This window comes from Mesocricetus auratus, unplaced genomic scaffold (assembly GCF_017639785.1).
Source record: "Mesocricetus auratus isolate SY011 unplaced genomic scaffold, BCM_Maur_2.0 Super-Scaffold_100676, whole genome shotgun sequence".
NCBI classification, from domain to species: Eukaryota; Metazoa; Chordata; class Mammalia; order Rodentia; family Cricetidae; genus Mesocricetus; species Mesocricetus auratus.
In genome coordinates, this window is record NW_024429266.1 from 117,299,244 (window position 1) to 117,439,580 (window position 140,337).

The 140,337-nt window shown below is 44.0% G+C and overlaps 1 protein-coding gene and 1 long non-coding RNA gene across 2 annotated transcripts; one reads left to right on the plus strand and one right to left on the minus strand.

Moving 5' to 3' along the window:
* Positions 1-14,841: 14,841 nt before the first annotated feature.
* Positions 14,842-119,190, minus strand: Cpvl (carboxypeptidase vitellogenic like). The gene is made up of 13 exons (XM_005076812.3): positions 119,137-119,190; positions 114,741-114,923; positions 107,773-107,891; positions 94,644-94,758; positions 93,635-93,693; positions 92,643-92,722; positions 87,762-87,828; positions 75,200-75,322; positions 74,695-74,826; positions 69,470-69,568; positions 67,779-67,952; positions 40,396-40,578; positions 14,842-15,076 (listed from the first exon to the last, which is right to left on the minus strand). Exons 2-13 carry the CDS (start codon positions 114,913-114,915, stop codon positions 14,966-14,968), a joined length of 1,437 nt encoding a protein of 478 aa, XP_005076869.1. The 5' UTR covers positions 114,916-114,923; positions 119,137-119,190; the 3' UTR covers positions 14,842-14,965.
* A 10-nt stretch (positions 119,191-119,200) lies between these two features.
* LOC121137114 lies at positions 119,201-121,279 on the plus strand. Its single transcript, XR_005874341.1, has 3 exons — positions 119,201-119,286; positions 120,006-120,188; positions 121,016-121,279. It is a non-coding gene; the product is annotated as an uncharacterized LOC121137114 (long non-coding RNA).
* The last annotated feature ends 19,058 nt before the right edge of the window (positions 121,280-140,337 follow it).

The window sequence follows — 140,337 nt, forward strand, 5'->3', positions numbered from 1 at the left end:
ACATGGGGCAGCAGTCTGTTCAAGTAAGTTCAGTTGCTTTTATTATTGAGCTCTCTCGGCTTCCCTTTCACGGGAGGAGTGGCTACAGTACTGTAAATGATTTGTAGGTAGTCCTGCCTACTCAGTTACATGGGTACTGAAGAGCTGCCCAGACCATTCCACTGCCTTCAATCATTTGAGGCTGCCCCAGTCCTCTCCAATGAGCAATAGCCTGCCCCCATTTGCCAGAGGGGGAAAGCCTCAGCCATGAAAGTCAGCTCTGTGCTGAAAGTGCCCAAACCTCTGCTTGCCGAGTTTGTCTCCACTCTCTGGCTTTCTCACCTTCCAGGTGTTCAAATGACTCCCTCGTTCTAGTTCTCACTTGCTCACTTGTAATGTCCGAAAGTGGGGAAGGCATTTGTGGTTGCCGGACCAACTTTCAGTGGCCTTTCTCCTAGCAGGATGTCTCTTCAGCAGGTCCACACTGTCATAGCAACTTAATGTGTGACAGGAATCCTCAAACATCCACAGACACTGTGGCCAATAGGCCTACAGCGTCATATCCTAAGGTAAGTCTCCAGGCTCCTCCATGCTCCACGGGGATGCACTATCTGTCATCCTTAGCACAATCCTATAAGGCAGAATCCTTGGCAAATCTGAGTGGTCTTGGTAAGGAAATTCTATTTAAAGGCTAAAACCAAAGCTTCTTTAGGAAGAAAGGCAGTTATACCATCAACTTCACTGTCAGCTACATTAATAAAATGCCTTACTAATAACCAGCTAATCCTAATAAAGAAATACAAATATCCAAATCCACTTAAGCCCCCAGAAGTTAAAACACGGCTGAATAACATTGTTTTTGTGGGGCTGAATTTTAAAAGATTCACATGGTTTATATTTCTAAATACTCAGATACAGTGTCAAGAGGCACGAAAGGAACTTTTTGGAGTTCCTCACTGGGAACTCCTGGCATTTGCATCCATTTCTAATACTCTGTGTAGAATGGTGAATGCTAAACATTTAATATACTACATAGTTATCTAAGATAAGTGATAACCCCAGTTGGGTAATTCTCTAGGTGGCTACATCTACACGAGTTTATAACTGGATCATCAGCGTATTTAACACTCTCTCGATACTGGGAATTGAACTTAGGACTTCACATTGAACAGGCCAGTCCTATATCCCCAAGCTATGTCTCCAAGCCTGTTTATTTTTATTTTGGGACAGGATCATGCTGAGTCCACCACGAATAGCCTTGACCATGTGAAATTCTTGCCACATCCTTCCTAGCAGCAAGAACTATGGGCTTGGACCACATCACCAAGTCTATTTGTTACAAGTGGGATTTGAAACCGCCTGAAGAGAAGGAACATGAAAAGTTCATCCTCAACCCCTGGTGCACCTTGGAGATTTCTTAGTGAAGTCACTTTTCTTACTAGAATCCCACACATAAGTTACCCAAGAATAACTCTCAGGAGTCCCAGGTTTGATAGGATCACATATTAGTTTTGCCCCTTATGATACAGAGCCACTAGGCTCAGGTGCAAAGACATCCCTGGAAACCCCTAGGTCTCCATCTGAGTTTTGTTTGGAGGACTCAGTTCTGTATCTGACACTTTATCCCATTTTCCTTCTAGGCTCCCAGGGACTCTTTGCTCTTCTGTGAGCACATCTGGGACAGACTCATCTCTCTGGGTGAAATTCATTCAGCAACCTGTATTTTGCCCTTTCATTTTAAATGAGACAGACTTTAAAAAGTCACTGGAGAAGGGATGCTCAGCTTCATCTGGCATGGGGTCTGTAGCTGTTGGAATCCTAACTCTGACATCGACTGTCCTTAAGATGTGAAATCAGTGGCTGAAACTCTGTTTGCTCAGCTCTCTTTGATCATTGGCTCAGGTAGCTGGTGATGGAGAATAATGCAGTATGGAGTAGATTTTAGAACCAGGTGTTGTCTCTGTGTCCAGATGAGGGGAAATGAGGAACTGCTCTCTTAGCATATCTAATTTGAATTATGCTCTCCTACCCAAATCCAGAGTTGTCTCTGCAGGCATTGAGAGAAGGGGAGGAGACAATCACGGGCCATTACCACGGCATTACCAGCAAGGCTTAGCTTACTACTGCCAAAAAATCCATATGTTCTGCTCTGACACTAGATAGAACTTTCATTGCATGGAAGGGTTGATTTCCTAATGAGGAGCGGAAGTTTACAAATTCAAAGAAAGCTAGATTTTAAACATTCTATTTTAAGGACCTTGTTGTCTTCTAAAAGTGGAACTAGCTCAGATTTTTTTTTTAATTCAAGGTGGGCAACCAGCTCTGTTTTCACATGAAACACTGAAAAATCCAAAAGATGGTCAAACACAGTTTTCCATTAGAAAATACTTTTCAGTTTATTAAATAACAAATATGAACGAACATGTGCCAAGTGTAAGGCCCTCTACGAGAAGCAAGCTTGGTCCTCTAACTCTCATGCTGACTTTCTGAATGCCTTCTGGATTGAGTTAGAACATCAACAAATCGCCCTTCCCTACATGGGTGTGGTCCCCAATGTGTTAAAAGCAAAATTAATAATAACAATACTAATAAAATCCCATGCAAATAACCCCTGCAGCTCTCCATAGCGTCAATACCTTGAATGGCTTTCTCATTGTGCTGACTGCAATGAGCAAGCTTTAAATTCATTTTTCTCATGGGAACTGTTGTCCTCTGGAAACCATTTTGCCAAAGAAAAGAAATGATGTTTTCTGGGGAGATTCAGACACAGAGCTGGGAGTGATTCTGGCAGGATGAGCAAGGGAGGGAAGGATATTAGCAATTGGAAAATGGGCTCTCGCCAGCTGCTCTGTGTGATGACATTAGAAGCGACATGATGGAATTAACTGTGAGTTCTCTGCAGGTCTGGTTAAGCTCAGAGCACCCAATAACCCACTGAAGTGACTGTGAGACAACTACAGAGGTCTTTTATTATCTCAGGAATGGAAATGTGATTTTGAAGCCCATGGCTTCGGGAGAGTGACAGGATTAGCTCTGGATTCTATGGGACAGCAGCTTTGCAGCCACTGTTCCAGTCCCTCTATACACGGCCTTCTTTAAAAAAAAAAGTCCTAGGGCAGCCTGTTACTCTAGGGAAAAGGAAGGGAGGGAAGAGAGAGGAAGAAGAGAAAACAGGGAAGGGAGGGAGGGAGGAGGGAGGGAGGAAGGAAGGAAGGAAGGAAGGAAAGAAGGAAGGAAAGAAGGAAGGAAAGAAGGAAGGAAGGAAGACTGTCTCTGCTGTGCTAGTACTATAGAGGTTTGGGGCTACGCCATCCAAGAGAAGCTACTCTGTCCTTGGACACCCCGCCCACCTGGGCACCTGGGATTCATTTTCCACCTGGTTCTAATTATCTTGATTATTCGCCAGTGGTAGGGGAGAGGGTCCTTTCAATTTCCCATGAATTTTGCCATGCCTTTGGTTTGTTTCTCTTCATCTAAAGCAAGTCTTGAATAAATCTGGTTGTTGCTCATGGGCAAAAGCTGTTGCAGCACAGTGAAAATACATCTTCAGACCATTAAAATGTTGGTTCACCTGTAGAATTTGTATTTGCTCCAAAAACCATTTAACAGTGCCTCCTCTTTGTCCCTGAACATGTCTCTGAATTTTCCTAGGACTGAGAACCCCTCAGCACAGACCCCACAGTTTCCAGAAGGCTGTCCCCAAAGCACATGGAAGGACAGGAGGCTTCCATTGGCAGCCTGATTTATATGAAAGGCACGTGTTTGTTTAGAAAGTTGGAGAGTTATAACTATATATTGAAAATAAATATATTTTATGTTTTTGTTGTTATGATGGGACCCATAGGTGGTTTAAGTTGTGATGATCTGTTTTATTTTTGTTAAAAAGTAGTATTTTCTGGCTCCTTTAAGAAACTACAAGTTACAAATATTGAAGCAAGCTGAGTCATTCCTTCAGAGAATTAGGAACAGCTGGGGGCAGACACTAGCTGGAAATGCAAAGGCTTGAGAAACAGAATGCCTCTCTAGGACATATTCCAGGGTCTAACCCAAACCCAGAAGGGGATTGTCACAGACTTGGAATTTCTAATGATGACAAACCCTGTTCATTCTGAAACAAAAATTTCCTAAGCTAGTGGCCAGACTTTGGCTTACTGCAGCAGAAAACTAAAAGAGGCTATCTGGGTCAGCACACTGTCACTCAGTCTGGTCTACGAGATCCCGAGTCTCAGAGAGGACCCACCCTCCTCATACAATGGCTACCGAGTAGCCCGTGGCCCCACAGAGAATCAGCAGCCTCAGGAGAACTTGACCCAAATTACTGAAGCCAGAATTTCTGTGAATTAAATGATGTTATTAAAATGAACAACTGACTTGGTGTGTGTGTGTGTGTGTGTGTGTGTGTTCTGATGTTTATTTTTTGTTGTTTTTCTTTTTGATAAAAACCATGAAGAACATGGCAGGAGAGTGGGGAGGATCTGAGAGGAGTTGGGCAAAAGGCAAGAATTTGATCAAAATATAATGCATGAAAAAATCTTTTCTAGAGTAATTTTTATCAATTCTTTAGGAATTTCACATCATGCAGCCCAATTCCGCTCATTTCCCAGTCCTCCCATATCTTTCACCCTTATAATATCCCTCCCCCCACAACAACAAAAAATAAAACTTGAAAATAAATAAATATTAGTCTAAAACAAAAGCAACAACAAAGCAAAGCAAAACCAAACCAACGACGACGAAAGAAACCCACAAACACTTGGCTGATCTCTTAACTGCCTCTCTGGCATCTCTTCTTTTGTCTTCGCGGCACGTCGAGCTGTGGGTCTCACACAGTGTAACCTTTTGTCCCCTCAGGGTTATTTGCATATGTTCATTGCAATGAGTTGTTCGGGTTCAAGGTCTCTGGCTTCTGGTATACCTTCATTACTAGACCCTGACTGAATCTGCTCTTGGATATCCTGCTGCTGCCCTGAGTCGTGGAGATCCTGTAGCTACGGTTCGCCAGGGCCAGTCTCTTTACATACTCTGGCAGGTCATAGATGGGAGAGATGTTAGAGAGCACCAACTCAAAGCCCTGGATGTCTGCCTAGGTGGTACCTGTGTTGGTCAGTGGGGGCCACTGGGACCACCTCCCTCTGCCACCCCCCTCAGGTGAGGGACAGAGCCAGCCCTCCCACACCATGGTGAGGGGTGCAACCAGCTTTCCCAAGGTGGGGAGCTCTCTTGTGTTGGGGTCATTGGGGCCAACTCTCCCATGAGGGGCAGGGCCAGCTTTCCCAGGGCCAGTGAGGGGTGGGGCTGGATCAGCACCAAAGGCCCTTGAACTTCAGCAGATGCTGGCCCAGACCCTGGTCATCCTCATGGCCTTCAATGGTAACAGGAGATACGGATATCAACACAGACCCTGGCCTGCTGTAGCAGGACCATGGGCTAAGTCATGTGGCTAGGGCTGGTATGACACCATAGCCCTAGGTGGAAGTGTGGGCCACCCAGATCTGTTTGGCCTTGGCAGCAGAATGATTAAAAAAAACTTTTCATGATTTTTAATTGTTCATGTTGAAATGAGTAAATTAGGGTATAATATCTTCAATGTGGAAAAATTAAGCTCTACAAATTAAGAATAAAAGAAGTACATTGAACATTTAAAAGTGGATATATCCATGCCATGGACTTATGAGTAAATTCTCATGTTCCGTATACTTTCAGATTTGGTGCTATGTATTATTTTTAATAAGGCATGTGCAGTCCATTCTGTATTTAGTGACTGTTTCCCAAGCACATGTGGTGTGATTGGCACGCTAGGAGAGGGCAGAGAGGGAAACAAGTCCCAAGCCATCCCCATGATCAGACACCTCCTGTGCCGTGACTCTGCTGCCCCAAGTCTTCTAGTGTCTTCCCAGGGCCCAGGCCCCCTGTTGGTCCTGCAGTGCCTGCTGCGTGCTGACCATAATAGCAGAACCAGTGTCATTCCTGCAAGTCCCTGTCAGCTGTCAGGAAGGCCTCTGCAACCCATTTGGTTCCGCTCACCCTGATGAGGTTTTCTTTATAATCAGTTACTTTTCTCATTATTGTGACGAAATGCCTGATGGGGGAGAATAGGGAACAGGGGAGGGATGGTTTTGGGACCAGCAGTGAGGGAACATGGGGTGCCACTGCTGCAGGGGTCAAGAGACAGAGAGCTTCAGCTGGTAGAACCCATTTCCTCCATCTGGGCCCCATCTCCTGAACTCCCCCACCAATGGGAGACCAAGTGTGGTGGGACAATTGTCATTTAAACATAATCAACTCTTATCAGTGTGTCTGGTACACACACACACACACACACACACACACACGAATACTGACATCCATCCATTGTGATGTCAATTAGTATTGTCCAATAAAGTTGGATTCTCTTCCCCAAAGGGAAGCAGCTATGACTTGTGTATTAAAATGCCAGGGACGGACATTAATCCACAAATTCGGTCGACAATAAATACGACACCTGTTCATTTTGAAGCCATTTTCCTTTGCATGCTGTGTTCACACTGACAAGTGGGAGATTCAACTCAGTGTGCCCAGGGCTGTATCAGGACCAGAGAATCTTAGGCCTGGAGGGAGCACTGCCTGTGAGATGTTCACATTGTGCCAGTCCCTATGGTCATGGCTATTTGGTGACCTTCTGCAGCCCCTGGGCAGGTCTGAAATTCTTGATTCTTTAGAGATTCCACCATTGGCTGCCCTCCAGGAGCTGACCCAGCTTGGGTTCGATGCCCCCCCCAGTCAGATCCTGAAGGTTGGTTACCATTTCCCTGGATATGGCATGAAAGATAGTCAAAATCCAGACAAAAATAGAAGCAGGGTCTGCTGGTCAATAATCTCACTTGACTCTAGGTGGGAGAAACCAAAAGATAGAGGAGGGAGCCAGTCTGTGGAAGGCCTCCAAAGCCAGGGGGTTGGTGTCATCTGTTAGCACTTTGCAAACACTGAGCCAGGGACCTCTGAGTCTCACATTATAAACCCCAGTGGCAGCACAGTCTAGGTGGATTTAAGTGGGTTTGGTGAATGACTAGTGGCAAGACACCTTCCAGGAAGCCATGTGGCACTCCAGGGAACACACAGGCCCGAGAACACACCTGCTGGACAAGTGTCGTGGGCTATTTGTTCCCTTCTTCTTTAGCCCACAAGTACAAGACCAGGATGCCTGCCCACAGCGACAACTTTTGAAATTGCAAATAACAAATAGAAAGTTACCAGATTAGTGTACCCAAACAATCAATAAAAGCCCACAGCTCCCTTTGTCAGTAAACAGCCTGATCGCCCCTGTGATCCTTGTCAGTCTCCTGCCAAGCACTTGGCATAGCATTAAAAGGAGCCTCCTCACTTGGTTTCATTTCTTATTTACATACCACCATACTCTGACCTAGCATCACCTCTAGATTCTGGTCCTGTTCATTCCCAACCTGCTGGTAGGAATGCAGGGACTTGCTTGGAGCAAGAATTAGGAGAGAATGACCCAAACCTCCTGGGTCCTTAGTTTTGCCAGCATTCTGTTTCACTAGAAGACTCTCCCTCTACAGCTAGTGCCACTACTAGTTCCAAACCAACTGTTCTTGTGGTTCATCACTGCATAGAGCCTAGTAACACAGGCTTACTGAATGCTTTTTTAAATATTTAATGGCATTTCTATTTTACCTGCATAGGCATTTGACCTGCATTTTAAGAGATTTATTTTATTTTATGCATATGAATATTTTGCCTGCATATTTTTATGTGCACTGAGCACTTACTGGGTCCAGACAAAGGTCAAGAGAGGGTATAGATCCCCTAGAACTGGAGTTACATATGTTGTATGCTACTTTATGGGTGTGGAACCCGAACCCTGGTCTTCTTGCAAGAGTTGTAAGTGCTCAGCCACTGAGCCATTGCTCCAGCGCCAAGACTACTGACTCCCCATTCTCTCCTATGCTCCTGACTTGAATTTATGATCATGAACTCTTTTTATGAAGTGGAGGGAGAGGGAGAAAGAGATATAGGAAGGGAGGATTCTCTGACAAATTAGAATAACAGAAACTTTGGGCGCTCCCTGGACTGGTCCTCTTTCTCCTGTCTCTGAGCTTTTATGCAGAGGCAAAGCTCTGTGGAGTCTGACCCACTTGTGAGGCCCGAAGAGAACTATGTATCTCATTAGCTAAGGAAGTAGACCTCCGAGGAGCTGTTCTGTGACTCCAGCCTGACATATGGGAAGGTTTTGGGGGGAAGGACGGAGCTCATTTGAGAGAGCAGTGACGTATTAGAGATCTCAAGTCTTCGGCAGCACACCCGAGTTGTTGAAATACCCTGGAAAGGTGCTGCTATCTGAGTAACGAAGTCCCTGCCCAAGGCTTTTCCACGCTGTCCAAGGTCAACCTCGGTTTTCCAGTGCAGGGCCACTTCAAGCTTTTGTCATAAAAGCCATGTATATTTTTTGAACTTTTGTTTATTTTGGCCACCAAGCTTCTGCTTCTTCCCTCCAGTAAATCACAGGATAGGGCCATTTCAAAATGTCCTCCTTAAAGAATAGGTCTTGTCCCTGGGGAGACTGGAGTCGGCCAAGGACAGCCTGTCCTAGCTGCCCCACTTACCCACCCCCTTGTGGGGATTTTAATACAGAAACATCACTTCACACTCTCCCAAGGCCATTATGCAGATAGACTTCTAGATTTTTTCCTAGACACAAGAAGGGGGAAAGTAAGCCATGGTTACTTGCGAATTAGTCCAATCAGCTTGTTGTGGGCCCAGTGTTTCTCCTCTATCAGTTACAGGAGAGATTAAAAAAAAAAAAAGCTATCAGGAAAAGGAGGAGAAACATAAGAGAAAGATGAAGGCTCAGAGCCTCACTGTTCCTGCACATCAGTGTGGAGGCTCAACCTTTGGAAGCACCCACTTTTCTTCAGAGGGGAGCAACTTGATGCTCCTTTACTCTGGAGTTAATATTCATAAAGTTGGCACCTCCCATCACAAGCACTTTCTCCATTTTAGAAGGCTTCAAGGGCAGGGCATGAGAGATCAGATTGTCTTTGGGTCCTTTTCAGCCAGAAAGAGTTCTGTCTCTCAGTTTAGTGTGGCTCAGCATGACATCCAGTGACAGGAGGACCTGGCTGTTATCCAGCAAGCTCTGTGCCCAGGGCTGACTGCCACACGCCACTGAGTCCTGCTATGCGTATCACTTCCTGTCTTCTTCAGTCTTGGGGTATTTCTTTTTTTCTGCCCTCTTTTTTTCCAAGTGTGAGAATTTCAGACAGGTTTGGAAATTACTAGATGCACCTGTGAGTTCTGCTTGTAAACACTCGCTGGGAAATTCCCAAGTATTTCCCGTGCAGGTCGCCAGGCAGAGTTTGGCCTTCATCCTCCTGCTGAGGTTCAGCACTGGTGTGTGGTGGGCAGATTTGGGTTGTTGGCTGCCAAACATCGAATCCATCTGTGCCCCTTTCTTTGAGTCACAACATCCTGGGGGGAGGGGTGTCTCTTTCTCTATTTGTTTGGCATAATAGTTTGGTAGTAGCCCCTGTCTCTCCCACAAATTCCAGTTTTTGAAGCATGGGTACAGGTTAACAGTAGTCAGTCACTTGTGTGTGTTATGGGATTATGTATTTATTTACTTTACAATGAGCTTCTCTTACTTTTGCAATTTGATAATTAAACATTTAAGGAAAAATTATTATTTGCCCAAAGATTTTGCTAGCTGCAGCAGCACTTCCTGTGAAATCCATTTAGGCAGCAGCTACAGCCCTGGCTTCCTCAAACACCCAGAGTCCTGGAGAATGCACTCAAGTGTGTCACGCAACCCAGGTTGCCAAAAGTCCTGTTAAAATGATTGACCAGATGTCTTCACTTGCTCTCCAGGAGATAGAAAACACAATGGTCTGTGTTTAATTCCTAGGCTCAGTATCTTAGAGGCAACAAAATTAATCACTTTCAGGTTTTCTTCACCCCTGAATGCTTTTAAATCTCTAGCATTTTAATAGCAAGAACCACTATACTATGTCAGACAAAGTCAACAGATTTGTGCAGGTAGCTGTATATTGCCCCAAGAGACAAGCTCCCTGTGTAATGGTGATGGTGAAGAGTCTCAGGCCAGCCATCACCTCTTAAGGGTCCTGCATGAAGGACAGGATAGTTCTTAAACAGCATAGCCTATGCGTCAAAGAGGCAGGGAAGGTGGGGGAAGGAACCGTCCAGTCATCAGGAGGTTTAGTCACACGACTTGGGACAAGACTCAGACCTTGCTTTCTGGCTGTATGTATCCTATATCTGGTGGCAAGACAAAAGATAGTTTGGCAGCATTCATGAAATGACAACTCTTAGTGCTTTGCAGAGACTCAAAATTCAAATGCATTTTCATATGAAGCATCGTCTCTGCAGCTTCTCATGAGCCCAGTGGATACAACTTTCAAAGTGAAGTAAACGGTATCCACTGCTTCCCCCTCCCCCTCCCTCCTCTATCCTTCCTCCTCTTTCTCCCTCCTCTCCTTTCTTACTGCCCCTCCCCTCCCCTTCCCTATGTCCTGACTTCTTTCCCCTCTTTCCCCCCTCCCACTCTTTCTCCCAACTCTCTCCCTCTCTTCTGTTAAACATAATTGTTTTATTGATTCTTTGGGAATTTAACATCATTCACCCCAATCCCATTCATTTCCCAGTCCCATCATCTCCACCCTTCACCCTTGCAGTGTCCCCCCAAAAGAAATTTTAAAAAATTATTAAAACAAACAAAATCCTACTTTGATACTCTGTCTTTCGCCCGTCTCCAAACCTCTTCTTCATTCATCTTAGTGGCACTGGGAGTTACCGTAGGTCACAAGCAGACCCTTTTGTCCAAACAGCTCTCCTTGCAAGTGGTCATTGTAATAAGTTGCTGGACTGGTTCAAGGCCTCTGGTTTCTGGTACACCATCAATACTAGACCCTCACCTCTTAGCTATCCTGCTTTTGCCACTCCATGGAGATCCTGTGGTTGTAGTTCCACAGGAGCAGTCCTTTCATGTGCTCCAGTAGGTTATAGATGGTGTGCATTCTGGGGTGGGCCAACTCAAAACAATTGATGTGAACCTGAGTGGTCAGTCCAGGCCTCCAATGGGACTGCCCACCTCAGGTGAGGAGTGGAGCCAGCTCTCCTGCGTGCAGAGCCTGCTCTCCCATGAGGGACAAAACCAGGTGTCCCAGGGCCTGAGTCACTGGGGCCAGCTTTCCCATGTGGGGACAAGTCAGCTCTCCTATGGATGGTGAGGGACAGAGTCAGATCTCCCAGGACCAGTGAAGCATGGGGCTGACTCAGCATGGTCCTCAGATTTCAGCACACATGGTTTACATGGTCTCTGGTGGCAACGCAGGCCACAGACATCAACACAGACCCTGGCTGTGGTAGGGACATGGACCCAGACATGGTCCTCAGAAGCTCGAGTCTGAACAACACCATGACCCCGGTGTCAGCATAACACTCATAGACACTTCACACAAAAATACATCTAATCCTGTATGCACCTAGTCACAGCTTCAATAAATTTTAAAAAGAATGTTCATCCATTGCAAGACTACTGTGGCTCTGCCTCAGAATGAGTTAAAAGAAACTCTTTTTGCAATCTGTAGCATTCTACTCTTGGTGAGGAGAGGGGTAAGTAGGTCTCTGTGTCACCCCATTACCTTGTGACAGCATCTCAGTTGGCCAGTGGCCAATGACAGTGTGCCACCTCACATGTATTCTTTCCAAAGGAGGCACAGAATGACCTTGCAAGATACAGTGACATGTCCATAATTATTGAGATGGTATTTTTTTTCCAAGACTTGAATGTTTAACAGGAGAATTTGAAATCAGATGTTTGGTAATGTTTCCATATTGTTCTAAGCACATTAGCAAAACAAAAGCAAAATCTATAACACTTTCAACAAAACTTTTGCCTGAGATAGGCAGGGTAGAGAAGGCCATTGCCCAATTAGTGTGCCTCTTCTAATGAGGACCACCTTCTACTTGAGACCATGCAACTTTGTGGGGGACTAGAATGCCAGAATTAAATGGGGGCATCAAGGAGAGAATCTTGGGAGAGACAACTAAAATTAAAGGTTATGGGGGAGGTTATGGAAGCTTCTTAAAATATATACATATGTGAAGGATATCTAAATGAAATCACCAAATAATGGGGGAGACAAAGCCTAAACTGGTCAACTCTTGTTATCGAATGAAACATCCACTGCTAATTGAGTTGCTAGCCAAAGAGGTCCTTTGGGAATTTCCAAATAACCCAGGATGTTGCTAAGACTATAGGTTGTTCTTGACAAACTGACAGCAAGGCCCCATTGCTGAAGACAACACACACACAACTCACTGAACATGGGGAAGTTGAGCTAGGCCTACACAAAGCCTTCACTTCTATGTTCTAGTGTCTCTAGACTAGGTACTCTGCATTTTGTCAAAGGAGGAATATAAGCACCAACCCAGCCACAAACCCTTTGATCTACAATGGTGACCTGCCTGCAAGAAATGGAATAACCACCCAACATCTGATTTGGCTTGAGGCCCATTCCATGAGATAGAACCGATACCCAACACTGCTTGAGTAACCCAAAACCTGAGATTAGACATGGAACTAGGGTAAAAGCAAATACTACTGTTATGAAAACAAAACAAACAAACAAAAAGCAAATATAATTAATATAGCAATAAAATGATTCCTAATGACATTCTGCTACACTCATAGATCAGTGACTTGCTCAGCTACCTTCAGAGAACCTCTTCCTGCAACAAATGGGAACAAATATAGAGACTCACAGGCAGACAATGGCAGAGAATAAGACACCTTGTAATACTGAGTCTTAAATGGAATGTCTCCATCAACTCTGTCCCCTTAGAGTACAGGGAAACCTGTAGAAGAGGAGATAGAAAGTGTAAGAGCTAGAGGGAATAGGGAACACACACACACACACACAAACCCAAAAACCAACCAACGAAACAAACAGACAGACAAAAGACAAGTCCCTATAAATCAAAATAATAATCACACATATGAACTCACAGAGACTAAGACATCATGCACAGGGCCTGCACGGGTCTGCACCATTTGAGATCCTACAGCTAGAAGGAGAAGTGGACACACACACACCCATCCCTAACCCAGGAACTATCTCTAACTGATAACCATTTACAAATGGAAATTAGGTTATCTCCAATGTAATCTCACCTGAGAAACAAACTGCCTTTAAGGTTGCATGCCCACCAGTAGATGGCCATCAGAAGACAAACTCAATGGCATCTTTGGAGCTTTCTTCTCTTATTTTCCTTTTTAAAAAATACATTTTACCTTAATTTTTATTTTTATTTTATTTCTCTGTATTTTTCCTTCTCTCCTTTTGCCCCACAGGCCCTTTGGTTATATATATTATGGCTTCCAGTTTAGTGTGTTTATGAGATTTCTGAGTATTCAAGAGTAGGTCTCTGCATCTGTATCTGTTTCCTGCATTATTTGGTGGCCTATTTTCCTTTAGCTTGTTTGTTTGTTTCTATCCCAGTGTGTTAACATTTGTTTTATCATATTATATTGTACCGTATATTATTTTATTATTATCCCGTAAACACCTGTTTTATTTCTAGTAAGAGACAGAAGGGGTGGATCTGGATGGGAGGGGAATTGGGGTGGAAAAGGGAGAAGCAGAGGGAGGGAAACTGTAATCAGAATATATTATGTGAGAAAAAAAGTCTATTTTCAATAAAAGGAAAAAAGTAAAATTTAATTCTTCATTGAGCCAAATCATACCTGGGAAATACATGCTGAAAACCTAAATGTGCTGTACAATTTCAGAGATGTGAGGGTCACAAGAAAAATATTCCAGAATGCAACAGTTTTGTCAGAAAATGCTAATGAATGTATATAGTTTTTGGTTTTTTGAGACAGGTTTTCTCAAAATACTTATATTTTGGTGCCAGGTTAGCTCAGTTTTAATTCCAACAATGACATAAGGTTAGGCTGCTCTTTATTTGATTACAGAAAGCAGAGAACTAAAAACTTGGATTTAAAATGACTCATCTAATACAGCCTGCAGGCTGTTTACTGAACATGTGCAACTCAATTGAACCGACAAACTCCAAAAAAAGAAGAGGCAGATTGAGTTTGCTCTCTGCAACACATCCCTGGCTTATCAGGTGTTAATAACATATCATTCATGTATAAGGACAGTTTCTGTTTCTCAGAATTGTAAGGTTCCTTCTATGCCAAGACCTTGTGTGTTCCAAATCCCTTCCTGAGACTGTAACACCTTCAGCTTCTTCTTTGGGATGGGTTGCTCAGCTGTTTTCCCAGTAGTAAGCATCAACCCATCAGAGGCTGCTATAGTTTGAATCTGAAATATCCCCACAAGCTCATAGTGTGAACTATTATTTCCCAGGTGGTGGTACTTATACAGGAGTCTGTGCAAAGTTTAGAATGTGAGGCCCTGCTGGGAGCACCAAGGGGTGAACTCACATAGCCTCTCTCTTTGCTCCCTCGCCCACCACTATGTGAACAGCCTCTCTCCACACTGCTGCCTCCAGGGACTGAGCCCCTGCTGTGCCTTTCCTGCAGGAAGGACTGAAACCACCAGCCAAAGTTAATCTTCCTTCCCTTAGTTGTTTCTGGATGCCAGGTAGCTTGGTCAGAGCAATGGAAAAGTCACTAGTATAGATGTGTTGTGAGATAAACTGTTTCATTATTTACAGAACCAGATGTTGTTATGAGTCTATTAATTTATGGAACTTTCTATCCTGCGAAGGACTGGATATTCCTTCGGAACCCATTCTTCCCAGCCCATAAACAAGTCATGTGATTCTCATTTAGGAGTAATAATGAACCATACCCTCCAATCAAAGGGTCATGCATTTCAGGTGACTTTTATTTATAAGAAATACTTTGCAAATATAAAAAGATCCATTTCTTATTTACACATGACATTCCTGGTTTTTAAAAATCTTTTGTGATTAAAACTTGTAAGTGTTTAAGGAAAGTAGCTTATGAATTATAAGGTTCCCATCCTCTGTCAAAGATGAATCGATTGATCATATCAAAAGTTCTCAGTGGCTGGTCATAGGGCAGAATGTGTCCTCCACCTCGGATAATTACCTTGATGAACAAAGACAAAAGAACACAGAGAAATACATATTACCCACACATGGAAAATATGAACTCAGATTAAACATACAATGTGTACACATATATATATGATTAAGAATGGGATCCTGATGTAGCTGAATAGATTTTACACCTTGAATGTAACTTCTCTTTCTCACTTCGGGGTGACTGTCTGCTCCTGAGCCCCTACTTGGGAGGAAATGTTGTACTAGGTTTTGCCTAGTTAAGACTCAGAGGCAAAAAGGTATCCAAGTCTAGGTCAAGTTGCAACTTGTCTTTTAATTAGCCAGCCCAATCAGTTCTTATACCGGGAGGTTTTCCCCACTTAGTTTTTAACAGTAATAATAATTGACTAATTAATTAAAATAAACAGAAATTCTTGATGCCTGAAATAAAAGATTATTTTAACCACTCACAGAATTAGAATATTCTTATTTTTCTGATACCATGTTATAAAAAAGTTCAAGTACACAGGATATTTTCAAAAAGACTCCTGCCCTCACATCTCGTGTCTCCCTCACAGGGACAGCTGCTATCTTTGCTCTTTCTCACGCCCGACTCTATCTACTAGACTGTTCGTTCAGTAGTTCACTGGGTCTTTTTTCAAAATACAATGGGGACAGTCATGTAATTCTCCCAAAGTCCTCAACATAAGATCATTAAGTGTGTGTTTAAACAATCAGACTCTGGGCCCTTTCCCTGTTTGTTGTCCCTGAAAAGTAGGTTGTGTGTTTTCTTCTGACCCCAACTCATAGCTGGGGATAAAACTGTCGGGGCTTTCACAGATGAGGAAGATGAGGAGCACTAATTTCCAAGGAAACATCCGACCTCCTCTCACTTCATTTGCACTCAGTTAACTTTAAAATAATAATCACTCCTTTTGGAGTATATGCAGCTGGGCATTGCATTCTTAGTTTGCACAAGTCTGTTCGTGTTGCCACGCTCATGGGCTAAGGTAACAGCAGAAGATGTTTTATAGCCACTTGGAGGCCACTTTGCTGAAATGCTTTTCGCTGGTGCCAAGTCATCTGGTGGATGATTCAAGTGAAATGACAAAGCTTGGCATCTCCAACTTTATATCATGTCTGCACTCAATCTTTGAGTCAAACCCTGTCCAGCTCTGCCTCTAGACATCCTGATCACTTGAATGTTTGGTTCAGTACTGCGCCCTATATGGTTAGATTGCTGAGGCCCATTGGAGTAGGTAGGTGTCTCTTCTCTTGCTTTCCCAGCAACACAACCCAGAGAGAATACTTTCTCTTAAGTTCATTGTGAGTTGTGTGAAGACTTACTGCATATGGAGTACTTAGCACAGGAGCCTGAATACATGATAAATGTTAGTCATGCAGAGGTCTTGGGTTCACTCTCAAGTGCCACAAAGTAAATAAATATTTATTTGCCATTAACAGCATTTGTTCAATAATGATCTGTATCGAAACCCTAGGATTGGTATTGGAGAGATGGCTCAGTAGTTACATGGGCAGGTTGTACAGTTATGAAGGATGGAGTGAAGAGCCTAGCACAAACATAACAAGCCGGGCCACAGAGTGGAAGAGCAGGACATGTATCCCTTCTTATGACCACTTCATGTGCTCCTACACATACACACACACACACACACACACACAAATAGTGTGTTAATTTTAAAGACTCCCAGAGTCAAATGTCTTCTTACTCTGCAACACTCAGTGTCTTGACAGTCATATCAACGATCTTGGTTTCAAAGGTTCGTTTAAGGAATGGTTTCCTCACTTGTACATACAAATATTTGGGTTTTCCCATTCTGAGAGTCCACGGAGGGTCTGGTGAATCTGTGTGGCTAGCAATTCCTAAGTGTGGCTGGTGCTGCCCATCCAAAAACTACCTGCTGCAATGCTTTTCAGTACGTTCTCCCCTCTGCAGCAAAGCAGGGGATTTTCTTATCGACACCGAGATAATACAAGTGCAGTACAATTCCTCTTCCTCCTGGTCATCTGTTCTCCTCATATCTGTGCACATATCCTTGAGCCTGGCTGGACACCTTCCACATCCTTGATCATTCAGTGATGATGAGCACAAGGGATTTGGGCATAATGATTTTGTATCTCACCTTGGTCCACTTGTGAGCTACCATATATAAAGGGCCACTGACATGGGACACAGTGTCCTTAACACTGGAAAGAAAGCTTCTATAGGCACATGATTGCTTCACGTGGCTTCAAGTATCTAAGCTGATCCACATACAGAGTTTGTTGACATCAAAAATAAATTTATGAGCGCTGAAAAAAAACACATTCAGTTTTTTTATAGCTAAGTCTCACGACTCACAAATCAAGGATGCAAGCCACTCAGCAGCTTTCAGAGGTGTGTGACAAAAATGTGGCAGGGTTGTGATTACATATGTAAATGTGAGAAGATTTAATCTCAAGGCTCCCCAGATGGAAATAGCCTCATCCCCAGAAATGATGTATTTTGGGAGCTTCTAAGCTCATGTGTTCCAGATGTTCCGGGGGGTCATAAGTGTGCCATGAATTTTAAAAGGATGCAAACATTTAAAGCTTCATTTCAATTTAGTTTTTAGTAAGTGATTTGATTATCCCTGGATCTAGAGGTGTGGATCTAGCAGGAGAGGCTTTCTGTGGATGCACAGATCAAGATTCATGGGACTAGTCTCAAAATAGGTTAATGTAACTTTATTTGGGGAGAATGCACCTACACAAGAAGCGGGTGACAGCGCAAGTTCCAGCTCCAAGGATTCACCCAGGCTGCCCTCTGTGACTCAACTAGAAGCAAGAGAGCACCACCTATCTGGATCCCAGATCTAAAACCCACCCTCAGTCACGGGTGGGCCGCGCCTGTGACCACGCCCAAACGGGCGTGGCCAGAGCTACAGGTACTGGCTGGGTGGATACCTCACTACAGCTTCCCAGTTGGGGCTTCTTTGGCTGCCAGAACACAGAGAAGCTCGCAATGGCCTTATGATGCCGGTAAGTCAGGGTGGAGTTCTCAGGGGTCTTTGGACTGACAACGTTAGGTGGGGAGCGGTGCAAGGATGCAGGAATACCCTGCCAGGGAGAAATCTGCTCCTGCAGGTGCAGGAAACAGCAGGCATGCACAACTTCTACTACTAAGTAGTAGAGTGAGGCTGAGGAGAGCTGAATCGCCAAGCAAGTGCAGGATACATGTCTGTTGGAAGGTATTGGATGAACAGATTGGATTTGGGGTTTCTTTTTAATTGCAGTAAAATACACTCAGCATACAATTATATCACATTTTGAGGTGTACAGCACCGTCACACTTAGTGCCTCCTCTATCATCAGTAGGTAGTTGTGAATTATTTTTATTGTTCCCATGGAAACCATAGCTGATGCTCTACTTGCCCAGTCCTCATTCCTCCATGGTCTCTGGAAACTTAAGCCACTGCAGGTCTCTGTGGATCTGCCTATCCTGTGCAGAACCCAGAGAGCTATAAGCTGGGAAAGTCATGCTCAGATTTCTACTATTAAAATGACCTAATATCTAATGAGGAGTGCTGTGGCATAATCCTTCTGTACACTGTGAAGATGTGTTGCTCTCATTGTTAACAAAGAGCTGGCTGGCCAGTAGCTAAGCAGGTAGGGTGTAGGTGGGACTTTCAGACAAAGAGAGCACAAGGAGGAAGTGGGTGGAATCTCCAGCGAGCCACAAAGGAAGCAGGAGATGAACACGGTAGAGCACAGATAAGAAATGCAGGTTAATTTAAGGTTTAAGAGCTAGTTAGTAACACGCCTAAGCTATCAGCTGAGCACTTACAATGAATAATAAGTCTCTGTGTGGTTATTTGGGAGCTGGCTGGTGGGACGGAGCTGACTGGTGGGGTAGAAAACTTCACCTGCAGAGAAGGCTTCAGAGGGGAATGATGCCAGGGTAAAGAGTGGAGGACCATCAGCCTAGATGAAGGGTGGTATAGGTTCAAAGAGAAGAGTGGGACTTGGAAGGAGGTGGCGGTGCCCGAGCTGAACCAATGAAATCAGCTGTTGACCACATACAAAGGCAACTGACAATTGTCCTTCACTCCTGCCTCCACTTCAGACTCTGACCTGAGCAGATTTGCAAGGATGGTACTGTTATCCAGGACAATGAAAAAGAGACCCATGGGAGATACAAGAGGTAGGAGGAGTCGGAGGAACCCGATGTCCATGACAAACAGATGCACATGAGACACGTACTTGTTATGCTTTCAGATTTAAACTTAAGCTCCTTTACTACTTCATTATACATCCTTCTAGTTTTCAGATAGTAACTACAGGTCAAACTAAGATGAACATATCCTCAGGAAAAGGCACATTGAAAAGGAAACGTAACTGAAAACAAGGGTTGAAAACCAGTCCTAGATTGTCAGGTGTCTACCTCTGACTGTGAATGAGGCAAGGACTGTCCAGGAAAACCAGAGCCAAGGTCATGGCAGGAACGATTCAGCAACACACAGAAAGAGCCACTCAAGGGACTTCCCATCATAAACCCCAGATTAGCAATGATTGTTTTACAAGAGGTGAAGGGTGGCTTCCAGGTGCCTTAGTGGATTCAAATGTAGTGTCACAGTATCATGTGGTCCTGGAGAAATCATCTGTGTCTTTGGTGTGGGTGTTGTCTGTTTTGGGTCTAGGAGAAAGCTGACCTTATAGTCTTAGGGGTGTGAGGAAAAGAAAAACCCAGTGAAAACTTCCAAAGGGGAAAAATGGAAACTTGGCACTGGGAAACAGCAGATTTTCTGTTAGATCCATGAGCACCTGCAGAGGGAGAAGGAGCCAGAGGTGGGACAGCCTCAGGAACCCCAGCAGCCCACTCTACTGAAATCCTCTCACCACCTAAATAATGGAGGTCATGACACCCTCTTTTAGCCTTAAAAAGATTTTTACCCATTGTTAACTAAAAGTGAGAATTTAACAAATGGCATCAGTAGTTCATACGTAGTAGAAATAAAATATATTAAAAACAGAAGTTTATGTTTCTAGGTTAGTCAACAACATCCAGACTGAAGCATGGTGTGTAGTAGTGTAGTGTTACAACAGAAAGACCGGGTGCCTCCAAAGCATCAGTTTGTTCTTGGCTGGACTTCTAGAACAAAGCCTAAAGGACAGGGCAAAGGAAATAGAAATGCTTATGAATACTCATTGATATGTGTCCAAACTTGATAAAAGCTACCTGTCCTCAGTTTCGGGAGGCTTGAGTGCTGACTGCTCCTTCAGAGGACCAAGGCTTGGTTCCCAGTAGCTACAGAGCAGTATACAACCACGTGTGACTCCAGTTCCAGGGGAGCTCATTCCCCAAGCTGACACCCTCAGGCACACACATGGCACATACACATTCACTCAAGCATGCACACATACATAAAATAAAATAAAGCATATTTAAACAGCTTTCACAGGAAAAGAAGGAGGAGAGTAAATTATAGAAATGATGAAAACTGCAAGTTGATGAGAACATGTCTTCAAAGCTCTGAGGGAATGGCCAGTCCAGCACCTCTCTACACACGGAGACCTCACTGAGACATTGTCAAGGCAATGAGAGACTGAAAAAAGTACTTCAGCCAACAGAAAGTCTAAAGATTGTTCATCAAACAGAAGGAAAATGATCCCTAAAACAATGAGCAAAAATAATGAATTATTTTGCCACAACAATGGCAAAAACAGTCGCTTGCATGAAGGCAGTGTAAAGTGAGTGGAAACAGTTAAAGTTATCTTGTGCACTTGGAAAGTTGCAAATATACTAGGTCACATATATTTCTTTTTTAATTTATTTTTCGTTTTATATGCCAACTCCAGATTTCCCCCTCTCTCCCCTTCTCCTGCCACCCCACCTCCCCCCTTCCTACTCCCATCCACTCCTCAGAGAGGGTAAGGCCTTCCTTAAAGAGTCAATGAAGTTTGGCATACCAAGACGAGGCAGGACCAAGCCCCCGCCCCTGTATCAAGGCTGAGCATGGTGTCCCACCATAGGGAGTGGGCTGAAAGCCAGTTTCATGCCCCTGGAATAGGTCCTGGTGCCACTGCTAGCACCCATCAACAGATCAAGTCACATAATATTCTCCCACATTCAGAGGGTCTAGCTCAGTCCCATGAAGGTTCTCCAAAGTCAGATCGTATTCTGTGAGCTCCCACTAGCTCAGGTCAGCTGTCTCTGTGGTTTTCTCCATCATGCTCTTGACTCCCCCTATTCATATGATCCCTCCTCCCTTTCTTGAACTGAACTCCAGAAGCTCAGCTCAATGCTTGGCAGTGGGTCATTGTGCCTGTTTCCATCAGTTACTGGATGTAGGTTCTATGATGACAAATTAGGGTAGTCACTAATCTGATGAAAGGGGAAGGCCAGTTCAGACACCCTCTCCACTATTGCTAGGAGTCTTAGCTGGGGTCATCCTTGTGGATGCCTGGGAATTTCCCTAGCACCAGGTTTCTCCCTAACCCCATAATGGCTCCCTCTATCAAGATATCTCTTTCATTGCTCTCCCCTCCGCCCCTCCCCCAACTTGGTCTTCTTGGTCTTTCATCAAGATCCCATCCCAGATCCTCTCCCTTCTTCCCCCCTCCCAGTTTACCCAGGAGATATTGACTATTTTCCCTCCATGGGACCCTACATGTATGTCCCTCTTAGGGTTCCCCTTGTTACCCAGTTTCTCTGGGGTTGTGGATTGGAGCCTGATTATCCTTTGCTTTACATATAATATCCACTTGTGAGTGAGTACATACCGTATTTGTCTTTCTGGGGCTGGGTTACCTCACTCAAGATGTTTTTTTTTCCTAGTTCCATCCATTTGCCTGCAAATTTCATGATGTCATTGTTTTTTACTGATGAGTAACACTCCATTGTGTAAATGTACCATATTTTCTTTATCCATTCTTTGGTTGAGGGGCATCTAGGTTGTTTCTAGGTTCTGGCTATTACAAATAATGTTGCTATGAACATAGTTGAGCAAATGTCCTTGTTGTTTGATTGTGCATGCTTTGGGTATATGCCCAAGAGGGGTATTGCTGGGTCTTGATGTAGATTGATTCCCAGCTTTCTGAGAAACTGCCATATTGTTTTCCAAAGTGACTGTACATGTTTGCACACCCACCAGCAATGGAGGGGTGTTCTCCTTACTTGATATCTTCTTGAACATGCACTGTCCTTAGTGGTTTTGATCTTAGCCATTCTGACAGGAATAAGATGGCATCTCCGAGTTATTTTAATTGCATTTCCCTGATGGCAAAGGATGTTGAGCCAAACCCTGTCACTGCTCTACACACAAATGACAAGCAGGCAAGACCTTACTCGCCTTAGCAGAATAGCAAGAACCTCTTCTGGCTTTTCCCCTTTTAGGAACTCACTTTACAACACAGTGTTTGGTGCAATTAAGAAGTAATTGAAACGTCTCTCCTTGTTAGGCCTTTCTGAATCCAGTTTCTGTATTTGATACCCACAGGAGAGAAGAAAGAAAAAGTCAGCTCATTGTTGACCACTAGCCGGTATCTCACTTCAGGATCTGCATCTGTTGTTTCTCTTGTGTGAGGATTGGGGTAGAGAGAGGGCAGAGGCTAAGCAGTCAGTGGCCTCTAGCAGTGGGGATGGCTCACAGTATCCTGGATATCATGTAACATGAGCCAGCCAAACTACCCAGGCTCTACATCATGCAAAAAGCTAGACAGGGGTGATGCTTGCAGGGCTGTCTAGGCCTTTCCAACCGAACCAGAAGAGCCAGTTAGACACTTTGTCACTCAGCTCCAGACTCAGTGACGTAAGTCAGTAATGTGAAATGAGCTGAGTTGGAAGTCATACCACAGACTCTGGCAAACAGTACAAATGAAAACCTTTGACATATGCTCAGACAATGTTTTCTTTTTACATTTTTTTCTTTCCCAGACAAACAGGGAACAGGCTGACAGGATTCCTCTTTTTCGAGGTAAATTCAAGTGCCACAGCTTGGAAATGAAGTAGTCTACAAATATCCAGGTTCAAGGATAGGTCCCTGGTCCTCAGTACTACTGGAAAATGGGAAAGCCTTTAAGAGGTCTGCATGGGAGCAAAGGTCACTGGAGCTGTTGCCTTCAAAGGGATATTGGACTTTGGCTTCCTTCCTGTCTTTTTGCTTCCTGGTCACCATGAGGTAAGCAACTTTGCTTCACCATACACTCTTGCCATGATGTGTTACTTTACCACAGGCCAGAAGGTGACCAAGCAGCTGATCCTGTTCAGGGACCACTGGCAATGTGACCAAAATGATCTGATTCAGTGGTTAAGAGCATTCACTGGCTGCTCTTCCAGAGGACCCAGGGTCAATGCCCAGCACCCACACGGTGGCTCACAACTGTCTGCAAATCCAGTTCCAGGGGACCTGACACCCTCACAAAGACACACATGCAAGTAAAACACCAACGCACATAAAAATGAATTAAGTCTTAAAAAATGGCCTTTGTTCCTTTGTCAGCTCTTTCACAGTGATGTTTGTTCCAGTGATAGAAGGCCTCTGCCATACTAAGAAATAGTCATTGAAACTTAAATTATAAGGCCCCAAACCTTGCCTCTGGAAATCAGACGGGCTAGATTTCAAATATTTGCAGAAAGATGAGAAGGCCTGCTGCCTGCCTGCCCATGCCTGCCCATGCTCTCTGGTATAACTGGCATTAAGGAGCTTCTACCCTAGCCACCATGTCCTGGCTCCCTGCATCTGCATCAGAGGACTCAGTGTACTCCAAAGCTGGGCTGTTAGGGACAGGGTGTTTTGATTTAGCTTTGTTATTAGGCTACAGGAATCAAAGAACCCACAATGCTTCCTGGGTCCCAGGGATTTGGAATAGAGAGCATGTCAAAGTCAAAATTTTCCCGATGACATTCCCTGAAATAAAACATTTGGTTACTGAGCCCCAAACTGTAGGACGACGGATGTAGTTTCTTGGTCCAGCTGACAGCATGGCAGTCACTTCTAACACAACTTCCTGTCTTTCCACCAGGGGCCAGGCCTGCCTCCCTCTTCCCCCACTCTCTCCCTCGTTTGGTTGCTTTCTGACTCTGTTTAGCATCTCCATAGTGATTTTCGTGACTGTCACTTATGCTTGGAATCTAAACAACAAGAAGTTCCTGTTTAAAAAACAGGTCCAATTTTTCTTGTTACTGAAATACCATTAATTTTTAAAACCCATTCTCCATGGGTAGATAATTCCTTAAATGTTAGATTTCTTAGTATTTATTCACTTACCATTTAATAAAATGGTTCTCTTTCAAATTTCAATAGACCATTAAAAACCACTCGACAGTTAAGAGAAAATTATGCATTGTTGTCTAGCTGTATTACATCAATAAGTAGATCTTTTGCTAGTCAATGTATATTTTAATCATACAATAAATTAGTTCCCAGAGTATTAATTAACTACAATTTGGATGGCTTAATTTAGAAACATTCTTTTTACTCTAAGCAGTCCTCCCTAATGCAATAGAACCATGTGAGTTAAGAAGCCTGCTGGCAAATATTTAGAGTCAAATTGGGTGTGGCCATTGTTTATTGTTTCCTTTGTTTTCAGGAAGCAAACTGTGTGGATTTTTTTTAAGCAAGGAAACCAAACAAATATTAAGAATCCAGTCTTTGAAAGTAGACTATGCTGTCCTCAGCCTCAGAATAATGGAGCCTGTGAATTCTTTCATGACTTCCTGTTCCAAAATAGTTTTGGGGGCTGGTTTTGTTTGTTTGTTTGTTTTTCTTAGAGAACACAGAAAGGAAATAATCTATGGCTGAAATAATGCAGCTCTTAGTGGGAAGAGAATTGTTTGAATTCTTCATTATCTCTACATGTCTAGTCTATTGCCTAGAAGTTGCCCTGTCCTATCTAAGTGTTGAGAAGCCATCACGTTCAATGGGAAATGTTGAGGAGGGGTGATGGAGGGGGAAGGGAAATGGGGGAGGAGACGGGTCTGAGGATGAAATTGAAGTCAGTTAGATTTGATTCCATTGAACATTTACTCAGTGCCATGGGCTGTGGTAAGGGGTGTGCAAACAGAGCCATGACATATCATTTCAGCCTCAACCAGCTTGGTGTCCAACAGAAGCTGACATTCAGAATGCTTTTTCTAGTTCCACCCATTTGCCTGCAAATTTCATGTCATTGTCATATCCCCCGCCCCTCCCCCACCAATACTCCATTAGGTAAACGTAGCACATTTTCTTTATCTATTCTTCAATTGAGGGGCATCTAGATTGTTTCCAGGTTCTGGCCACTACAAATAATGCTGCTATGACCATAGCTGAGCAAATTTCCTTGTAGTATGATTGTGCATCCTATGGGTATATGCCCAAGAGTGGTATTGCTGGGTCTTGAGGTAAATTGATCCCAAATTTTCTGAGAAACTGTCATATTGTTTTCCAAAGTGGTTGTACAAGTTTGCATTCCCACCAGCAATGGAGGAGTATTCCCCTTTCTCCACATCCTTTCCAACATAGGCTGTTGAACAGTTCCTTAAATGAATTCTCTGTTTAGATCTGTACCCCATTTTTTATTGGATTATTTGGTATTTTAGTGTCTAGTATCTTGAGTTCTTTATATATCTTGGAGATCATCCCTCTGTCAGATGTAGGGTTGGTGAAGATCTTCTCCCATTCTGTAGGCTGTCATTTGGTCTTATTTATTGTGTCCTTTGCCTTACAGAAGTTTTTCAGCTTCAGAAGGCCCCATTTATTGATTGTTGCTCTCAGTATCTGAGATACTGTTGTTATAGTTAGGAAGTGGTCTCCTGTGGCACTACATTCAAGCCTACCTCCCACTCTCAAGATATATTTCCCCTAGCTACTACGGGGCTAGGGGGAAACCTGATGCTAGGGAAATTCTCAGGAATCCACAAGGATGATTTCAGCTAAGACCCCAAGCAATAGTGAAGAGGGTGTCTAAACTGGCCTTTCCCTGTAATCAGATTGGTGACAGCCCTAATTGTCATCATAGAACCTTCATCCAGTAACTGATGGAAGCCAATGCAGAGACCCACATCCAAGCACCAGGCTTAACTACCAGCTATGGGAGCCCAGTGGAAGAGAGGGAGGAGGGACTATACGAGCAAGGAGGGTCAAGATCATGATGAGGAAACCCACAGAGACAGTTGACCTGAACTCCAGGGAGCTCACGGACTCTAGACCAACAGCTGGGGAGCTTGCATGGGACTGAAACAGACCTTCTGCATGTCAGCGACAGTTTTGTAGCCTTGTCTGTTTGTGGGATCCCTGGCAGAGGCCAGGATCTATCCCTAGTGCATAATCTGACTTTCTGAAGCCCATTCCATATGGTGGGATGCCTTGCTCAACCTTGATGCCGGGTGGGAGGGTGAGTCTTGTCTCCATTAACTGTGCCAGACTTTGTTGACTCCCCATGGGAGGCCTTACCCTTTCTGAAGAGTAAATTGGGGTGGATGGGGGGAGTTGGGGAAGATTGGGAGGAGGGGAGAGGGAAACTGTAGTTGGTGAGTAAAATGAATAAAAATATAAAATAAAAAAAAGAAAGAAATTGCCAATCGTGGTACCCAGTGTAGTACATGCAATAGGGCATGTCACAGAATATAATCAGAGTCACAAAAAACAAACAAACAAACAAACAGCTATGCTAAGGGCACAATCAAGGAAGGCTTCCTAGAGGGAGCATGGGAATTGAGTTTTAATATGCAAAGGGGCCTATTTCAGTAACCAAAGCAGCCAAGGCCTTATCAGGTAGACATAAGGGCTTTGTGGTGGGGCCTGCTAGGCTCCAGTGGGGAGTGACATTGTGTGTTGCTTTGCATTTCGGGATTCTAGCTGGGAAGAGGGTGGGGAAAGAACTGAGCCCTAACCAGGTATCTTTGCCAGGCCAAGGAGAGTTTAGGCTTCAGCCAAGGGAATCAGCTTTAAACAAGGAAACGACAGGACCAGACTCGCAGTTTAGAAAAATACTGAGACAAGGGTCAGCTGATGAGTTAGCATCAGCTAAGGAGCTCCTGGGGAAGGAAAGAAATGAACAATAGACATTAAAAAACTCAGATCCAGAATGCTCTTAACTGGCATCGTTTAGAACATCGCTACAAGGCAAAAGAGGGTTTCACTTGGGAATTTTCAGTGTGGGAAAGCCCTTATGGTTTTTTAATGCTCCCCTAAACACTGCACTGTTTTTATTGCTTTGTGTGAATGCAGTGTTATGCTTTTTAAGTAGTTCTCTGTGGTTTCTCTGATGAGCATTAGGGAATGAATCAAATCAGGCCAGTGAGAGGAGACTACAAAGCCGATGTGAGGAGAGATGCCAGCTGAGGACCAGGTGTGGGGGAGCTGACAATGAGAGCTCTCCTTAATTTTCTGCTAAGACTTACAGCACGTCAGAATCACGGCAGGGCCGACCAGCTGAATCATGTCTCCTCCCTGTCTGGACAGACAGGTGAGGAAAGTGAGAAGGATTCTGAGAGAGAAAGGCACAGCCGAAACCTGGCGGTTTGACTAGTGGTCTCTTATTACAGAGCCACTGGCTGGTGGAGGTGAGTTGAAAGATGCTGAAGGAATGTATTTCTGATTTTTTTTTTCTTGAAGTGAGCTTCAGCAGGGGGTATGTAGAAAGAAACACACAGCTGAAGAACCCTGGAAACATGGGCATGGCAGACAGTGCAGTTGGTGGGGGCCAGAAAAGTAGACAGCGGAAGGCAAGAGCAAAAGAAAACCATCCACAAATAAGATGGGAAGCCCTCCTCACCTAACCAGCCAAGTGAGTGAAAGATAACAAGAAAAGAGACACAGTGTTCAGTAACCCAACCTCTCGGATGTCAAGGACATGATCCATGGGGAAGACACGTTACCTAGTCATGTCAGCACAGGCACAGAGAGTTGTGGGCAAGAGTGAGACCAACTGTAGACACCAAGCCTCTGGAGCAGCCAGAGGGCCCGCCAGCAGCGGATGAGCAAACAATGCAGTCACATTGCGTAGTGCAAGAGACCCGCAACACTGAGCCCATCAGCACGGGTGAATCTCACCAGGATAGGCTAGCACAAAGTGACATCATCACAAGACACACTGTGAGCAGTTCCTTTATGGGAAATTAAGCAACAAAGGAACTAAATGTATATTTATAGAGTAAAGGATTATTGATTATTGATTCAAACAAGCAAAGAAAGAGAATAATGAGCACAAGACAACATTTCCTTCCAGGGGCAGTAGGGAGAGGGTAGGGCAGGGAAGGCTGAGATACTGGAATACTAGATTTCGTAAACAGGCTGACAAGGATAATGGCATTCACCTCTGGTTCGTCTCACTTTCCACAAACTACTGAGTGTGCATTCAACATTTAATTTCAAAAGGGAAAAAGGGAAACTGCCTGTTGATGTAGCCAGGCTCACAACAAGGGATCTGTGGGAGATTTAGTATGCTATCTGATGTGCTTTTCTCTTCTCCCAACATAGAGGTGATGAGGTCAGGGCCTCTGTCTTGACACAGCAGGTGGGAAGGACACAGAGAAGCCACAGAACTGAAACAAAGGCTGAAGCCGGAAGTCCCCTTGGGCAGCAGCTCCAGGAAGGCAGACCTGCCAGAACCTAAGCCTTGGCATTCTGGCCGCTGTGTAAAAAAATAAATCTTAGGAACAAAAATAAATACTGAGATCTCCACGCTGGACAGCCCCAGCCCAGGAAGCTTGTTTCTTATTTTGAAGCTTGCTGCAGCTAAGCGCCTACATTTCCCTTCTTTGTTTCCATGTGTTAGGGATTTGGTACAGATGAAAAGAAAATGAAGGGAGGTTTCAGACCATTGTTGAGCCAGGAGGCACTTTTAGTGCTTTGGAAATAATTCAGCGCTGGAGCCCGGTGTGCAGGTACACACCCGTAAACACCCGTAAACGCAGAACTGGTGAAGCAAAAGGAATGTAAGGTAGAGGAACGTTTGCACTATATAGTGAGTGCCTGTCTCCAAATAAATAACTAAAAGAAAAGAGAACAGAAAATAACTTATTGTTCCATTTAGACAAAATGAAAACGGCAAACATCACCTCAGCTGTCCCTACTCAAACCTGTCCCAGTGAAGCAATGCCCAGACACAGCTCTAGGTCAGCCTGATAAACATTACTGAAGTAATTTAATCATTTGAACTTTTAACACAATATCAGTGAGTGACCCCAGGAACAGGAGCAGAGCTTCCTGTCCTGTGAAAACAGATTAATGCAGGAGAGGCTGCTACAAAGAGTGGGAAAACACCGTATGTTCACCAGGTGTTGAGTAATCAGCGAGCATTAGCTCCATAATCATAGTACCTAATCTTCCTGTGAATTGTTCCTTTTCTTTTTAAAACTAAATAGTTTTAAATGCACAAGTGTATACTCAATAGTGTACATTTGAATGTACACTCAATAGTAAAAAGATTGTGTAAGGGGAAACAGATCAGAGGTGAACACCACTATCCTTGCCAGCAAGTTTAAGAAATCTAATGTGTCACAGGTGAGAAACCACATGAACAAACTAAATAACTTGCCTGGTCACACTGCTAGGGAATAGAGCAGGGACCCAACCAGGCATAGCATGGTTAGGACAGGGAGTGTTCCTCAAAAGGCTCAAGTGTTGAAGGCTTTGTCCCTGGCTGACGGATCAAATCACTGGAGAAGTGATGGATTGTCAGGCTCACATCTGAGCAAAAGATTAGAAACTTGGCACTATTGAAAGGATGGGCGAGTGGGAGGAAGCAGGTCACTGGGAGCATGCCAGTGAAGGATGTATCGCAGTCACATGCACTCTGAGTCTGTGCTCCCCAGTGCCCACGATCTGAGCAACTCTGCTCTATAGCGTATGCCCTCCCTTACCATGCTCTGCCTATCCACAGGCTCACAGTGACAGGGCCAAGTGACCAAAGACCAGAATCTGCCCCTCTCAATAGTTTCTCTCAGATATTTGTTATGAGGAACATGAATACATTGCATCTGTCCTCTTAGCCCCTCCTCTACAGTGTTACCAGAATATTCAGATTAACAGGAGAAGTAGGTAGGCTCACCAGGGTAATAATTTACTTAATAGCTTAGTTCACAACTTCTGAGCCTTGGGTCGCCAAAGCTCGGCTGTGATTTGAGTTTAGGAGAGCCTATACATTATTTCAATAATTCAAAACAGTCTAATACATGGGTCCCTAATCTCTTGTGTGTGGGTGTTATAGGCCACTCTATCTATCTGCTATAGCCATAATATTTTAAAATGGGGAGGGAGTAGACTTTAGTATGTGCAGGGAATAGATTGCAGGACCTCCCAGAGATAGCAAAATCTATGGATGCTCAACTGTCTTGATATAAAAGTGTGGGTATGGTTAATATCATCTATGCGCACACACACACACACACACACACTTCTGAACATGCTAAATCATTTTTAAATTAGTCAAAATACTGACATTTCTTATTTTTTTCATTTCTGTGACCAAATATCTAACAAGAAGAAACTTTAGGGAAGCAAGATTTATCTTGGCTCACAAGTTCATGGATGGTTAAGTCATGCCAGTAGGGCTTGCTCTCTCCCCTGGCAGTCTGAACTTGGACTAATTACATCTCCTCAGAGCAGGAAGCAGGGGGTGGATCTGGACCATAAACCCTCAAGGCAGCTAACAACCCCCTAAAAGAGCACCATCATCCGGTCAACCAGCGCCCTGCATTGTAGAGCATGCTCCTCGGAATCACAGCCTTCCCTCCAAGCTGAAACAGGAGGAAAGGGCCGACTCAGTGGCCAAAACACAGCCTCAAACACTGACGATCCTTGCCCGGCAGTACAAAAAGGAATTAACATCCAGACTGTGGAGATGCCTGCAAGATGCACAGAGAGAGAGAGCAGCAGGGGCGTGGTTTGGGGGTTGGTACCTATGTTGGTATAGGATTTCTGGTGATGCAGCTGCTTTTGAGTCATCCCTGCTCCTAGTAAATCATGCCTCACCCACATTCCTGTTAGAAACCCCAATAAAAAAATTTCTTTTATCATCAAATTGGTCATTGGCTTAATTATCACATTGGTCTGTAGTGGACTCCCTTTCTGGGGTGTGTGTGTGTGTGTGTGTGTGTGTGTGTGTGTTACATGTTCTCAGAAAAAGTCAACATGTTCAAAAAATAAACCTATGGGGGCCACTTCAAAGCCAAATTATTATAAACACCCATTACAAAGAAAAGATATATAAATAATTGCACTATATTACATTGAATAAGAATAAGAAAAATGTCTATATGTTCTATGTAGATGCAGCTATCATAACCATGTTTTGATCTGTGTTGAATTTACAGACATAGAATCCAAGGGCACAGAAACTCAATTGTACACACACTATATATATATATATATATCACAAATGAAATAATCAACACAGGAAAATGTAAATTATCAGTATAATGTGTGTGTGTGTGTGTGTGTGTAGATACATTCTATTAATTTAATCTGAAATCACTGGGTCTAGTAAGGTCTTGACTTTAAATTAATGAGCACCAAAGTCATTTTTAGATATCAACTGCCATGTCTGTGACAGTGAATCTGATATGAAAATGGCTCATCTTTCTGGCCAGGTAGTCAAAGGCGCCACCAGTGCCACTGTGATTTTTTGCCTACATTCTAAACAAAGGAAATGCCCAATTTCATAATTCATAATGGAAGGAAATACTATTTTAGCAAAAGATTAGTAAAAATAAGGATGTGATGTTTTTCCTAGGCTCAGTGACCTCTTGAATCCTAATCATAAAAGACTCTAGTCCTAGGCTAAGAAGCTTTATTGAATAACTGAATGGAAATATTACGTTTACTCATTAAAAGACCAATAGACTTTCCCTTACCTCTGGCACAGAAATCCCTTATGGTATTTGACCAACAGTGACTAGAAACAAATTCTCTGTGGTCAGTGACCAGTGCTTTTGATGAGAACTAACACTCTGGATGGTATTTAAAGCAGACACTGGCCAAGATAATCCCTTCTCTGCCAGAGAAGGACAGATGCAACCCTATGTGAGACCACTACACAGCAAAACCACATAGTCGCTCTACAGAACAAGACTGCTAGCTTGGAGGAAGGGAGCTGACTCTTTGAATAAATAAAAGCATTCTTCTACAAATCTAAACCACCAACAGCCTCCCAGTGATTCGAGAGAACAAGGCCTACTTGTAAACCAACAGTGCATGGCAAGAGCGGAAGGTGAAAACTTAGCTTCACTTTTTGGCTGAAGATTTCAGTGAACCAAGGCAGTGGACTCCACGGAGGGGACGCGCCATCTCCAAATGTGATGCCTCTGAATATTGCTGATTTTTTTTAAAGGGTGCAGCTGTGCTCTCTGATTTCTGACTAGAAAACTAGTCAGTAAAATCGGTCAGAATTCAGCAATGCCCCCTGTGGATCAGAAGACATCTGTACACACACCAGCCACATGAGGCTCCTGCAAGATGAAGGCCACAGTAGCGCCAAAGGGAACAAAAGACAGCGCAGTTTCTACTTTCAGATGTTTTCTGTCCTTTGCCCCAAGAATCATATGGTCTTTCTCTGGGGTTTTCTTGACAAAGATAACACAGTAGAAAAAAGGTCATGTGATTTTCAGGTGCAGACCTTAAAAGGACACTTGTGAGTTTTAATCTGACAGACCTGCTGCCATGTTGTGTTGACGTCCAGACTAGCGTACTACCTAGACGTCCCCAGAGATAGAGAGAGAGAGAGAAAGAGAGAGGGGGGTGCCCCAAAGCGGGGACCAAGCCGACACCCCAGCTTTAGCAGAGCTCCAGCTGGATCCAGCTGTGTGTGTGGCCTCAGCCTACCCTGCCTGAATCAGTACCCCCAACCGAGTCCAGTCTGTCCACATGCTTGTGAGAAATAATAAACTGTGGCTTTACAGCACCTAGTTTTAGAAACATTTGTTATTACACAGTAAATAACAAAAAGTAAAACTGCTTTCTGACGGGTCTTAGCCAGGCTTTCGTCCCTAGAGACCAGGGTTCCTAACTTACAATCTAAGAAATGAAAATGAGGTCCAATCCATCTTTCTTTATGTCTTGAGTTAAGTTTTATTAGCATTTAGAAACACGTGTATGTATATATGACTTTCACATACATACAGTATGGTACCTTGTACATGTGAATGCCCCACCCATTAATCCATCTCTCTAAAACAGGTAGAAGGCAAACCTGTACTGAGAGCGTGGACAGACTGTATATCACACAAACCTAGGAAGACAGTTTCCTCTGTGGTCTTACACAAACTGCCAGCTCCCACAGTCTTGTCCTGCAGGCCTGAGAATGGCCATGGGCATTATCTGGCAGGAGCCGTGCTAAGTTCAGTGACACCTCTGTCAGGAGATACAGCTCGTGGAAGCCCTCATCTGGCATTCCTCCCACCGCCTGAGCCTGTGTCAAGATGATGCTCACCTAGACCTGCCCACATTAGATGGCTGAGTGGCTGGAATATTTCGACCTGTGAGGATCAGCCTGATGGAAATCCTCTCTCCAGACTGCCTCTCCGGCTTATCTGGACAGCATCTTATTTTCATCTTGCCCTTTTTCCTACCACCATTGGTTCCTAGTGCATAATCCCTAAAGTCCTGAACTCCTGCTTTTGGAGACCCTAACTGTAGCTTCCATGAAAATTTGGAAGGAGGTAGGGTGTAGCAGACTGCCACACGTTTTCTGCCCACAATCGCATCAACAAACCAATGGACCGTGCCAGGTCTGGAAAGTAGAGACATAGACTGCAAGAACTAGGGAACACCTCTCTACAGAAGGCAACAGAGTTAGGGGAGGGGTGGAGATAAAGATCTTTCTTAAACAAATGCTGTAACAAAGCCAAGACACATTTCTGAGCACTAATCTGTATTTGATGATGTAGATATAGGTAGAGCTGGTCTGAATGTTTGCCTTGGTCCAGTGTATTTAAAGAACATCTCATCTTCTCACAATTAGTCCAAATGTTAAGGATGCATTTATTGCTCCTTGCCTCCCTAGGCCATGATGAAGACCCTTCTGGAGTCAACTGTCCATAACAATCCCCCACATTATTTAAAACTGTTTTTAAAAAAACAACAATAACAACAGGTGAATACAGATATGCGGCTTTGCTACTTCCTGGCCTGGGTGGACGCTCCTAGGAAACATGTAAATTCCCAGTTGACTTTCCCTCTCCATTTAAAGACCACCCAGTGGCCATCCTCTCCTACTGTTTTGAATTTTGTATGGTCACAAAAGACAAACTAAAGTTGAAGTTAGTTTTAAAACTTTCTGTCTGCATGTTCTGCCCTCTCCCTCCTCCACCTAAGAAGTGTTCTCCAACGCTGCAAACATCAAAGACCTGTCCACTTGTCTACTCTGAGCAGAACCCGCAGTGGGTAAGGAAGAATTCTCCCTCTGTCTTCTGAAGCCTTGCAGGATCTGCAGAAGCATAGTTCCCTGGGCATAGGGGACATGGAGAAACTGGTGTATGCCTCCTTCTCAGTCCCTAGTGCCCCACTAGGAGAGCTATCACCCCATTAAGTGGGCATTCTGGGTATCTGTGTAGAGACAAGTCTCCTTTAGTGTTTTTTTTTTAACTAAGAGTTACGGTGTTCTGCAGAGGCTGTGGGTTCTTTCTGGTAGATGTATATGCATGCTCTGTCCTGTGTGTCTAAAGTTCACAGCGAGGTCCATTTTCTTCATCATCGGGTGCGTGGCATTTGGACTGTACTCCCAAAGCTAAGCCCCACAGAGAATGCCTTTGTTCACCTGGAACTTCCTTATTCTTCTCCAGTCCCTCATCTCCACAACCACTAGGCAGTTCTAAGGCATTGAGCAGGGTGGCGAGGGGTCCTCCCAGAATGCTCAAATCACATATACAGAATGCAGGCTCCCTGCTGCGAGGCAACTCCTCCCTATTGTCAGCAGGCATGGGCCTCTACTTCTTTTGTTTGTCTTCTGGAAGCCAGGGAAGTGTCATTTTGTTTTCCATGTTTCTTGACTTCATGGGAAGTGTCAGATGGCTTGGTGTGATGCTAGCCATGGGTTTCTGGCTGGTGGCCAATTCCTCTTTCTACCTCTGTGACACACACTGTCCTGAGCATCTATCCTAAGTTGGTAGTTTTGTACAGGATGCAAGAAGGACATGTGTGCAGTCTCAGGTACTCCACAAGGTTGATGGAGGGCATGCAATAACAGGTGGCTGAGGAGAGCCGTGTGTGCTTCTGAGATTTGCATCGCTAAAATGAGCATGTCGGGTTAAGGAGGAACCATCCATCTGCCCTTCACAGCCTGGTGTGTATGATTGCCTCTGCAGCCCTTATCTTTCCGTTATGGGTTGGTTTTGAATGAAAAATACTTTCTTAGATCATGAATTTCACTGTTTATAATTTTTCAATTGTTATATGCATTCTTGTACACAATCCAGGTAATAACAATGGAAGCAGAAACAGTAACATTTATCATGAGTATGGTAGTCCTGTGGGTGTATTCACAGCTGAGTCATCTCAAAGGTTCGTGGCAGAAACCACAAAAGGGATGTCTTGGAAGTTCATGATCTAGGCACTAATTCTGCGTCTGGAGATGATACTCTCTTGCCTTGCAGAAAATGGCCAGCTCCCCATGCCATTACGGAGCATGTTCTCTGATGTCTCCCATTAATAATGGCAAGCACATTAAAGAAAGGCCCTGCCTTATGCATTCATTTGACCTTAATTATAACTTGTAGGTCCTATCTTCACATGGTGTAGGATTATAGTGATTGAGTGTGTGTGCGCTCATGCATGTATGTAACAGGCAGGTTAAATAAAATGAGTTAAGCAACATGTTAGAAATAGAAGTAAAAATGTGTAGCAAGCCAGCAGAAAAGAAATGTGAATCATGGAGAAGAGAGTGACATGGTCTTCATGTCTGGATTTTGAGGATCTTTTTGTGATTTTTTTTCTTTCTAATGTTAGGGACCAAAGCCAGCACCTTAGCTGGATGAACACTCAAACCCTAAGGACAGCCTTAGAGGGAGAAAAAAGAGACGATGGGACATAACCAGCCCGTGAAGAAATAGAGGCTGACAATTTTATAAACCCGACAACAAGAACAACAAATCCTCAGATTATAGTTTCACAATGCCCAAGAAGCCGTTTTCTGCTACTGTGATAAAGGAAGGGTTTACCTCAGCTTGCACTTCCCGGGAACAGTACCTCACTGAGGGAAGCCAGGGTGGGAACTGGAGACTAGGAACCTGGAGACAGGAAGTGATGCCGAAGCCATGGCAGGGCTTTCCTCCCCTGGCTTCCTAGTTTGCTTTCTTGTGCTCCCTAGTATCACATGCCCAGAGGTAGCACCGCCCATAGTGAGTTGGGTCCTCGAACATCAACCATTAACCAGAGAGAGAGGCAGGGGGCTACATGCTTGCTTACAGACCATTCTAATAGGGGCATTTCTCAATTATCATGTCTTCTTCCCAGGTGGCTCTAGATTGTGTCAAGTCAGAGAAAAAAAAATACACACTTGTGGTGGTTGGAAAGAAAATGACTCCCAAAAGGAGTACCACTATAGGAGATGTGGCCTTGTTGGAGGAAGTGTGTCACTATGGAGTGGGCTTTGAGGTCTTTTTTTCAGTCTTCACTGAGTGTGACTTAGGTCAACTTCCTGATGCCTCTAAGTCAAGATGTGGGGCTCTCAGCTCTGGCACCACATCTGCCTGCACGCCACCACGCTGCCCACCAGGATGATAATGAATCGAACCTCTGAAACCATGAGTGAGCCCCGCTCCCATTACATGATTTCTCTGTAAGAATTGCTGTGGCCATGATGTCTCTTCACAGCAATAGAAACCCTAAGACACCACTCAATGGCAACAATGACAAGCACAGCCTTTGTAGGTTCAAACAGTGGAACTAATGGAAAACAACACAGAAAACACCTTGGAAGGTGTTAAGCAGAACAAAACACAAACCATTTTCAAAGCAGCATCCAAAAAGCTAATGTCTGACTCCTCATCACAAGGGTTGCAGGAGAGGACAGAAGATACAGCCTTCAGGAACTCAGGGACAGCAATTAAATACCATTGCATGAGACACGGCTTTCACAATTTCTCACAATCTTTCACAATCAAAGGCAGCTTCCCATTGCACTAGACATGGCCTTCCCACTCAAAGGTGACAGACAGACACTTACAGGCAAAGACAGAGAACACATTGTCAGCATGCATTTCTAAAACATGTGCTAAAGAGTTTTCTGAGGGGACAAGAAACATAATGTCAACTGACAGGTTAAATGTGGAGTGAATTCTCTGTGAGTACTGGGAGGATCAAATGCTGTAAATAACGCCTGTTTAACCCAGAGAGGGAATTGTTTTTTATATTGGCATTAAGTAAGTCTGGCATTCTATTGTGCTAGTACTATTATAAAACAATCTCAGAAGAATGACAGCTCACAGATGTACTGATGGAAATAATAAAATGACATAAAAATCTATGGAGATAAAATTAAAGGAAACAGAAACATGGAGCTAAGGGAACAAATAGAAAACATCTAGCAAGACAGTAGATTCTAGGCAATCAGTAATTACGTTAAATGCAAATGTATGTCAGGATCCACAAAAAATAAAATCCATTATACTGTGTAGAAAAAACACATCTTAAATATGATGCTGTAAAATGACAGAAAGGGAAATGCTGAAGAAAAGAAAGGGATCCCATGTGCATACTTTAAAAAGAAACGTGGTATAGTTACACTACTATCAATCAAGTTGACTTTACGATGAGAAGCATCAGAACAAACAAAGAGAGAAGCATCATAAAAACGTGAGATTTAGTGCCAGGAATGTGTAACAAGGATTCTATGGCTGTATGCATTGAACAGCACAAAGTCAAAGGAAAGATAGGGCAATCTTCAACCACAATGGGAGATTTTAAGAGATCTCTCTTGTCAACTATGGGGGGAGGCAGAGACAAAGAGACTGAGACAGAGACATAGACAGAGAGGAGAGACAGACAGAGGTAGGATAGAGGAGAGAGAGACACAGAGAGGAAAGAGACAGAGAGATAGACAGAGACAGAGACATAGACACAGAGAGACAGAGACTATGAAACAGAGAGAGAGAGAGGAAGAAGAGACGGAGAGAGAATTGTTCTACCTAGGTATATAGCCCATGAAGCAGAATGACCACCAGGGTAAGATATACCCAAGGGTGTGAGAGTAGATTTTTCTTGGATTAACCAGCAGCCATCTAATTGGGCTTAACACCCACTCAATAGGAAAAGATTCATGCCTGGTTTTGTAAATCTAGCCAAGTGCTCATGGCTGGTGAGGTCATAGACCACTAGAAGAACAGAGTACTGCCAATTCTCTAAGCTGTTATAATTACCAACTACATTCTAAATATGTTTCCTTATATCCACAGAGAAGTGTAACTGTGGATCAAAGAAGCTTCTTTTTGTAGCAGACAGAGACATCATAGAAATCCATAACTGATCAAATGCACGGAACAACTGACTGTGGGGTACCCATTGGCAACACATCCCTCTACCTAAAGTTTAGGGAGTATTGTAGAAGAGGGCATGGAAAGATTGTGAGAGCCAGAGGACCATGGTATTTGCTTCCAGATAGTATCTTCTATATAAGACAGAGAGTTGCACTTAGGAAATTAACAATATGATCACCTAAACAAGACTCATACAGTGACAACACCAGTTGACATTCCAACATAGATGGAGGAAATCTCACTAGGCCCCAATCCTGATAAAGAGCTACAGTCAATTAATGGCTGAAAAGAGAGGGTGGCAGAGTCTTCTCCAGGGATGAGGCCTCTATTAGGTTAGTTAGCCCGTCTCATGTGGTAGCCTTAAATACATATATGTATGAGTAACACTGACGGGACTCAGCAGATCATGTTTGTATATACATATGCATGTATACTAAGAATAATTAATGAAGAAGAGGTTATGAATTTGAGGGGGAGCTGGGGGACACAGGAGTTGTGTGGAAAGGGTGAGTGGAAGTGATGCAAATTCTCAAAATAATAAGTGTAAAAATTTTAAAAAGACCTTATTGACATAAAAAGAATTACAACTAGCAACTGAAGAATATAATTGCTTTAAAAGTATATAGGGAATTTTTGCCAAAAATAACCATTTTGAGGGCCAGAAAATAAATTTCAAGTGGTTGAAATTATAAAGAATATGTGGGCTTTTAAACCACAAAGTTACAATAGAGTATATTACCTTCAGTTTATAATAAATACAAGAATGGAAGACTCAAAATGATTGAAAATGAAGCAATACACTTCAAAATAACCCACTGCCAAAGGGGATAAAATACAATGTAAATTATGAATGTTTTAGTTCATAAAACTATAATGAATTTTTGTGTATACTTAAGACCAAGGCTAACATGCATCTAACATATATTGAGAGCACATATAGAGTGAAGGCAAAAGGTTTTGTCTTTTAAGCCTGTCTTAAAAATTTTTAAAAAGACAACAAACAGCTCACAAAAAAAGGTAATAACATGAAAAAAATCACAAATAATAAAATAGGACACAAAAACACAATGAAAAAAATCAACAACAACAAAACTATTTGTTACTTGAAATCAGTAATAACTTAGTTATGGTTCAGGCAGGAGAGAAATAAGTTATTAATACAACCACAGATCTTAGGAGGAATTAAATGAAGGTTACAGGAACCTATGGATTCTAAATTTTAGGTGAAATTGACTAGTTTGTGAAAAACTAAAGCCTATAAAATGTTTTCTTAGGAAAAAAGTTGATTAATCTTTCCTTACAGAAATTCAATCTGTAATTTGGAGCTCTTTCTTAAGGAAGTCTTCACACCAGCCTAGCTGGCCTCAGCTGTGCAGTTCCCTAACACTGAAAGTTAATACTGACCACTGGGAAGGGAGAAGATGCTTAGCAAGGCATGTTGTGAAGTCTACAAAGGACTGTTTCAAAACTCAAGGAGAAAAGACAATTTCAGGAGAAAAGTGAGTGATGCTCACTCTGTAGGGTCAGCTATGGAGAGATCGTGTTCTAGTTAGCTCTCTACATGACTTATAAAGACATATTTACAGATAGATGGTGGGCAGTTGCACTGAACCATCCTCAAATAATTGGCCAAGTTCCCTTTGACTCCCAAATAGCCTGGATTTTTCTCATTAATGATCTGCCACTCTGAACTTTTCCAGTGTCTCATTATGTCTTCAGCAATGTGTAGTCTTCTTTCTGCCTTGACATCAATGCTCTCAATTTTGACAATAGGGCCCTATCTTCTCTGTTGAAGAGATGGCTGTAGGAAACACATCTTGGCTGTCCTATGACTTGGCTGTTTTGCCTAAGGACAGCCTCGTCTCTGTGGTTCTTATGCTTTATCCTACCAATCCACTCCCATGACCTGTGTGCCTCAAATGTTTGCATACCTGATGGAATTTATCCACTTGTCGTACATAACCCGCCACATCGCTATCGGATTTGAAGATCTTCCAAACCTTTCTTTCTGCCTTTTTGTATTTGTGTGATCCTTTCCAGTCCATGGCCATCAAGGAACGCTCTGTCAGGACAGCTGCCACGATGATATCCAGTTGGCCATTGTAAAGCAGAACCTGAAATGAAGTTCAGCCCTCAGCAAGTACTGAATTCAAAAGGAATAAACAACGGACAAATTCAGGGATGGAGGGTAAACCTGAATCAGAAATGAAAACCTGAGCTTTAGAGGCAGTGTCCCAAGAGGCTAGCCTAGCACATCTGAGACTCATTTCCTTCCAGGTCACCATACACACCAGCAACCTGAGAGAAATTCTGGTCTTGTCTCAGCCAATGAATCCTTACAAACTTAATTTATCATAGTCAACAGGCAACTGTGTCCCAAAAGGTAAGTGAAGAAACTTTCCTAGACTCAGTCAATGTTGATCTCTTCAGTTTCCATGGTTGCCTGGAATTGGATTCCAATGTGCATGCTATTTCTGCCTTTGAGATGCAGCTTTCTTAAAAGTTTTAAGCAAATTTAAAAGCTCTGTGTGTGTGTGTGTGTGTGTGCGCGCGCGAGCGCGCACGCTCATGTAGGCGTGAGTAACTCAGTTGGCTATCTAGGAAGAGGGTATATGTATTCTAATGGAACCAAGAAACACTACACTTTGTATTTTACATTGCTTGGTCCTCCCGTGTCATTTGTAGCAACTGCAACTTCTTCAAACAAAAAGAGATGCAAATACTCAAATAACCCAGTACCACTCCCAAGGTTTCTTTGCTTTACTGTGATGGCCACTCATCCACAATGAGGGAGTCCTTCCATTCCAGAACACACCTTTTCTTCGCACAGGAATGGATACTGTAGAGAATCCCGGAATGATTTTCCTTCTCTCCACACAACTCATCATTCACGTGTCAGGGGTTTAGAGGTATGGATACTTTCTGTTCCCGGTAATACTATTTTGTGAAATGCATCCTAGAAAAGAATTCATTTAACTATGCTCCTTGAATCCCTTTGTAAACAAGAACTTAACAAAAACCCAACACATTGTAACTGGTATGTAGTTAAATGTACTGTGGTACAGGAATTTTATGGGATAGTGTAAAGTCATTTAAGTATTTGGTTGAGCCATTAGATGAGGTGGGATATGCTTATCATAGAACTGAAATATAAAAGCTGAAAGTCTAACATAAGCGATATTACAGTTACACACACACACACACATATGTGAAATAAAAAGTTTGGAAAATGATGTGGTTCCCTAATTTACACAGTAGAGCCCTGAGTCACTTCTATTCAGCTACATTGTTAGCATGGTACTAACAAGATCATAATTATCATAAAGCGTTGCCATTTTACCCAATCAAGAGGTTTTCCTAGACACTGTGAAACCTTTGATCTACTCCAAGGCTCTGCTTTGGCCTCAGTGGGGAGACCTTTGGTTCAAGTCTTGGATATCAAGTGTTTGCTACATATGTTTCCATCTCTGCATGGCACAGGCTTCCTAAAGGGCTTAAATGTAATTAAAAAGCCCAGGATTTGACACACTCCCAACCCTCAAACAGAGGTGGGATAGGATTCAGGCTAAGATGAAAGAGTCCTGGGCCTGCACCACAGGAACACTCAGCCTTTTATGTCGCTCAGCCACCATCGCCACCCCCTCTCCTACACAGGAACCGAAAGGAAAAAGTCCGTGATAGATTTAAGGCCATTTTTAAAGACTTGACTCAACTGAGCAATAAAATATTTGCATTGTTTATACAAAACACTGCCTCAAAGGCTTCTAGTACTTATAGTCTGTGCAAAGCCTTGTATAGCTGTTCCAGCCAAAAGTATGGAAACAATTACATGTGATGGGTACCAGTGAATGAGGCTCACATGCTTCACCATTCTAGGAAGGCCTCATTATGGCTGATTAACAAAGATAATCACATAGAAAGCCATCCTCCTTCCAGAGTTCAGAGAAGAAACGCAGATTAATTAGCAGTTGGTCAGGTTGTCTGTTCATCTGGGCTGACCATAGCCATGCTGTGAGCTAGCATCTTCTCCCAGATGTTTCCCTGGGAGCTACCTTTTTATCATCACTGTACCTTGGAAGCCAGCATAAGTTTGTTCTCTTGTTTCTTTTTTCATTGGTAAGGGGCATTAACAAAAGCCATAGCTCACAGGCTTGTCAGCACAGTATTGCAGCACGTGTTTGCTGATCTGAACTGAGACAAAACCCATCCCTGAGCTGCTTCCCTTATCATTCCAAACTTCACAAACAAGAACACCAACACTCTGGGACAAGGTAGTGAGGACCAAGATGCACAATCTTGTGTGTAGAGTGATGTAAAGGACTCACTTTTGGGGGGTGGGGGAGCAATGAATAGCCTTTCTTTCCAAAGCAAGGCACACACTTTCACTTTCTAAAAGGCACGCAAATCAAAAGCAGCCGAAGAGGGATTAAATAGATGGTTGTGACCATGGTGGTTGCCAACTTGGCTTTTTGCTGAAGCACGCTTGCACACATGTCAATGAGGATGTTTCTAGAGATGATTGGCATGTGTGTTAGTGAAGGGAGTGGGGAAGCACCTGCCCTGAACATGAATGGTACCCTTCAACAGGTTGGGGACCCAGATGGAAGAAAGAGTCAAGAATAGCAGAAGCCTGTGAGCCCCATGCTCAGTCTTCTTCGGAAGATGCAATGTGTTACTGCCACTTCTCATAGGTTTTCCAGACTCTCCAGGTTTTCAATGCACACTTGCACCAGTCACACCCTGGCCTTAGGGTGGGTGGCTTCTTGGTCTTTATCAGGTGACCTCAAGACTGAATGAGTGGGCGAAAGAGCCCAGGGGCAGCACCTGTGAGCTGAGAACCCAGGCACCTGCAGTCTAGAAGCCATGAGCTCAGGAGCTGCTTACTCACATCCAGAGAGACACATGGATCTCAGGGTCATGCTTGACCCCACACTCCTGAAGACAACGAAAGATACACACACACACACACACACACACACACACACACACACACACACACCCTGGCTTTTCCCAGATATGTCAGTAGGGATCTAACTCCATTTGTCCTACACTGAGGCGTTTCCCAGGACCAGGATTTTCAGTGCTAAGAGCAGGAGAGTCCCTCAAACCTTCCCACTGAGCATGATGGCAATTAAACAAAGTCTAGAGACAAGGAGAAGAGATAGAAGTGAAACTTAGCTACAATCCTCATCAGCCATGCGTCAAATTAAACAAGAAGGAGAGACAGTTGGAGCTCCTCTCCAGTAATGAACACTCCAGTTCCCTGCACTCTTGCCTGTCAGCTGTGAGACCGACAAGGAGCAAAGGCATTCTTGCAGTGTTTTCCTTCGCTCTCTGGGAGGGCTGGCTGGTTAACTCAGTAAGGCTAGTTGCTATGCTACAAGATGAGAAAATGTTTATTGTATGAAAAAAGAAATCAGTCAAAAATTGGGCTCTTATTTGTTTATATGCTATAACAGCCATGCTCTTAAAACACGTGCATGCTTTCAACTTGTGAAAAGAATGAGGAAATGTGCCGGCAGTGTCAAAGCAGCCCAAGCACGATCAACTTGTTTCACAGCTCCATTGGTGTCCAGTGTTTTAGGTCACGTGGCTGCAGTGCTTGTTGAGGTGAAAACCTGCATGACAGGCGGGGACACCAAGAGCAAACCGGGGGCCTCAGTTTGACTAAGAATATGGCAGAAGAAGCTGCAAGCCTCCAACACTGCCAGTCCTGTTTCTCACAGCAACTAGAGAGAACAGTTACACTTTGGTTCTTAGATCATCTTAAACCTCGTTCCAAAACTGAAGGGCCAGGAAGACAATTACCTTTCCATTTTTGATAAAAAGCAGACGGTGGGCCCATGAGGTGTCTCAGCTGCAAAAGTGGCTTGCCACCAAGTTTGGTTTTAACGCTTGGAACCCACATGGAGAAGAAGAGAGCTGACTTCGTTTTAGAGCTCTCTTACTCCGTCCACATGTGTCCTGTGGCACAGTCACCCATGCGTCCACGGATGCACACATATATAAACACAAGAATAAGTGGAATAACAAGGCACAGGAAGAGTGTTTTGATCTGTGTTCTGAAGCATACTCCTCTACCTGTGACTTTGTTCTTACTCGCCTTCCCGAGGCAGGCCTAGGTACGTGGTCACTGTGTTGTTAAGGAAGCCGTGAGTGTATGAGTTACTAAGTGGCTCCTGGATCCCAGACTTTCACATTCCTATTCCCACCTAAAAACTCCTTCAGGAAGCAACCTAGACCCTGCAAAACAAAAGTACTGATTCCTGTGACTAAGTGGTCAGTGTTACCAATGTCACTCAAAGCCCCTGGAAACTGCAGATGAGTGAGGGTGAAATCCAGTTCTTGTCTCCAAAGGCAACCTTGGGCAGTTTGCCCACCTCTACTGAGGTGTTTCTCAACGTCATTTCTCTTTTTGTTTGGGAAGGGGTATTTTCACAGATGGTGACAGAGTCCAATTCCTGCCATAAGGGTGACCTTCTTTGTTTTCATTATAATTTTATTGCTAGTCTGTATTCATTGTAAACATTCTAGGTTTCATTATGACATTTCTGTACAAGTATATAGAGTGCTGTTAATATTTCCCTTTATGTCACTCTCTTGTACATGTCTCCCCTTCCTATTTTCTCCTCCTCATCTTACTTTCATGGTGTGTGTGTGTGTGTGTGTGTGTGTGTGTAAACCTACAGTCTACATATGAAAGAAAACGTATTTATTTTTCTGAGCATAGTGTCTTACAACATGATTCTGCATTCCACCCATCTTCCTGAAAATGCCAAAATTTTGTTCTCCTCTATGGCTTAATAAAACTCCATTGTGTATTCATTCTATCCAGCACTTGTTTTATCTGCACGTGTGCTGATGGACATCCAGGCAGAGCCCACAACTTCAGTGTTGTGGATAAGGCTGCAATAAATAGGATGTACCAGCATTTCTGTGGCAGGCTCACTTTGGACTCCTCTGGCTATGTGTCCAGGTGTGGTACAGATGGGCCATATGACAGTTCTATCTTCAGTTTTCTTGGGAACCTCCATTAAGGGATGTGCCAGATGACATGCCCAAGAATAACATATAAAGTTCCATTATCAACACCACCCAATCCTTGCTCACCAGAGTTTGTTCTCAGTCTTATGTTTTATGATAGCCATTCTGACTGGGGGAAGATGGAATCACCGCGTTGTTTTGTTTTGGTTAGGGGTTTGGTGTGTGTGTGTGTGTGTGTGTGTGTGTGTTTATGAATGTTTTTGTGTAGGTCCACACATGTATGTGAGGAACAGAAGACAACCCTGAGTGTGTACTTTTTGTTTTTGTTGGTTTGTTATTAAGACAAACCTCTCACTGATACAGTAGCAAGGTTAGCTGGCCAGTAGGTCTGAGGAATCTTCCTGCCTCCATGTCCCCAGAGCTGGGACTGCAAATGTATGCCTTTCCATATAGTTTTGACTTGTGTTGCCCAGAGAACTATAGATATTATGAACATGTTTTTTCATAGACTTATTGAACATTTGTACTCCTGTTGGGTATTGTCTGTTCTATTCTTTTGACTGTATGTTGATTGGATTAATTTTTGTTGTTTAATTTTGGAGTTCTTTATGTAATATAGATACTAATCCCCTGTCAGATATATGGCTGATAATGATTGTCTCTCATTTTATAAGCTCTTCGCTGTAATGATTCCCTTTGATGTGAAGAAGCTTTTTAAGTTCATATATCTTCCACTGGCCAATTCTTGTTATTATTTCCTGTGTGACCAGAGTCTGTTTTGAAAGGCCTTGCCCATGCCTACACCCTGAAGATATCTGTGGCCTTCCTGGGGCTGCTGTAGAGTGCCATGAGCTGCCTGAGGAAGGAGCACCAAGATGTGGACATTAACCTCACAGAGAAGTCTGCTTGCTTTCCTGGGCACAGACATGGAGACACCCACGCAACAGAAATGAGAGGCAATGAGAACATTTGCTCCAAGCTCCCAGCATGAAACCTACTGTGCAGTAGTTCAGAGAGGTTCGGCTCCCTCTTATTCAGTATGCAGGTTAGCTTACAATGACTCAACGGGATACATGAAGCATTTCTAGAGTAAACCTTTATGATCCATGTGAGATTCAGACACAGATCTGCAGCAGGAGGACATACAGCCATGGTAAGTCTGCACTCAGTAAGTACCCTTACTCTTGAGAGGGCAGCTTTCTAATACTTACTTTATGCAGTTTTTCTTGAATATTGGAGTCATAAATCATTAAATTATTGCCTTAAAGGCCTGGATTTCAAGATCACAAGGAATCTACCCACACTGAATGCTATGCAAGTGTGGTAAATGGCACTGCTTAAAAAGCAAGGGTCTTGAGTAATACTAGAGCTCATTGCTGTTCTGTTGTGGGAAGCATACCAAGCATCTTACAGAATGCCCAGAAGGCAAGTGTTAGGGGTCCCATGTTCAATGCAAGGTGGCAGGGAGGCAGAGAGGCACATTAGCAGACCCGTGGTTATGTGGGACACAGAGAACAAAGTTCAAGTCTGACCAAGCACACATTATGTTTTTAATAACCCTCTTTCACAGTGTATCACTCCAAAAGTCCCTTTTTGCAGAGACCAAGTCAAATTCAAAGTAAACATAAGCCTTTGGGCTGAAGAATGCCTGCTTATAGTTAACACAACAGGACCTCCCCAGGTTGTCACCCTAATTCTGATCAAAATAGCAGATTAACCTCAATTAAGCTACTAGACCTATCCACCGACATTTCCTCACCCATAAAATGGGGATAAAAACCATATAAGATTGGGGAGAGTCATGTGATCTATGCACACAATGCTCATAGCATCCCAGGCATGGAAAAACAATTAACAATTAACATTTTCAGTAATAATCTCATCACAGACACCTTTGAGGCAAAATTCACAACTAAACCTTTATCCAGTGGCTGATGGAAGTAGAGGCGGATACCCACAGCTAAACACTGAACTGAACTCCTGGAACCCAGTGACAGAGAGGGAGGAGTGATGAGCAAAGGGGTCAAAACCTCACTCGTTAAACCAACAAAGACAGCTGACTAGACAAGGGGGAGTTCTTGGCCCCCAGACTGATGGGTGAGAGGCCAGCAGGGGACTGATCCTGACCTCCTGAATGTGGTATCAGTGAGGAGGCCTCGGCAATCTCTACGGCCTTGGGTAGTAGATCAGAATTTACCATGGCGTAGGAATGAACTTTGGAGGCCATTCCACATGGAGGGATGCTATCTCAGCCTGGGCACATGGGGGGAGGGCCTAAGCCCTGCCCTGGATGAAATCATAGACTCACCCTCCCTGGGGAACAGTGTGGGGATTGGGTGGGGGCTGGGGGGCTGGTGGAGGGGCAAGGGAGGAGGGGAGGGAGAGGGAGCTGGAATTGACATGTGAAGCAAGCTTATTTCTAATTTAAATTAAAAAATTATATTAAAAAGCGGAATTAGAATCTAACATAGCTGTGCTGAACTACAATATGATAGCCAACAGCAGAGTCTTATAAAGGTCACATGAAATGTGCCGACAGAAGTCTTAAATTCCAGCCCTGGCCTCACCAACCAGGCCTGTGCTCAACAAGTGAGCTTTGATGACACCAACTCATTCTGAGCCTAAATTCTTCTGGAAAAGTAGAATATCGATAGCTCAGAGTTTGGGGGGGGATCAACTCATTTATAAAATTTTCCTGTATCTAAAGCGCAGGGTTCTCCCAATGTCATTGTTATTCTTTATCAAGTCCAAAGGTAAACAAGATATGTATTTCTACTACAGTACAAAGATATGTATTGGCTGCCTGAGACCTGCATTCATCAGCGTTATTCATGAGAGTGAGAACATGTGGTATATATGTCCATCACATTGTAGCCTACCAAGAGGCAGAGGCCAGAATAATATACCTTTGAAGACCTGTCCTAGTGGCTTACTTCTACCAGGCAGATCCCACTTCCTAAGGGCTCCACAACCTCCAAAATTAGTGGCACCAGCTGTGGCGTGAGATGCATGAACATGTTAGGGACATTTCAGATTGAAGTCATAATACACTAATACACCTGCAAAACTTGAATCCACACTGCCACAGAGTCAGAAGAAGCCTTTGGATGTGACAGGTCATGAAGGTGGGCCCCTTAGCAATAGAAGAGTTACTTATTTATTTATTTAGACGTGTGATGATAAATCAGCAGGGTGCACCCCTAAGAGGATCCTGGCTGAGGCCAGCCACACTGGCACTTGATCTCTACTTGCAGCCTCCAAAACAGCAAAACAAAGCCCCATTGTTTTCAAATCTCCCAAGCTATCAAATATGTAATAGGAGTCCAAACTACAACCAAGGAACCTGGCCAAACTGCACTGGTATTTCCCCTTAGCCATGGCAGGCTGACACCATGCTGTGCACACCCCCCCATGGCTGTCTCCTTCCCTAGTGTCCTCACACAAAGAAGTTAGGGCACTTGTCTCTTATTGTCACCGTTAGTGCTGTTACTGTCATTTTATTTTATTTATTTATTTTGGTTTCTCGAGACAGGGTTTCTCTGTGGCTTTAGTGGCTGTCTCAAACTCACAGAAATCCACCTGTCTCTGCCTCCTGAGTGCTGGGATTAAAGGTGAGCACCACCGGCTCTGTCATTTTATTTTTAAGAACAGAAAAAACATATTTTCTTGTACCCATGTCTCTGTCTGTGGTAATGTGTGTGTGTGTGTGTGTGTGTGTGTGTGTGTGTGTGTGTGTGTGTGTGTGTGTGTGAATCCAGCTTTGGTTATTTATTTCTCCCCTTCCTGAACCTGCGGGCAGCTTAGTGTCTCTTCCACCTGGACTGAGGTGAGCTAACAGCATTCTCACTATGACAGGTGATGCGATGATGATTGGCTTGATTGCTCAATCCCCTCATGCTAGTCCAACAGACAAATATTTATATGGGTAGCTGAAGGGCCAAGCACCTGGGTACAGATCTGAAAAGGGGTGAACCTTGTCCTGATGCAGCTGACTTCTCTAAACTTTGCAAAGCAGTGAGCAATCAGGAGAGGAGCGGCACGCTTGCTCTTTCATCCTTGATGTTTTCCTCAGAAGAGGGGCCAGCAACAGTCGGTTTCACTCCAGCCGTTCTGAAGTGCTAGTCATGTTAGCAGCTCAAACCATAAACATCGTGATTCTCAGAGTACATAAATCAGCAGTTCACCCAGGGATGACTCTAGGCAAGAAAGCCCCCTTCTCTAAGGTGCAGGGTCAGACGATGGTGTAACTTGGTGCGAGATGGCCTAAGCCTCAAGGTCATAACCAGATAGCCCCAGATGAGCACCCCACAGACCTTAGAGCCATCCATAGAGGCTCCATGCTCTCTCAACCTAGACTTTGCCTCAGATAAATTAGGGATACCACAAGGCAGCTGAGGTGGAAAAGGAGATGTGTGGGTTTTCCTCTTGTTTATTTATGTATTTTTTTTAGTTTTTTGAACATAGTCTCTATGACTTAGAAGGGGCTTGAGGCAGAACTGTGTGCCTCAGGTCCATGTTGGAATATTTTCATTGCCACCAATATAAAAGGGTAAAATAGAAAGTAAATGACATGAGGCCCACTTACTGACCTAAACTTTACCTGTCTGATTTGTAAATGTGCAAGGCGAAGTAAAACATGTGCCTCACCCACAGACAGCACAAGGCTTGTCTCCTTGTATTCCCATTGCCTGTCCCCTCACTAGGAAAATTACAAAAATGCTGCTGGAGGCAGCTTGGACCTCTTGGTACAACAGGAAAGCAAATTGAGCTTTTGTGTGAAGGGTCAACTTTTGTTGTTGCATTTTTTGATGAAAGATTTATGTTTGCATTTTGGCCCGTTCATAATACATCATAATGCTTTGCAGACAAACTTATGCTCTTTTCCCAATGATCTAGTGACCTTAATCTCCAACATTTTGTGGTTTCCTGTTTGGGGAAATGATTGAACAGAAGCCTAAGCTATTCCAGGCTGCACAACATTCCCAACGGGCCTCTATCTGTCTTACTTTTGAATGTTCTCCTGTTCGGGTAGTCAAAAAAATTTTTTTAAAGAAACTTTCTCTACAGATATTAAATCACCAAAACCCCTACAATGAAGCTTTCCATGCTTCTTTTTTTTCCTTTTTTGGCTGCTTTCCTTATCATTCTTTTATTGCAGTCTCCAAGGTTCTGGGGGCTCTTTCTGCTTGAAGCAATTAGCAGGACCCACTGGTGCCTTGCCTCTGAACAGAGAGAATTAATTGCACTAATATCCAGCTCAACAAAGGATAATTCCCAAAGGCTTCTCAAACACTTAAAAGCAAAATGAAAACTTGAATTCAACTAAGGAGTATAACATTGAAGAACTGTTCTGACTGGAGGCAGAGCTATTACCCTCCCATGGACAAAGACCTGGCTCCCACAGTCATGGTTCCCAGTCTTAGCCCTTCACCTTCCTTAATTTTTCAGGGACTCAGGGGTGTGTTACACAGGAAGTCTGACTCCCCAGGATCACTTGGAAAGGACTAAGGCAGAGAAATAATGCAGCTGTTGAATGAAACAGTAGTCAAACTTGCAACCAGATCATTCTTAACACGAGGGACTTTGCTTCCAAGTCTAGGCAAAGAGAAAACAGAGAAGCAAGCTAGGGATGGCTCTCCCGTGGGCCTTCCAGGCCTCCACTGGCTGGTTTTTGCCAAGAATGAAGAAAAGGGAAAGTGGAGCAACAGGCTTTAGGGAATGTCCAGTGATTGCACAAACAGGGCCTTTCAGCCAAAACCGACCGCCGCTGCTCACAGCCTCATGCTAAGTAACTGAGCCACTTGTAGAAGGGAGTGAGAAGCAAAGCCAACTTGAAGAGCATCCAGAAGGCCAGTGTTCCCACACAGGGATCTTACAAGAAACTCCAATGACCTTGGAACAGCACAATGCAAAAGATGTCCCATAATGACCCAAAATAATGTTGCTCTGCTAAGTTTGGATATGCAGGTCTTGGTGGTCCTCTCTAAGGATCGGTTTCTCTCTCCTCCTTAGTCACTTTGCTCTCGAGAATGTTCACTAACCATTATCAATAAATGAACTTGAATGAGCTGGACACACCCCAGGGCCAATCCTCCCCACTCTCCCTCACAAATCCTCTGAGAAGAGGGGTGTCTTCCTGGTTACCAAAGAGCAACTTCAAGGTGATGTTCAAGGGAGGACTCCAAAGGCTACATTATGCTTGTCAATATCATTAGCCTTCTAAGGGGGGAGGAGGCAGGGCAAGGAGCCAATTCCTTTCCGCTCCATTAAATATATTTAATTAATGCGTATACATCTGCACATAAACTAACCAACCAGAAACAACCCTGCAAAAAAAAAAAAAAAACAAATGCTAACATTTCTAGGCAGTTAAATTTATAGTACCAACCTGCACTGTTAATATATTATAAATGTAGCCAATCCAAACTGAGACACTCTTTAAGTCCAACATACACACAGAACTTTGAAGTTTTTGTACAAAGTAACAAATACAAAATACCTCAATGGTTTCTTAGTATTTACTTCAGCTAGTATATATTTATACAATTATTTAGGGTTAGTATAATGCCACAATTGATTTCATTGTTACTTATATTTTTAATGTACCTCCTAGAAAAACTAAATATGTATGGCTCGTATTATATCCAGTTATAAGGCACTGGTATGCTTTGTGCTAAGTTTATGCTGTAAAGAACTGATTCCTCTGTTAGAGCTGTCAAATGACCCAAGTAGCTTTCAGGATCAGCTAATCTTGGCTGCAATCTGCAGTGTTCATCAAGCTAGATAAAGGCACCTGGAGACATGGCACTTTAGGGGCACAGCAGATACTCCCAGCTACCTCTGTTACCACAGAGTGCACGTGCACGTGCGTGAGCACACACACACACACACACACACACACACACACACACACTGCACACTATCAACTCGTCAATCCTCTATCGTTACCACTGTTCTCAGATTTAAAAACAATAGTATTGCTAGATATGGAGACGCTTCCCCAGAATGGTAAGAGGAACCAGCTCAGAAGCAGCACCACACTGCAGCTTTGGGAAAGAAAGCCCATTTCCCAGCTAGAGTCACCCCAGGTGCCAGAGGACAGCAGCGTGGCTTTGCTGTGGGGAAATCCCAAGTAGCCTTCAGAAGACATTAAGAGAAACACGGAAGCTCTCAAACGCAGTAGGGAGAGTTCAAGGGGGCGTGCAGCGTTCAGCAAGCAGAGCAGGCATGGGTTGCAGACCACCGCGGCCTCTGGCTGGCCCACTGGCAGTCTCTTCTCCCATAACACACTCCTTTCAGTTCGAGGAGTCCAGTTCTCCATGAATGGAGATTACTTTGTCCTTCTCTTACAAGGACACTGGGTATGAGAGCAAGTAGGCATTTCTCCAAAGAACGCGGGGAGTCACTTGCAGGAGTCCAATTCCCATCCGTAGAGAATAGTCCCTAGGGGCCCACCCAGGAGTGCAGCAAAGTGAAGAAAACCCTGCTAACTAACTTCACAAGAGAAAGTAAGTGGCTGGCTTTCCCTTATCAGGGAGAACGTTTTTATCTCCACCGGAAAACCCGGTATCAGTCAGGTACAAGCCTCTCCCCCACACTCTCAATGGCTCTATTCATCAAAGCCACTCCACTAGCCTGCAATTAGGTTTGGGGTGTCTCACTTTCTTCTAAAAGTACAGCTCCCTCACTTGGAGAATAAAGCATCCTTTTCCCCATTCTTTCTAGAAAATGTCAAACAGGTTTTTAAAAAAATGACACAAACCACTGTAACAAATACAGAGACTGACCGGAGGTTGCAGAGACAAATTGAGCAGCAGAGTGATAGGAGCCCCTTGGGGGATGGAGCAGAAAAAATCAGGCCAGGAAGGTCAGGGGCACCTCCCCAGAGTTCAGCTTTCACTCGGCCACACGTCATATAGGAAGCCTGCCCTTGGTTGCCCTGACCATCCTTCTATGACAAGACTTGTTTGCAATAACAATAGCAACCATAGTTAATAACAGATTGGCCCACGGCAACAGTGAGGTTGAAAAACTCCCACAGTATATGCTGGACAAGTCCTTCAATAAAATCTTCCTAGGAAGAGCCCTGTGGGTTGCTGTTGTGGCTTCTTCCTTGGGCATTGGGAAGTATGGGAATCCTGTGTTCTCTCCCCATCTATAGACCAGAGCCAGCTGCCACTGAATTAAGTTATGGGTTCCCAGAAGAATGGGTACCAGCCATGGGAGGAGCACTGGGCTGAGAGTCAGACTGAGTAGAAAATAGTTTGACTGATGATGGAGATGATGGTGATGATGATGATGATGACTGGAGAATGCAAGCAAAACACAGGCTAGGTTTGTACCCAGACTCTCCACTATTTGACAAGTGATACAGATCGCATCATTACCCCAGGCCCAATCTCAACGTTGAATATGAGTAAAGCTTATTATTTAGTTTTTTTAATGATGTGTTACTGTATCCTCCTCCATCCCAGTGGGTGGTATTAAACGATGCTTTGAAATCCCCTGAATTCCATCCAGTGGTCTAGTCCTTTTCAACAACTGCATCATCTTTTTTGCACAGTCTCTGACCATTCCCACATCATCTTTGCAAAGTCAGCTGACAGAATTGCCCATTTTTAGCAGTTACCTTTCACAACAACTGGACTTAGAGGAGTATCCCTTGGTTTATCAGTCACCAGCTCTCTGGTTCCACAAAACAGACACCATTGCCGCTTATTGTCTTCCTTTCCAGACTATCCTCACTGTCACACTTGGGTGAGTCCAGACTAAATCCTACTTTTCTTGTTGTCCTAAATGAAAATACATATATTTTAATGTTTTCAATATGAAGTATGCTCAAATAACAAAGTAAACTCCTGGCAAGATGACAGTGCTCACCAAGCAAAGCAACTTAACAAATAACTGACAGGTAGATGTATTGCTAAATGCCTTGATGAGGTAAGGGGTGAGATGCACATCGCCCTGCGTTTTGAGCATCTCCTGAGACTTAAATTAAGAGAATGAACATGCACAGAGGCTACCTATGTTCAGGTAAAATCAAATTCTATTTCATAATTCACGGGCATTCTCTTTTTTTATTTATTGAAATGCTTAGCGATGAAAATGGCAGACAAACACACAAAAAGCAGTTGCAGTGCCGGGAGGCACACTTCATTCCACTCTTGGCTTGGGCTATGAGCAGCACAGGCAGACTGACTTCACAAGGAGTCAGCAAGAGGAAGTGGTCTCTGTGCCTACACTGTTTGTATGCGACTCTGGGGGACAGCTGATTGTGTGCAGTAGGCTGGCTACAAGGACAAGAAAATGAATATCCCAGGATGAACAGCCCTCTCCTCCATCATAGCTCACTGGTAGTCACCTTCTCCTCCTTGCAGTTTCTCAAGGAACAAAACTCTCACGACCTTCACTGTCTTCCAAGAGCATGGAAGAAGGGAGTCCTGTAAGTTTAAGGTCAATGAAGTCTGCTTTTCCCCTGTGGCTCACAGGATGCTTGGATCCAATCAACAATGGAAGAATTGGACTCATTTAAAAGTGAGTGTTTTTCTTGGCATGCTAGCCGTTTGCCAGACCTAGATTCCTGGCCCCTAGCATCATCAACATGTGTCACTAGAAGATAGAAACAATTAAAATGAGTGCTAAAACAAGCTCAACTAGAAAGATTTACCCTTTCAACTTCCAAGTCACATTCACACATCAGGGGCTCCTCAGCCCTAAAGGAAGCTCTTTCGATAGCTTCGAGAAGCAAATAAAACACCAGTGACCCAGGTGTTAAGCTTTCAGCCTGGTAATGAAATGAGAAATGTGAAGACCCTGAATTCTGAAGATGCAATTAGGCGACATTTAATGAGCTGTAGAATGATAAGTGACAGGGAAATGTAACTTTATATTTACAATTTCCTGACTAGATGAACTTTCAAACACAGCACATTAAGCCCTATCCTGGGGCCACTTAGTTTTTAAAAGCCCAATCGTGTGCTGGCAAGAAAAGGCATTTAGGGAAGACACCTTCACAACCTGCAGTGCACTGCCAGCTCACTTGCAAGGCAGGAGGGTTCTAATTCAAGGGCAGTGTGGAAGGCTGGGCCCCAGCGGCCTCTTGGTAGCAAGCTGTCACTCCTAGTTGTTCAAATGCTGACTTCACAAAGAAACGTTAACACAGTCGTGACTGCCTTTGGATACGCAGCGCATGCACTTTCTGGGAAGGTGAGAACCACAGTCAGATGAAGGGAAGTTGAATACACTTTCTGGAAAAAATGAGAACAATGAAACGTCTTTTCCACAAAGAACCAAGGGACCAGGAGACCTCTCCAAAGAGCTGGTTTCAAAGCCAGCAGCTCTATGTGATGAATATGGACGGTTTCTGAGATCTTAGGGCTGTGCCATCTGCTGGCCACGAACTCTACGATTTTAAAATCAGGATACAACCCCAAGTCTATATAAGCGAGAACGTTTATGTTTGACTTGTTTGGAAATGCTGCTCATATGAGAAAGGAGGATCGCATGTACAACATAGTCCATGGTAATTAAGGCGGCAAATGATTTGTACTTATAACTGTGAAGTCCATTTACATGAACAGGGATACATGAACAGGCCGCCTTTCTCCGTCACTCCGCCCTTTATTTCCTTCCTTCATTCTTTCCAAAATTACTGCATACCACTGGATGCTTATTGCTAGGACAGGCAATGACACCAGCACCTTTAATGGAGAAGGCCATGCTTCGTGATGTGTAAGCTCCCCTTCTAATGTAAAGGGGGTCACGGAACTGCAGCTGCAGTGGAAGTAAAGCTTTGGGACAACAGGAAAGGGAAGATTAAAGGAAGCAAAGTGTATTAGTGACATCTGTGATCCATCAAGACTTTTATCGCTTCCTTTGTTCCTTTTTCCATTTATTAAGGGTTATTGAGTTGTTGGCCCTGGGCCTGGCCCTGGGCCAAACTACAGCTATACAGTGGTGAACAGGGGAGAGTACACAGCTTCCCTGAGAATGCTTATTTTCTATGAGATGAGATACAGTTCCACAGATCTGAAGTGAAAGGAGAGGGGGGTTTCAAATTCCAAGAACTTTAACCTCTGACCCTGAATGGTGAAAACCAAAAGGAGGTTTTCAGAGCATTTTCCCACAAAGCAGCTCAAATGTTTACAATACAGTAAATTAAATCTCTGCATAGAAGCAATCACATGTGCCTTCGTTAAAATTTCACACACACACACGTCTAGGTGATACATACCAAAGACTGCATAGTAGCATAGCTTATGTGTAACTTCAGAAGCATGATAAGAAGTGTATCACACATGTGGACCATCCACCCAGGAGGCTGCAGCCCTACCCTCTGAACTCATGAGCATGGCCTGCTGGGAAGCTCCTGCTCTACCCATCATTCTGGCAAGAACTAGACATGAAAGTCTCCAGTCTTGCCTGCATCCCCTAATGATAAAAATCTTTAGCCCTGCTTGTCAAGATGGTGTGTTCTGTGCACCAAGGAAGCTTCAGCCCCACCCACTGCCCTGTGAGGTCAGCATGCCAATGAGGCTTCAACTCCTCTCGCTGACCTAATGAGGTCAGCATGTCCACGAGGCTTCACTTCCAGCTTTCATAGCGTTGCTAGAAGGTTCAAGCCATACCTGTCACCCCAATGAGGATTATAGGTTCATACGGTTTCAACCCCACCCACTGCCCTAAGCATCCATCAGAATCTAGCCCTGGGAGTCACCAGGGTGGATCAGGGTCCACGGGAGACTCCCCAGGAATAGTCATATGATAACATAGTACAGAAATACTAAAGAAAGCCAAAGCTAAGATACTAGAAGGGAGAAATGCAGGAAGTCAAATAAAAACTCTGTGGGAAGACCTCACAGATAGATGTGGGAGAACAGTCCAAGTGCATGAGGCTGAAGACAAGGTGGAGGGATAGGAACATCCCAACAAGAACGAAGATGAGCTAGTAAGAGAGCACCAGTGAAACTGTCAAGATACCTGGGAAACTATGAAAAGACCAAGTCTAAGAGTCATGGGCATAAAGAAGTAAAAAATTCCACTCCATAGGCAAGGGAAACATTTCAGTGAGATAATTGCAAAAGTACCCTCAAACTGGGGAAAGAGGTGCCTGTCAAGGTTCAGGAGGCATTCAAGATACCAGACAGACAAGACCAGAAAAGGACCTCCCCCATTGCCTGAGAATTAAATGGCTAATTTATGTAGGGGAAAATACGAGTATGATCTAGCATCCAGCCTACTGGGAGGAGCACAGCATTTGAATATAAGAAGCATGGCACCCATGCTCCTGAAGTCAGAACCCTGAATTCTGAAGTAGCCTGAGTAACTGAAAGCAGGCCTGTGAATGAGTCTGCACCCTCCATGTCTCCTTTATGTGCCTCTGCAAAACACCCGTGGTGGTATGAGCGCTCACTATCCAATCCGGGTAATGTGCTAACCAGTCACAGTCGATAGGCTCCTGCTTGCTATATGAGTGGTTGCTCACAAGCAATAAAGCAGGCACTGCTCCCTGAAAGCTCCAGAGTGGTTTATCTCCTCATTTACTGACCCATGGGCATTGTTGTGTTCTCAGGGGACGCCCAGGTAATGACGGAAAATTTAAAACAAAGAATATTGAAAGTGGAAAGAGAAAAGCATGAGCTCACATGTAAAGAGGGACTTACCAGAATAATAGCCGATCTGTCAACCGACACTTTAACAGTCAAGAAGACTTGGAATGATGTGTTTCGAGTTTTGAAAGACAACAGTTAGGTCCACCCCAGAACTTGAAAGCTATCTGTCAAAACTGAAGAAGAAACCTCCCAAGATAAAAACAAGTTTAAGGAATTCATGACCACAAGCCTATGGAAGATACTTGAAGGAATTCCACAGACTTACGAGAACCTGGGGTAATGCATCCATAGCTATACATACATGGGGCTACAAGGAAGAATAAGCTACAATTAAACAAGAAAAGAATGGGAAGGCAGCAAATACTGCCACGTACTCCCACCCCAAAGGACAGGAAATATGTAGCTTTCACTATTAACTCTGAATATTAATAGTCTCAGTTCCCTGGTCAGAAGACAGAGATTAGCAAGTTGGATTAAAAGGCAGCAGATTGGTTTAAAATGTCAGCATCCCTACAGAAAGATAGCTAAGTAATAAAGGCGCTCAATGACAACTGGACCATCTGAGTTCAGTCTTTGGAACCCACATGACAGAAGGCAAGAACCGTCTCCCAAAGTCATTCTCTGATTTGTCCACATAAGCTTGGCACCCCTCCCCAGAAAAATTAATTAATTAACTTAAAAATTAACAGTATGATTCATCTGTTTATTGTTGCCAAGCAACACATCACATCACAAAGGACAGATACTTCCTTAGGGTGAAAGAGGCTGCAAAAAGCTATCCATCCCAAGGCAAATGGACCCAGGAAACAAGCAGATGCTTCTGCTCTAATATCTGACAAAAAACAGACTTGAAACCAAAACTGGACAGAAGAGAGATGAGGTCACTCCATACAGGAGAAATCCATCAAAAGGGCACTGCAATTCTAAACATACACTGAGCACCTAATTTCATAAAGCAAATGCTACTAACATCACAGATTAACCTCAACACAGTAATCATGGTAACTTTGATGTCCTACTCTCATCCATAGACAGAGGGTTAGCCTGCAATAAGATAAACAGAAAGCCAGGTGTGGTGGGTGCTGTAATTCCAGCACTAGGGAGAGGGAAGCAGGCAGATCTCTGTGAGTTCAATACCAGCCTCATCTGCTTAGCAAGATCAGGCAAGTTAAGGTAGCTTAACGACGAGACCCTGCCTTATAAGAGCAAACAGCAAGATAAAACAAATAAATTAAAATCAGCAGAAACATTTGAATTAAATGGCAGCATGGATCAAATGGTCTTAATAGACTTCTACAAAGATTCCATGCAAACACTGTAGAGCACACTTTCTTTTCAGCGGCCTGTGGATCATTCTTTTACTAGCTCATATATTAAAACACAAAGTCAGTTTCCACAAACACAAGAAAACTGAAAAAGCTTCTTATACTCTGTTTTCAATGCGGTAGGTCTCCAGATTGACAGTAGGTGAAATTACAGAGCATACACAAAGTCATGCAGATTAAATAACACTGCTGAATGGTGGATGTGTGCTTGAAGAAATCAGAGGCAATCAATAAGTTCCTAGAAACTGAAAATAAAAACATAGCAAACTAAAACATATAGATTATAAGGAGAGCAGTCTAAAGAAGAATTGTTTATCACTGTAGGTATCTATGTTAAGAAATAAGAGAAACTACAAATAAATAACTTATTTATATACCCTTAGGGCACTGGAAAAACAAGAGAAAGCCAAGCCCCAAATCAGTAGATGGAAAGTAATAATAAGATCAGGATAGGCATTAACAACATGAAAGTGAACAAGAATCAATGAAACAAAGATGTGATTCTGTGAAAAAAATAAATGATTGAAAAACTTTTAGCCAAGCTAAGCAAAAGAGAGAACCCTTAAATTAACAAAATTAGAGATGAAAAGAAAGCCATTGTAAAAGATACTAATGAAATTCTGAACTCACTAGGGCATACCTTGAAAGTATATGCTCCATAATTCAGAAAATCTAAGACAAATGGATGAATTTTAGATGAAACGATGTCCCCAAATCAAATCAAGATAAGATGATTTAAATGGATCTGTAATAAATAGTGAGACCAACTTAGTAAAAACAATTCTTCCAGCTAAAAGTTAAGTCAAGACCTAGACAGGTTCATGGCTGAACCCATCAGACCTCCAAAAAACTAATACTAGTACTTCTTGAAGTATTCCATAAGGAGAAAAAGAAGGGACACTAGCAACTCCTTCTGACAAAGCCAGCATTATCCTGACACCAAAAGAGCAAAAACAATAGTTGAAGATTAATCTTCCCAATGAACATAGTTGGAAAAGAAATCAACAGAATACTTGCAAACCACTTTCAAGAAAACATTGAGAAGATTGTTCATCATAGTCAAGTACTCTTTTTTCTTGAGATTCCTGATGACTCAATATATGCAAATCAAAACATGCCACACATCAACAAGTGGACCGTAAACAGATAGCACAAAGTCATACTGATAGATGCAGAAAAGGGCCCAGCATCCTCCCATGACCCATCTATACTACTCCGATGCTAGCCGAAGGACTCTGCATCTTATAACAGAGATCCCTGCGCATCTGTGTTCATTGCTACTCTATTCATAGTGACAAAGAAATGAAATCGTCCTTCAGCTCTATCAACAGATGAATGGGTGCTTACATGCAACAGAATTTCATTCAGCTACAAAGAAAATTAAGTTATAAAATACATAGGAACATGGATACAATTAAAATTTTATATTAAGTGAGGTAACGCAGGTTCAGAAAGATAAACACAAAATCTTCTTTCTCATTTGTGGATCTTAGTGTCTAATTTGTGTGTGTGTGTGTGTGTGTGTGTGTGTGTGTGTGTGTGTGTAATATAAGAAGCTTGGAGAAAAAAGCCAGAGGACTATACCTCTGCTCTTTTAGGTTAGGCATTGGCTTCTTGGGTACAATAACAAAGCACCCACAATAAAAGAAGGCAGAGATCAAGCCAAATCCTCTTGATGAACACCGTGGAGAAAAAACCCTGCGAGTTGGTAAGGTACTTGTGAGAACTGTGGAAGGAACGCTTACAGCTACACAATTCAAAGACAAAGCAATCAGTTCAATAAGTGGACCGAGAATGTACATAAAAAGTTCTCCAAAGGCACAAAAGCAGGCAGAGGAAAGGAAAGAAAGGCGCCCGGTGCCAGCAGTCTTGAAGTAAGGGCAAAAAACGACCCCCAGTGCTTTCCTTTCGTCCCTTCCCATTTGCCCTCAATGGCTTTGCTTAGAAGCATAGCAAACATCGTTTCTCCTTTGTGTTTATTCAACAATTGTTTCATTTGATGGCAATTGGTTATTCTAAAGATACTTTTACATCTGTTATTTACTTACTTATGGGGGAGCAGGGCACAGATATCATGGTGTGCATGTAGGTCAGAGAAGTTGAGGAGTGGGGGCAGGGGACAACTTGCAGAAGTTGGTTCTCTTTTTCCATTATGAGTGTCCTAGAGACCAAACTCAGGGAGCCAGGTTTGGCTGGATACACATTCTTCCCTGCTGAGCAGTCTTACTGACCCAACATCAAGGCACTTGATAGTTCCTTATTCATTTCTTATTTTGTAACCTCATTTACATATTTGCTATACTATATGCAGTTATTTTATATTCTGTGCTTCGTGTTTCTCGCATACCTAGCATCTTGACTCTCCGTATCTGCTTACTCTGGATGGCAGCCTGCTTGTGTGTTAAGTGGCGGCTCGCAGCTTCTTCCGCCACATCCTTTGTCAAACTGAGGCACTGGGTTGATATATAAATAGTACTGTTTTGATTTCAAATTCCGTTTATTTACTCCTGGTAACTGAAAAGTAATGAATTCTTGTGTATTTATCTCATATCCTACAACTCTGTCATGATTATTGTAGTTGGCTGTTTTTTGTTTGTTTGGTTTTTTGTTTTTGTTTTTCCTTTTTCTTTTTTATTCTTTTGGAGGGCCTGCTACCCAGCTCCCAAACAAATCACACACGGAGGCTTATTATTACTTATAAATGCCCCGCCTCAGTCTGGCTTGTTGCTAGCCATCTTTTCTTAAATTATCCCATCTACCTTTTGCCCTTGGGCTTTTTTCCTTTCCTTACTTCTGTAATTTTACTTTCACTCTTATTCCATGACTGGCAGGGTGGCTGGGTGGCTGTGTGGCTGGGTGGCTGGGTGACTGGGTGGCTGGGTGGCTGGGTGACTGGGTGGCTGGGTGGCTGGGTGGCTGGGTGGCTGGGTGGCTGGGTGGCTGGGTGGCTGGGTGGCTGGGTGGCTGGGTGGCTGGGTTGCTGGGTGGCTGGGTGGCTGGGTGACTGGGTGGCTGGGTGGCTGGGTTGCTGGGTGACTGGGTGGCTGGGTTGCTGGGTGACTGGGTGGCTGGGTGGCTGGGTGGCTGGGTGGCTGGGTGGCTGGGTGGCTAGCCCCTTCTTTTCTCGGTTCTTAATCTCTCTTGCTCCCCTTGCTCTCTTTTTCTCCTATTTATTCTCTCTGCCTGCCAGCCCCGCCTATCCTTTCTCCTGCCTTGCTATTGGCTGTTCAGCTCCTTGTTAGACCAATCAGGTATTTTAGACAGGCAAATTAACACAGTCTCACAGAGTTAAGCAAATGAAACATCATTAAACAAATGTTCCTCAGCATACACAAATGTAACACATTTTAATATTCCATAACAGTTATTCAAGCAGTTTTTATGCTGATTCCTTTGGATTTGCTGCACAGCTTATGATGCTCATTATTTGGCTCCTTTTTTATATCTTTTCTCTTTTTTTTATTTTATTGTGTTTGGAGACAAGGTCTCTCTGTGTAGTCCTGGCTGGACTGAAACTTACTATGAAGGCCAAGTTAACCTCAAACTCACAGAGATCCAGCAGTCTTTTTCTCCCAGGGGCTGGAACTAAAGGTGTGTCCACTATGCCTTGCTCCCTTTCATTTCATAAAGCTGAATTTTCCTTACAATGTTTTGTTTTCTTTCTCTTTGAAAAGCTTATTAAAAGTTTCTTGCAATGCAGATCTACTAACAGCAAATTCCTTTCCTTATTGTCTAAGAACACCTTGCACATTAGAGACCTATTTCATTTATTTGTTTTGCATTTGTCCTGTCTGATGTTCTCTTAATGGTTTACACACGGCATTAACTGGCATGAAATTTCTGTCATTAACTGCTTACAAGATAGCTTGTTACTTTTTAAAGTAACTATTTTTCTTTTTGTTTTTTTCTCCCTTTGGTAATGCCATTGCAGGAAAGTCACTGTTTTCTTTCTCTTGTCACATGGAAGGTGGATACAGTTCTATGGGAATGAGAGCTGTTTTGCTCTGTTTTGCATTTGGTTTTTGAAGTTCTATTCTCATACTCTTAAACTTAGTGAGTGATTCTTTCATCAGTGGTACCTAGGCTGCTAATGAACCTACCAGAATCATTTTGAATTTCCTTATATCACCAACATTTCTGTTTTTCTTCTTAGACTTTCTATATCTTCATATCCACTATCCACCCATTCATACATTGTTGTCATTTTCTGTGAAAGTGCTGAACAAGAATGCTCTGTTTTGTTTTAAAATTCCTGGTCTGGAATGTTGCCATTCTTGCCAACTCTCATTGCATGAACCAGTCAACATTTAGTTAGAGTAGTGCCGTGCTGGATGACTTTTCCCAGCTGCAGACTACTATGAGCAGACTGAGAAGGTTGAAGGTAGGCAGAGCTGAGCACTGTTAGGTTGTATTAGACGCGTTTTCAACAACTAGCACTATGCTAAACCTACTGTGGAGACATTTTGTTTATGATTTAACAAATAAAGCTTGCCTGAAGATCAGAGTGTGGAGCTAGCCACACTAGATAACAATAGAGGCCAGGCAGTGGTGGGGCACACCTTTAATACCAGCACTCAGGAGACAGAGGCAGATGGATCTCTGTGAGTTCGAGACCACCCTGGGCTACCCAAGAGTGAATCAGTCTAAAAGAGAAACAGCTCACATCTTTGATCCCAGCACTAGAGAGGTGGAGACGGGAGTGATATGGCTGGACAGAGAGAAGAATATAAGGCAAGAGGAGACAGGAGCTCAGTGCAGTCAGAGGATTCATAGAGACAGATGCAGTCTAGGCAGTCGGTCTGAGGATGAATTCAGTCTGAGGATTCCTAGAAACAGGATCGCCCCTTTGGTCTGAGGATTCAATAGAGGTAAGAATTATTGGCTGCTTTGCTTCTCTGATCTTTCAGCTTTCCCCTGCCCCAAGTATCTGATTCTGTGTTTTTAAAATATTAATAAAGAGTAGAATTCGTGCTACAACCTACCATGCTTTTGGGGGGTACAACGTCACCTTAAGTCAACTGGTAGACTGTGATCAAACTCCATTAGGTTTGGTGCTGGGGAGGTAGCTGCTCTCCTGGGCAGATCTTGTTAAGCACTCAGGCAGCTTTTCCAAAGCTTCCCCACCCTCTCCTGGGAGCATCACAAATACCGGGGGGTTTCCCCAGTAGTCATTGGAAAGCCTGGATGAACTCTTGAAAGTGAAATTCACAGACATGTACAGCCTGGCCTGAGTCCCCGGTGTTTTGACTTCTACAGTCCTTGTACTGGCCTCCAGCCATGAGCCAATCACAGTTCCATTTCTTGCTGAGGTCCTGCTTCTACAGAGGTTCCTCCTGCCGAGGTTGTGTTCCAGACAGAGAGGGATGAGTTCTCTGTATTTATTTGACTTTGGTTTGGAGTACTCTGTGATCTCATTTTAGTCACAACTTTGAGAAGAGCTTCTCCCCCCAGTACAGATGGTGTGATTTCTAAATTCTTCAAGTTCTAGCAAGAAAGTGGGACTCTGTGAGGCATTTTCTGATTTTGTATGGGGGGGTGTGTTCTTGCATAAGTCTCTGTGTGTGTATGTGTGTGTGAGAGAGGGGGGTAGGGAAAGGGAGAGAGAGGGAGGAGAGAGAGGGGGGTAGGGAGAGAGAGAGAGAGGGAGGAGAGAGAGGGAGAGGGAGAGAGAGAGAGAGAGAGAGAGAGAGGAAGAAAGAGAGAGGGAGACAGAGAGAGGGAGACTGAGAGGGAGAGTACCTGTGCACATGGAGGTGAGAAACTAACCTCAGGAATTAGTCCTTGACCTCCATCTGTTTTGAGGCAGGCTCTGCTTGTCGCTTGCTGCTGCATACTCCAGGCTAGCTAACACAAGAATCTGGGGGTCCTCCTGCCTCCAAATCCCATATTGCCGTGGGAAAACCGGGCCTGCACAGGCATGGGTTCTGGAAATGTGTCCTTGGGTTCTCACACGGGGCCACATCCAAGCTTTCTTCTATCGCCTCTTCACTCTTATGGAAAGTGAGCTCTTAGACACTTCTGCTAAAACTTCTTGGTAATAGATTGTGGTTATAAACACCTTTTATCAACCACGGACTGTTTTAAATATAATCACTCTTAAGCCTCATGAAAGCTCGCTTTTCCCCCCTCCTGTTTTATAGCAAGGAAACTGAATCGCAAAGAGTTAAATAGCCATTCCAAGGGAACAGCCGTGAGCCCAAATTCACTGTGTTTTAGCTGACCCTAGAGCATGTGCTGTATCTAGACCACCATGGTCTTGTACAGCATCACCCCCAAAAATCCTTACAACGTTCCGACCTGATTTAATCATGAAGAATTTGACTATCCAGCAGATTGTTATAGTTGTCTATATCTCGGTTTACCATTCTGCCACCCAAAAATGCCACATCTGTACCTCCTACAAGTCATTGCAAGAGCACGGCTGTGCTGCCATTGGTTCACACAGAAGTCACATAGAAACACCATCACAGACACTCCTGAGGGCCTTCCTCACTCTGCCAGAGGCAATGCACCTCTGCTGAAATGAAGACAGGACTGGGGGAAAGACTCTTGTGCTTATATGAACGGAAACAGGCTCCCTTCTTTCTATGACAAATTAGAGCTGAGTCTTACATAAATATAACTTTAAGGACACTAATGTCTTAAGCCAGTCTATGTTGTTCTGATTCTGTTATATACACATTGAGGTTCGCCATCAATAGTGGACAAGCCAGCAGTCACCGCTGCCAGGAGGGTTCTGCCAGCTGTCTCCATGAATGCATGGTCTGTTCCACAGGCGTCCTGTTTAGTTGGAGTTTGAACTGACTGCACAGTTTGTTCTTTCTTCATGGCAACGTACATTATCTGCACCACAAAACCATTTTCTTGTGCTGGAAACTGTTCCAGAATTGAAACATACAGAGAATATTCAGATTTCACTGGAGTTCACATCTGTAGGTGCCAACATCTGAGTATTTCTGTCTTTCCCCCCAAATTAACATGCTGATACCTAATCTCCAATATGGGGACTTGGCAAGTAAGGTAATCGTGAGGGTGGAGGTCTTGAGAATGAGATTAAAGCCCCATAGAGGAATTCCAGCCAGGGAGGATCCAGCAAGAAGATAACAGGAAGCTGACTCAGACTCCTACAGCACACCCAGCAGACAGCAGTGCATGGCACTGTGAGCAGTATGCTTTTGTAGAGTGGAAACTACCCAGTCAAGCATTTTGTCATGGCAGCCGGGAAGATTTGAGACAGCAGATTTGGGTTACAGGAGCAACAAAGGGAGATGCTTAGATATCCAAATGTACTGTAGCCAGTATGCTCCTTTTATCAGTCAGGATGGACTTGAGACGATTGGTCAACATCTGGAACATTATACCACCAAGATTTCTGTATGCCCACCCTAGTCTATCATTCTTGAAAAAGGACTCACATTCCAGGTACACACACACACACACACACACACACACACACACACACACACACACACACCCCTCCATATCCTAGGGCCCAAATAAAGAACAATATGGGAAATTCTTTTCAACAAAGCCACTTTGGACTTTGGTATGGTATCTCTAACTTTTTAAGTCTTAAAACACAAGTGTTAAAGGCTTTTTGGTTTAGTAAATTTGAGGACAATAAAGACCTAGGTTTTCTCAGTATATTTTTGACATAGCTAAGGTTTCAATGGATACAAGCCTTCATCATCTCGGCACTCATCCTTCAGGGTTGCCCCACAGGCAACTCTAACATGTGTGGGCAGGGGAGGGGGTCGATGAGGGAGTGGTAAGAGGAAAGAAACAATACACAGGCGACTTCTTGCCAGGCCACTTGCTCTTAGCATTCTCCCTTGTAGTGGGAGACCAGGAAGAGGTTCACTGCGATTTCCACTGGGGCTTCCTGTGACCAACCAATTGGAATGTGTCAGCCGTAAGCATAGTGCCTGCCTTGCTCTGTTCAGAAGTCTTTGTTCACTCCAATGCAACAGCCCAACAGTTCTGGGTTTCCAGCAGACACAGGGAGAATAATCACTGATTACAGGCAATGAGAGCAATTCTTAAGCAGATGCAATCTTGGATTGACCATGATAAGGCTGTCATTTACATGATAGAGCTAACAACAGGGACAACTGATTATTAGACAAGGCTCTCCATCTTCTTGGGTTTACTTTCCTTAACTAGGAAAGCACAAGGGCTGGTGTGACCCACAGGGAATTTCATTTTAAGAAACAATTAAAAAGATAACTCACAACTCTGTGAAGTAAAATTAAGAAGGTTGTCTCTATTTTACAAATAGAAGAGATGATTTTTTGAAAGGAAGACGTAAAATAGGAAATAAAAGGAAGTCCCCTTGGCTTACGTGACTCAGGAGTTCTGGGTTGGAGCCCCTCCTCCGACAGGCCCCCTGCTCACCTTGTAGTGATCCATTATCTCAGTTAGCCAGGGCTTCACCGACTGCACTGTGTCCTCTCGCAAGTACTTCTCAACATCAGCACCATCACTAAAAGTCCGGTTTCCCACATGGATGGCTTGTCTCACTTGTGGAAGGGACAAGAATTTCCCATAGTAATTTTGGTCCTTGGTATCCTGGCAGAAGGCACATCAGAAGGTGTCATGGAGGAGGATGTCAGGCATGGCCTAGTGGGCAAGTTGAGACTTCCCCACAACATACAGCACAGTAAACAGGGCATGCCTAGACTATTAACTTGTCCTCATGATCCACATCTTAATGGAGCGTCCTCACCAGGTAAGAGGGATCCTTTCACTGAGGCCAAATGCAGAGAATCTCCTTCGTTTGCAGTCAATATCCAATTTGCCTGGGGAATGGATTTTCTTGCTCACACTAATCTTTGCAGCCCTACTGTCTAATCAGCCAGTTCATTGGCAAGAATGTTGGAGGAAGGAAAGGGGTTAGACTATGCAAGGTCATCACTCCCTGACCTTGGCTCCAGGGAAGGTGGTCAAGTGGCTTTTAAGGGACCAGGGGCAGCATAGTGGGTTAAAACCATGGTTTACTTGGCATTTTTCTGCTGTCTTGCCCCTCTCCCCACAATCAACCAACTATGATTTATGGGGGAATTATATAACACAGTAAAAATGATAATAAAAGATATACACAACAAATTGTTCATAGCCCTTATTAAAAAGCAAAAACCAAAGAAAAACTTTCTTAAAGTCTTTGTAATAATCATGACACTTTAAAGAAAAAGGAGAAAATATTTTTTTTAATTCTCCAGGTTGCAAAAATACTGTTTAGGATTTATGTTCAACAATTCTGTGCTTCACCAGCATTTTTTTTTTGGCTGTGAATATATTACTTTCTACAGAAAAACATTGTAATCACAAATTCTATTTCTCTGTTTCCTGCCATGTTTTGTTATTGTCCAAAACCACAGGGCTGGGAATCCCACCAAAAGTGATTTCAAATTTTACTTACAAATAGCTCATAAATAAGGCAACTTAAAAAACAGAATGCATTGTCCTGTGCAGTAGACAAAGAGTCCTCATATCCAAACTGCCAAGCAGGCTCTCCTATTATTCACTTAATTCTACACAAAAGATGTCAGTCAACTCTGGCCTACTTTTATGAAAGAACCTACTTGAATGCTTTGAAAAGTATTCCAGAGGCCTTGAAGTAAGGGCTGTCCTAAATGCTCTAAACACCTCAAGTTAAAAGTAAGACAAGGCAAATATTTTCAGGGAGGCTTGGCAAAGTTGATTACCTTAGCCATCACAAGTGCAGAACAAAGAAGGTGGATGTTTTCAAGAGACCATAGATTGAAGCCTAGACCCAGCACCCAGAGGTGCCGTCCCAGGCTGCTGCACCCTTCCCAGAACTACTCCTCCCTGAGACAAGGTCTAGTAGGGACACTGAATCAAATAGACACCATTCTGAGCTGTCTACAATATCACATGTTATGATGGTGAGTTAAAGCTCACAAACCCAATGAGAAACAAGCCCCAGGGATCAGGAGATGAAATCATGCAATATATGCTGAACACAGACATCTAATTTAAATTGAGCTGTATTTTCTAATCAAAGTTTGGTTTTGCTCCCAAGTTTTAAACAGACATTACTGTGATTTTTAACTTTTGGTCATTACCGTGCACTCTAAAAAGTTGTAGTAGTTGGTGCATCCTGTCACATTCTGGAAGAAGGATGGATCATTTGTCAAATCACCATCCAGCAGCTTATCCAGGATCTGGGTCAGAGAGGGAGAAGGGAAGGACAGTGTCAGGGAGGTTTAGCATGCACAGCCCATGTTGTATCATGCAGTCAGGACTGTAGCGGCATCTTGCTCTGCCAGTAGACTTGGGATAGTGGTCAAACCTTAGGGTGTGGCTTCAGTGTGTTCAGAGATGACCCCTTATAAAGAAGAGAAGAGTCTAGTTCGAACTCTCTTGGACACTTTTTTTAGCATATGTGTATCTATGTGTTTACATATACATGATATGCACACACGTGTGGAAATCCAAGGACAGCCTTGGGTATCATTCGTCAGGCACCATTCATTGTTTTATTTGAGAGAGGGGTCTCTCACATACCTAGGACTCTCCAAGTAGGGTACATTGGCTTCCTCAGCACAAATCTGTGTCACCATGCTGGAGCTCTTGTTTGTACTTGGGTTATGGGGTTCAGATTCTGGGTCTTTGTGATTGCATGACAAACATTTTACCAATTGAGCTACCTCTCTACCCCCTATATTCTAAAACCTTTCTCATTTCACTTACTGGACATCTGTAACAGGCAAATGCCATCCCACATAGAACTTGTGTTCTAGAGAAACAAATAAGCATGACAAGGCAAAATGCATCAGGTATTAGAGGCATATGCGCACCGGGGGAATGGTAAGGAGAACAAGAATGGGAGGAGTTATGGGTGTGAGTTCCTACATGTAGGGGACACTGAAGAAAGATGTTTCTGTTAGAAGATGACAATTGAATTATGACCCATTGGCTGGGAGAAAGTCAGCAATATAGAAAACCAGGGAAAGAAGATAGTAAAACAGATGCCTAGTGAGAGGGGATCCTGGAACACTCATCCTCAGCGTGAACAGACAGGGGATGGGATGTGGACTGAAACTCAGGGTCTTGGAGCTGGTGGAGGGTATCCATAGACTCCAGCTCCCACCACCAGCAGGGACCATGGTCACCATGGCTATTGTTTTTCTTTAGCCATGGGTTGCTGAACAAGGGCCAGCATGGAGGGAGTCAAGAGGAGCATCAGCCAGGGCTGTGGCTTAGTCTAAGAAGTTGGTGGAAGCATTAGTAGAGCTTAGTGTCTGGAATGTGGGTGGACCTGAGTTTAGGTTGGGTAATCAGAGAAATGAAGACCTAGGGCTGAGGCCTCACAAAGAGGAGGAGTCTCAATGGGCTGAATGGCCCTGGAGCTGGACAATTGTTGCAGTTGGTTCATTAACATAAGTAGGACGGATAGGATGTGACAACTGAATAAGATATTTCAGCTTCAGATTGTGGGTGATGGCTCTGTCAGTTCTTTGGTTGTCTATTTACTTGGTTGTTTTTCTGGTTTTTGTTTTTCTTTGGAGCAGGAATAAGTAACTAAAGGGAAGAACAAAACTGCTGGGGGGGGGAAACAGAGGCTAAAGAACACAAGAATTGAGTATCGGCATACCACCCTCATGGATACTACAGTCACCAGGAATGATGTTGGGAGTGATGGTGAGCTAAACCAGCCAGAGAGATACATGGTGTAAACAATTGCCCTACTAAACAGTGCTTGGTGGTGCCCTCTGAGGCTATGAAATAAATGTTCAATGCTTTAGCAGGGAGAAGAAAGTGTTCTGGGAGCAGCAATGAGGATGGAGGGGGATGGCTGCTCTACCTAGGAGTCAACATGGAGAGCTGTGGAGTGCAGCGTGTCAGGCCTGGGTTAAAGCAGGAAGGTGAAAAGGGTAAGTGGCTGGGGTGTGTCTTTTCCTCCTCTGCTGCTGAGGATCTATTTTGAGGGTCCTCTGAAAGGACTGTATGACATGCATTCAACACACTCTAAAAACCATCAAGAGCAAGCTTGGTTTATTATAAGATAACATTCCATTATCCTAATGCTTGGTGAGGAGATGAAGATTCACAACAGTGCAGTGCTTGGCCAGGGTAACCCACTGATAATGGCACGGGTGAGACACTAGTCCCTCCGTGACGTCAGCCTGAGCTCTCAGCCACGCGTGTGACACTGTACCAGCAGTTAGATGGCGGGGCTCTCCTGTCCTCAACACTTTTGCTTGTGCAGTGGTCCCACATCTGACCGTGTAGAGATAAAGGGTCTGGATGAGGACTGAGAAGGAATCATCCAAAGTGTGCTAGGCAAACCAGGGATTCTGCTCCAGGCTACATCTGGAGAAACAGTAGTACTCAGACCTTCACACTGTGGAGATATCTGCATGCTAAACAATGAACCAACCCACAGGTTCATGGCCCAGAGCAGGTGTCTTTCTCTGCTTTGCCTGCTCTGGGCTAGAAGTTATAACGGATGCACACATCTCTTGTGGAACTCATCTTTAGAAGCTATGCTCAACACCAGTGAGAATATAGATCCAACCTTTAAGAGTCAGTTTGCTGGGGCTAAGGTGGTAGGTTAGTTGGTAAGGTGCTTGCCCCACAAGCATGAGGACCCAAGTTCAATCCTCAGTACCGGTGTATAAACCTTGGAGTAGTGGTACTCACTACTAATGTCAGAGTTTTAGAGATGAAAAGAGGGAGAGCCCTGGGTTCTCTGACTAGCCAGTGTAGTACAGGTGAGTCCCAGGCAAGTGAGATACCCTGCCTCCAAAAGCAAAGTGGAGAGTGAGGAACACATCTGATATCAACTTCTGGCCTCCACGAGTGCATACATAAACACACATCTGTGCTAGTATGTATACACATGTACATACACACTAATTTTTACATTGAAAAAATAAAATAAAAGCTTTACTTTCACCAAGAAACAAAACCACTTTCTGTCTAACAAGTAATGCCACTAGTTTAGTCCAGGCTTTTGAAATCTTTCTAATCAAAACTTGTTTCACAGAGAATGTTCTGTGATCCGTTGTCAAAGAGGAGAGAGAAGGGACTAGAAAGCAGCATTTTAATCTTGTAGAATTGGGAGGATGCCCTAAAATATTTATAGAATACCCAAGAAATACTGTAGGATGGAGGAACACTGGGATAGGAGTCAGACAAACCCATTCCAGGCCTAGGTCTCCCACAATCTACATGTGTCCTTCCATGATTCACAACTCTCCTCTGGGCCCAGCATTCCCCACCGGTGTATGTGTAGAAATGGTATCACCTGTCTCCAATGTTCTCACCAGCTGTTACTGCTCTTTTACTAACTTATCCATCTTAAAAATTAAAAACACTAGGTCCGGGGGAGCAGGCTCAGCCACTAAGAGCTCTTACTGTTCTTGCAGAGGACCCAGGTTCACTTGTCAGCACATACATGATGGCTAACCGCCAACTGTAAATCCAGTTCCAAGAATGTGATGGCTTGTTCTGTCCTCTAGGGGCATCTGAAATGCATGTGGTACACATATACACATGCAGACAAACACTCATGCACATAAAATAAAATAAACAAAAGTTTAAGATAAAAGATTAAGGACATCAAACAGGCTGACTCTGTTGGACTTGAGATTTAGATTTTAGGGTGTCTTAGCATCTTTGGCTAACATACTAAACACTGCTTTGTCTATTTCCTTTGAAAACTCACAGGCTTTAGTCACTCAGTCTCTTGGATCAGTGATTGAAGAGACATCTCATACCTTCAAGGAATGACATGGAAGGTATTTTAAGTGTCTACTGAATTTGGGTAAGGAAAGACTCCTGGGCCATAGTCTCACTGTCTCTAACTGTACAAAATATTCATGTTTTCCAACAGCTTTCCCAGCCTGTAAGTGTCCTGGCTGTCACATCATGTGCAGTGGACATCATTCTGTCTCCTGCTTTCAGGCCTCCTAGTTGGCCTTGCCTCGAACTCTGCTTAACAAACTCCATGGGCTTCTTCAAAGCCATTGCAAATCTCTCTCTCTTGCAAATTAGTCTCAGGCTACATACAGCTCGGTAGGAATGCTCAGTTCTCAAGCTTTCCTCTTCTCCCTGGCTCTAGCACAGCAGGCAACCTACAACCCAAGACCTATCCAGAAGACACCATGATTGACAGTGAAAGCATGATCTTAATCCTCACAAGACAATTCTGCTTCCTTCGTGTTTACAACTGCATGGGGCATTCTGGCTCCTCGTATTGCTGCCACATCTGGTGTCCTGACACAGAAAAGAGTCTGTCAGCATTCTGCCTAGGGCTGGGACTTCCCTTTCTCAACCCATCTATCTGCACAATTTGCTGTTATCAGACTTCATAGAAAACCCAGCCACCTCCACATGGGATCCCAGTAGTGTCCTGGTACCCTACTTATAAAATGTGCAAAGTGTAAGTTGAATCTTTTCTCCTGTAGTTTGTATGTCTCCTGTTTGGGTCATAACTGGCTTATCTAATGCACCTGAAAGTCTATTAACATCAAGCCTTGGTCTGAACAGTCACAATGACTTTAGGTAGGTAAAGAATGTGTATACTAGCAAACTTAATGAGGTCCTCAGTACCAGCGTGTCAGACGGGATGACTCTATAGATGTGTAGCAAAAACACTGAAGGAAGATTGTTTACTTCGCCATTGCCTTGGCTAAAATGTGCAAGTGCCTGTATCTCAGTATTAGGCAAAACCTTACACCCTAAATAACCAAAATCCAAAGAAAAACAAGTGGGTAAAGGCTCGAATCATTTCATCAGTCTCATGTTCAATTGTTAGGTTAACTGCAATAGTATTCACACACACTGTTTCTCTTGGAAGATGTCTTCCATTACACTACATTTTGTAGTCTTTGATCCTGCCACTTGGAAGCATGTGACTTGGGTTACACACCAGGTCACTTCTCTAGCTGAAGCCCTACTGGTGGACATAACCCTTCTAAATGTTTCCAGGCATCTGTTGAAACTCAGGCACCCACTTCCCAGGTTACCTTGCTTCTGATTTCTTTATGCTATGGAATGCCTTCAGGTCCCACCCAGCATTTAAGGAAGTTGGAACAGCTAACGAAAGACACAGATAAACGCGCTAGGACAATCTCGGGTTAAATACACAGCCAAAGTGAATTTGGAGAAACGCAGGCTGTGCATTTCTTCATGCCCACTCATCTCACATCCTGATCTTAGGCAGAGGAGGGGATAGATGCCACCCCAAAAGTTGGAATGCCATCATGGTGTACCTCCTGACTCCTCCTCTCCTCAGATGGTTTTAATTGCTCCAAGGCAGCCTGGGGTCCCCAGAACTCACTTCAAAGGCCTTCATCCAGTCCTGGTCTTTGATGTATTGTATGCACTTGTTGCACTGCTTCTGGAAGTACTTTTGCTGGTGCTCATCCAACAAGCCAATTTGGTACAGGAATGTTGCATACCCTCCTATAATCTGGGGACCAAGGTGACACACATGAACACCAAAGAAAGAAGGTCAGAACACCCTCTGTTTCAAGAAGAAACATTTTGCAATGACTTATTTTCACTGTCATTAGTCAAGTCAGACAATTATACACAAAGACATATACAACAGAAAAGTCACACATACAGCACAATACACAGGTAGGTACAATCTGGCATTGGCAACCAATGAGGCTAAACTGGTAAGAAGACACACTTGAAAGGTCTAGTCAAGAATTAGATTTGAACTAAGTTAACATTGACTTTTAACAAGCTCGGCCTCTGAGGTGAGAGTGGTGTTCATTCAAATAAAAGAAAATAGTCTCTGTAAGGGACAGATTGAGAAAGGAAAAGCAGCTGCCCACCGATTCTGGATCAGAGTATGCGTCTCCAATGGCGATCCCTTCCAGGCCGATCTTGAGTGCCCTCACGGGGTTGAGAGAGTGGATATAGTGTGCTATGGCCGGCACATATTTCCCTGCATAAGACTGAGAAGAACAGATGTTGAAGTGTCAGCCCCAAATCGATCCACACATATCTGCATGGGCTGAAGCTAATTAGCAATAATTATCCATTTCTTCAACTCACTTTGAAAATTCTATAGTAACAAAGGTCTCTGCTCTTACTTCTCTTCTCACACCATATGGCCCCAAGTGACATGAAAAACACATAAAGGTCTTGTTATCATGGAACATTCTAATGTCCTTCCAAAACAAAATGACCCAGAGCATTAATCACAATTCTACCACCTGCTGGGCTTCTCTTCCCAGGGTCTTCTATTCTAACTTTTTTTAGAAAAAAAAAATTCACCTCTAAAGCTAAGACTTAAGCATCTGCCTAATAATGCAAAATTTGAAATCAGTGTGTATTAAATGAACAGGAGAAGAGGCAAACAAAAGAATATTGGTCACAGGTTTTCTGTGTGTCTCAGTCTTTTCTAGTGCAGGCTCTTTTTTCAAGACAAATTATTTTATGAACCATTTTTCTTCTGACAAACACAGTACTTCTACTTTCAAACTATTTCAGAAAATGCTATTATTGGTTCACGGTTTTATGATTTATATTACATATAATTTATTTATTGGGGGGGTGAGTCAGAAGACAATTGGCAAGAGTCAAGTGTCTCCTTCCACCTCATGGGTCCCAGAGATGAAACTTAGCTGTCAGCCTTGCACTTTTTTTTCTACTGAGCCCTCTCACTGGCCTGATCAGTAACATTTGATAACATATTTCGAGTTAATTTCACCAAAAGTTGCCTTCATGGCTTGTCCAGTTGTCTATCCAGATGTAAACCCTATGTGTTCAGAATGAAGCCCCCAATCCCGAGCCTTCCCAACTTTGTTCTGCAAGCTTAGGCCAAAATGCTCAGTACCCTTCTCTCTGTTTTTTTCTCTTGCACTCCTTAAGGTTCATCAACCAGGCTTGTCGGTCCTCTCTATTCCATCTAACACATCTGGAATACAGGGTCTTCTTCCCTGTCTGTTTCCTTGCCGTACTCCAGGTCGCCATTGCACTGTCTGCAGCCTGGGTTACTGCAGCAGCTCCCACACTGCCCTTCTTTGTTGGTCCTTAGTCAAGCCACTTGATTTTTCTAGACAGTGGGACAGCTAAAACACAAGCCAGACAATACCCATCCTCTGCTTAAAATTTTCTGTGCCTCTGCAATTGGGTAAAGCAGCGGACTCTATTTGAGGCATGAAGGCTAATGTGGTCCACTCCGTTCACTGGCCTCACCCATGCTACCTTCTTACTCAATCCTTTTCAGCCTCACTGGGGACCTGGATGCTCCCTGTGTGTACCAGGGCCTTTGTGCTCATATCTTTTGCACCTGGGATGCTTTTCCCCAAGCACCCAAATGGTTCAGTCCCTCATTTCTTTAAGTGAAGCTACCTGAGCAATGTCTTTTCCCGCCACTTACCAAAAATTTTAATAGTCCTGTTTTTTTGTTTATATCCTTTACTTTCCCTCTTAACCCTTATTCTTCCTCAACCAACTTTACCTACTCATCGCCTGTATCATCATTGTGCTTGCTCCCATCCTTGGAGATGCCTGAACACTGGCGTAGGCATTTACTTTGCCTGTTTTTGTTCATACTGCCCAATGCTATTAGTGTTCAATAAATAGCTGTAAAATTAATGAACCCATGTGTAGTTGGAAAAGGGCAACGCACAGGCATTCACAATAGACTACAGGCCTCCCACAAGCATTTATGACTCCACAGACTGTCTACAACATTCCCAGGGTTCTTCCCTAGCTTGAAATGCCTGACTGCTCTAACCTGATCACCACAATCACAGGATGGAAACACTTCTGTTCTCACTTCAAGCTAGGACCCAGGACTTGGAGAGGTTAAGTGGTAAGAGTGAGAATCACGCATGGTCTGATCTACTCCAAAAGTTTAAACTCCTTTCAAGCTGATAAAAGCAGCTAATTCACATAACTTAGTTGAGATCTTGTTTGCACAGTCCTCTTGTGCAATAGTAGTTACTTAGGCAAAGCAGTAAATCAGAACACTTCCAGCCTTCATTCTTAGGAATCTGTTTTAACTTCCTTATGGCAACAAAAAGGCAGGCTTATATGTCTGAAGTTTGGTGTGCTGCATAAGTGTGCGATACGATTTTGTTAGTGGAAATAAGTGAAGATTTGCCAAATAAATGTCTGTAAGATAACACATTTTCCCGAATAATCACTTTGCCGGTAAAAATGTCACCCATCCTTCAGTGAACAGGGGCTTCTGGGACAAGCCATCCATCAAGGTCATTGTGCAAGATACTGGGGAAGACTCAAAGATGAATAAAGCACAAAAATGTCCTTAGAAAGATCAGATCACACTTACTTCCAGAGAACATTATGGAAATCACGCCCCTACCCACCAGAGCAAATATATGATTCATGAATTATCTTCCCATGATGCGAACAATGACCATAGCAAAACAGGCCCACACAAGCTTGACACATGGATGGCTGATTTCACATTACCACTAATTACTTTTTCTCCATAGAAATTGGTACACATGCTAAAAAACAATGTATATACTGAGTGATAGTGTCACTTGGGTTGTCTTCTTGTTACATTTGGCAAATTAGCTGTACTCTTTCTGAGATGGAAGCCCATGTCCTTTACATGGGTCAGTAATGGTGAATTTAGCCTAAAACACCCCTTGTGTGAAACCTTCCTAAGAGTCATTGCACCTGGGACATAACTAAATAAGAGATTAAAAAGGACCATCCATTTTAATACCCATTCAAGATTTTGAGCTTCATCTTTGAACGGGACTATTTTACTTGCCCTTGTCCGTGTAAAACAAACCTCATTTTCTTGTATTTTGCAGCAATGAAATGAGCTCTGTGCCTGTTAATGGCATACAAAGCTGTTCTCCCCAGGCATGGCTGCTTCCGCAGCTCTCATCTTTTCTAGCAAATCACATTTCAGTCATTGGTCACGGAATGTCCTGTGGCTCTTGGGTCCCATGCTGGGACCTGTTTTTATCTTCCCCATATTCACTAAGCAGACCACTCATGACAAACAGGGCAGTGAGACGGATATTTCTATAATCACTTCTAAAGTCACTATATTCCTCAATATTCACCCCACATCCGCCACCCTGGCGGTGAGGATGTTTATTTCATTCTTTGCTTCTAATGACTATCACACACTTCCTTGCTTTGTGTCAGTGTGACAAATCCTTCATTGTCTTGTTCATTAATCATTCCATTGGCTGTGTGACTCAGGCTATCACGCAGTAGACAATTGCAGGATTATTTTATGGGGAATCAACTCATTATCGTGAGAGTTCCATTATTTTTATATTTCCTGTTGAGATATATTTCTTTGTGTTTGTAACTGCAGACTTCTTATTCCAGAATCATTTGTTTCTCAGCTTAACAATTTAATTCACTATCACAAACACTTTGGAAGACAACAGGTTGACAAATCAAGTCTATTTTGCTTAACCTCCCACCATCTCTGTATATATCTTACATAAATTAAAACTTCATAATTGGGAGGAGTGTCTGCCCTTGTTTAGAATCAGACCACGGTTGCCTATGTTATTACTTTGGACATTAACATAAGAACACTTGCTCCTTTGCTTCTGAGTTATTCCCTTAATGGAGACAGTAATGACCTCAACAGAGCTCCAGTCCTGAGTCTTCTCTGACCTCCCAATGGTGCTCCCCAGTGTGGCCAGCAGCAGGTCAACAAAGCCCCTGAAGTCTGGAAATTAATACCAACCGTCCACCCCCAGATCCAATACTGGTCTTATAAAAGCTCAGAGCAACATCAAAGCCATTCTAAAAGGGAAAGTGCTGCCGGGAACAGACACATTATGTTAGCATTTGGCAGTGACCTTTGACCTTCGAACAAGGAACTCAGCCAGATAAGCCTATATGTCTCACACCACAACTCAAGCAAAGTTAGTAATCAGCACATCTGGATCCCAGTCTCGCCTTGGTATTCCTCTCTGATATTTAAAGGTGCTGCAAGCTGCCAATTCTAGCACTGCTTATGATTAGCTCACTTTTCCCATGGTGACTGTAATCATACTCACCCCCAGCAAGAAGGACCAGGGACATCGGGACGTGTTTGTTTGTACTTGCTTTATTTGCTGGAGCTCAACGAAGCAATAAAGCTCTAATTCATCTCCTACATCAGAAGCATGGCTGAGTTCAGCTCTCAGTCTTTTATTTTCCCCATGAGAGAAGGGTCTTAAGATCATTTCGATTCTTGGTCTGCAATCCCTGGGAATACTTACACCGTGCTGGGACCAGCTTCATGGAAACCACATGAAGAGCTCACTGTACTTGTAAAAACAGTCTGCAGAGGATGTAGTGCTCACTCAATTATCCAGATGCATAAATGGACAGTGAGACTCAACTTAATTGTATATTCCATCTGAATCTCTCCCTTCTTTCATCTGTCAATAGCATCCACAGCTATCTTACCATATCCCTGCCACCCAGGTACTTTAACAGAAGGAGAAAGATTCCACAGCTCAACTCAAGCTTCAGTTAGTCCCTTTAAAGGGGGGTGGCAGACAATAACATTACATGGAAACAACACTCCTTTACATAAATACTACATGTACCCATGGATTCTAGTGTTTAATCCACATTCCTCCACATTTGTGAAGGTTAATTTTATTGAAAAAAATCAGTGCAGTTATATTCACTTACTGGCTTGCTTCTAGATATAAATTTTAGTGTAAAACATTCATAAGTTTATCAGCAATGATAAGCAATAGCTTTTCAGAGACAGCTGCCCTGGACATAGTTCCTTCATTCAGAGTTGGACATAGTCCTCATTTCTACCCAGGAGAAAAGACCATGGAGTTTGCAATATCAGTGGTAGTGAACTGAATTCCCTCAGGGTCCTCTCCTGGTCTGCTCCCATTTCCCCAGTCACTCAGCTGGCCAAGATGCCTCTCTGAAGAATTCATGGATGAGCTGAGGAACTGTGTCTCCAGAAGGGAGCAATGTTAGTTGTCTGTCTAGAAAGACCTGTACGCATGCCCGGGGGAAAAGTTCTTTACACATACACACACACAGAGAGAGAGAGAGAGAGAGAGAGAGAGAGAGAGAGAGAGAGAGAGAGAGAGAGAGAGAGAGAGAGAGAGAGAGAACGAGAGAGAGAGCCACCTCTCTTCACTTAGGGGTACAGGAAAACTTCAATGCCATGAACAGAGTTCTATATACACACTGAAAACACAGAGAAAGCCACAAAAGTGGCAAATAAATAAGTAAATAAATAGTTAAGTCTAAGGGAATAGCCTAAGCGAGATGAAGCCAAGCCAACCCTGACTTCATCTAACCTTGGGTAGGTGCAATCCACTTTAGCTTAATGTGGAGGTTTGAAAGAAAAGGGCCCCAAAGGGAGTGGCACTACTAGGTGTGGCCTTGCTGAAGTGGGTGTAGACTTTTTGGAGGAAGTGTGTCACTGTGAAGGCAAGCTTTGGGGTCTCGTATATGCTCAAGCCACATACAGTGTCCCAGACCACTTCCTGTGGCCGGCTGGTCAAGATGTAAGAACTCTTGGCTCCTCCAGCCCCATCTCTGCCTGCGTGCTTACTTGCTTCCCACAATGATGATAGCATACTAAAACTGAACTGAGCCACCACAATTAAATGCTTTCTCTTATAAGAGTTGCTCTTCACAGTAATAGAAACCCTAAGGCACTCAGCACCATTATTTTCTCTGCAGAGAGAAGTGTGACCTCCAATGGTCAGTTTGTAAAAAGAGCAAGTAACACCAGAATTTCACTGTTGTGGTTATCTCCAAAGCTTCCTAGACATTTCTAGACCATGCGTCATCTAACTTAGAGACCTCATTGCTGCAATTAAAAGGGGAGCTTTTAACAAGAGCATGATATTATCAGCCATTCATTTCTCTTGTATATGAGCTTAAAAAGAAAGCTGCAAGATCTACAGGCACAGACACGGAGCAAGAACATTTTGATCTGCTGCCAACTTCCAGTCACACCAACTCACACAAAGGTATGTGCTGACTTCCAAATGACAGACAGCACCATTTTAATACTGAGGGTGTGTCTTTAAAAACACCACCCACCAGTGACAGGTACAGGGACATAAGAGGTATCCTCTCTTCATCTTATTCTGACCTCAAAACTAACTGGGAAAGCCCAGCTTGCTGCCAGCTGACTCAAGCAGATGAATAACCTCCTTTGTTTAAATTGGAGACTCCAGTTAATTTGACTTGTAAATAATGAGTATGGGCAAACCGGGCCACAGACACAAATCAAGGTCTTTGTGCTCTGCAGATAGAATTTAGAAGGTTGAAGCTACTTAAATGATTTCCCTTAGACTTGTCTGTGCCCACCCTGGACATCTCTACCCAGGACCCAGTGTTGTGTCTAGACTGTACCATATGATCCAGCAGGACAGCTCACTGTAGACAAAGCTTATGACTTCTGTCTATGTACTCTCATTCTTTTCCATGCAACTTGAGAATCAGTAAATATGTACTGATTTGATTTGGATATATTCTCTGAAAGCCAGAGGCCCAATGTGTAAACATTTCCATATGCCCTTGTTCAGTTCCTTGGGTTGCAGCTTAAACCTTGATTTTTATAATATTAAACTCATTAAACAGTCACAAATCCGTTTTCAATTCTAAAGGAAAATATTGGCAAGTACAGATGGATGTAATTGAAAATAGACATTTGTCATGGACTGAAGAGTTAAACCAGCTTGAATGCTATCTAATAAAATTCAGCAAGTTCCACGGCCGAGAAATAATTGCATTCCAAGGACTCCCAGTCCTTATATCACTTGAAACTTCCACTCGCTCTATAAAACTTTATGATCAAAGCCAAGTCTTTGTGATTAAAACTAGGTCTTGGCCAGGAAGACAGACATCCAAAGAGCTGGAGAACCTCTTCCCACTTGGAGAGTTATAACCCTAGAGAGATACAGGAAATACAAATGGGGGTGTCAGACTCTCTTCCAGGAGAAGAGGGTCAGCTCTGAGGGAGGAGAGAGTTCCTGGAGACAATATGGTTTCCAGAGAGCACCTCCCATGCAAGGATATATAAACCACAGTAGATGTCAGCATTCCAATCTTTTGCCCTGGAGTTTCATCAGTAGGTTCCAGTTCTGGCTTTCCCACTTTCTGGCTAGATGACCTAGGTAAAGCATCCTTAGCATAAGTCTCAGTCACTTCCTTCTTTAAGATTTGGCTATTTATAAGGATGATGTTGGGATTCGGAGAAGCAAGACATTAAAGAGCACTCAGCAAGAGAGGGCTCACGGCTGCCGTGTGTCCCAATGTGAGCAAGTGTTCTTGTGCAAGATCACTGATAACACACACACACACACACACACACACACACACACACACACACACACACACACACACACACACGATGTTCTTTGACCTATCTTCAACCCTCTCCCCCAGTTCTGTGAATCCAAGACCGGGGTACCAAGGCTGATGGAGGCTGGCACAGAATGATTCTTGGCCTATCACTAACATGGTTCTCCCACTTCGCCCCACATGCCAGCCCATCACTTGCTTGTCAGTGCTTGTGAGATGCCTGTTGATAAATATCTTTCCATGCGACCGCACTTTTCTTACTTCAGACATTAACTATGTCGAGAGAAAAACGCACTGGGTGGAATTTGATCTGATCTTTTCTAATGAGCCATGAACTGGTAAGTCAGAATGGAGAAAGAGAATGGCGTGGCTGGACGGGGAAGAAGGGTAGAGAAATAAACAGAGTAAGAGAGGGAGATGAGCGGAGAGAGCATGGGAGATGGGAGAGTCACGGGGGATTTGGTCAGGAGAGAGGGACAATGGCGGGGAGATGGGAAGCAGCTGAGGACAAACACCACTGGTGGATTTATTGGATCTAATAGCAGCCTCTCATGAAGCCTATATCACACATTTAGCAAGGGATTAACACCGCATAAGAGAAGATGAAACAAACGTGACTCTAGTGTGCTAGGCTGCCACCTCAGCCCATGGACCGTAATGGCTTCCATGAGGTTGTCAGACAACAGGCTCCCCATAGGATTTTTCCTGTGCCGATGAAGAAAAAGTACCTACATTGGATTTATTAACTAACGCGTAAGTAGATTCAAAGTTCTGCCTGTATTTGGTCCCCAATTCGGCTATGACTACTTTTCTGCTATGGGGAAGAGATGCCCAGTTTTAAGCATATGCCTTGCCATATGGGAAGTGCCCCCACCTGTAAAACCACCCACAGCTTTGGGTCTTTGCCTGGCCTGGTACCTAGAGCCCCATGCTCAAACAATGGGGGGGGGCAGTCCCTCTTCATCTGTCACCTGCTGGTGTTCTGCTTAGGGCTGTCTTCTTTAGCTTCAAGACTGCCCTGTGGGGAGGCTTCCACATCGACGCCCCAAGAACAAGAGCTTTCTCACTAATAGTTACTGGCTCAGGGAGGCTAACACTTAGGAAGAAAGTTAATCACGGGAATTAAACACAGCTTGTTTCTTTTTGAAGTATGTTTTTTTCCTGCCTCAAGGAGGGTGATTTACAGACACATTTGTCTCTCTTTAGAGAAAATTAATTCCAGTTGGTGTTCTGGGCAGAGATGAAGAGAAGAAAGAGAAGAGGCTTCTCCCTTGTCCTCCACACCCACAGCAGACCTCTCCCTGGTATGCCCTGCCAGTGGGGTGTGGGTGGGTCCTCACACATGCTGATGCCTATAAAACAAGTCAGCCAAAGTTCTAATATCAGCTTCAAGGCTCCTTCATCTTTTAGGTAAAACAAATGCTTTTTAAAAATAATTTGGGCTGGGAATGAAGCACTGTAGTAACAGGCTGGCTTATCATGCTCAAAGCCCTGGGTTAGAGCTGCACACACACACACACACACACACACACACACACACACACACACACACACACACACAGAATGGCTCCGTAGAGTAGAACTGACAATGCATAGACCTATGACGAGCAAGCAGAACTTCACACACACACACGCGCGCGCGCACACACACGATGGCTCTGTAGAGTAGAACTGACAATGCATAGACCTACGACGAGCAAGCAGAACTTCTAAGGCACTTCAGGTCCTGGCCTGGTCTGTAGGCTGTGAGCCCCATGCTTTGGAGGCATCACATGCTGGGCGCTCACCACAGTCAGTCACTGTTTGAAATCTCCAAGGAGGATTATATAATTAAATACTCAGACAGCATAATGTAGTAGGTACTATTATCATTTTCAGAATCTCTTAGTCCGATGCTGGGGCTCAGGACAGCTGCTACAGCCCCTTTGGGCAGGTTGCTTTCATTCCTGGGACACAAATGAAAAGGCCCAAAGAAAAGCAGAAAGACATTTCTTGAGTTTATCCATCGATTTTCAAGATTGAACCTACAATCTTGAAATTGTAGTAATATATTTTACGACTCCCTAAGAAGAACAAAGGAGCATTCAGACAGGGAAGGAGCCAGGTGGTGGTGGCACACGCCTTTAATCCCAGCACTGGGGAGGCAGAGGCAGGTGGATCTCTGTGAGTTCGAGGCTAACCTGGTCTACAGAGTGAGTTCCAGGACAACCAAGGCTACACTGAGAAACCCTGTCTTGAAAAACAAAAACAAACCAAAAAAAAAAAAAAAAAGGAAAGAAAGGGAAGAGAGAACTGTCAGTTAACAGCTTAACCGTTTGGTTAAGGGTTGGAGAGAGGCAGGGAGGGTTAGTACGATGTTCAAACTGAAGAGACAAGCAGATGCTGTAAGAGTGAATCTGGGCAACTGTCATAGAACTTTTAATAAGTAAAGCAAAACAGTCACGGGGAATTGATTTCAGAACTAACCAGTCCTCGTGATTGAAAGATTAAAAAAAAAACAAAGACTTGCCTGGAACCATTCATTGAGACCCAGCTCTCCAATTCTCAACCCAGAATCCCTCTACTCTATTCCAGGTCTCCAGTTCTCAACCCAGAACTCTGTTCTCCCTGGGGGTCTTAGAAGACAAAGAAGTGAGAGCAGAGAAGTGGGGTTCGCCACTTCTTACTCTTCGTTCTAAAACTACCATGACTTCTAGAACAGGCACGTCCATCATGCAGCCTTAGGCTGCACGTAGCCAAACACAGAATCCCTAACATACTTAACATAAGGTTTCATGTTTGCTTTGCTTCTTCTCTTTTCTCTTCTTTTCTTTCCTGTAACCCAGTTGCTAGTTCTCAACCGTGAACGTTGGGAATGACACGGTGTCACAATGCTAGAAGGTTGGACATGCATGGACAGACCACTGTACTCTTCCGAAGCTGAGGTCACATGGTGACTGTCTCTGCCCCCCCAGGCCCTTCTTGCTCTCCTGCTCATCTTCCTTTATCACATGGAAGGCACAGGTTTCTTTAACAATATTCATCCTGGCAGCAAAGGATATAGATTTTTTCCTTTTCCCACACACATTTGGAAAGGACATGCATAAAACCACAAGACACAAATAAAATAGACAAGTCAAAAATTTCCTACAGCATTTGGCAGCTTGGTGGAGCATCACGGTTAACGACATCGCCTCATTATTTGTTAGACAGGGAATTACACTCTGAGAAGACCAGTCTCCTGCTGGAAGGGGAAAACGTATGACTTCCAGGGGAACAGCGAAATGACAAGGGTGTCATTTTCTGTTCCTTTTCCAGCTTGCCTCTAGAAATGCCCAAAAGAAAAGGGACATCGGGAAATACTGCTGATAGAGGAAGTAAATGTGATTTGATACTGAGCAGGTGAGTATTAAAAACCAAACCAAACTTGGTATTGATTGCTAAACCAGTCTCTCTGACAGCTTAGAAAGAGGAGAAGACAGGCTCAAATTCCTGGTCCCAGCTAGCCATCCCCTAGGAGCTTAGCCTGTTTTCTCTTTCAGTCCCTTAATGTGCACATCTGTGGACCACTTGCCTGCCATCCTTTCAGCCCTTCCTCTGGCACCATCCCTTGGACCTTCCTTGAAGATCACTCATTCCCGAGTTAAGCCTTATGGCTTGGAGGATGCCGGCCCCAGCATGATCCTTCCTCCCCCGCAGCATCAGGGTAGGCCTTGGTCGCCCTTTTTTTCTATCTCTCTAGCCCAAGTTATTGGTTCCCAAATAGGATGGGACCTAAAGAAACCCTCAGAGATTCAGCGACAGGATTGATTTGTCTGATGCATTAGACATGCACCAGGGTGAACGCACGGGCTGTTCCCTATGTTCCCATTTGCCTGGGAATGAACTGAGACAAGAACAAAGCTCCAGGGACAGCAGCAGAGAGTGAGGGACTACATCCTGATGAAAGAAACATGGAAGCCTTTTTCTGGCTACGGTGACAATGGAGCCATTCTAAAGTCATTCAGGGCACAAAGTGGGATGGCCCATAGGAGGAGAACACAATGCTGCTGGGAACCTTGCTCCTCGGAGTTGGAGAAGGTGTACACAGACGTCAGTGGAGGAACGAAACGGAGAAGCCTGTGGTCCAAAAGAGCAGCCATCCTAGCAGCAGCAAGCACACTTAGTTTTCTCCAGCCTTGGCTTCTCAGTGCCACTCTCCACTGGGATGAGCCAGAGTCCTTAGAAGAACGTGTGACTCCATCCAGGACGAGGGCAAGGCTTGCACAGGATGCTTCAGAGGCAAACATTTGTGATAAAGAAGGAAATGCTCAGAAATGACCAAACCTGTCAAAAGACACAAGAGCCATCTTGAAGGGCCTTTCAGAGAGCAGAATGGGAACAAGCTTAAAAAACAAAAGTAATCGGTTTTGACAGACCAATGTTTGGGTCCGCCAGGATGTACGGGAACACAGAGAGGAGGCAGCAGGGATCGGCTCTGTAGGAGAATGTGGAATGGTACCCGTACAAAAGCGGATGAGAAAATTGCCATTTTATAACCCACAGGTCAGAATAGACAGGCTTCTGGGAAAGTGGTTCATGTGGCCATGGACTACGTATGAATTACGAACAGAAGCAGGTGTGTTTAAGTGATGGAGTCTAGCCGATGCCATCTTACCCTAGCGATCAAGTTCAGTATCACCGTTGGGGCAAAGTGCCACGGTGTGGTTCCTGATGGACTAGAAAGAACACAGGCTTATCCAGGTGGAATCCTCACTGAATCTGAACCCTGAGGGGGAGAATAAGACAAGTTCCCGGTATGGGATGTACTATAGGTACCTGGTCCCCACTTAATACCATTGCTCTGAATGACAGTAACAGAAAGGGGCCAAGACTGGAACACGGTAACACGCTGCACCCCAATATGTGAACCTTCAATATGTGAACCTTCACTGATCCCCAGACCAAACCTTGTTAAGAAGGATATTTGGGGGGTAATTGGGAAATTGCAAAGGTGGACTAGACCAACAGGAACACACACACACACACACACTTATGATTATGTTTGCTGTAACCATCATCATGTAGGACAGTCTTCGTAATATTGGAGGCACACAAGAAAATAAGATGTCAACTCACCTCCCCAGTGACATAAAAGCTATTCTTCACATACTCGGGGAACAACTGGAAAAACTGAACCAGTGCGCTGTGGAAGAGAGGACAATGAAGTTGAGTGAAGGAGTGAGTCAGGGCAACTGGCTGCCGTGCCTCACCGGCTGGGGGGAAGGAGATAGCACTGGGCTGTGCACTCCTCTGGTGCGTGGTTTTCGTCCTGAGTGGGTAATGCTGCAAATAGGTAGGCTGATGCTGCCATACTAAGGAGTAGGGACACTGAACCTCATCACAGGCAAGTTCACAACCTGTGATTGCCACTTTGGGTCATCTAACTGCTGCTGAGGTGTCCTTGTCTCCATGACGCCAGCTTCCACACACTGCTGAGCAATGTTCATTTGAACCTTATGACGCTGTTAGACCAGATTTGTGGGGAGGAAATGCAAAGTTCAACTTCTCATCCACCAACCATTGTGGGGGATTCAGACTGTTTCTAAAGGAGCTCCCAGAATGCTGGCGCTTTAATAAGAACACCAAAGCTCTTAAAACAGAAGAGAGAGAAGGAGCGATGGAGAAAAAAAAAAAAGACCAGAATCCCTTGACCACTGGAGTCCTCTATGCTCAAGCAGCTTGAAAGGGGCTGCTGGGGGTGTCTCACAGTAAGGAAGGAAAGACCAGCTGACTTTTAAATGTCTTTACCAAAGTCTTTCCAAAAAGGAGACAGAAGAAGAAAAAAAAAAACACAGAAAACATGAAACTCAGGCACTCTAGGAATGTCTTGACCTGGACTACAAGGCCTGAGAAGCCAGGCAGGGCTTAGGTCCCAGCTTCCTGCTGAGGAACTAAAACCCATGAACCTTCCAGGGAAGATGAAAGGCAAGGAGGCTCTGAAAAGCTAGGAGTGGGAGAGAGTTCAAGGGTTACAGAGAGAAAAGCTCGGTCATAATGACCACCGTGATCCCTGCTAGACTTCATTTTCAAAGGCTCCATAAAAATCCACTGCCGTGGTGTTTTGGTGCATTCTCTACTCGTTATTTATAGTGGCGTTGGGGAGCTAAGTTTGGGAGGCTTCATTTTGATAGTTTCCACGTTAGGGCTGGCAGCTAGCTGCCTTTAGAACAGGGTAAAAATAGGAATGCATTCTCCACCCTCCCCTCAGGAACCTTGGAGCTAAAAAACCACTTCCCTTCCTCCCTTCCTGCTGGCTGGAAAGGCACCAGCTCACTTACTACAGTAAATTTCAAGTCTCCTGTTTCAACTTATAGCTTACTTTCTCGGCATGTGATGGGGTGTTATTAGGGTTGATAGGTTTAGCAAATAAAAACTCAAGGTGTCCAACTAAAATTGAAGTTCAGATAAATCATAAATAAATCTTTGGTCCAAATATTTTCTAGAATACTCGTGTGTGTGTGTGTGTGTGTGTGTGTGTGTGTCTGTCTGTCTGTCTGTCTATGTGTGTGTGTGTGTGTTTGTGTGTGTGCGCACACACACGCATGCACATGTAAGCTAGAGGTCTGTGTTGGCTCTCCTTTTCAATACTCTTCACCTTGGAAAGATACTTATATATAAAGAGCCATTCTTTATCTGGCTTTCCCATTTAACTGGGCATTTTGTGCTTTATCTGGCAGTCTAAATTGGAGGATATAATCTCCCATTTTACTTCTGGCTGGGAAGTGTCAGTATAGTAGCTAAGGTTTCTAAAGTGAGAGCTTGCTCAAAGAGGCTATTACTGTTTTCATCTCACAGTCCAGGTCTTTCCATGGACTGCCTTTTCTTCAGAGTCTTTGGTAAGTGGTTCTTACACAGCAGTGAATTATGAAAATGGTAAATTCAGTACCCAGAGCCATACACACTTCTTGCTCTTTTAACTGTACTTGAAGCAAACACTGTTCTAATGATATGGTGAGGTTCTGCTTAAAATTAACCCAGGACTCGTGTCTGTGTGCCTTTCAAAGGTTAGCATAACTTTGGCATGTATGATGCACAAGCGTGTGTGCGATTTATTTAGGAATGAATGCCACCTGGCACAGAAACCTTGTATCATCACTATTAGACATCCCTGATGGAACTGTGTCAAAGACTTCCCTGATAAACAGAATTTTAGTGAAAGGCTATTTACTCGGAGAACGGTACGTTATTGAAAGGAGTGGTTTGGGGGAACGTAGCCCCCCAGATGACCTTTTGAGAAGGTCCTCTGGTGTGTGGGGGGCAGAGGAGGTGATGGAAGGATCATGTGCAACAGAGCCAGTGGCTGTAAGAGAATCTGGTCAGTTCTGCCTGAGTGGAAGTAATACGAACTCAATGGGCATTCTGGGGTCTCAAGGCCCAGAGCAGGAACTCCACACTGTGATGGTTTGAATCCGAAGGGTTTGTCAGATCTCCAGTGTTGATGGCTTAGCTCCACGGCACAGGGGTGGGACTTTGGGGAGGTGATTGGATCAAAAGGGTTCCCACTTTAGGAATAAATTAATGCACATGTGGATTTACAGCATAATAGGCTATTGGGAGATAGAAATTTCAGGAGGTGGGGACATATGGGAAAACATGTATCCAATGTATCTTTTTGTTTTGTTTTCCAGACAGGGTTTCTCTGGGTAGCTTTAGAGCCTGTCCTGGCACTTTCTTTGGAGGCCAGGCTGGTCTTGAACTCACAGAGACGCTCCTGCCTCTATGCTGGGATTAAAAACATGCGTCACCAACACCCAGTCCCAATACGTCTTTTTGACAGGGTATAATTTGCCTCTTCCTCTTCCTCATTTTTACCTCAAGGCTGTCATGAGGTGAGAGCAGGTTTGTGCCACCTCCATTCAGCTCCAAGAAGGGAACTTCAGAAGCTCTACCAGGCCATGAGCTCTGGGATGGCAGGGGCTATGTGCTGCCAACTTCTCGTGTCACCAACTCCAGGAATGCATTCAGTGATCAATGGAGACTGGACAGTGCCACCAGGCCAAAAAACAAAATCCACATTTTTCTGAGCCGATAGCTGCCCTGGCTCAGCAGCCAACGTTCACAGTGTGTGTATGAACGTGAGTGAAAAACTTTCTCTAGGAACACAGAGAATAGAAACACAAATACTAAATGGCTCTTTAAGAGGCCATTCCTTTCGGGTCAGGCACTGTTCACAGAAAAATTATAACTCCATCTTCAGGGGTGGGAAGTGATTGGGGGGAGAAGAAAGATCTGCTCTTTAACTCACCCACTCCCAACCCCGGTAGCCCATTTACTAGTTCCAAAGCATCCTTCTTATTGCAAACACCCATCTGGCAAGCTGGAGAGAAGAATGCAGTCACAAAAGGAAACGAATAGTGTAAACTGTAAAGGAAACAGCTGAAATCAGTTTTCTGCACTACTCTTGATTAGCTATTTTCCAGTTCTAAGAGCCTGAAGCAAAGGGAACTGAGACAGCTATAAACAATGGCTGCTTTGAAATATGTCCCCTTTCCATGTCATGCAAGAGGAGACAGACCACATGTCAGCAGTAAACATCCACACAGAGGGTCAACTGCTAGCTGGAAGCATCCTTGCTTCCAGCTTTGGGGCCGGGGTGCTTTGCAAAGCTCTGGCTTGCAAAGGGTGACCACATTTCTTTACTAGAGAGCCTCCAGCCTCCAGCCGTTTGCTAGTTAAACAATGCAGCCAGAAGATCCTTGTAGTAAGGGGTCCGGGTAGGTGTCTGACCTGAAGGAGAACACAGTGTCAAATGGTGGTGGGAGGTGCTTGAGTCCACTTCTGAGGACGGGCACCACAGGGAGAGAGACAGTGGAGGTGAGGAGCCAAAAGAGGTCCCTCTGGGAGGATCAGGCACTGTGCCCGGGTGCAAAGGTGTAAGGACCTAGGTATCCCTGCTGGAAATGGAACACAACTGTTAAAAAAATCTTCAGGGATTATATGTGGGAAATTAGAGAGCAGTCATATTCTTTTCTGGGTCAGCGGAGGGAAAGAAAGAGTTGTCCTTGGCAGAAAATAAATAAAGACCAGGAAGCCAGTGTAAGCTTGGTCCCTAGGCCGTCCCTTGCCCAATCTGCACCGGAAAACAGAGGAGGCGCTTCTGTCCAGATCAGATACACTTTCCCCATTGGAGTCCTTGCTCAGTGCAGGGTTTGCTCACTGGGTAACTAGCAGAGTGAGCCAGAATATGAGACTGGCCAGTAGGAGTCTTCTAGTAGATTCTCATGAAGCATCGAAGGATGCTCATCAGCTCTGAAAGAATTCAGGCTTGTTCTCTAACAACAATTTATAGCCTGGAAAAATTTGACCAAGTTAGAAAGGTCAACTTAGTTTTTTAAAAGTACTAAAAATAGATGTAAAGAATGTAAGAAAATGAAAGGAAAATTCATGTGTATATACTTTAACCAAGATCACAACCTTACATCCCTTCCCCCCACTGTTTTTTTTTTTTTAAGTGAAAGACAAAGTTTGTAAGATGAAGGAGAAGGAGAAAGACCAATTTCAGTCTGGAAAAGTAATGACAAAGCTACAGAGTGAGCTATATATCTAGAGCCACAGAAGGGGCCATTGTGGGAAAGAAGACAAATGCTGCCTGGAAAAGACGTTATCTCCTGGCAAGCTCAGTGTTAAATAGCATTTTAGAAACAACTGAAAACTTGTAAGCCATCTGGGTGAACGGCTTGAGAAGGAATCTTTGGTTGAAAATGTGCTTTGTATCTCTACTGTTTCTCACAGGATATTGCTGTAAAGCTTACATTCGTGATTTAACTCTGTTTACTTTGTCTGCTCATCGTATAAACAGCAGCCAACGGCAAGGTAAGAAAGAGCAGAAGAAACTGTGTGTGTGTGTGTGTACACAGTCATGCAGAAATGCTCTGCAAAGTTTAGAAGCTGGCCAACAAGGGCCAATCAGAAGTGACTCTACCAGACTTTTCTTATTGCTGTAGATGCATGTCCTACCTGTACAAGTCTTGAGCTACGTCGTCCTCACTGATGGCATATCCCCGGAGATTTTCAGTGAAGCTGAAGCCTGTGCCCACCTGAGGAGAAAAGAAATGAAGATAAGCGCGAAGACTGGGGACTTTCAACTAGACCCACACTGGGAGGGTGGCCCCACTGATTCTAATGATTCTAAATCCACACCTCCGACTTCAGATCTCTGCCATCAATCACCTATGTACCACTGAGGCACTCTGCTTCCCTTGGAAAGGGAACTGCAGCAGGTTAGGCTCTTTGTATCTAGAAGTCTACATGAAAGATGGAGAATACGTTATTGAGCAACAACTCATGAGACAGGAAACCCACACCATCAACGACAGTCTACCCGCCCCTTTTCCCAGTGGTGGCATTCCATGGTGTTTGAGATGGGAAGGGTCCCCACAATGTAAGCTAGGCTAGCCTAGAGCTCATGAGCTCCTGAGATAGCTCAGGTTAGTCTTGAGCTCGCTATTCTACAACCCCGGCCTCCAAATGCTGGGATTGTAGGTATGCTCTACCATGCCTGGCTGCTCATTTTATAAATAAAATTCTAATCTAAAAAGGAAAAATAGTACCTATATTTTAGAAAACATGCAGTAATATGTTGCTCAATGCTGATGACGACTTAAGCATTTGTTCTTGTAAGACCATCATAGTGAGGACTCACACAATCCTAGAAGGCATAGTTATTCTACTGCTATTCTACATGTTATTCTACTGGATACAGCAAGAATCTTCAGCACATGGCAGGTATGTATATCCAAACAAGCGTAATGATTGAAAACGTAAAGGAAAACACTGTTAACAGGAGCATCTCAGCTCCTTGAGAGCCTTCCAGAAACATCATTGTGTATGTGGCCTGCTGTTGACCAAAAGGCCACCATGCAGCCATGACTGTGAGTAATGAAAAAACAAAATCGAAAAAACCAGACGTATGCCAGCACTGATGTTTCCTGATGCCCTGTGGTACTTACTGGATTGTCAACGTAAAGCATGGAAAAGGTAGTGGTCCAAGGGTAGTCTCTAGCAATAACTGTCAAAACAGAAGAAACGGCTCAGTTTGTAACAAAATAGCCCAGGCAAGGTGTTCTGGACCCTGGCATACCCTGCTGTCCTCTCACCATCCCAGGCCTCCCCGCTGTCACTGTGCCACATTCTGGAAGGCTAGTGCCCATCACCTTCACCCTTTTTCTTTCTCTTCTGTGCTTTTGCCCAATGCAGCAGTATCTATAGCTGTAACAACAAAACCCGTGAAGAGCTAACATGAAAACGCCTGTCTGTACTGTCCTATGAAGGACTCCTACACCCTACACCCAGACTCTTAGATCCTCTTCCCCCTATCCCGCAAATGCTGAAGAGAACAACAACCTCACCAAAGTTGACACAAAAACTTTTATAGTGTGTCGCAAACAGATTCATACTCTGAATGCTGCCACAGAGAAGGAGAACTATTTATTTCCCCAGTGAGACAGAGATGGAGCCCAAACCTGAGACACAGCCAGAGGCTCTTTCTTTAGCCCTTCCTCTACCTCAGCATCACCCACAGCATCTTGCTTTCAAGGCATCGTCTCATTTAAGTGATGGGCTCATAAAGCCTTCTCTCCTTTCAATTCCCATGGATAATGAGGGAGATAATTCCACCACGAGGCCCGTGCAAGAAGACTCACCCAACAGTAATAAATACCAACTGTTTTGTTAGCCAAGAATGCTTGAGTCAGCAGCTGGCTTGCAGAAAACAGCTTGGACCCTTTCACTGACATTTGTAGGAGAAAGTAAGCCAGGCAGGACACTCACCCTGGGGCTCCTCCTTCTGGACAGACATTGCCACAAAGTTCTGTTTCTGTCTATAGTCTAACTATAAAGCTACTCAGAAGTGGTGGTTCTTGTGTTTATTCTCAATTAGTCTTAGAGCAGATGGAAGAAGGAAGATGGGACATGGGCTGGAAGGAGGCCCATGGGAAAAGCAGTCGAGGCGTCACTTACCAGTCATGTTACTTGTGATAACATAAGGCCCATGTTCTACAAAGAGGCCAAACATGGATGAACCTCCGGGACCACCCTGAAGCCAGAGGACTACTGGGGCACTCTCCGGCTGTATCTGGAGGGAACAGAGATGCCAGTGAGCAGAAATGCACCGAGGCTGCAAGTACACCAAACCACCTGAAGTCTCTGTCTTCCCCATCCTTGACAACCTTCTAGAATGCCTCTGGAACCAGGCGCCCCACCCTACTATAAATAAATGTTGGTCACCTTTTTCTATTTTGGATTTACATGTGCCCCAAAAGCTGGTGTCTTTCTGTGCAGTTGACAGCATCTTGCCATCTCCATGGTCTATCTTCCAGGCATAGTCAGGGAATCAAACAACTCCTGTCCCTTCCTGGCTGTCCCAGTCCCTCACACACGTACAGTCATTGCCAAAGTCCAGGTGGCCGGACTCCTCCTCAGGACACTGTGAGGAGACTGTAGTGTAGAGTCCAGACTGGGAACTGAAGTCAAGAATCTGGAGGAGGACACATGAGGACTTTCCTGTCCTCTAAGGTCTGACATAGGTGCCCTCGCCTGTTCCAGACCTTCTCTGAGAGTGCTCTTGGGAACAGCCATTGGCTGTAGAATAGCCTTGACATGAGGGGCCACCTCCAGACCCATTCTCAACTTGTAGCATAAAGTGGCATAGTAATGCCCTTGGAACATTCAGACACAATAAATGCCTGACTGTTACAACAGTGCTGAAGCCCACAGTCAACTGAGCTTCTGGTCTGCAGGCTTATAGCCGTGGTCAGCCATGAGTCATTGACAAATAACCTGCACTAAACTCTCCAGACACACTTGTCCCCAGTTGGGTGACTTTAGGGATGATGCCTAAGCAATGTGGGCTTTACTTTCCTGTGAACTGAGCATTGGCGCCCTGATCTGCAATGTGTAGTTGATGGGGCGGGCGGTAGGGTGGAGTTGAATCTTGTTCCATAAAACCTGGTGAGCGTCTGTGATGTGTGTTCTGCAAATGCTAGCTACTGCTGCAAAAGGAAGGATGAACACTAGGGATTCAGCAGTGAGCTGTACTCGGTGCTTCTACAAACAGAAGCATAGGAGAGTGCCCTTCTCGGCTTTTCTTCGATCCTTTGGCCCCTATCATCCCTGATCTATTGTTTACTCCTTTATCTTCCTGCCTGAAATGTTGACATCACACACACACACACACACACACACACACACACACACACACACACACACACAAATCGGGTGGGTGTGCGGGTGCTTCTCTGTCAAGCCACAGCAGAGAACCCCAAACGGAAGGCACTGTGTCAGAGCTGCTGCAAGCGAGGCCTGGAACCAGGAAGCTGTGACTTTTCTTGACGACAGCTGTGGTGACCTGGCCCTCTGCTTCTTCCGGCCTCAGTTTCCTCGCCTGCCCAATGGTGGCGGCGGTGGTGGCAGTGATGGCACGTGTGTCCCTGAGTGCTCTGCTGAAAAACTGTGCTATACACCCTGCCCCGCCTTCCTGGAGCCATTCACTGAATGCTTTGCTGAGACCTGTGAGTTACCTCCTCTCAGAGCCTCTGCCACTCACCAGCCCACCCCCTCCCCCTGTCACCCCCCCATATGTTCATTCACACATAGAGAGAGCAAACTCCACACAGCAAGGGGTAGGTAAGAAAGCCAGGGGAAGCCATCCCATTTTTTCAGCCTCCTGGAAGTATGAGGCTCTGGGGCGCACTGACTTCAGGGTACTCAACCTCCAGGGCCTCCCTAGGTCCGTGTATACCAGTGGTCCTCAAACTTGCTCATATATTAAAATAATGTGGGAATGTCTTTTTTAAAATGACTTCTGCCTTCTCAAGCCACAGCGATTGCAATGCCATGGTGTGGAGCAGGGGGGCACCCTCAGCTTTTTCCAGAAGTTTCTTACATAACAAGCAGGATGGGGACCTGAATGGTGACAGAGATCCTGCTGTCTTAGTCTCCTAGGCAACTGGTCTCCACTCCCCTCTTCTCCCCACTGGACAAGTGACCTGTCAGGGTGAAGGTTATCTCTAGACTCTCAGAAAAACAGCCTGGTCCTGAGAGGCCCCACTACAAGACAAGTCAAATAGCAACGTGCCAAACAGGGTTCTTACGGAGCTGTGAAGCACCCTGCATTCTTGGAATGCTGGAATACCAAGAGCCAGCAGGCCCGCCAACCTCAGCTGACCTCCCTTTTGGTGCTCAGCAGCCCTTGCAGCAGCCTGTTTTTAAACAAAACCTGCCGTGTCTTTCTACCTTGATGAGTCGAACGACCTGTGTGCTTATGCCATGCCTCAATCAGATGCTGGGATTCGAAGGTGTATTTAATGCTATGTCCCCAAGAGTCATTCATAGCATGGCATGCTTCTGTGATGAAGAAAGCATCCTAACCGTGACAGACAATACTCACGATGGCCACACTAGTGGCATGAAGCTTTTACAGCTAATCCTGTGTGACTTAGCTGTGAGGGGAGGCCCTTCTCCTAGGAAAGAGAATTCGACGATGGCATTCTGAACAAAACCACACTGCAAACTTGGGGGCCAATGATATAAGAAACTGCTGCTCATTAGTTGCAGATGGAGTGGAATTCAGATCTTTAAAAATATTGCTCTCATTAAAGTTACGATTCAAGACATTTAGTTCTTCCCTTAGAGGCTTTAAAGTCATTTCCTCTATACATTTTGTATTTTAAGTAGAGAACTTCTTTTGAAATCTTATTGCATCTATCTATCTATTGATGGGGGATGTTCGTCTGTGTATATGTTTCTCTTATTGGTTGATAAATAAAACACTGATTGGCCAGTAGCCAGGCCAGAAGTATAGGAGGAGCTACCAGAAAAGGAGAAGAATGGGGAGAGGAGACAGAGAGAGGCTGTGAAGAGAGGCCGTGCTGCTGAAGGAGTAGCTTGCTGGATTACACGGGTAAGCCACAGCCTTGTGTCAATACACAGATTAATAGAAATTAGTAAATAATTAAAATAGAGCTAGCCAATAAGAAGCCTGAGCCATCAGCCAAACATTTTATACTTAATATAAATCTTCATGTGTTTATTTAGGGCAAAGCGGCTATGCCACAAACCTCCATCTTCAAACTATTTGTCTGTCTATCTTTCTATCTATCTATCTATCTATCTATCTATCTATCTATCTATCTACCTACCTACCCGGCATATTTGTGGAGGTCAGGGAACAAATCTTGGTAGCTATTTCTCTCTTCATGCGGGTCTTAGGGGGCCAAGCTCACACCCTCAGGTTTGGTGGTAGGTGTGTTTACATGCTGAACCATCTCAGTACTAGAGTATATATTCTTACTCAGGATTTTAAAGATCACTTTCAAAACTCCCTCTGCCCTTCCCAGTCTTACTCCCTAAAGCTGATCATGGAGATGTCTGCGGATTCTTCTCTATACACATGCCATGTGAATGATCATCTTATGGACATTCCGTGTGCTGTAGACACAGGTGAATGACGAGATCTTGTTTCTGTGGTCCTGAACCACGGGCTGTGGGCATCGCTCCACAGCAGTGAGCTATCACCATTGTGCTGCCCGCATCTAGCACATTTTATCAAATAGCACGCACTATCTACTCTCATATCTAGCACATTTTATCAAATAGCATGCCTGGAAACACAGGTTATTAAACATATGTAAGTAGCAAGTACAGGTATAACCCTTCAGGCAGTGTCTGGTGCATCTTTTTAAAGCATCAGTTCTGACTGTTTTTTCTGACTGGTGGGAAGACAGCCAGGTGTGGCTACATGTATGGATGAATGGGCAGAAGAACACGAGATTGGTGACTCAGGGGCAACGCTTTTTCAAATGCCTTGGACCTCTAGATGAGTAATCCCACCGGCCAAGAGTTATCTATTTGATGACAAAGAAGAGAGATCTTCTTGGAAGTCTGGGTACCAACTATCACAGGGGCTGCTGAAAGAATGAAGGGGCAAGGAGATGTGAAGGAGCAGAGGACTCCTGGGTCTGTGGGTACCCAGACAGCAAAAGAAGACGGGTAGACATGGAAAGATGGGGTCCAAAAGGATGAGCCCTTCACTGGTGGACAACAAAGAACTGTGGGGGCTAGGTGTTTAGACATACCCACAATCCCAAAGCTAGGGTGGTGAGAACACGGAGATTAAGAGTTTATGTTGGCCTGGGCTACACAGAGTGACCCTATCAAGATGAAGGAGGGAGGGGGCAGGGAGGCAGGCAGGGAGGGAGGCAGGCAGGGAGGGAGGCAGGCAGGGAGGGAGAGAGGGAGGGAGGGAGGGAAAAAGAAAAGAAAAAGAAAATGGAAAGGGAGAGAAAAATCTGAAAAGGAGGCCCATGTTTCAGCTACCCTCTCAATTCTCTGGCGACCCCTGGTGGCCAGTCCCAAACTTGGCTACTCCTTCCTCAATGTTTCTTGCATAATCAACAGCCAGCCCAGGTAGTGGCACTTTTTCTAGTCTGTCCACTAGACTTCCTACACTAGCAAATTCCACTGCTCACTTTCAATGACTGCCCCCCCCAAAAAATCCTGTACCGTCATGGATTGTCACTTGACTTGAAGGAAGCAAAATTCATGAGTTCTAAACTAGTCCAAATAGAGACACATCAGTCATGCTCCTAGACTTTTCAACCATGTCTCTACCCAGACCAGACCCCAAGCTTTGTAGCCATAGGCAGACAACAGTGAGTACATAACTTTCTATTCGCATTTTGCACATAGTGCTGAAACGGAGAGTCAGTACACCTGGAGTGGGGATTAAAGACACCAACTTCAGTGTGGTTGTTCTAGTTTACCTTCTATTGCTGTTGTATAAACACCATGACCAAAAGCGTTTATTTCATCCTACAGCTTACAGTCCATCATTAAGGGAAATCAGGATCAGAACTCAAGGAAGGAACTGAACTGAATCAATGACCATGGAGAAATGTTGCTTACTGGCTTTGCTCAGTCTGCTTTCTCATAATTCCCAAGATCACCTGCCCAGGGGTGGCATCACCAAAGTGGGCTGGACCTACCCACATCAATCATTAATTAAGAAAATACCCCACAGTCTAATCTGATGGGTGCAAGAAGATTCTGCTGTGGTTATTCTAGGGAATTTAGGGAGCTTACTGTAATGTGTGTGTGTGAGAGAGAGGGGGGGTGGGAGGGAGAGGGGAGTTCAAGCTTCAAGCTGAAGATCAGAAAGGCAAAATAGCCAGGCACTAGCTCTTACCCCTACTTTAGACTAAATGGATGATCCCGTTTCCACAAATCTTCAGAGTACAATGCTGACTGCACTGATCTCCAGCAACCCTCAGACTGCAGTTCTACACTGCCGCCTCTCCTAACATGACTGGAGAATAAGACTGACTTTGCTCCTTCCTTATATTCCTCTGTAGTTCTGGGATTAAAGGCATGTGACCCGAGTACTGAGATCGCCTTTGTGTGAACTCTATTTCTCTTTTAGACTGGATCAATTTCATGTAACTTAGGGTAGCCTTGAACTCACAGAGACCCATCTACCTCTGTCTCCCAAATCCTGGGATTACAGGTATGTACCAGTACTGCCTGACCTCTATGGTTTGTGTCTAGCTTTGTGTTCCAAACCCTCAGGCAAGCTTTTTTTTTTTATTTTTTTTTTTGGCTTTCTCTGTATTGTTTTGGAAGCTGTCAGTCCAGCCCAGCCTCGAACTCACAGAAATCTGCCTGCCTCTGCCTTCCAAGTGCTGGGATTAAAGGCATGCTCCACCACCGCCCGGCCAGGCAAGTTTTATTAAATCATAAGTAATATATCACCACAGCTTACCGCATGAGATGGCTAGTACCCAATCTGCATACCTACTTCTAGACAACCCTTTCTTCCATGTCCTAAGAAACACCACACTAGGTAAGAGGACCTACCAGCCAAACCACGGCCAGACTTCAAGCCAGGCTTAAAATGGAAAGTGTGCTTTGTAAGTCAATGAGTCCTTCTCTGTACATCTTCATGCAGAGACTGGTGGTTTGCTTGCTGTAAGTCACATGTTCTCTCGTAATCAAAGTCATTAGTATCTAAAGTAAATGTCTCTGAGTTCCCCAAAGCGGATTTGAACAGACTCCCTCTCTGCCCCACAGATCTCTAATCTCATGATTCTTCAACTGCCACACTGTGTTAATCAAGGAAAGGCGTTTTTTTCAAAGTAATTAGTTTTGTAACCAGAATCATTAAACAGCTATGCGGTACCATTTGGACTCTACACACATAGTCCCAACACATGTGAGCCGCTTGCTTAAGATATGTGTGTGTTCCCAGGGAGTGCTGCTCATCTAACTTCGTGTTGACACACATTAGACCCCTTACTATGATCATTCATAGGGGAAATTAACCTTTTCATTTTTTTTCCTGGTCTCTTTGTATCATTTCCAAGCGCCACTGGATTCTCACCAAGCTTTGACTTCTCTCGTCAGACAAGTAAGCCAGCTTAGAAGGAATGAGAGGCAGTGTGGATGTTGGGAGTCTGGTCTTATTTCTGCTTCAAGATAAGATGAAAATGACTGAAAAGCTTAATAGGGTCCACCTCTGTGTAGAATTTTCATTTCCCCCAAAACACAACTGGACACAAAAAGTTTTCTACAGAGTTCAAATACACTTATGAATAGAGTGATCTGTATCATCACTTTTAGCTACTTTGTTTTGTTTCGTATGGTTTTGCTATTTCAGATCCTTGATGCCTCGAGAACATCGAAAAGCAAATATGAAGGCAGTGGTCTTTGACTTCTAACACCTGCTGCATTGCCAGTGGCTCAGTGGTCAACTGCAGTGGACATAGTTTGAGAACTCGGTCGACCCACATGCCTTTCACTCATAGAAAAGGTCCATTGCCTGTGTTTCCATCACATGACCCTTGGCTGCATGGATCAAAGGAAGATCTCCTGATGGTGAGCTTGGCCAATCACACTGTTCCTTTAGGCACACACTGGCAAATCCCTGATGGTTCCATAACCAAGGTCAAGGTAAGCCTGGAAGCTGCAGTTTGGCCAACCTGGCCAGGTTCCTGTAGAAGGAAAGCATATTGATGTGCCAAGAAGAAAGGTGAATGGCATGCTGGATGACCCAGCCCCTGGGGTCTTTGCAGAACATTCTTGGTTCCTTGGGAGAAAGAATGTGTGGTGAAACCACTTGGGGTCCAGTCATAAGACAGGAACCACATTGTCATTTCCTTGTGTGATTGACCAGTCACTCTATTTAGCCAGAAATACTGACTTCTAATCCTGCTTCAACACTGCATGTCTGTTGCGGCCACAAGGGGCATAGACAGCATCAGGCAGAGTAGGACAGAAGTCCAGAGAGCTGACCTAAGACCAGCATACCTGCAAGCTTCCTGTGTCTCCCAGGGAACAGGAAAGACAGTATAAAAGGCACAAATGTAATGCGGAATTCTTCATAGGTGTGTAGAGAGGACATGGGGCGAGAGGGGAGCGAGCTTAATAAGTATCAGTCCCATAAGGAGGGATGTGGGCATTCACTGAGGATGTGGAGATCAATTCCATAAGCGGGGGGGGACTGCCCAAGGTTGTGCCACACCACCTTGAAAAAGGTCTGGGAACAGTTTCCTGGGGCTAAGTTCCCTGGGTTACCTGACCATAAGTTGGCCACAGCTGGATGCTCACCTAGGCAGAGGATCTCATGGTCTGGGTGAACAACTCAGGCAAAACCGCACCCAGCTGAGCAGCAAGACCAAGAAAAGCAAAACAGAGCAGGGAACAGAAAAGGAAGGCAGCTTTGTGCCGCGGTGCCAGCGCCCTCTACTGACATACTCACTCAATAGCAAAGATGCTGAAAGCTGTTATCTTGGGTCATGGTAATTGAGAGTTGAGATGCAAAACAAGCAAACATGCACACTGGAACACCCAACCTATGCAGTAGCCACCACTGCCTAGGTTTCTGTCTCATGATTTAATACTGAGTAGATACCAATTGTCACAAGATACTATAGCCCAACCTAAAGGAACAAGAGGTTAGCTATCCAGGGCTGTGCTGTGTCTTTACAAACCTTAGTAGTTTTTTAAGACTTGATGATAACATCATCCCTCATACTGTCCATGGATCAGGGGCAGGGTAATGTCTGGCAGGCTGGCTCTGGTTCAGGGTGTCTGGTAGAACTAGACAACAATTAGATTGACCTTCCCTGTTAGAATGAGATCAGAACCCCAGGAAGAATGAGTGCCTTGTACCAAGTTAAACAACCAGGAATTGTGCACCTGGGACAGAATCCCTGTACCCTGACCTCCAGTTCTTCTTTCCCAAGTCCTACTAGGGATGGAGTGCATGTGGAGGCTGGTCTGTACCCTCGGGATCCCAGATGGATAGAGGACCTGTCATTCTTCTGAAGCTCCCAGATGGTTCTGACGAACAACAGGGTGTCTGGACTCCCTCTCCTCGCCCACGCATACTCTGCTACTGAGGAAGTTCGGACACCCAGAGGAGAGAGTGCACCTGGCTAAAACAACAGATGGGGGGGCTAATTCCACCTTCACTCCCAAGACAAGCTGCCCAGTAGGTCCTCAGGACACGTTAGAACATCTGCCTCCACTGACAGAGACAACACCTTGTTTCCATGAGTGTCAGAGCAGCCCCTTGCCCTTCTCTGATTGATAGCCTAATCCTGTGTCACCTTGATTTTCTGCTGCATGGCCCTGGAGGGTCCAACCTGCAGGTCCCTGAGTGAGAAGCTCTTCATTTGCTGCCCCAGGCACCTCACAGTATCTCAGCCCTTTTATAAGGACCAAATAAACCAGGAATCATGCCCTGTCCCCTGCCGGAAGAGCTAGGAGTGGACTTCAGGAAAGGGGCTGGGCTAACTCTAAACACTTCAAATTACTTGTGTTCCTTCAAATTACTTGCATTCCTAGAAGATAAGGTCAAAATCTGGCTATCTCTTTCCAATGAAGACTGCTTCAAAAGTCCCTTATCTTCTGAAGTGTGACAAATCCCAATTTCACATAGTAATTTCCTTATCCAACAACAATTAATCTACATTCTTGCCTGGTGACTGGGGCCTTCTGATTTGCAATTTCCCTCTATTTCCTTTAAAGCCCACAAACGGTTATTTATTTGGCTCAGTATTTGCAGCAACTGGTATCACCAAAGTGATAGCACTAATAACAGTCACAAGGACATAACAATAAAGCGATATTTCTTGTGAGTCGGTAGTTCTCTAATCAGCTGGCTCCATTACTTCTTTTGCCTTGAGACCCAGGTCAGGCAGCTAGCTGTTCAGATTCTTATTGTGAGCTGAGACAACAGATGCTCTGTGACACTAGGAAGTGTGGGTAAGGGCTCTGGTCACACAGGCCTGAGTAACTCAAGAGGCCCAAAATCTTCTGGGATGACTTTTTTAGAGAAGTGACATAGAATGGTCAAATGCAAAGATGTTTGGGTAAATGATTGAACTTTAAATTCTGGCTCAGGTTAAGGAGTGAGGTGGTTGCACACCAGGCTTGTGTCCCCCTGATAGTAGGCACCAGAGGTGCTGTCCTGCATTGTTTACATCCCAGGCGTCAAGCCTGCTATTTCCTACAGTGTCCCACTGCACACTGATGTTGTTTTCTGGAATTCATTATGCACTGATTTGGAGACAATAACAGGGGACTCTCACAGAAATAACAGGAAAACTAAACTAATCTGAGGAACGGCATCCAGAACATGACTCAGAGGATGCTCTGAGTGCGGCATCCTTCCTGGATCTCTATTTTTGCTACCCTCAGTCTTTAAAAGGTGTCATTTTTCTTCTGACGACAATATCAGCTGCTTCCCTGGGACGGGCAAGGAACTCATATTTCTGCCAAATGAAAAGGACCTCCCTCGTTGTGGTTGACAGCTGCTTCTCCTCAGGGGCTGTGCCTGTCCCACTCTGTTCCTTGGTTCCTAGCTGGGAGCCCTGGATACCTGGCTGTAACTGTGAACATCCCAGTGAGGTGTTGCACAATCTTTCCCTATCACACCTGTCCGCACTACAACCTTTTCGCAAAACTCTGCCTTCTCCGGGAAGTTTGCAGAACCCTGAGCCTAAGTCCTTTGTGTTGAGACAGCACATGGCCAGGACTTCTGGAACCATCTTAGGATGTATTTATGTGTATACAACTGGAGATTAAGGACCACAGCTTAGTCTGTGGGTGAACAGCTAGGTTCTCAGTTGATTAATGGGGAGAAACTAACAAGCCAACAGGCTAACCTTGAACCCATGGAACAAAAGGAAACTGCACCCCTTTCTAGTCCAGCATACAAAGCCATGTTGAACCAGACCTGCCAAGTAGAAATAGAAGAAAAGAAAATCTTCATTCTCTTGTTGGGTTCTTCTCTGGTCTTTACTCATTACTAATTGTTGTTTCCTCAAATCTGAATAATTACTAAAGACTCAATGTTCAGACATCAATGAAGAACTTCTTGGTGCAAAGCCAGGGTGTGGCAATGTAGAGAATCAGGCAGGTGAGGATCACAGAGAAAAGGAGGATGAGATGACAGAGACGGAGTCCCAAGAGATCTTAGTGAAAGCTGACCCCATCCTAGTCCACACCCCAAAGGGATGCAGGCGATCACAAACTGCTCAACCTCAGTTTGACTACAACGAGCACTAATTTCTGATTAAGATGGGGACCACTAAAAAAAAAAAAGATGGGGACCACTATAGGACAGAGTAGGATCCTGGAGAGCGGAAGGGGGAGGGAATAAGGGGGCAAGGTTTAGTCCCCAAATTTAGCCTCATAGGTACTAAATTATGGCAGGGAAGAAGTTCCGGGTGTATGCACAGTATAGTTTCACTAGATAACAATGTACAGTGCATTCCAAAAAGGACAGAAGAAAGTGTTTTGGACATTTTCACCACAAAGAAATAGATGTTTGTAAGACATTAGCACGCACACCTGCATTTGATATCAAACTGATATTTAAACATCACACAGTGTACGGGTGTATCAAAACATCACATGGTAGCCGATAACAATGTCTAATTTTTATGTGCAGATTAAAAATTGCTACACAGCCAGGTGTGGTGGTACATTCCAGTCATCCAAGCACTGGGGATGCTGAGGCAGGAGGATCACCACTAGTTCAAGGCTAAACTATATTACATAGCAAGGCCCTATCTCAAACAAAACAAAGCTTACATAAATATATTCCCATTTCCTAAGTCAGGTATGAAACTTCAGAGAAACTTGGGGCTTGAGAAGCAAGTAAAAGGAGATGTGGAGAGGAGAAACACACATGGATGGAGATGGCCAAACACACGAGAAAGTCCTGCTTGGAGCTCACAGATTCGTTTTCTCAGACCAGCTTAGGGTGTGAATACAAAGCTGAACTGTGAAACGAGTACAATGCAGAAACACAAGAAACACCTCTGTGTGGGAAGGTGAGGTCATGGTTTTAGGCCTCATTTAGGTCAAGTGGCCTTGAGACTTCTGGGCCGTTTGCTGCTGAAGGTCCATCAGCAGCCTTCACCCTGCTGGGCTCTGCTGGGAGGCTCACGGGAGTAGTTTCTGTGCCAGCTGGAGTCTACCAGTGGTGGGCACTAGGGAGAATCATTGCGTTCATGAGCAAGTGCTGACCTTGGACACAGCCACCTCTCCCCATCTGTCCTGTCTCTCCCAAAACTCTGTGTTCTGCACTCCTCGGTTGCTCATTCAACAACCACACAGAGGAAGAAATAAAAATTCCTTCGGAGTCCAGGACAGCCTACCAGGGATAGTGAGGGTCCAAAGACCCCACCTTAAACACCTGAAACTCTCCACTCCTCACTGGCCCATGTCTGGTCTCTGAAGGACAGTCTACTGGGAGGTGAAGTACATCACAAGTCACGTGGCTAGGAGAGAGGCCAGTACTGGAAAAACAAAAAGAAAACTACGCAACTTCGCAGTCACACTAGTTGAAGCAATTCACTAGGTTATTAAATATGCAACGCTGTTGTATGCAGATCATATGCAAATATGAACACCAACCTCCACAGAGATAGGCTTTGCTTTGCTTTCTGCAGTTTCTAAAGTAAATCCTATTTGGCAAGTGAAAATAGGAAAGGTCTCTGTAGTGGGCTTTTAATGTGTTTATGTACCTCGGCGCCTTTCCCCAGAGCCCCAAAGGGACCTTCAACCTTAACGTATCTTGTTCACAAAAAAAAACTGTGTGACCTGGGAATGAGCCAGACCTCACTGGTGAGCTCAAAAGCATTCCCTCCTATGTCTGCAGGGATCTGGGGATGTGAGAAGGCCCTGAAGACCACAAGTGAGCCTGGTGACTAAGCAGGAACCTGCTAGTTCTAGCCACTTCCCACTCCTTTCTCTCAGGGGCTCCCCCCAGTGCCCACCCCGCCCCAAGTATTATTTGAATAAAACAACAATTAAAAGATAGGAAGGGGGTTACTGTGTTACTATAAAGTATGTGGGGGCAGGGGTTGTCCACACACCTCCTCCACAAACATTTATTTATTTTTAAAAACAAAGTAATTTTTAAAGATTCTTAAGTCTTGTGGGAAATAGAAGTTTTAAGGAGAGTGGGGGAGGGTAATAGATAGCATGGCCTAAAAGCAGAAAAAAAGGACCACTAGGGGCAGACAGGTACAAAACTGGGGTAGGAGGGGAGGTGGATGGGGAAGAAGTAAGGAAAGAAAATCGGCAAAAACAAATTATGCATAAAAATTCCATATGAAATCTGTTACTATGTCAGGTTTTTCTGTTTAACCTATTGTGTGCTAATTTTAAAAGAAAGGCAAATAGGGCTGGGGAGATGGATCAGTGATCAAAACGCTTGCCATAAAGACATGAAGATCTGAGTTTGGATCCTCAGTACCCACATAAAGATGGGTTTGGTAGCATAGGTTTGTAATGGGGCCTTTTGGAGACAGAGACAAACAGATCCCAGGGGCTAGTGGCCAGCCAGTTTTGCATGATCAGGTTCAGTGAGAGACCCTGCCTCAAAAACTAGGATGAAGAACAAATGAAGAAGACATGCCCATCGCTGCCTTCATGCACATACATGTACACACACAGAGAAACGCATGCAGGAAAACAAACAATAACAAAACCCATGGGTCTACCCATGGGAGCTACCATTTCCACTCCACTGGAGTGAGCTCCCCTCAGCTCTCCACTAAAGGCCTCGGCCACCTACCTTAGCCGGAAAGAACCAGAAGAAGAGGTTGCTGTTGTAAGTCTCATTCACCGTGATGTAGCCGGCGTAACTCTTCAAGTGCATTCCAGGGAAAGGACTCACCAGGCTCTGCTTCTGCCCTGGTGAAGAGAAAGAAAACATACCCAGAGGTTAGAGAACATGTTCCACCAGCCTGCTCAGGTAGGGGGAGACCTATGCCGACCACCAGGCCATGATAAGAGGCTAAGAGGAGGCTGGCATGAGGAGTACTCACAACTGAAAGTTCCAGCCCCCTCCAGCTGGTCCCATAGGTTCCCCATTTACAAGGAGGCCAAGGTCAAGAGGAGCTGTAAAGGGGGCTAGGATCTAAAGGGGGCCAAGATCCAAGTCTTTGTAGCTGGTTTGTTTGTTTGTTTTTCTAAGAAAAGGAAATCGCCCATCATCCATCACTTTTAGTACCTCAGGTGTTTCCACTGCACCCTTTGAATGGGCAAGAGGAAGGGTGCAGGGAAACAGACTAAGCGGTTGGGAGTCTTGGGGCAGCCTCTGGGCCCCGCCTTCTCGTTGTTAGGAGCACAAAGTCGGCTCAGGATCAGACCCGAGAGGCTCAGAGTGGCTGGAAAAGGGCGTTGAGATTAGGGTGACCTCATGGCCTCACAGGGAGCCAGGTAGAACAGGGACAGCTGTGGAAGGCAGAGAGGGCCTGGATTTCTGATGCCAGCAAAGGGACAGAAAGGAGAAAAAGGACATGCTCAGCCAGCCTTTGGGGCCTTAAACAAGAGGGTTCTGATGGAAACTTAAGACTTACAAGCCTACGACCAAAGAGAAGCATAGAAAGGGAGTTGACCTGCCCAAGGTCTCCTACATTGAAGAGGAGCCGAGGTGCACGCAGCGCTGGCTGCAGTCAGGCTGCAGGGCTGTCCCTTCCTGCCTGCTGTGGGCAGCCGCTCTGAATGGGGGTGCACTGAATGGGGGTGTAGGCGACAGGAAGCGGAGGAGAAGTAACAACAAGGAACAGGCTGGAAGGAGGAGAACAGAAAGTGGGTGTTAGGGCGTGTGGGAGCGAGAGGAAGAGAGATCTGGAAGAGAAATGTCCTTCAGTACAGACTCACTCCAGAGCGGTATTTCAGTCTGAGATCCATCAAATTGGAGAATGCTTAGGAGGTCAACATGCCATCATCTAATGGCACCCGCTCTGGTGGGCATCTCTCCCCAACCCGGCACCCAGTCACACCACTGGCAGAGAAAAGAAATCTACCATAGTAAGAGTATTCAATCACAAAGGAAGTGATGTAAGATTCAGGGCCTTTCTCCCACATATCCCTGACTCAGTGCAGCCACCTACAGTAGGAACAGCTTTACAGCCTGCCTGGCTGTGGCTACTGGGGTATATGGGCCTCAGTTCCTCTTTGATGCTGAGAGACCTTGGGCACATTACCTCTCCTTCCTATGCTTCTCTTTTGCCATAGACTTCTAAGTCTTAACTTTTTTAGAAATGGGCATGGCTTTCCAAGGGGGTGCACTTCTTGAACACACTTCCCTGCCTTCCTCATTTGTACTCTCTAGCACAACTGCCTAACCAGCTTTGTGACTCCGTGACAGCAGCCCGCCTCGTCTGTGCTGTAGATTCTCAGCTAAGATGGGTGAATCCTTTAGGGTCCTCAGGAACACAGAGTCACCATGTCCAAGTCTGTCGAGAGAAGTCAACTTAGGGACTTGACAGATTGCTCCATCAGTCAAGGGATTGCCTTACAAACATGAGGACCTGGGTTGAACCCCCAGGACCTACAGAAAAAAAGTCAGCTTGTCGTCACATGAAAAATAAAAGCCCCAGAGACAGATACTGGGATTCAAGCTTCAAGCTGAAGCTCAGAAAAGCAAAGCAGTTGGTCTCTAGTCTTAGCTCTACCTCAGACTGAAAGGGCCGATCCTGTCTCCATGAGCTCTCATCAAGCCTCAGACTGCTGCCTCTCCTCAGGGTGGCTGGAGAGAGTCAATGCCTTCCTCTCCTCAGTGTGGCTGGAGAATGCATGCCTGATACTGACTACCAAAGACCCTGCCTCTATCTTTTACACCTCTCTAGTGCCAGGATTGAAGTCGTGAGCTCTGTCGCTCTTTTAGACTGATTCAACCTCTTGTAGCCCTGGGTGACCTTGAACTCAGAGAAATCCATCTGCCTTTGTCTCCTGAGTCCTGGGATTAAAGGAGTGTGCCACCCCTGGTGGCTTCTATGGCTAACTAGTATGACTGGTTTGCTATTTTGATCTCCAGTGGCTTTAATAAATCATAAAAAATGTATCACCGCAGCTTCTGTTGTGAGTGCCTGCAACCCCATGCTGCAGAGGCCTAGACAGGAGGACCCCTGGGACCCATGGCCTGCTGCTTTCGTCAAATCAGTGTGCTTCAGGCTGGCGAGAGGCTCTGTCCCAAAGGAGGTGGATAACATTACTGAAGTTGACACCCAACATTGTCCTCTGGCCTCCATACTAGGGTACATATGTACATATGAATACATAACCATGAGTGCACACACAAAGGGGAAAAGCCCTTGTTGGAGGAACTGTGTCACTGGGAGTGGGCTTTGAGGTTTTAAAAGCCTGTGCCAGGCCCAGTGTACCCCATCCACTCTCTCTTTGTCTGCAGATCAGGTTGTAACTCTCAACTATGTCTCCATCGTCATGTCTGCCTGCTGGCATTCTGGCATACTTAACACCACGACGATAATAGACCAAACCTCTGAGACTGTAAACAAGGCCCAGTGAAATGTTTTCTCTTAGAAGAGCTGCCTTGGTCATGGCGTCTCTTCCCAGCAACAGAACAGTGACTAAGATACTGGCCTTGTCTCAACTCCCACTGTTCCCTCCAATTGTCATTTTCTACTCTCCATCAAAAGAACATCGCACCCCAGGGTTGGAAAGCCCTTACCTTTAGCAAATCAATGAATCATCTCAACATCAGACAGACACACACCCATTCCTCAAGAAGAATGACCAAGAAGTAAAAACTGAAGGCTGGCATGGGTGAGGTACAATCCAGAGAGAGGTGATTGGTAGGACAGGGTTTGAGATAGAAGGCAGAGAAAAATGAGAGAGGTCAAAGTGCAACGGGAAAAAGAGAGAATATGAAATAGAAAGGAGCAGGAGGGAATGGGCTATGGGCGAGAGATGATTGCATCAATCCGTCTCTGAGCCCAGTGCTGCACAGGGCCTGCAGGCTGGCTCTAGATTGATTTGGCTGCTCACTTGTCCCTCCCTCTTGAGAATGCCCGGGTTGCATTCTCAAGACTTGTACTTAGGCATGTCCTATCCCTTTTCTCCGGCGGGAGCTGTAGGGAGGCAGCAAATTTGTCTCACTTAACCTCTGAACCCCTGGGACTTAGCGAGATAGTTCACATTCTTAAGACACTCCATAAATACTTTTTAATGAATGAATAATAGTGAAGGGGCAGATGAGTGAATAAATGATCGGGCAATCACTGACACTGCATCGGATTAGCATATTTCTACAAACCCCTCTGGAAAAACAGACCTTATCAATATCTTAACAAATCTTGAAGATCCCTTTTCTATTTAATGTGCTTTTCCTCCATTTCATATTTTAAATTCCTGTTCACCAGATCACAGTAAGATAATCAAAAGTTCCCTCAGCTAACATGAGTTTTAGATATGTTTGAATGTGCTTTTCATCCTTAGACCAGCTGTTAATGCAGTATGGAAAACAGACTCCCACGTGTAATTTTTAATCTTTCTGGCACAATGACACACAATATAAATGTTTAAAAAACAGTGAAAGAAGGAAAAGGTTTTCTCTGAGGCCATCTCCCTTCCGTTCACTGCTGTGCCAGCGTTTGTGGCATTAATACCCTGAGAATAATTGGAGCGTGGCCAGCGAAGGGTTGAACCAGCCAATTGGGGTACACGTTTAGGTCCAGAAACACGCCAGCCATCCCCAGAGTATACAACTCACTTTCAGTCCACAAGCAACAAATTAGGACTCAACAACAAACATCCTTTGGAATTTGTAAAAATATTGTGTTTGTACAGATGCTAAAATTTGCCTTCTGCATTTTATTCCAGAATGTAAGAATTTTAGCCTCAGAGAAAGCAAACATGCAATTACAATTACATAAAATTAAGCTAGCTAATTGGGTATTAAAAAATAAAAATTCCCCTTGTCTTTCTGTGAACTACTGTTTATCTCAAAACTGTTCTGTTGCGATATTAAGACTCCCATTCCTGCAGCTTTGACAGATCCCGCTAACAACGGGGATTTAAACAGGGAGCTGCCCATCTGTCCACAGCTCCCTGAACTTTCAGTAAGGCGGGTGAGTAAAATTATCCTTAATTATGTTGTTGGGCAGCGTCTGAATCCCCAGATGTGCCAGCTTAGAGATCCACCATTCAAATTCCACTCAGCAATTGAGTTCGAAACACAACTTTAATGACAGAAGCTACATATCAATCAGTGTCTCAAATGCTGCCATTCCTAGGGAGAGGATCTGCTGGGCTTGCTACTAAAGGTCCAAAGATCAAGCTCTCTCCCTTGCTGTGTATGTCCTTGATCCTGGATGGCTCCTATGCCAGAGAAGCCTCAAGGGAGGGATGGGGATGACCCATTGCTCAGGGGGATTCTCCGGTGTTCTCACTCAGTTCTGCCACACAGGACAAAAGCATGTGATGGTTTCTACACTCAATGCATTTGCTTAGCTGTCTCCTAGTTTGGTGTGTATAAAGACCCTTTTGGGATCACCACAGCTTACCTACAGCATTGACTCAGGAGTGGTCACATGGCATAGTGGTTCATAGTGTGGTTGGTAGACAAAAGTTATGATCCCAGATCTGCCACTCACTAGTTTTGTAGCTCTGGGCAAGATACTTATCTTCCTAAAATCCCAGTTTTCTCATCTGTGCATTGGGAACAATAATTATATGTTCTTTATTAGGATTGCTCTGAGACCTCCATGAGCTAATATATGGCAAACATGGTTCCTGGCGCATGGTTGAGTTTCAAATGTATATTGCATAAGTATCTATTAAGTGCCTACTGCATAAAAGTATCTTGTTAAGTTTAGGAACTAGTAAGTGAATATTATTAATCACTTATTTATTATTTATTTTAATTCATTTATTATTTCTATTTCTAATATAGACTTTATAATTTATTATGAATTATTTTCGCTACTACTATTATTTACCACCTAGATTTTATATCAATAGCATTCATTCTCAAACTTTTAGAATACCTAGCTTGGATGTAACACTTCTGCTTCACTCCTTACTTGGTTCCCATGTATTAGTATATCTATTTCAGAAGACCAAAAGCCTCTTAAACAAGATAAAATAGACCACAGAGGGGAAGCCAGAAGATCTGAGCCCCACAGGCTCCTCTGCTCCCAGTCTCTGTTCCCAGCTTCCCCTTTGGGCAAATCCAGATGTGTGAGACTCCTTCCTTGAACAAGGCTGAGCAGGACTAGGTTATAATGACCTTAACCCCTTTTCAGCTCCACAGCGAATGGTTTTCTGTGACTTCTTGTTAATGAGATAAATCTGCACGTCCGTCGAGTCTGCAGTTGCTAAGGAAGCTGGGCTGAATTCGGTCTGGCACTGTAGGGTTGCATTGTTGTTGTGTTCCTACTCAGACACATCTTTAAGAATCGGCCCACGTGGCCAGGCAGCCATCTTTCTGTGAATTTGGTGCAGACAGTGAGACTGAATCCCTTTTTACATATTCTAATTACACAAGGAAGGCGTTTCCACCTTCCTGCAGCAAAGAATTGGCAAAATCTAGAGCCTACACAGATTTCATGGAAAAGCCATGAAGGCAGGATTCAACCCTCTTGATAGTAAAGAAAACAAAAATGATAAACCCATTGATTGTGAGGACACTCCCATTGAGGAAGCCGCTCTATTTTAAACTTCCTTGCAGAGTGTTTAGACTTACTTTTGGTCTTTGGAACCATTATTTCCCTGAAACTTCTGGTCTCCTCCACCCTCAATCTGACCCTCCAGCAAGTCCCTCCTCCGAGTCTCTCTCTCTCACCCAGTGCCCGCCTGCTGCTCCTCAGATCACTCCCTACCCGTCTCTTGCTTCAGCAAACACTCATTGTCTGTCTCCTCCTTGCCACCCTTCCTTGACTCCTTCTGGCCACCCAGCCTAGTCCTCTGCTCCTTTGCACAAACAATTCCTCAAAGCCAGAGCCTGTGCACTATTTGTAGCTCAGGGGACAACTGAGTTCCCTCAGATCATGTTCTTTGTGGCCTCGGTGACTGACCGAGGCACCAAGATGCTGTGAGAGCAGACACAATCAGACGCTTTAGTCTAACAACACCTGTGACTTCTTTCTGTTAACTGGTAGATATTAACCTCCTGGTAGTCTGTTAATGAGGCCTCTGAAAACACTAAGATTTGGGAAGAAATTTACAGGATACGGGGAGTTTTCTAAGTCTTTTTTTTTTTTCCTCTCACTAGATTTCCCTGGTATTCTTGCAAGTTATGTAAGATGTTAGTTTAGTTAAATCTTTCTAACAAGGAAACTGAGGCCTACTCTGTGGTGAGAGGCACAGGAGTGGGTGGAGGGAAGCCCTGTGAGTGTGGAGGCCACACCTACCAGCTGGCATCTGGGTGAATTCTGGCAGGTCCTTGGACCGCCCACTTCAGTCTTCCTATGTGGACACACCTTGCTTCATTGTGGAGTGTTAATGTCAACATTCACAGATGAAAGTTGCAAGGTTTGTAATGGCTTTGTCAATGCTGTCCCACTGTGAGACATTCACTGGTTTTATAAAGAGAAAGGCTGCAACTTAACTATATCAATATTCCTTCCCCAACTACCTCATTTTAGCTCAAAACTCAGATCATACATGATATCAAGTCTTTAGTGTTTGAAATAAAACAACTGAATAAAAATATTGACCAAGGGTTTCGCATCTTGAGGGATGGCTGCTTTTAAAACACCACTGAAAACATAGGAGCAGTTTTCTGACACTTACCCTCCTTGATCTTCCCAGCTTTGATATAAGGGCTAAGAAATAGAGGCCGTCCTGCATTTCCCTTGAATGGCCTGGAAACATGGGTGTTTCGGTATATGGAGCGAAACAGTCCATCACCAGGGCTGACCATAAACAGAATCAATGAAACAATCACCTTCCACATGGCACCAACCATTTCTTGACCTGGGACAAAAGAAGTAACATTCCACACATGAGTCAAAAGTCAGTATTTGCCTATCCCCTTGTTTACTACAAGAAAAACCAAAAAGGAAAACAAATAAGAAAACCTTTCCTATTGTGTATAAAGGCAATTTACTGAGTACCTTGGCCATCACCAGGAAATAAGTCAGTCCCACCCAATCCCTCTAGATGTTGACCTCAGCTACATAGAGAAAGATTCTGCAAGCGATTTACAATGTACCTGGAAAGCAACTGCTCAAAAAAACTATGATCTGGAAAGTAGATCCAGCAAAGAATTAGGCAAAGCTGGGGAGCAACCAGGGCTCTAGAAATGGCCCCTGAGTGAGTGAGTGGCAGGGACCATTCCATCACTGCAGAATGGCCGGGCATGAAAGGGGCTCGAACTCAGGCATATGGGAGCAACAGGAAAAGCATGTGCATGCACACCACACACACACACACACACACACACACACACACACACACACACACACACACGGCGCTGAACATACAGGAGATGGCTTAGGCAAAAGGAAGACCAAGGGTTTCCAGTGCACTTCACAGGGGAATTTAAAATAAGCTATAGGTTTTCTGGTTGTTTTTTTTGTTTTTTGTTTTTTTTTAGGATCACTCTATCTCTTATAAATCACAAGTTTTATATCCAACCAAACAGAAAGAAGATGTAACTGTCATCTGATGAATAAACTTAAGAAATTAGGCCCCATGGGATGCATGCACACCTATAATCCTAGTTGTAGAAGGGAGTTTCTGTCCCGCCCCATCTTACAGTCCCAAATAATCACACTGAGGCTTATATTATCTATAAACTGCTTGGCCTATTGCTCAGTCTTATTACTAGCAAACTCCTACAACTTAACAATAATTCTTATCTATGTTTAGCCACACGGCTTGGTACCTTTTCTCAGTAAGGCATTGTCATCTTACAGTCCCAAATAATCACACTGAGGCTTAGATTATCTATAAACTGCTTGGCCTATTGCTCAGTCTTATTACTAGCAAACTCCTACAACTTAACAATAATTCTTATCTATGTTTAGCCACACGGCTTGGTACCTTTTCTCAGTAAGGCATTGTCATCTTTCTTTCTCTGCATTTGGCTGCCTTCCTTTTCCCAGAATTCTCCTAGTCTGGTAGCCACACCGATACTCCTTCCTGACTACGGCCTCTTGTAACTACAGATCCATGGATCTGACACCCTCTACTGGCTTCTATTGGCAATTGCACACAAGTGCACATACCCACACACAGACACATGCACACACAGTTAAGAATAAAAATAAATATTTTTTAAGAGAGAGGAGAAAAAGGAGAATATTGGCAACAATCTTTAAATGTGATTTTTGCTGGGAGTATTCTCATGGCACATCATAGCGACGACTTGAAATTATGTTGCCTGCTATCCAGACTTTACATAAACACATAGATTGTGCTTGCATGACTTCCATCAGAAAGGCAAGATGATACACATCAAGGGGAGGTAATAAAAGTGGACTTGACGGGTGGTGTCACGATGTCATGACGTGAAGATAGACAAACCAGGGCCTGACTTCCCGGCCCATGGGTATGTGAGATACACGGAGCTCTTGCTAAATGTTATCACAGGCTGGCTTCATTTAAAATCTTGTTTTAGAAGCAGAGATGGCTCGTGCCTTTAATCCCAGCACGCAGGGAGGCAGAGGCAGGCAGATCTCTGTGAATTAGAGGTCAGCCTTTGCCTCTAAGTTCCAACATGCCAGAACTAAACAGAGATAGCCTGTCTCAAAACAAACAAACAAATCTTGATTTATTTCTATCTCAGTTTTCCTGTTATCATTATATGGAGTTTTTAATGTGTTGCATGAAAATACTGGTCCCTTGATTACCAAGGTTCTTTTTTGTTTTTGTTTGTTTGTTTGTTTGTTGGTTGGTTGGTTGGTTGGTTGGTTGGCTGGCTGGTTGGTTGGTTTCTGGTTTCTCTAGATAGGGTTTCTCTGTGTAGCTTTGGTGCCTGTCCTGGCACTGATTCTGTAGATTAGGGTGGACTCAAACTCACAGAGATCTGCAAGCCTCTGCCTTCTGAGTGCTGGGATTAAAGGTGGGCACCAACACCTGGCGATTACCAAGCTTTTGTCACTGCCTTAGATCATCCACCTGTGGCAGATGCCTCTCTTGCCACACCTTCACCCCAACGCTGCCTGGCGTATTACAGTGCTGCACCCGCCAGCGCCTGGCCCGACACCACCAATGCTTAAGCATGATGGGCAGCCTTAGCTCTGAATTCTGCTTTGGGTGGTTTTGTTTTAGAGCTGGGGATGGAACTCAGATCCCTGTACATGCTAGATAAGTACTCTGCCTCTGAATCATAACCCTAGCAGCTAAATTATAAACAAAATACTGTGCAGTGAATAAATACACCATTCACTCAGGTGTTTCTGATTACAAAAGGAAATATACAATTATGCAAATACTATGCCTGATTTTGTTTTTCAGTGCTTCAAAATGTCAAACCATTAGAACATTTTAAAAATACAATATGTGTGCAAACCTATTAACCACATGTTTAACACAACCCAATTTAGCATAATACAAGATACTGGGTTGCGGCAAATTTTAAAAGCTTTTCAACAATATTTTCCCATTGAGGTAACAGTTTATAATCATAATTTGATTGAATATATGACCCTTATCATGTCTCTCAGGGTTAACTTAATAGAATTCTCTATGCTTACTATAAACAAACCCATCCAAACATAGTACGTAGCTAAAAATGATTTTGCTTATTATTGACTATAATAAAGAGCCAAATGCATTTAGAAATTGAAATTAAGTTCTCAAGAGACCCAGGGGTAATGGCCACTATGGCACAGTTAAGATATTGTTTTTAATTATGCAAATTTGTTACACAAGGCTTTAATCACATAGCTACTTTCAAAAAATGCCTGAAATCAACAATTCTACTGATTTGGAAAAGAGAAGCATAGTGTTAAAAAAAAACTAGCACTAATAGAAGAAGCTCTTCCAGGAAGAGGGTCCCCTGGGGCAGACACAAAAACCCACCCTGTGTCTAGTTTCCCTCTCTTCCAGCACCAAGCATCCAGCCTGCTTAATGGCACCATTAATATTTAAACAACTACTGTAGTCACAGCATTGCTCCCCAATGCAGAGCTTCACTCAGAGAAGCAAAAAAAAGGACAGTAGGTGCAAGGGGGCTATTTTAATTGACATAAATTTAGTACACAAAAGTAAGAGTTAGGTCAATTTAGCAGAGCTCATTAACATTTAATCAAATAACTACTGGAGTCATGGTTTTCCACGTCTGTGAATTAAGGCAACAGCATACTTCATTTCACAGTTCTCATTTAACAGTCAGAAACCTACAACTGCTCAGCTGTCATCTCTCCTAAGGGAAATGAAAACCATTAACATGAATGGAGGAATGGAAAAAAAAAAGAAAGAAAGGAACCAACCTTTTGCTGATCCTAAGTTGGACTAAATCTCTTATTTGTTAAACATTGAGGACTCTCTGAATGAACAAGCCTATACTAGACAGAAGCTGTGACCCACAGAACTTAAGAAAAGAAAAAGACAAAGATAATCTACTGACAACACATTTTATCAAGCTGACTTGAATGAATACGGGGGGGGGGGGGGGGCGCACAGAGCAAGCTCCAGTCTAAATGCATCATAGTGAAGGGTTCCGGGAAAGGGCCCTCTTCGCGTTTAGAGACACAAACTCTAGGTGAATTCCAACCGTATTAAGTAGAATCGAATCAAGGCAGTTCAAAAGTATGTGTTTGCTAAAACCATTAAATACTACTGTTAGAATCCAAGTGTCATACATTGTCTATATTAAGCAAAGCTATTTACCCCAATGTTCTTTAGGATAAGAAAACAACATACAACATCAACAGTGACACACCAGATAAGCAAGCTGCCACTCACTAAGGTTGATATAAACAACACCTGATATGGTTACAGAGAACCCTTTGAAAATACGACAAAGTATTGGGTAAAGAAAAGTAGACAACCAGACTAGATATAGGTATTTTCTCCTTGTTTTACACTTCTTATAAATTTCTAAGTTTCCTACAACAATTAATCTTATAAATACAAAAGAGCAGTTTTTCTGATAATTTGATTATCTTTCAGACAAAATGAAGCAACCAATAGACATGACAAAAAAACAGGGGGCTTGTTTCTTATTTCTCATTACTACCTGGTTATGACCTCTTGCGTTTCCTAGGAATAAGGTTCTGTTTGTTCTTTTCTCTCGAACATTCTATTAAGGTGCGTCCTGATCTAAAGTCAGAACTTCAGAGGCTCGAAGCGGGCTTTTCCTTGGTAACGTAGAAGGATCTGGATGAAAGTGAGATGCTGTTGCCATTCATTATTACTATATTCGTGTCTGGTTCTGCTTAGAGTCTATAACAAATGTATGTAAGCATCACTAGGCAAATATGTGTGAGGCTGATGGACCTAAAGGGACCCAAGGTTTTCTGTCTACAGAAGACATTAGATGTTCATATATTCATAGGTGTCTAGCAGGGGAGAATACGCAAGCCTGACAAAAAATGGACTTGCTTAGAAGGATCCCATAATCAATCAGCAAACGGTGGGGCCGAGACTCAAAGTCAGGATTCATTTAAGATCCAAATCTATCTGCTTTCCACTGCCCCCATCTTGGGCTGTTCATATTTTGACTCCACTCTCGATAGACAAGAGTCACAGATTGTTGACAATACACAGACAAGAGATAAATGGAATACGGAGAAGCTAGTCTTGCTGGGGAAAGCCTGCCACCATAACTAATGGCTCTTGGTAAGATGGCAGCTTCCCTGTGTCTCCCTCGGTGTGGCGGACCATGACTGGGACAGTTGCCAGTTACATCTGCAGGAGCCCTGAGAGACAGTTCTTTGACACAGATACTGTTTTTAAAACTCAGACTACAAAAGCTAATTGTGGAATGAGTTCTATCTTAAAGCAAGTTCAAAATTAACCCCCCAAACTTATCACTTGCTGGTTATTTTACTACTAACTTTAGTGGTTTGGAGTCATGCTTTTTCTTTTTTCTGTCTCTTTTTTTAGATGTGTGTCTGGCGTGAAAGCTTTCTTCCATGCATCTTTCGCCAACTGTGTCCCTTAGTTGTGGAGAGTCTGCATCAGCTATTTCAGCAGTATTTACACCAGAGAAATGGGCAATGTCGCACACAGGCCTCTCACCCCCAGCGTCCACTGCTATGGAGGTGTCTGCACATCCTTACCTGTAAAGTGAGCTGGACACCACTTCTCATCGGCTCCCACTCCAATCTCCACCAAGGTGGTCAGCAGGAGGGACCTGAAGGAAGTCCTGATCAGTTGCACCCTGTGCATTAGAGCAAGAGTGGCAGGCTCAGTCCAGAAGCCTTGGGAAAGGAAATCCAAAAAGGCCACTTGAAGGGTCTTGCTAGTGAGAAAGAGATGCAAAATGTCAGCAAAGGCACACACACACACACACACACACACACACACACACACACACACACACCGTGCAGACCTGCCTCTGTCTCCTCCCCTTTACTCCCCACTTCTCCATTGTACACTACGACTACTTCAGCCAAAGGAATAATGTTCCATGTGATAGACAGTGTTGCCGCGATTACAATAGGCATCTGGATTCCTTTACACATTTAATTGCATTTTAGATGCCGAAAGTGATAAATGGTATTTTGAAAAATAAAAATAAAGCAAGCCAGTAACAGACACTTCCATGAAATCTGCAATTTAGAAGAGTACAAGTAAGTGGTTCTGCTGTGTAGAAAAGATCCGGGCACCTTGCAGGGTTCTATGAGCATAAAGGAGGCATGAGAATTTGATAATTAAGGGCTATTGTGTAACCTTGAATTAAATAGCTGCCCAAATCCTAAATGTAGCCATATTGCTAAAGGATTTCCATGTAAGCAAATGAGCAAAACAAAATTCATTTCCAGATCACCATTGTTCATGTCCTGAAGACATCATTTCAATTTCTAAACTTGATATTTGAATCCTGACACACTGTAAGGTGAAAAGCAGGCTTTGGCTGCAGTGACCTGGCAATGCCTATCTCCTTTTCCCAGGCTTCACTTCTGGCACAAGACCTGCCGCCTGACCTCTCTGATGGATTTAGCTCTTGCTATCTCTGCCACCACAGCCTTGCACTTGGGAGAGTGGGACACAAACCTAGAATTGTGTGGCAGGTAAAGGATGACCAGGGTCAGAAAAGGAGAAAATAATACAATCACAGGCCGAACTGCGGACTTTTTTGGGGCTCTCACTGTACTTGGGGAAGTGAGGGAGGTCAGGGAGGATGGGAAATAAAGTGAGCATGCCTCTGGTGTTTATAAGTGTTTTGAAACAGACCGTGTTCATGATCAAAGGCATCATCATACCATGACACAGGTGCCGGCAGCCTATGGGTAAACACTGAGTCCTCCTCCCATACAAAGCCCTATGCTAATTGCTTTCTGGTTTTTCTTCCTAACCCTTATCAGGTGGGTAGTACAATGGATCACCCTATTTTCTAGTGGACAAACTGATTCTTAGAGAATTCTCTCCTGGATTCACACATATCATATCTAAGAGAACAAAGAACTCAGGGATAGGTTCATGTTCTGAGAACATGAAACCCCCAAATATGACACCTGGGCATACAATGCAAACTGACTCTTCCACTCTCCCCTCTGAAGTCATGCGCATAGTCTGCCTTTCCTACTCTGAAGATGGTTGTAGGACCCTCTATCCAGAGGGGCCCTTGCCTTTCCCAGAAGGAAAGACTAGTGAAGAGCCCAGTCCCACTGACCCATCTGCTGCCCTAGACCCTCCTGTTTATCTGTCCAAAACTGCGGTTTACCATGGGTCTTAGCTTTCCAAAGGCTCCCGGGTCACTTAAAACTTACATTACATAAACGTGCTGTGCTTTTCTGTGTTAATTCTTTTTATTTGTCGTTAATTCTTTTTTCTCAGCTGCCAACCTTGTGGTGGGTGAGGGAATGACATTTTTCTTCCCTTCAAAACCCAGTCCCGATTAGATTACAAAGCCCGCCCCATCGCCCCTGTACCGTCACTTCCCTCCATGTCTCTTTCCCGTTCGGGTACATATAGACCTACCACATGATACATACTCAGAATCAAAGGACTAGTCTGAGAAGGCCTGCTTAAATATGGAACTTTAGCCCTAGAATCGTTCCACAAGTTACTATTTGAACAAGGAAGTCTCTTTCGCTTGTACAACCGGCATAAATAACTCCGTGGAGCATGCCTTGTGATTGTATTTCTTTCACGAACCTTTCTGGGGAACAACTGTGTCCTCCCTGGGTCTTGCCCTCCAAACCCTCAGGAAAGCATTTGACTAATTGTGGCCAAGAAATAGATCTCTGTGGGAATGGACAACAACGAGAAGTCACCAGCCCTGAGCAAAGCGCAAAGGCCCTGGGGTGCAAACAAGCCTGTCAAGTGGCAGGAGCAGACTCAGTAGCTAGAATGAAGCAAAGGGAGGGGTGGGCAGAAACCTGCAGTCCTCTGACTGCCTGTGGGTCAACAGTGAGGCTCTAAGCCACGGAGCAATAGTGTGAAGCAAATTGTGAAATGACCACTCCAGCTGTTCTCTGGCAGGTGGACGTCAGCAGCGTAAGAATGGAACAAGGAAACTAATTAGAGGAGGCCCTCATGGTTTGGTACTGATGAAAGACACTGTACCAGGGAATTACAGCAGAGGTCCTAAGGAATGGCCAGCTGTTTCTTTGAAGGCATAGCCACCTGTGTCTGTTAATGGGGTGTGTTGACTCAGGGGAAAATAAAAACCATGGAAGACAGCTGTCTCAGTCCATTTTCAGTTACTTCAGCAACACACCCAGGACCGGGGAACCTGCAAACACTAGAAAATGATTTGATGGCTCTGCTGGAGAGTCTAAGAGCATGGTGGCACTGTCTGCTCAGCATCAGGCAGGCTGGTTACATCATGACATGGTGGAAGTCATCCACGGGGAGACAGAGCAATCAGACTAGCCAGGGGCTCTCTTCTCCCTGTAAAGCCATGACTGCTATTCCATCACTGCAGAATGGCAGGGTGTCTGGTCCACATTTCAGGTGGAGATGACATAGGGGGCTCTCCCCAAGGTAACTGGAAATGAAAGGGGGTCAAACTCAGGCATATGGGAACAACAGGGCCCTAACTGCCACCACCTTGACAGGGGACCTTATTTGGAAAAAGCAGCTTTGTAGATGTAATTGGTTAAGTTAGGAAGAAGTTTAGGGTGGAGTTTGTCACACATAATCCATGTCTTTAGAAGGAGAATGAGGACATACAAGAAGGAGAATGCCCTGAAAAGACGGAGAGATGCAGAATACAGCCACACAAGAAATGGAAACCAGAGTGGTGCAACTAGGGGCCCTGGAAAGCAGCCAGAGCTGGAAGAGGCAAGGAAGGACTCTTAGAGATTTCAGATTGGACCCCTGGAGCTGTGGCTGTACTGCAGCCTCCAGAGCTGCTGGATCGCAAGTTCCTGTTGTCTCCAGTGTGTGTGTTCTGATCCCAGCCTTAGGAAGCTACAATGCAGGCAGTAGAAACCCTCCTGGAGGCATGGCAAGAGAAAGTAAAGTACAAAAACCCAAGAACTCTTTCAGTTGCCTTTAGACACATACAGAAAAACTCCAAGCAGTCAGCAAGACATGGAAGGGGGAGCGAAACTAATTTCTCACATAAGGTAGGATGAGCATGGGGGGAAAGCTCTAAACTCAAGCCAACCAAAAGATCCTCCCAAAATTGACCTCACTAACTGCTTTAAGTCTGCAGAATCTGGGAGGCATTCAAGGTGAAGACAAGGGAGAAAGCCCACAGACTGGCTTGTCTGGTTCTTAAGTCCTTGACTCACCCTCAGTATTGCTCTGTCAGCCGTTTCTGAAGGCAGGCACTGTTCTCACTCTGACTTTCTGCAGTCTGACTTCTGTCCACACCATCTTGCTAAAATCACCAATGAGCTCATTTCCAAATTAAAAAGAATAAAATATCAATCTTCACAGGATTTTTCTGGAGTTCACAATGCCTCTTCTATAGCTTTACCATGCTCTGTCTCGTTGAGTCTGAGCTTTTACGAATTTCTCCACCACAGCTCCCTCCATCTTTGGGGTTCCCAGGAGCCCACCCTTGGTCGAATGATTATCACCCCACCCCCACACTCTCCTGGGTAGTCATCATTTTAACTAGCACTTTCTGTTGACGTATGTCTCTAACATTTCTGGCTCACCTCTCCAACTCCCTGCTGAAGTTCCCATCTGAATTCCCCTCAGTGTTAAACTCCAGATGTCAAAATGGACACTGGTCTCCAGTCATGTTTGGTTCTATCCTAGGTCTCTGGGCCACCCAGCCTTTGGGTCCTGGTGCTCCGGGCAGTGTCAGGGGTGGCATAGTCTCAAGGCATTCTTCTCAGCCTAGACCAGTCATTGGTTGGCCACTCCCTCAATTTCTAGGCCACCCTTACCCCCAGCACATCCCATAAACAGGACAGACTCTAGGTCAAAGGTTATGTGGCTGGGTTGGTGTCCAAATCCCTCCACTGGAAATCTTTCCTGGTCACAGGAGATGGCTAGTTTAGGCTACATATACTCTATTGCTAGAAGTCTTAGCTGGGACCATCCTTGTAGATTCCTGAGGCTTTCTCTTACACCAGTTTCTACCTGGCCCTAGATTGACCACCTTTCAAGTCATCTTGTTCAGTATTCTCCCCAACATGTACAACCCCCACCTGATCCCTCATGTTCTTATCACCACCTGCCCCCAGTCCACCCATGAAATCTCTTCTATTTCCCCTTCCCTGGGAGAGCCAAGGGTCCCCTTGAGCCTTCCTTATTACCTAGCCTCTCTGGGTCTGTGGATTGTAACATGGTTATCCTTTCTTTTAAAGCTAATATCTACTTATAAGTGAATACATACCATGCTTGTCTTTCAGGGTCTGGGTTACTTCACTCAGTATAATTTTTTCTAGTTCTATCCATTTGGCTGCAAATTTCATGATGTCATTGTTTTTAATAACTGAGTAACAGATTCCATTGTGTAAATGCACCACATTTTCTTTATCCATTCCTCAGTTGAAGGACATCTAGGTTGTTCCCAGGTTCTGACTATTATGAAAAAAGCTGCTATGAACATAGTTGAGAAAGTGTCCTTGTGATATGATGGAGCATCATATGAGTAAATACCCAAGAGTGGTACAACTGGATCTTACATCAAAAGGTGGTAAAATCTCCCATGCTCATGGATCAGTAGGATTAACATAGTAAATATGGCCATCTTACCAAAAGCAATCAACATATCAATACAATCCCCATTAAAATTCCAACACATTTATTTATAGACCTTTTAAGAACAATACCCAACTTTATATGGAAAAAACAAGAAACCCACAATAGCTAAAAAAAACTTGTATAATAAAAGAACTTCCAGAAGTATCACCATTCCTGATTTCAAGCTCTACTACAGAACTATAGTAGTAAAAACTGCATAAAAACAGACAGGTAGATCGATGGAATCAAGTTGAAGACCCAGATGTAAATCCATACACCTACAGACACCTTGTTTTCGACCAAGAAGACAAAATTATACAATTGAAAAAAGAAAGCATCTTCAGCAAATGGTGCTAGCATAACTGGATGGCAGCATGTAGAAGAATGCAGATAGATGAAGAATGCAGATAGATCCATGTCTATCACCATGCAAAAACCTCAAGTCCAGTGGACCAAAGACCTCAACATAAATCCAGATACACTGAACCTGACAGAAAAAAAACGTGGGGAACAGCCTTGAAAGCACAGGCCCCAGAGACAACTTTCTGAACAGAACACCAATAGCACAGGCACTAAGACAGAAAACAAATGTGACCCAATGAAACTGGAAAGCTTCTGTAAGGCAAAGGACACCCTCAACAGGATAAAACAGCAGCCAAAACAGAATGGGAAAAGATCTTCAATATCCCCACACCTGACAGAGGGCTGATTTCCAAAATATATAAAGACATCGAAAAATAAAAAAATCAAATTTAAAAATAGAGTACAGATCTAATCAGATAATTCTCAACAGAAGAATCTCAAATGGCAGAGAAAAGCTTAAGGAAATGTTCTACATCCTTAGCCATCAGGGAAATGCAAGTTAAAATGACTCTGAGATTCCATCATACTCCTGTCAGAATGGCTAAGACTAAAAACAGAAGTGACGGCTCATGCTGGAGGGGATATGGAGCAAGGGGGACACCCTCCATTGCCGGTTGGAGCACAAACTTGTGCAGTCACTTTGTAAGCCAGAAAACTGGGAATTGACCTATCCTAAAGACCTTTTTTCTAAGGCACAAATATACTGGCACAAGAAGACAGGAGAAACAATGGTAAATGAGACCGCTCCAACACATAGGATGGAGAGCAAACAGTTTGTCAAGGAAGAAAAGCAAGGTCTCAATGAGAAACACACTACTTCAGATTACAAAACTGCACAAAGGCTTAAAACGGTCAAGAACTAAGCGTGGAAGGTGTCGGTACCACCAGAAGCAGGAGAGTCTGCACAAAGGTTCCTCATGAGAACATTTGGCAGATGTGGTAGCCATGGAACAGTGTAGAAGATGCACCTGCTAGAGCCAGAGGGGAGTTTGCACACGCACCCATATTCTCCACATGCCTGGAGCACTCAGCATGGGGTGGGATGGCATCAGATGATCACCTCCACCTTCACCCTACTTAGGAGGCGGAAGGGTTCCTCTCCCGTGTGCAAACACCAGCAGGCCACCAGTCACATGTCTGGGACCCCTCCAGCCAACTTAGTAATTGCAGATTCCCTGATTACACAGAGGACTTACATAATAGTTTCTTACATGTACAGAAACAGACTATGAGAAACCACAGGAAAATGCCATCTTGGAAGAAAATCCAAAGGCGCTATGTAAAACAACTAAACCTTCATAAGGAACAACAATTCATGGAGTGGAGTAGCTCTTTATATAAATGTTATATAATTTATTATATATTTTATGTTATATATATGCTTAGATAAGATACTGAAGTCAGTAAACAACAGGATGCTATTTTAAAATACACTTGGAATAATCAAAACAGGCAACTTTTTTTTTTTTTTGGTTTTACGAGACAGGGTTTCTCTGTTTTGGAGGCTGTCGGTCCAGCCTGGCCTCGAACTCACAGAGATCCACCTGCCTCCGCCTCCCGAGTGCTGGGATTAAAGGCGTGCAACTGGCCAGGCAACTTTAATTCGATGAGTTATATGAAACTTGTAAGAAAGGGATTGTAATAATAGTAAGTCACGCAGCTTGGCCGTGAGCCACACTCGTGCAACAAGGTAAATGTTGGGTATTGACCTGGAAAAAATTTAACAGTCATTTCCACAGATCGCAGAGTAACGGTCTGGGGATACAGTGGGCAGCATGCTAGCTGCTCACTTTGTAGACTAAGACTATAATCAGGAAAGCAGGAAGCAGTTAGTCTAAGGAGGAAGGAGTCCACCAGGAGGGTACAGAGGACCAGAGAGGGTGTTGGGAGGGCAACTATGAGCACTGCACCATGATGTACATGCATGGAAGCACCATATGAAACCCACTGTTGGAAATGCACTGTGCTGTCACACTCCAATACTAGAAACTCAGCATTGGTTTTCCCTCTACCTCTTGATGCTCCTCTCTGGGGTTCCATGGTTCTTGGTCCATTTTAATGTGTGTCACATAGCAGTAGGCAACACAGAGGCAAGATGGGAGCTCGGAGTGGAGAAAGCGGGAGGTGGGACACACAGAAGTCAGTGGAGGCTTGTGTGGAATCCTATAGGATGTCCTAAGGACTCGGACTTCGTTGCTAAGAGTTAGGAGCTACGTTCCCAGTTGGTGTTTTGACGACTGAGAAAGACCACAGTGACAGGATGGACTTGAATCTTAAAGTTAACAGAAACATGCTGACTCATATTTCTGACCTACCGGCAGGTAGGCGATGGGAAGCTCCCTGGACAACTGAACACTGCTTTATCTCTCTGGACTTTGGTTCCTTTCGATTTCAGTGGTTAGATGAACATTGAGTCCCAGCATCCTAGCTCAGGATTTTAGGGATCTAGCAATACATGAGGATAAAACTGCAGGCTTTCTAAGTCTCTGGGATGACTCACTCCAGTCACATTTATGAGAAGAAAACTCACATCACCAGTCTACCCTGGACATCACAGGGAGGCTGGCTACCCAGGAAAAGCTATTTGGTGGCTCTGTGGTTTTGCATTTGGATTAACACAACAAAACCCTATCAGCAAATTCCCAATGCAGGCCTTCCAGCTATTTGTTGGTTAAAATGGGTCTTGATGAGGCTCCACAGAGGGTCACTCCCATCCAAGGCAAGTTAATTCTGTAAACACGTCAATACTCAGAAAGGGGGGGGACAAAACAAATGATTTTCAGTTGTATCTGCTGCCTGTTGATAATATTATTTGTCAGGAAACCCAGGCAGGGATGTTTCTCATTCTCAGGATTAGCTAGAGCTGCCACCTGCCCTTGCGAGGCTGACAAGCCCTATCGCCAGGTCCAGGCTGCTTCAAATGGTTTTGTCTTTATTTAACTTTCTGCATTTCTTTCTGCTTAACTTAGAAGCTTAGGGTCTGTTCTACTAGCCTAGTCTGTCTTTGCAACCTTCCTACTCTCCCTCAGTACAAAGTGGCCTCTTGTCCCAGTCCCTTTTCCGTGCAAATAGCTTTGACTCTTTGAACAGCACTCAGTTCTTTTGGGATATTATGGCCTTAGACCATAGAGTCAGACAGTGTCAAGACTTGAGTAAGATGAAGAAGAAATAGCTCCTGGCCTCAAAGAGCACACATTCTAGAAAGGGGAATAAACATGTTCAGGGAAGCCAGTGCCTTAAGATGGCCTGTAAGCGAGCATTATGATGAGGGTCAAGGGCTGGGCTCTGTGATCATTAAAATAAATATTATCCTCGTTAAGTTCTCATCCCGCCATGACCAACTTGCAGTATAAATCCTGTTGTTCACACTTGTAACTTCAGCGAAGATTGGACTATGGGATCAAAGCACAATTCCTGTGGCTACCAAATGACTGGAGGTGACTTTGCTATGGGCATACATCCTAACTTGCTCTCTCCCTGTGAACTCACAATAGGGAAGAGACAGATTAAAATGCAAACACTGGCTTTGGATACAATGGAGAAGGTAGGGAAAGACCAAAGGTCAGCCATGCAAACATCAGAAAGGTTGATCCCCAGTTGGTAGAAAAACCAGCAGAGTTGAAGTATGTCTCAAGGAGAATTAACGAAGCAACTGCTAAGCCAAGGAAATGGGAAGCTGCAAGACCACATCACTTTCAGAGCTTGACATTCAGAAGAGGGATTGGCCCCCTGCACAACGTTCAAGAAGTTGACTAGAACAAAAGCTTATGAACAAGAGGCACCTGCCCAGGAATAGCCAATACAACTTACCAGTCTCCCAAGACAGATCAGCCTCAGCAGAGAGCTCACCTGAGCAAACATCTGAGCCACCATGCCTAGCAGTGGAACCTTGGCCAATGTGATAGGGATTTAGAATATGTATATACCACATCAAATATGGCTTCTGTCCATTTAAAACTCATGTGCTTTTAGACAAAGTGCTTACATCCTATGGAGATTCCCACTGCCTTTCATAGAAGTAAGGGATATGTGCATCTCTCTCTCTCTATCTATCTATCCATCTATCTATCTCAGTCTCTGTCTCTCTGTCTCTGTCTCTCTTCCTCTCTCTCTCTCTCTCTCTCTCTCTCTCTCTCTCTCTCTCTCTCTGTGTGTGTGTGTGTGTGTGTAAGTACTATAGAGAGTAACAAAAACAGTATCTGCCCTCCCCTTCTACTTGAGAACTGGGAACAACAAGCCCTTGGAAGGGGGACGGGGAGAACTGGTACTAAAACTTGCATGAGACAGGTTCAGGGAGCTGAGTATTTATTCAATATATAGAGAATACACTCATGTATTAAAGGGGACAAGAAGGGGGACCTAGGTTGCTAAAGATGTGGATAAAGATTTGGTGTCCACATATCTGAGTGAGTATCACACCAGAGTTTGAGTTTGGAAGCCAGTCACCAGTAGGATAGGCCTGATGTGACTCCAAACAGAACCAGCATGGCTTTGTGAGTGGACAGGCAAATTCCTCAGCCTCATCCACTGCCCTAGCGTGGAGGTATTCAGAGAGCCTCAGTTGTAAGTCCTTGCAGGAATTGTGCTATAACATTGACAGAGCAGTCTCTAGATCACCCAGAAGTGAATGCCTACACTTGGCTCTTAGAAGTTCAGACATATCCCTCCAGGCCTTGTCCTCTTTCTCTCCTTCCATACATTCATTATCAGCCACCCCTTGAACACTGGCCACTAATGTACACATTGTGCTATGACTGCAGAGCTTGGGCTCTAATGATTAGATTCTTCATAGTAAGTCAGTCACGAAACCCCACCATTCCATCTTCCCCTCTGTGTAATCCAGAAAAACCACAGTGCAGCGCTTACACGACATGACATTTGCAAAGCCTCTGACCCTGTCTCCTGGCTTCAGTTCCTGTCCACTGCAGTGTGTCCCATCCCGGATGCTGGAATTAGCTACCAAAAACACAGGGCATTTTCTCTCCAAAGAGGACTCTTGTTTGCAAAAATCACCATCTCACATAGGGTGAGAAGCACTACCTAAACTAATATCTGGCCGGGCATGGTGGTGCACACCTTTAATCCCAGCACTCGGGAGGCAGAGGCAGGCGGATCTCTGTGAGTTCGAGGCCGGGCTGGACCGACAGCCTCAAAAACAATACAGAGAAACCCTGTCTCGTAAAAAACAAAAAAACAAAAACCTAATATCTGGGCCAGTAATCAAATCTGAGCAATGTAAAGATAACTTGTATCCAAAATCAGACTACAGAGATAAGGTTGAGAAAAATCCCCAACTGTATTCAAAAGATAAATTGCTAAGAGTGGGGATTCATATACTAATGTATCTGATGACTTAGTCACTTCTCATCTATTGCTAACACCCCATCTTGCCTCCAGGTTCTGAGTCAAAGCAATAAAAGAAAAAATGTGCTTTTTCTGCTGAAAGTGGTAGCTGCAGTGTCTTCTGGGGAGAACAGTATCAGTGTCAGTTTTTAGTTCAGGGATGCTTAGGAGCCTCAGTTTCATGCAAAGTCTGAGAATGATCCTGTGAATCCACACCATTACTACCTAGATCTGTGAACTTGAAAACAGAATACAAAAGGTTAAACTCTGTTCCTCATTTTAACCTTAACAACACAGTTCTTAGCTTTCCATCCAGTCTGAGCACTCCACCACATCAGCATGGGTTTGAGGTGCCAGAGCCTCAGGCATGCTAAGCCAGTGTTCTTCTACTGAGTAACAGTCAAGCCTCTACACTTTCAGTTTGAATATCAATGAGCTGTTCAACCAGAAGCATCTTTCTACATGTGACAACTTTCCTTTGTAAGTTATTTCAAATGTTCTTAGTGCAGCCCATGAAAATCCCACATAATAAAGCCAGTGAGCATGCTGGCCTGAATAGTAATGCTTGCTCTATGTTGGGCTTTAGATATGGACTATCCCCTAAAAGGCTCCTGTGTCAAAGGCTCGGTCCCCAGCTGTGGACCCAGACATTAAGAGGTGATGATATCTAATATCTAATATCTAAATATCTAAATAATCAGTGGATGAATGCATTGGTGGATTCTTAATATGAGAACATTGCTGGGAGATGACAGGAATGGCCTCGAGTGGGGTCTAGGAGAAGGAAAGATGTGTCATTAGGGGATACTTCTGGTTTATGCCCCAGTCTCTCTCCTTCTCTTTCCTTTATCTGTCCTTCCTCATCCCTCCTCTCTCCCTCCTTTCTTCTTGACTTACTCTCTGCTTCTTGCCCTCTGTAAGATGAGCAGTCCTGCACTAATTATATACACACACACATATATATATGTATATATAGAGAGAGAATATACATAGTTCTAATATATATTCCTATATATTCCCAAATATGTAAATACAATTGGCTATCTAATAAGTGGTTAGTCCTAAAATCATATGCATACAGATAACACCATATGGATTATACAATCATTTTAATAATGATCTAATGCCAACCTGGAGCCAAACACTCTTTTTTGTTTGTTTGTTTTTTCAAGACAGGGTTTCTCTGTATTGTTTTGGAGGCTGTCCTGGAGCTTGCTCTGTAAATCACAGAACTCACAGAGATCCGCCTGCCTCTGCCTCCCGAATGCTGGGATTAAAGGCGTGTGCCACCAACTCCCAGTTGAGCCAAATACTCTTGCATTGCTACTGGAATCTTGGAACAACCTGATGTGATCTATGCTGTATCCTCATTTTGCAAGTGTGGAACTGGGACTTAGGATAAATAACTGTTCAGGGTTCCATTGCTAATCAACATGTCAGTGAACTGAGTGTATATCATACAAAGCCACCAGGTGGTGGGCAATGAGTCAAATGACAGGAAATTTAAAACGGCAAGGAGGCATAGTGGGAAGCAGTAAAGACAAAATTGGGGACCATCTTCATTCTCTGCCACAGCAGCAGCAAGCTGGATGCAAGTGAGCGGAACTCCCTCCTAGGCCAGGCTCCAGCTGACCTCAACTGCCCACCCAGCCAGAGAACCAACAGTGCAGCAGCCCAGCTAACCCTCCAAAAGAGAAAAAAGTAAATAAATCATTGCTATTTTGAGTCACTTTCAATTTAAGGCAGTTTATTGTGCAACTAAAGCTAACTGAATCTCTGGTTTTGTGGTTTGGAACAAATTACTCAATGTCATTGAATCTTAGTTTTTCCAGAGCACCTCCCTGTTGTGTGGTTGTGAGGAATAAATGAAAACCCTCTTGCAGATTGTGTAGCTTCCAGACTGCAGACTTCGTTTCCTGTCATATATTATGCATGGAGGTATTTCTGACACACTTAACTCTTCACGGAGAAAAATTAGTTAGTGGAAAAAATGATTCTTTAAGACCGTATTCAGCGTCTTGAATGGCTATGGTCCCCACAGTGAGCCTACAGATGTAAGTCCATAACCCAGATGCCTAGATACACAGACATTACCAAGTCAAGAAGCCATTGGGTGCCACAGATTCTGCCTTCCAACTTGACATCCTAATGATGCAAAAAGCCAGGTTTGAATTCCTGGGTGTTTTGTCTCTCAATGTAGCAACCTGAAAAGGTGGTTTCCCTTCCCTGCTCTGCAGCCACCTCCCCTCTTCCTGAAGACCTCCAGACCATAGATGGGAACTCAGTTCAGCAACACGGAAACAGCTGCCACTAGACACCTCTTGGGCTTAGGAACAGAATGGCAAGAAGCAACATTTTCTGCCCTGGGTAGAACTTGTCTTCTTGCATGTGGAGGTCTGAAGCAGGCCTTGTAGTTTTTGTGGAAGGAACTCCTGGATTGAGGAGCATTGGGCTTAGGGGTAAGGTACTCAATGGTCTATTCCCATGGACTCCTAACTGTTGGAGGGAGTACCAGTCAAGGGCCAAAGCAGAGAGGCTTCTGCCATGCAACCTTGGGCAAGAGCCTCTTGGATTTAAGTGCAGAGAAAGCTGCTAGCCAAGAGATACCTGTGCCTAGGATGAAGCCAATCCAATAGAAGCCAGACAATTTTGTAGTAAATACAGACTGAGTCACACATAATATGTACAAGCATGCCGTACAAACACCTTAATGCAGTTCATCTTCAGAGGGACAAATATTGCAACATTTGAAAATTTAAATGTATTTCACAATCATCAGCTTTGTTAATGTTGAGTAGTTTCCATATTCATTTTTGTTTCTGTTCTCCTGAGTTATCACACATTTGCTAGAAGAAAGCAATTACAATAATGTTCATAAAAAGCAATTAAGAACATGACTAACAGTGATCAATAACCAACACTGCTTTTTCACCATTATAGTTCTTAATTACTTTTAATTTTATTTTTAGGTTAATAACTGTGTGGCCTCTTGCTGTTAACATTATCATGGTGGTTGCGAAGAGCAAAACATGAAATTAAGTCAAATTCGAGAGAAAATGGAGTAAATTCTGTGATCCTGAAGAATAAAGTGGCAGAAGCCATTAAAGGACCCGTGCCATGGAGGTAGAAAGACTGACAAATAAGGGGAGGGCAGGGGTAGGCTCAGTCTGCAAAGTGCTTGCTGTGTAAGTACGAAGACCTGGGTTTGATCCTTGGCACCTGTGTGAAAATCTGGGCCCGAAAGTATCACCTATAATCCCAGTATTAGTGTGGGGGGGATGGATTCTTAAGGCTTTCTGGAGAACTAGTGCACCCAAATCAAATCAGTGAGCTCCATGTTCAATGATAGAACCTTCTCAAAGGTGGAGAGTGATTGAAGGAGACACCTACCATAAAGCTGTGTTCTGCGAGCGCACACACACGTACATATCTACAGACATATGTATGGCATATACATTCAGGTACAAATACATATGCACATGCTGATACACATACATACACACATGCAGATACAAACTCATACTTGCTAGTACACGCACATGAGCAGGAGCGTGCGTGCACACACACACACACACACACACAGAGTCTCACACATGCACTCACTAACAAATGCCCCTATGAGATACAATGGCTTGGGTCAGAGACCTGCTGCAGGATAGTATCTGTAATTAGACTTCCTTTGGGCTGCCAGCTTGCTCCCAAACAATGAAACCGAGACTTCTTATTAATTGTGAAAGCTCAGCCTATAGCGTAGGCTTGGTTCTAACTCGCTCTTGTAACCGTTTATATTGTTAATCTTTGTTCTACCACAGAGCGTCACCTCTCTTCCATCTTGCACCTCCCGTTTCCTCTCCGTGTCTCCTGGCGTCTCCTGTGCACCTCAGTTCTCCTTCTCTTCCTTTCTCTCCCCAGAAATCCCACCTATGCCTCCTGCCTAGCTATTGGCAATTCACCTCTTATTACACCAATCACAGCAAATACATCTCACACAGTGTTCAAGTATCCCACAACAACTCTCCCTCTAAACGCCAAGACAACTATGGCCAAAGCAAAGGCATTGTTTACAATATTGAAAGAATGGTGGACCCAACGGTGGCGTTGATGTCTAGTTGGCTTAAATAATTCAATTCATTTTCCATTTCATAATATGAAAATGAATGATGAGTCTTTTGAGAATTTGGGGACAGTCTTGGTCATGGAAAAAAATTAATTACCAGAGCAAATACTCCATAGAATAAAACTTCTCTAATCTGGAAACTATGTCTGAAAGAACTTTCATTCATAAAAAGGGTAACACAATGCGGGGATCTCATAAACAAGAAAACCATCTAAGTTAGGCCAGTGATACAGCTATAAATTGAAGACCTTTGTGTACAGTGAGGATCCCAGAATCTAAGCCTTTGGAGAAGTACATGAGGTCTGAGCACCATGACATTCATCTTTAATGCAGTGTTCAGGAGGCTGAGGCAGATTCACCTCTGTGAGTTCAAGGCCATCCTTGTCTACATGTCAAGTCCTGGTCCATACAGGGATACATAGTGAGACCTTGTCTCAACAAGGAAGGAGGACACTGAAAGGAGGAAGAGAAATGGCAGAAGAAGCAGAAACAGAAGATGACAAGCAGCCATTGTGATAGCATGGCTTGAGTCACACAGGAGGAAGAAAAGTCACAGAGGTAATAGCTCCTAATGCAGGACATCCTTCTTAACTCTCTGCTGGCAAGATGGAGTATACTGTTTAGAAAATAGACTGATTTTCCAGATATACATGGCCAGTACTAGACCTGCACATCACCATCTCAATGGTCTGCATGCCAATATTGAAGTGGTGCTTTACCCTCCAAATGCCACCCTTTATACCCAGTGTGATATTTGGCCTTGAGTGAAAATCTGAGTGGATTACCAAGAGTCTAAGAAGGATGAATCATACCTATCTATGAGTGTCTGTGGACAGTCACAGATATTCAGGGAGCATTTACATGTGGGATAGTGACTGGGGGGAGAAGTATTTTCCCCGGATGTGGGCAACTGAGAGTTACATAGATGTCAGAAGAAGGCAGCATCCTTGTGTATGCACACCTCTTTTCTTCTTGAATGAGTGTGTATGTGACTGCCTCCATCATTGACTGCCATCAGACTCTAGTAATGACTCTCCAGAGACCTTTGAGTGAGTATCAGGACCCAGAGAAATGGCTATGCTTCATCTTGGCTTAACATGAGAGAGTTCAAAACTATCCTTATTCTTCCAGGTGTAAAGTCATAAAAACCTAAAGGGCTAAGGCATGTCTACTCTAGGATGTTTGGTCTCGGTCATGAATGTCTTATCTAAATAACAAGAGACTTGCTCTGAGGTGTGGTTACTCTTAACCCTCAAGGACAGATAACGAGAAATTTAGTCTAAGGCGTTACCAAATGTTTGAAAATCTAGGAAAGAAGCTCTGTTTCTTCCTTGTATCTTGATAAGTCTTTTGCCATGTTCCCCTTTTTGGTTGGGGTATTTAAGAATGTTGAAGAATAAACTTGGGGCATTCAGCATTCACTGGATTGCCATCCTGACTCTATTCTGTGTCTTTGTTTTTTTCTTAGCATTTTTTACCTGCAGTTTCTCAACACACACTCCCCCTCTCAGGCACGAACTGGGCAAGTTGACTGGATCTGACTGAAGCCCCACAAACACGGGTTAACACAGATTGGCACCGCAACATGGGGATACTACATATGGCTACTACAGGTGAGGTGGCTGGATTCTTTTGTGGGGGAGGGGTTCAAGGTAGGGTTTCTTTGTGGCTTTGGGGACTGTCCTGTAACTAGCTCTTGTAGACCAGGCTGGTCTCACAGAGGTCCACCTGCCTCTGCCTCCCAAGTGCTGGGATTAAAGGCATGTGCCACCACCACCCAGCATGCGGCTGGATTCTTGTACTGAGTAGCTATGGGGTTCTCTGCCTTTCCAGCATGCATGCAAGATGACCAGGGTGTGTGTGTGTGTGTGTGTGTGTGTGTGTGTGTGCATGTGTGTGCGCGTGTGCGCGTGTGTGTGCGCGTGTGCGCGTGTGTGCGTGCGTGTGTGTGTGTGTGTGTACACACACACACACACACACACGATATCATGTATTCCGGACTGACCTTGAACTTGCTATATATCTGAGGATAGCACTGAACTTCTGATCCTGCTGTTTCTGCCTGTGAGTGCTGAGATTCTTGGGGTGGTGTACCACCATACCCAGTTTTATATGGTGCTGGGAATCAGACTCAGGGCTTCACACTAGACAAGCATTCTACCCACTTAGCTAAGCTATATCCCTAGCCCATGTGTCTTGGTTCTTACTATAAGAAACTTAAAGAGGAAATTATTTAAAACATAGAGAAATGCTTATAAAATAATGATACCAAAGAAAATACTTCTCATAGCTGCACATTTGCATTTTATACAAAGTTTTGCAAAAGAATCAGTTTTTTGGAAGTTTAAAAATGTGTAAAATAGAAAGTTACATTAGGTTAATACTATAATGTAATGAAGTATAATTTTATCATGATTATAAGGTGGTGTGGTATGCAGAGATACCCCAGGTCTCCGTCTGTATTCTCACACACTCATTGACATACCCAAGGTTTATATAGACATGTCATCTTTTATTTCTATATGCATATTTACTGTATGTTTTCGGTATTTAGGTATGTTTAATGCCCTATATACTTAGCATAGCAGTAGAATTGCCTACAATGTTCAGTATAATAATGCTCTATAAAGGTTTTAGCTCAGGAGCTACAAATTATACATAAACTTGAGTATCTAGTGGGCTGGACCACCTAACTTTTTGCAAGTATACACTGTGGTGTTTACACAGTGGCAAAATAGCTTGATGACAGGTTTCAGTGTGTGTTGCCAAGATTCAGTGATTCATGGTTGTGATTAAAACTTAGTGACAACATCGGCTGGTAGAGTTCAGACTTCTGAAGTCAATGCTCAAACCTCTACTTAAAACTGTTTAGGACACGTTATATTTGGTGATATTTTAGTTTATTGTGTGTCAGCTTCTGTGCTAAATACTTTTTAAAAGCAAGGAAAGACATAGTTTTCTCTAGTAGTCTCTAAGGACTTTGTAGGTCAGTTAAGGAGAAAGGTGGACAAGACACAAAAACTGCTTTCAGGCACACTGTGACTAGAGAGCAGAGGACAAGGACCTTTCTGAAGAAACTCAATGTCATCAAAGGTGACATGAAGAGCATCAGCAGGAGGAGGTGGCAGTTAAGAGCTTCCCTGTGTTCTGGGAGTGATGAATAAATCCACTGGGCATCTCCAGGTTGGCCTTCCAGCTGTAGAAGCTAATGTCTTTCAGGATGAATAGACTGAGAACTGTGTTTGCTTAATCTAAACAACAATGGTATCAATGTACTTAGCTTACCAGGGTTGGGTATTCTGAAGGCCAGAAACCCAAAATTAAAGGGTCAGTAAAGAACTGTTGTTCCCTCTGATACCAGTAGGGAAGGGACACCTCCCTGGCTTGTTGCTTCCAGCTTCTGGTGGCCCCAGATATCCCTTGGCTTGTGGAAACCTCACTCTCAGTCATCTTGGATCTTTGCAAGGACTTCCCTCCTCCCCACCCCACATATGAGTGTCTGTCTGTCTGTGCATCTCAGTTTTCCTTTCTTATTAATACTCTGGTTGCTGGGCGTTGGTGGCACATGCCTTTAATCCCAGCACTCGGGAGGCAGATGCAGGCAGATCTCTGTGAATTCAAGGCCAGCCTGGTCTACAGAGCAAGTTCCAGGACAGACTCCAAAGCCACAGAGAAACCCTGTCTTGAAAACAAAACAAAAAAAGACTCCAGTTATAAAATGACCCCATTTTAACTTGGTTGCTTCTGCAAAACCTGTACTGTTGGTGGCTCCTTCTGAGTTCTGGAGCTTAGACTCCAGCACATGCTTCTTACACAGTCCAGCCCACTGCATTAGGAAAGAAAGCACCAGAGTCAATCATAGTTTCAGGACTTCGTGTGTGAGTGTTGGTTTTTTTTTTTTTGCTGCAAATTGCTGCAAAGTTAGTGTCTCAAAATAATACAAATGTATTCTCTTATAATTCTGATGTCAGAAGTCAGAATGGCTTCCTTACTAGAATAGCTAGCTGTGTTCTTTCCAGGGGCTCCAGGGAGGATCTGCCTCTTCCACCTTCTAGAAGCTTCCCACACTGCCTGGTTCCTCATGATACCCATCTGAATACTCTAGCATAACGACAGCACCTCTTTAAGTTAATCCTATATTCAAACCTGACAGGGAAGGTGGAACATTTATAGATTCCAGGTCTCAGGACCTGGACAATTCACAGGAACAATTGTGTCACAGTGCAAGGTAGCCTGGAAACTGCAGTGTGAGGAGAGGGGCTCCTGGATATTTGAATAAGATAAGCTGTTTTGCTTATTATAAGCACAGCATGTTTATTTATAGAAGTGAGGATGTATATAAAAGGATTAGATAAACATCCACATTATAACTTCTCAGACATAACCTAAATTATAAAAATTCATCCTTACAACAAAGGTATGTGCTGAGCAATTAGGAATCATGTTACAGGGAGTTGCTCATCCTGTCTTATGTACCAGTTCTTTCCACAAGTTGCCAGCTCAAAATTTTAATAGCTGCATGATGCTCAGCTGTGGGGGTGCATGATGATTTATTCAGCTGTTTTCCAGCGTTTGGTCCTTGCCATGCTTCCTGATGGAAGTCACCAAGAAGTGACTGGAAAGCAGAATTTCTAAGACACAGTGTAGAAAAGTTTATCCATGCTCGAAGGGGACAGAGATGGGATGGGGAAGTGCCTATGGGAAAATTGGGTAGGAAGACTGCAATAAAATAAGTATGGGCATTTGGGTGTTCTGAAGATGCCATAAAAAACACCGCAAACCAGGTGGCTGGAACAGTAGTAACTTGCCCAGTTCCCTGAGGAACAGTGTCTGGTTTTTTTGTTTTGTTTTGTTTTGGTTTGGTTTTACAAGACAGGGTTTCTCTGTATTGTTTTGGAGGCTGTCGGTCCAGCCTGGCCTCGAACTCACAGAGATCCGCCTGCCTCTGCCTCCCGAGTGCTGGGATTAAAGGCGTGTGCCACCACCACCCAGCTGAGGAACAGTGTCTGAAGGAGAAGCCTTCTGTATCTCTCACTGTCCCCTACATAGCCTGGCAGCTGCCCTGTCTCTCAGGATCCATTCTTCAACGGGCTGTTGCTTCTGGAGAGACATACCTGCCGAATCACCTGAGTAATTGTGTCTGGAAACCAGATGCAGAGGAGAAGGTCATCTTTAGGTTGGCCTTCGGTCAGCTGGGTAGGTACATTTGGCAGGAATGTGGGGAAGGATGGTGTTAATGTTGGCTTTTCCATAGAGACAAATGGAGTCCTTCTCCACACTATTTGGTAACAGTTTCTT

Bases quoted from the DNA above. Each gene is read 5' to 3' on its own strand.
- Cpvl (XM_005076812.3), bottom strand. From the start codon at position 114,915: ATGGTTGGTGCCATGTGGAAGGTGATTGTTTCATTGATTCTGTTTATG. The intron at 107,892-114,740 runs GTAAGTGTCAGA...TCTCTTCACCAG, and splicing joins AGCTGGGAAGATCAAGGAGG to GGCAGAAGCAGAGCCTGGTG. The intron at 87,829-92,642 runs GTAGGACATGCA...TCTCTTCCACAG, and splicing joins GTAGCTCAAGACTTGTACAG to CGCACTGGTTCAGTTTTTCC.